Source organism: Hibiscus syriacus, unplaced genomic scaffold (assembly GCF_006381635.1).
Source record: "Hibiscus syriacus cultivar Baekdansim isolate YM2019G1 unplaced genomic scaffold, ASM638163v2 tig00112471_pilon, whole genome shotgun sequence".
Classification (NCBI taxonomy): Eukaryota; Viridiplantae; Streptophyta; class Magnoliopsida; order Malvales; family Malvaceae; genus Hibiscus; species Hibiscus syriacus.
In genome coordinates this window covers 740164-884342 of record NW_024063340.1, presented here as the reverse complement: position 1 = coordinate 884342, position 144179 = coordinate 740164, and the positions used below count along the sequence as shown (strand labels likewise).

At 35.2% G+C, this 144179-nt stretch overlaps 8 protein-coding genes and 7 pseudogenes across 12 annotated transcripts; 7 read left to right on the top strand and 8 right to left on the bottom strand.

The window, feature by feature from the left end:
- Positions 1 to 2722: 2722 nt before the first annotated feature.
- LOC120179951 (heat stress transcription factor A-6b-like) lies at positions 2723 to 22012 on the top strand. 2 transcript variants are annotated; one of them, XM_039185401.1, is made up of 3 exons: positions 2723 to 3267; positions 3757 to 4511; positions 22001 to 22012. In XM_039185401.1, exons 1-2 carry the CDS (start codon positions 2956 to 2958, stop codon positions 4504 to 4506), a joined length of 1062 nt encoding a protein of 353 aa, XP_039041332.1. In that variant the 5' UTR covers positions 2723 to 2955; the 3' UTR covers positions 4507 to 4511; positions 22001 to 22012. The 2 variants fall into 2 exon arrangements, with proteins under 2 accessions (XP_039041332.1, XP_039041331.1); XM_039185400.1 differs by lacking the exon at positions 22001 to 22012 and having other exon boundaries at positions 2724 to 3267; positions 3757 to 4619.
- LOC120179949 (protein indeterminate-domain 12-like) lies at positions 19380 to 22098 on the top strand. Of its 2 annotated transcripts, XM_039185399.1 has the most exons (4): positions 19380 to 19587; positions 19836 to 19985; positions 20079 to 20472; positions 21367 to 22098. In XM_039185399.1, the coding sequence occupies exons 2-4, from the start codon at positions 19838 to 19840 to the stop codon at positions 22088 to 22090; spliced, it is 1266 nt and encodes a 421-aa protein (XP_039041330.1). In that variant the 5' UTR covers positions 19380 to 19587; positions 19836 to 19837; the 3' UTR covers positions 22091 to 22098. The 2 variants fall into 2 exon arrangements, with proteins under 2 accessions (XP_039041330.1, XP_039041329.1); XM_039185398.1 differs by having other exon boundaries at positions 19380 to 19985.
- Positions 22099 to 26011: 3913 nt separating this feature from the next.
- Positions 26012 to 34759, bottom strand: LOC120179937. Its single transcript, XM_039185384.1, has 15 exons — positions 34642 to 34759; positions 34413 to 34490; positions 33965 to 34048; positions 33689 to 33862; positions 33468 to 33536; positions 33237 to 33363; positions 32294 to 32366; positions 31950 to 32066; positions 28728 to 28847; positions 28565 to 28583; positions 27855 to 27930; positions 27452 to 27780; positions 26952 to 27067; positions 26764 to 26857; positions 26012 to 26483 (listed from the first exon to the last, which is right to left on the bottom strand). Exons 1-15 carry the CDS (start codon positions 34729 to 34731, stop codon positions 26406 to 26408), a joined length of 1644 nt encoding a protein of 547 aa, XP_039041315.1. The 5' UTR covers positions 34732 to 34759; the 3' UTR covers positions 26012 to 26405.
- Positions 34760 to 38425: 3666 nt separating this feature from the next.
- LOC120179959 lies at positions 38426 to 41558 on the top strand (annotated as a pseudogene).
- Positions 41559 to 42532: 974 nt separating this feature from the next.
- Positions 42533 to 46172, bottom strand: LOC120179922 (calcium-transporting ATPase 12, plasma membrane-type-like). The gene is given in 3 exon segments (XM_039185372.1): positions 42533 to 44985; positions 44988 to 45575; positions 45578 to 46172. Coding segments are annotated over 3 exon segments (3177 nt in total). The 5' UTR covers positions 45996 to 46172; the 3' UTR covers positions 42533 to 42814.
- A 17595-nt stretch (positions 46173 to 63767) lies between these two features.
- LOC120179956 lies at positions 63768 to 65655 on the bottom strand (annotated as a pseudogene).
- Positions 65656 to 66509: 854 nt separating this feature from the next.
- On the bottom strand, positions 66510 to 68960 carry LOC120179973. Of its 2 annotated transcripts, none has more exons than XM_039185414.1 (3): positions 68859 to 68960; positions 67946 to 68367; positions 66510 to 67536 (listed from the first exon to the last, which is right to left on the bottom strand). In XM_039185414.1, exons 2-3 carry the CDS (start codon positions 68345 to 68347, stop codon positions 66802 to 66804), a joined length of 1137 nt encoding a protein of 378 aa, XP_039041345.1. In that variant the 5' UTR covers positions 68348 to 68367; positions 68859 to 68960; the 3' UTR covers positions 66510 to 66801. The 2 variants fall into 2 exon arrangements, with proteins under 2 accessions (XP_039041345.1, XP_039041346.1); XM_039185415.1 differs by lacking the exon at positions 68859 to 68960 and adding an exon at positions 68746 to 68792.
- Positions 68961 to 73594: 4634 nt separating this feature from the next.
- On the top strand, positions 73595 to 76706 carry LOC120179952 (protein LONGIFOLIA 1-like). Its single transcript, XM_039185402.1, has 3 exons — positions 73595 to 73997; positions 74092 to 75480; positions 75555 to 76706. The coding sequence occupies exons 1-3, from the start codon at positions 73866 to 73868 to the stop codon at positions 76329 to 76331; spliced, it is 2298 nt and encodes a 765-aa protein (XP_039041333.1). The 5' UTR covers positions 73595 to 73865; the 3' UTR covers positions 76332 to 76706.
- A 6729-nt stretch (positions 76707 to 83435) lies between these two features.
- Positions 83436 to 85451, top strand: LOC120179910 (annotated as a pseudogene).
- A 3538-nt stretch (positions 85452 to 88989) lies between these two features.
- LOC120179909 lies at positions 88990 to 92935 on the bottom strand (annotated as a pseudogene).
- A 2420-nt stretch (positions 92936 to 95355) lies between these two features.
- LOC120179907 lies at positions 95356 to 96138 on the top strand (annotated as a pseudogene).
- A 4511-nt stretch (positions 96139 to 100649) lies between these two features.
- Positions 100650 to 101788, bottom strand: LOC120179986 (auxin-induced protein 22D-like). Of its 2 annotated transcripts, XM_039185425.1 has the most exons (5): positions 101754 to 101788; positions 101498 to 101719; positions 101229 to 101434; positions 100962 to 101143; positions 100650 to 100859 (listed from the first exon to the last, which is right to left on the bottom strand). In XM_039185425.1, exons 2-4 carry the CDS (start codon positions 101692 to 101694, stop codon positions 100980 to 100982), a joined length of 567 nt encoding a protein of 188 aa, XP_039041356.1. In that variant the 5' UTR covers positions 101695 to 101719; positions 101754 to 101788; the 3' UTR covers positions 100650 to 100859; positions 100962 to 100979. The 2 variants fall into 2 exon arrangements, with proteins under 2 accessions (XP_039041356.1, XP_039041355.1); XM_039185424.1 differs by lacking the exon at positions 100650 to 100859 and having other exon boundaries at positions 100891 to 101143.
- A 4457-nt stretch (positions 101789 to 106245) lies between these two features.
- LOC120179985 lies at positions 106246 to 108079 on the top strand (annotated as a pseudogene).
- Positions 108080 to 113895: 5816 nt separating this feature from the next.
- LOC120179988 (glutathione reductase, chloroplastic-like) lies at positions 113896 to 118629 on the bottom strand. Its single transcript, XM_039185426.1, is given in 12 exon segments — positions 113896 to 113985; positions 114314 to 114405; positions 114774 to 114911; positions 115005 to 115175; positions 115248 to 115311; positions 116429 to 116577; positions 116691 to 116744; positions 117006 to 117197; positions 117320 to 117425; positions 117427 to 117596; positions 117668 to 117893; positions 118233 to 118629. Coding segments are annotated over 11 exon segments (1722 nt in total). The 5' UTR covers positions 118601 to 118629; the 3' UTR covers positions 113896 to 113985; positions 114314 to 114321.
- Positions 118630 to 137582: 18953 nt separating this feature from the next.
- On the bottom strand, positions 137583 to 141638 carry LOC120179965 (annotated as a pseudogene).
- Positions 141639 to 144179: the final 2541 nt, after the last annotated feature.

Sequence of the window (144179 nt, the reverse complement as noted above, 5' to 3'; positions counted from 1 at the left end):
TTATGTTTTTATCCTTACCGATGCATGGGTTGCACTCAATTATGTATTTATATGTTATTTTAATAATCTAATACAAATATCCTTAAAAATAATTTATTTTAATTATTTAAAAATAAATTAAATTCATATATAAAAGTAACTATAATTTAAATGCTATATTTTTAATTTATAACGTCATATCTATAATGAGCGTTTTATCTTTTTAATCTCACTTTTTAACAGTAATTTCAAACAATTAAATTTTAAAATGCACTTTTAAACACCACTTTTAAAATTAGTTTCAACATCACTTTGAAAAATCACTTTTCAAAAGCAATGTCAATCTGACTCTAAATACGTCCTCCATCTACAAGATTTTCAAATAAACTTACATCATCCAGTTACATGCTTTTTAATAAATTACAGCATGTACAAGACCTCTGACAGATCCTCGTGATTTATTAGAACATAGTCTAAATTTTAATAATCATATATGTTTAGCTCATTAGTTTTATGAATTGTTATAATGACACTACGATTGACACACACAATGAAAGATCACTATAAATATATTCAATCAAAATTTGAAAAGGGGTTAAATCCTCGAATATACACACCCAATCTTCATCTCTTTTTCCCTTATGACTACCTCTCTCACACATAAAAAAGCATCAATCAACGGCTGTCCCCTCAACGACCACGACTCTATACCCAAACCAGAATGGGTAAATTGTTAACGACCAGCACAACTCATTCACTCCAACTATAAAAAGTCAGTTATATTTTTTACCACAAATCTCAAGTCAATCCATTTAGGACATTTTCGTCGATCAGAGAGAAATAATTTTTTATACCTTTAGGGATGTCTTCCAGAAACCTCGAAGACTTCGTCAAACTAGGTTTGCTGAAACTACCAGCACTCCATTGGCCAAGATCTCTGAGCATGCCCTCATCTATCAGAACCTTAATAAGCCTACATCTTCCGGATACAAGCTTCCTAATCAACTATAATGCATAGACAATTTTTTTAATAGATCCTCGTGATTTACTAAAATGTAATCCAAGGGTTGACAATTAGATTTGTCTAGCTCTCTAGTTTATAATAATCATAACGATAATACTTCTGACGTATACACTAAAGATTATTATAAATACCCTTAACTAAAACTGAAAAATGAGTTGAATCCTAGAGTAAACACGCACAATCTTCATCTGCTTCTTTCTTATGATTACCTCACACACAAAAACATCAACAAACGAGCATTCCCTCACTAATTATAATTTTTCGTCAAAGTCGATCAGAAAGAATAAAGCTTCAACGATAGATAATATTCATTTGTTATCAACAATAAATAATTATTAAAAAAAACTCCGTTATTATTTGTTGAATAAAATTTCGTAAATATGTATTATTTTACGTAAAATATTTTATTTTATTTATATAGTGGATGCGACAAAATCTAATATTAGACTGAGTTTTAGGGGAATCTGCCTAAATAGTCACCTGGCTATAGCCTACTTTTTAGTTATGTCCCCAACTATGAAATATTAGAAAATGGTCACTCAAATTAACGGGAATGGTCAATTCATTATGCTAACTTGGTACTATATTAATTTTATCAATTACTAACATTATTTCAAATGGAAACCACTTTGATACTTTTTTAGTAATAATTCATATATTTTTTAATTTGACTAATAACTAAAGCATAAACTAAATAATTTTAGTGATTAAAGAGATCGTTGTTGTTTTTAAAGGTCACGGGTTCAAGCTCCAACGATTATAAGAGTAATTAAACGTTTACTATCAAATGATTGAGAGTATTTAAAATATATATTATTTTGTAATTAACTTTAGCTTAGTAAAAAAAAATAACTAAAGGTGGGAGCCATTGTCTAGCCAATCAAAAATAGGGTTGTAAATGAGACGAGACAGATCGCAAGCTACTCGAGATCGACTCGATCAAGGCTTAATAAATACTCAGATCGAATGGACTCGACTCGAGCTCGACTCGAGATCGAGCTACTTGATATTCGACTCGAAAAACTCGTGAGCAACTAAAAAATATAATATATTAATATTTTATATTTAAAAAATTATTAATAATATTAACATTTATGTACTGATTTTTTTTAAAATACAATAAGCTTTTCATGTATTTAAGATTTAGGTTTGAGTTTGAGGCATCAATCGAGTTAAGTTTAAGAATTTTTATTTATTTCGAGTCTTTTCGAGCTGCTCACGAGCTTCAGTTCAGGATTTCGAATTCGAGTAGAGCTTGAAATTTAAACTCACGAAATTTCGAATCGAGTCAAACTCCATTTCAAAGTTGTCAATTCAAGTCGAGCTTAACTCAGCTCGTTTACGGCTCTAATTTCAAATGGAATCCAATTTTTTTAAAAATAAAAAATATACAAAAAAGGTGGTCTAACCATGTCTCCATCAGGCCTTACCACTTGAAGTTCCAGAACTTTCCACACTAAAGAAAACGTACTTATTTTTTCATTATTTTATTCATAAAACAAATAAACAATTTTAAAAAAATCTTATTATTAAATCAAAATAAAATAATAAGGTTCCATTATAACCTCTAGAACTTTCTAAATAATTTTTTTATAAGAAACCAAATAAAATATAAATGTCCTTTTTAACCTATTTTTTATTACACACTTGTTTCCTTGGCTCTTATTATATATACGGGCGTGACTAAGCTACACAACTCTTGCTATAACGGCAAAAACGACCTTCCCAAGGAGGAAACTACCTCAACGAAAAACAGCTAAAGATTCTCTGTTTCACTTTCTATTTATGAACGTACTGTTTCACTTTAGATTCAGCTTCGAATTTTATTTTTACATGCTTGAGGAATCAGCTTGGCGTACATGAAGCTTCCCCTCTTTCAAGCTCCCGATCTTCTCCTTTCTCTTTTGGATTTTATCGAAACAAACAGTAGTCAAGAAGCTTGAAGTTAGACGATGAATCCGTATCTTCCGGTCAAGGAAGAGTATCCGAGCTCGAGTTATTTTCAGCCCGACGAGGACCCGTCGGCTATGATGATGATGCCGGCGCCGCAGCCGATGGAGGTTCTTAACGATTCGGGGCCGCCGCCATTTCTTACCAAGGCTTTCGACATTGTTGATGATCCTAGTACTAATTACATAGTTTCTTGGAGCAGAGGGGGCAACAGCTTTGTTGTGTGGAATCCTCACGCTTTCTCCACTAGTCTTCTTCCTCGATACTTCAAGCACAATAATTTCTCCAGTTTTGTTAGGCAACTCAATACTTACGTAAGTTTTCGCATTTCTTATTTATTCTGTTTATAATTTTTCAATTTTGAATGTTCTGGAATTCTGGGTTCCGTTCATTTCATTTGCAAACATTGGTTTATCTCCTAGTTCATTGGATGCAAAATGTTTCTTCTTTAAAATTATCGATGCTCGAGATTTTTCTTGAAAGTTCTGGAATCTCACATGACTTACAGATCATAAAAGTCATTTTTAAAATATTTTTATTACGTTTTTCTGTAGAATGCTCTTTGATGCCCGTTTCTGGGTTATTTTTTCTGCAAATTTTTAACAGACACTGAGCAACTTGTGTTTTTTTATTGTTTTTTTTCACCTATAATGGTTGTTTCTGGAAATGGGACCATTGCTCAATTATTTTTTATGCGGTATTTTGATAGGCTAGTCAATTTCCATCAACAATGAAATTAAACACGAATTAATTAATTAGCAAGTGTTTTGATTGATTATTGTGTGATTTTCATTTACTTGCAGGGTTTTAGAAAGACTGATCCAGACAAATGGGAATTTGCCAATGAAGGGTTTCTAAGGGGGCATAGGCATCTACTGAAGAACATTAGGAGGAGAAAGACAGCATCTCAGCCACTACTATCTAATCAAGCTTCGGGTCCTTGTGTCGAAGTCGGCCGATTCGGACTCGATGGCGATGTCGATCGATTGAAGCGCGGCAAGCAGGTTCTGATGATGGAATTAGTGAAGCTGAGGCAGCAACAACAGACGACTCGAGCTTACATTCAAGCCATGGAAGAAAGGCTGCAAGGAACCGAAAAGAAACAGCAGCAAATGATGTCGTTTCTAGCTAGAGCAATGCGGAACCCGGCTTTTATCCAGCAATTGATGCAACAAAAGGATAAAAGAAAGGAACTCGAAGAAGTTATGTCGAAGAAACGGAGGCGACTGGTTGGAGTTGATGTAGGCGAATCAAGCTGGATAAGTCCGGTTAAAACGGAGCCTTCCGAATGTGGTGATTACGGATACCGAGTGACCGAGTTGGAAGCATTGGCACTTGAAATGCAAGGGTATGGTAGGGCAAGGAGGGACCATGAAGAAACACAAGATGATTTCCAACACCATGATAAAGAACTCGACGAAGGCTTTTGGGAAGAGTTTCTGAACGAGAGATTCGAAGGTGAGTACGATATACCGGGAACCGAAGAAGGCGATGACGAAGATGTGAATGTATTGGATGACCGATTGGGATACTTGGGTTCAAGTCCAAAGTAGCATCAGTTCCTCTTATTTTTCTGCAAAATGGGTCTTCAAAAACACACAGTTAAGCCATAATGTTTCACACTGCTTTGATGGTTTCTTGGTATTTGGCAGGCGGATAGGGAAGAAAAAGAACAATATATCCATGAAAAAAATCTCCCTTGTTACTGGTGTTTCTAACCCTGTTCCCCCCCCCCCCCTTGTTATATATCCTTTTTGCAGCTTAATTTTCTGTCTTTGGTTTATGTTATTGCAGCTAGCTTTGTAGATCAGAATCTGCTGTGTTCATCGATCATGACTTATTTCGAAAGGTTCTTGTTCTGGTTTTTTTTACCCTAATGTACCATCCAATAAGCTGCAATCTTTTAATCCACTAATTAGCTGTGCTCTCTTTTTAATTTCTTTAGATTGTTCTGAAGCTGTTGAAAATCGACAAGTTGTAGCCGCAAGTTGCAAAGAATTCCAATGATCACTGGGTATTGTATTACGTACAAATTCATTAATGTAAAAAAGAAACATACTTTAATATCAATGATTTGAGCATGTTTTTCAATCCGTATATCAAACTTTTTTCAACAATAATGAACAATCATGAAAGGGTTTGCATTCGTGTCCCATGAAGATTTTTTCATGGCCATGGCAATTTGATTCTGATTGGTCGTTATCGAATCTTTTTCCAAATTGCAGAGCTTTAAAACTGGAAATGTACCATCTGCAAAATCAAACATAATGGTCTCTTGTCGATTGCTTTTAAATTATATTGCTTTCACCTGATGAATTCATGAATTCCCAGAAAAGAACAAGAGATTTTTTTGGTTTTTTCCTCCAAGATTTTGGCTGCTGTAATTTCTTCAAAAAGTTTAGAGATTTTCAAGGTGAAATTGGTAGACTATGAACATGTTCATGTCTTCAAAAGAGACATTCATGGTTGTCATCATGTTCTTATTTGTGGCTGGAAATTGCATTGTTCATCAACCACAAATCCATTGAAAATGGCTCTTGGAACATCGAAATTAAGTGAGAACAAAGAAAAAAACTCACATTCACAGTTTGTACCAATACAATTAATGTCCGTGGTATGTCAGAAAACCCAGGTCTAACTGCTGAAAAAAGAGAAAGCTGCAATGATTTTGGATCAAATTGGGGTTATTGATTCTTGTTTCTTCAACCTTTTTCAGATTAATCACTAGTTTTTCACTGTTGATCATGTTTAAACTAAAGGATCTTTTTGATATTTTGCTGCTGCATGTTGTTGATGCTGCTTTGATGGGACTGTTGCAGGACCCAGGCAAGTCTAAAGGTAAAATTGTTGCTTTTCTTTGAGACAAATTATGTTGAGGGGTTTTCTTATGATTAGATAGCATTATGCAACTTGACAAACATTTAATCATTTCATCAAATACATGAGAAAAAAGTAAAAAGACTAACGAACACCCTTTTCTCTGAGTGTTTAAATGATTCCAATCTTGTCAATGAGACTGTCCTGGTTACAAGAGCCCGTTTTGTTTGTCATGTAATCGAAACGAGACCTAGGAGATATTGCCGACCTGATATTAGCAGATGCCGATGAAGTAAAGTCCACTTTCTTTATAGTAAAAAGTTTTGGATCTTTTACACGTCTGAAGATAAATTTCTCTCGACGGTGACATCTTGTTGCCGTGGGGAGAGTACGTCGGAGCAAAGAACATTGATACTTGAGTGAGAATTAGAAACGATGAGATCAGTTGTCTTTGAATTGGTTTAACATACCAGTGTCATCTTTCGGTATCATTTCATGGGAGTGAACATGTTTGACATGGTATCTTGTTTTGGTTTAACTAGCTTCATGGAAAGCGTGTTCACATTCATGCATTGGACGTTCTTGGAGAGTTTTGAGCATCATATGTGTGACAGTTTGCAGACTGTCTGCCTTTAACTGTATACGATCTACCCGGTTAAAACCGTAAACTGTCACACAAGAATCTCTTTAAATAATCAACATAATGTTAACAATTGAAGCTAGTATTGTTGTCCGAAATATTGTATAGCTGTTTACGTTAAATGGTTGTCGAAATCGTTTAGAGGTGGATTAAAAATTTTGGATTTTAAAAGCGTGTTGACAATGGGCACGGGGTTTGCTGGGATCGGAACTTGAAGGCTGCCGGTTTTGGTAAAAATGGAGAGCCCAAATGCAGCTTCGCTGAATGATCTCAGTCGTAGAGCTATTAACTGAATTGAACACAAAGTCATTGCGACTCTTTCAGATTTGCCATATTAAGAAGCAAAGAGAAAATTCCAAGGGACGGGAGAATCATTGTTCATCATAGGTTGCAGCCGGTTGGAACTAAGGTTGGTTTATATTTGCCTAAATCCTTGGTTGATTTTGGTTGATTTTATTATGCTCTTAATGGATGTATTTGTTTTATATTTTGTTGCATATGTAATCTATATGGTTGCTGTTAGACGAGTACATACGGGTATGAGATTGATGGTAGGTATCCAGTTGAGTAGTGAGTGTGGGGTGGGGTAGATTTAATAATATACCAGTATGGGTGGTTATAGATTTAAAAATTTTAACCGTCGTGAGTGATGATACGAAAATATTAAATGAGTATGAGAATAAGGGAAAGAGTATCTACACCCAACCCACCCATTTACCATCCCTACTCGTCTGTCATTATGGGTTAAATATTATGGAGTACCTATTATAAAACATCCACTCAGAGATTATTTTACAACATAGATCATCAAAAAGGTTCAAACGATCAAATTTGAGTTTCAAAACTTATAAGCTAGTTTTGAAACCCATCCTATAAATATTGGGACTTAAAGATCAATTTCCGAAACTTGTTTAGGTGTTGTTATTTTAGTAAACTTGTCAGTGAGACTGAAGTTAGGGTCTCACAAAAGATATTGTGTCCAATCCTTTTCTTTTTGTTGGTTTCTATGTATTCACCTTGTTTTATAGCTCTTCCTTTAACACTCCTTTGATCTCTTTTTGTTTTCGTTGCACCCAAGTTGCTATTGCAATGAAAATGATGATTCAGCCACTGGTACTATAATTTGAAACAAAATGATTAGTTGATGTGTGCCAAAATTTCCTTGGCTCTTAGCGGTAACTCTTTCCTGGCAACACCATCATCTGTTAAGAGATGCCTCTCATTGCCTTGATAATCATATTTTTATTCATCTCGACGTGATGAATTTCATGTACCGTATAAAATAATATAAATCATAAAATAGAAGTATTTGTGCCATATTTTGTAAAAAAAAAATGGGCTGCCCTATTGGGAAAAAACCATGTTTTTGGCCTATAACCTCTTGTATGTTGTGGTTTTAATAGATAATTTATATTTTATGGATGGAGCTATGGAGGAGCGGCACAGTGGATTGATGGGCTAAAAACGAGGCGGAATTTGAGGTTCTACTTCTGTTTTCTTAACTCATCACTATATAGGAATGAGAGAGCCTCAACTCAACAAAAATTAAAGGTAGAAAGACATTAGAGGCCCTTGTATTTTAGAAAAAAAATCAATGTGACTTGTATTTTTTTTTCTTTCAATGTGGTTCTTCAACTCAAAACAAACCCAATATGACCTTTTGATCATTGTTTTCCATCGTTAACCGTTACGAACTTTACGATTTGACGTGGATATTCACAATACCGATGTGACAATCCACGGTGATAACATAACAGTCCACAGTGACTGATGACATGACAGATGACATGGCAGATGGGTTAAATTGATTTTTTTTGTTCAAGGGCCAAATTGATTTTTTTTAAAGTTCAAGGACTTATTTAATTTTTTTAAAAAATAAAAAAATATTTTAAATTATAAATATAAATTATTCAAATATTCAAAAAAATAAAAAAATAAAAAAAATAAAATTACTAAAAAATGAATATACATATTACAACAATAAAAAATTATAGCAAATTTTAATATATATATATATATATATATATATATATATAATAGGTTATAAAATAATTACTTATAATTATTAAAAAAATTAGAATGATATATTATACATAACATATACATGTAACATATAAACATATCATCAACACTTATATAAAATATTCTTACTAGATTAATCGAGAATTACAAAATTTAAATTAGTCGGGACTTATAATTTTTGCCTTTTGGATTAGTCGAAACTTATTATGTTTTCTAATTATCTTTTTGTAAGTGTTGACTAATTTAAAAGATAATTATAAAATAAGTTTCGGCATGAAATATAATTAGAAAATATAATAACTTTCGATTAATCCAACATTTGTAAATCTCAACTGATTTAAATTTTGTAAGTCTTGATTAATCAAGTGTTAATGATATGCTTATATATTACATGTATATATTATGTATAATATATATTTTAAAAATATTTTTAATAATTTATAGATTATCATTTTATAACCTATGATATATATTACATTTTTTTTATTTTTTATAATAGCTTTAGTATATTTAGTATGTATATTCAATTTTTTAGTAATTTATTCTTTTCGTATCTTTTATATTTATTTTTTTGAGCATTTGAATAATTTTATATTTAAAATTTATAATAAATTTTATTTTTTAAAAATTAAATAAACCATTGAACTTTTAGAAAATCAATTTGAACCTCGAACAAAATCAAAAATAATTTTAGCTCATCTACCAGGTCATTTATCATGTGATGAACCATTGTGAACCGCTATATCAGAATCGTAACAGTCAACAACGAAAAAAATTAGTCAAAGAGCCACATTAAATTTTTTTTATTAGATGGAGGGTCTCGTTGAGAGAGAGAAAAATACGAGTTGTACATTAGTTTTTTTTTAAATACTGGGGCCTCTATTACATTTTTACCAAAATTATATTTTAAAAATTTTATATTAACGATAAACAATTCATGATCCTAATATTGTTGTTGTTTTATTAAATTTGGTCATTCCAGTGAGATGATCACAAGGATTATAGTATAAAGTGATGTAGAACCAGTTCCATTGTTTTTATCTATTTATTACCTAATGTACACACAAGTTGAAAGAGAGAGAAAGGAGGCGAGTGACGAGGATAACTTATGGAAGAGCTCAACTTGTGTTTTATTTTCTTGCAGGGTAAATAATTTTGATGTCTGGTTTATCAAATTAATATAATTTTGGTATGAATTAAATAATTTTAGTGATCAAAATAAATATTATTTTATATATGAATTCGAATACCAACAATCGTAACATGATATTTGATCGTTTATGTCAAATTATCGAGAGTATTTAAAATATACTATTAATTAAATTATAATTTAAAAAATTAACCAATTTATAACCAAAATAATATATTTTACCAAAGAGAAAATGAGTCCAAGTGTTCAAGTCAGCGCTCGTGACTCGTGAGTGGCAAAAAGAAAAAGAACAACTGTAAAATGGATGTGAATAGAAAAAAGGAATTATATAAACAGACAAACGAATAGAAAGCCTATCCCTATCCCTTGCGCTTTCTCGTGAGTTTCAATGAACCATAATATGGGCCCAGTTCTCTTCTGAAGTTGATTTTCATTAAATTCAGGCCTATCCTCTCCTACTGCTGCTGGTAACTGAACAATTGTACAATGAAACACCTCTCCTCTGCCCTAAACCCTAATAATAATAAAAACATACTCTTACTCTGTCGGAGCCCCAAGAAACAAAGACATTTGACTGCAGCCTGCGGGATAAATAAATTGACCGTCGTCTACCGAATGGAAACTGGTCAATCCCCGAGTATACCATAAAGTTACAAAGATTGTACCCTGTAAATCAACCTCTAAAGTGAAATGTTTGGATTAATCAATAAACAGGAAACGATTCCTACGTAATCGATCTTCCCTAATATCTAACAAATCATCTTCTATCTTTTTTGATGAATTTACCAAGGACTATAGTTAGCCATTACACTCGATGTCGTCCTTAAAAGTATACCAATGTTCTTGACATGTTCATTGGCAGTTTGGCAATTTGCACTCCCTTTTTTTGGCAACCACCACTTCGAAGTCGAAATTTAGGGATGGTCATAGATGAAGTCTGATCGGATTTTTAGCTCATCTGATACAGATTCAAGTATAACATTCTTTCATTCATCATTCCTTTCCATTCGAGTTGAAATAAGTTTTATCAGATCTGAAACTGTTATGGTTATGGCGACTGATTTAGGGATTGTGTGTGAAAGAGGGCGAATTAGTGAATTCGGAACATGATTTCGTTCGAGCAAGGGATAAGGGCTCCATTGTTTCATAAATGAAGAAGCTAACGACACCGTATTCCCTGCTGGAATTGAGGTTGATGGATCAGTTTAACGGGTGGCCCAATGTCAGTACATGTATCGGTCCAAATTGATTAGTAATTAGATAGGATTGTCATTATATAAGGCAGTGTACATATACAATCATGTAACATGAAAAAATTACTAAGAAATAAAACTTCCGAAATCCTTTACCCCATCTCTCTGAAATCTTTTCTCTTCTTCAAGACATCACAGAAACTCGATTCAAAAGCTAAAAAAAAAAACACATACTCAGTATTCAATCTCATATATATAAAACTTTTTACTAGGTGAAATAGAGATCTAATTAAAAATATATATACAAAGGGAGAAATACTATAGTAATTATTCTTAAATATATAAAGGTCAATTATTCTATTATTTATAAGTCAAGACGAGAATTTTTTGTCATAATCTCGAACCTGATCTGACATTATCTTTAAAAAAAACTAGGCCCAAATTTAAATTTAAAAAAAAAAAACATTAGGATTTGAGCAAGTCAAATACCTACTATATGCGCCATCAATGAAACGTTGCTATTATCTCTAATTATTGGTATAATATTTTTTTGGATTAAGCTAAAGTGATTATAAAGTAGTATCTGTTCTAAATATTCTTAACCATTTTACAGTAAACGCTCAATCACCCGACACCTCTAGAAATAGCAACCATTCCTTTAACCATAGGAAAAATATCTAATTTCTTAATATATATATATATATATATATAAGGTGTTTTATATATATACATAATGATATACCCTAGTTAGCATACATATATTTATTTGTAAATGCAAATTTTAAAATGATTAATTAAGTCAAAAAATTTAATCTAATATTTGAATTGTAATAAAAAGTATTAAAAATTAATAAAATTGCGTATTACATAATACATGTAGATACATATCAATACAATCATTTGTAAGCAAAACAAAGCATGAACTGCTTGATATCCATCTTGGATGGAAACCATGGGAGATAACCGGTACTAGTGTGATACCAAGAGCCATTGTAGAACCAACCAACCTTCAAAATAATATATATATATATATATATAATTAATAAGCATTTGATGCAACCAACGATTCGTCGGTTTAGTAGATGAGACAGTGAATATTTTAAGCAAGATTAAGAGTTTCAATATTAATATTTTTGTGTAATCGAATAATGAATTGGATACCGATAATTATAATTGAAAAAATATTTGATGCAGTGATAAAATATATGACATTTTCAATAAGAGAAAATAGATTTGAACTTTATAACTCTTGACAAGATATGACGACGCAGGAGAGAAATAAAAGCCAAAAAAAAAATGAATGAAAAAAACATAGAGCCAAAACTGCATGCGAGAATCTGGTAATAGAAGAACCCGTGAATTAGGTGATGAACCCCATTGGCATAAGTATGGTTTCACAATCTCTTGTGGTTTCCCAATCCCTTGTTTCTGCATGCAAAACAGGGGAAAACAATAGTGCAGCATATTCACATCATTGCATTGGCAATTCAAATCCCACGGCCATCATAACTCTGCATCACAGCTCCGTCAAATATAGAGCTTAGAATGGTTTTTTTATTTTTGTTATTTTGTTGATGTTTTTGAATTTCTCTTTTAAGCTTAAATTGTGAATGGAAAGATTTACATGTTTTTACTTTGGTTCATTGAAACCTCTCGTACGTATGTATATTTGGATGAAATTGAAAGATTTCAGTTAGGGAAATCTTCAAGTGAAGTTGATGTAATAGATAGATCGACTCATCAAATTCCTATTCAAATAGGGTTGATCACTCAAGGAGAGGTAGTTTCTTAGCCATGAATAATTGGACAAGTTTTTTTTCTTGTATTCTCCTTTAACTCGAGGAAGTTATAACACTCTAAACTCAATCAATATACGATGAGTTTAAGTTATTACGTTGGGACGTAGTAATAATCGTCAAATTAAAAATGTTTATTTCAAATATAAGCTCATATCTTAACATAAAATATAAAAGATAGTTATAAATAATATAAACCGAAACTTCGTAACAATTTAATGTAAATCAAAACTGAAATATATCCATAGACTTTACACACGCATAGATAAGGATCCTCTAAATGTATATGTTCACTGAAGAAATTAGTATTGTACTCTTGTATGGAAACGATGGATATGTTGTCACCACGATACTCCTCGATCAAGCTCAAGCTATTAACCTGTAAACAAAATTATCTGAAAACCAAACTTACAAAACTTAGTGATACACGTCTAGTCAGCTATACTACTTGTAATTTATAAACACAAGCATATTAGGCAATATAAATCGCGAGAGGTAAGTCTAGGAAATCATCAATAAGAAATTAAGCTAGTCATCTTAGCTATTATCGATATGATGGAGTTCACATTTATATACTAATTTTACCTACCCTCAGTTATCAATCAATAAACGCAATGATTACAATATCACATAAACTATACATATGGACAACAGTATTGTAACCCAATGTCAACTAGCAATCGGGTGATAATCAGGTGGTTAAGATATGAAATGTTGATATCATATAGTATCGATAATGATCTCGTCATGTTGAACGTAAGTCAAAAAAGGGGGAGAGTTTTTTCAACAAATTGGGCAGCAACATGAGCGGCTAGATGATATTGTTGAAAAAAAATATTAGGCACCGAATGATGCATCATTTGTTGAAAATGGTAATGGATAAATCATACATTTAGCCATTGTATTTTAAGGTAATTACAAGATTAGTCCCTAAGCTTCAATTATAAATACCCTAGTCTATTTAGCTTCAAGATATTGTTGACGGAGGTGTTCTAATACACGGTGGTTCACACGAATTGTCAGAAACGATCCAAACGAACCCAGATTCGAGCGGAAGCGATGGATGCAGACGAAGGGAATGTGAAAATTGAGAAGTTCGATAGTGCGGACTTTAGCTTTTGGAAGATACAAATTGAAGATTTTTTATACCAGAAAAATCTATATCAACCTCTCTCAGGAAAGCAACCAGAGGGCATGAAGAATGAAGGCTGGCTCTTCTCGACAGACAAGCCATCGGAGTTATCCGACTGACGTTATCCCGCAATGTTGTTTTTAACATAGCAAAGGAAAATACCACAGCGGGTCTTATGGCGGCTCTCTCCAGTATGTATGAGAAGCTATCGGCCTCAAACAAAGTTCACTTGATGAGGCGATTATTCAATTTGCGGATGGCGGAAGGGGCATCAGTGGCTCAACACCTAAATGAACTCAACACATAAATGAACTCAACACAATCACAACCCAGTTGAGTTCCGTGGAAATTGAATTCGATGATTAAGTTCGAGCTTTAATTCTCTTATCATCTCTGCCAGACAGTTGGAATGCTACTGTTATAGCAGTCAGCAGCTCGTCGGGAAACATCAAATTAAAATTTGACGATGTTCGAGATCTGGTATTGAGCGCAGAAATTCGACGGAGAGAATCGGGTGAAGCATCAACCTCATCAGCCTTGCACACCGAGTCTAGAGGGAGAACTTCATAAAGAAATTCAAATCGTGGCAGATCGAACTCCAGAAGGGGCAAATCAAGAACGGGAAAGAAATATTTTACCTGTTATAATTGTGGCAAGAATGGTCACTTTAAAAGAGATTGTTGAGCACTGAAGAAAGTTACTGACGCACAGGAATCTGCCAACATGACATAGGAGACTGGTGATGTCATGATTTTAAGCGTCAACAGTCCAATTGAATCATGGATATTGGTTTCAGGAGCATCTTTCCACTCCACCCCATGCCAAGAAATCATGGAGAACTATGTCAGGGGTGATTTTGGGAAGGTTCATCTAGCTGATGATGAAACCTTGAAGATCGTCAGAAAATGAGATATCCGATTAAAGCTGTCAAACCAGACCAACTGGACGCTGAAAGGAGTGAGACATATTCCTGGCCTCAAAAGAAATCTGATTTCTGTTGGACAGCTTGATGGAGAAGGATATAGTACAACCTTTTCAGGTTGTGAATGGAAGATTACCAAAGGAGCACTCGTTATTGCTCGTGGTAAGAAGACTGATACTCTCTATGTAACCTCAAACTTAGAGAATATCATTGCTGCAGTAGATGCTGATGGAAGATCAAGCCTATGACACCAAAGGCTTGGCCATATGATGCAACCTTGAAGATCGTCAGAAAAGGAGACATCCGATTAAAGCTGCCAAATCGTACCAACTGGACGCTGAAAGGAGTGAGACATATTATTGACCTCAAAAGAAATCTTATTTCTGTTGGACAACTTGATGGAGAATGATATAGTACAACCTTTTCAGACTGTGAATAGAAGATTACCAAATGAGCACTCGTCATTGCTCGTGGTAAGAAGACTGGTACTCTCTATGTAACCTCAAACTTAGAGAATATCATTACTGCAGTAGATGCTGATGGAAGATCAAACCTATGGCACCAAAGGCTTGGCCATATGAGCGAGAAAGGGATGAAGACACTCTTGTCAAAAGGGAAGCTTCCAGATCTAAAGAATGTAGATGTCAGACTATGCGAGGATTGCATCTTTGGAAAACAAAAGAAAGTCAGTTTTGCAAAGATTGGAAAGACACCCAAGGCAAAAAAATTAGAGTTGGTTCATACTTATGTATGGGGACCATCTTCAGTTCCATCTCTTGTAGGCTCACTATATTATGTCACCTTCATCGGTGATTTTACAAGGAAGGCCATGGTGGAAAATGAAAATGGTTTGAAAGTCAAGTGGTTGAGGTCTGATAATGGAGGAGAGTACAGAAATAGAAGATTCAGAGATTTCTGCGCAAACAATGGGATCAAGATGGAGACAACAGTTCCCATGACATCGCGGCAGAATAGCATAGCAGAGCGCATGAACAGAACTCTGAATGAACGTACCAGAAGTATGAGGATACATCCTGGCTTGCCCAAAATGCTATAGGCTGAAGCTATCAACACTGCAGCTTACCTGATCAACCATGGGCCCTCAATTCCCTTGGATGGTGGAATACCAGAGGAATTTTGGAGCAAGGAAGAAATAAACCTTTCACACTTAAGAGTCTTTGGTTGTATTTCTTATGTACACATAAACTCTGCTGAAGGAAGTGAACTTGATGTCAAGTCCAACAAATGTGTATTTGTTGGTTATGGTGGTGATGAGTTCGGTTACCGGTTTTGGGACTACAAAAATCGGAAGATCACCAGAAGCAAAGATGTTATTTTCAATAAGAATGTGATGTACAAAGACATGTCAACCATATAATCAATTAGCTCCAATACCGAAGCTGAAACAAAGGAATTTGCTGAGTTTGAGGAGATTTCTAGAAATGATGTTCAGATCAGTCCTGAAGCATTTCAAAAAGAACCAGGCACACCAGAACTAAGACGTTCCTCTAGAATTCCTAAACCAACCCAGCTTTATTCGCCTTCTTTGCACTACTTGTTGCTGACTGATGAAGCAATGCAGGTGGAGGATTCAGTCAAGTGGGAGTCTTCCATGAAAAATGAGATGGACTCGCTTATGTCAAATCAGACATGAGAATTAGCTGAATTACCACAAGGCAAGAAAGCGCTCCACAACAAGTGGATTTACAGGATCAAAGAAGAGCACGATAGGAGCAAACGCTACAAAGCAAGATTAGTTGTCAAAGGTTTTCAGCATAAAGAATGTATTGACTACAATGAAATTTTCTCTCCAATCGTAAAACTGTCTACAATCAGACTGGTGTTGAAAATTGTACATGTAGAGAATTTACATCTTGAGCAGTTAGATGTAAAGACAGCTTTCATTTATGGTGATTTGGAGGAAGAAATCTATATGAGGCAGCCATAAGGCTTCATAGAGGCAGGAAACAAAAACCTGGTATGCAGGTTGAAGAAGAGCTTGTATGGTTTAAAACAAGCTCCTAGATAGTGGTACAAGAAGTTTGATAGCTTCATGAGTAGTAGTGGTTTTACTAGATGCCAAACAGATCATTGTTGCTACATCAAGAGGTTCGACAATAGCTTCATTATTTTATTTTTGTACGTTGATGACATACTCGTTGCAGGCTCAGACATGCAAGAGATTATAAACTTGAAGCAAAAATTGTCGAAACAATTTACTATGAAGGATCTGGACGCTGCAAAGAAGATTCTTGGGATGAGGATTAAGAGAGACACAAAGCCGGGAACTTTGATGTTATCACAGGCTGAGTACATCAACAAAGTACTCTCCAGGTTCAACATGCAAGATGCTAAACCAGTAAGTACACCTTTAGGTGTTCATTTTAGACTCTCCAAAGAACAGTCACCAAAGACGGAGGAAGAAAGTGCACACATAGTGAAGGTGTCGTATGCCTCAACAATTGGAAGTCTGATGTATGCCATGGTTTGTACCAGACCAGATATTGCTCATGCAGTGGGAGCTGTTAGCAGGTACATGAATAATCCGGGAAAGGTACACTGGGAAGCAGTCAAATGGATCCTCAGATATCTACGGGGTACTACAAACAAAGCACTTTGTTTCAAAGGTGGAGATACGATACTGACAGGTTATGTAGATGCTGACTTGGTCGGAAATGTTAACATCAGAATGAGCACTACAGGGTATGTCTATACTCTAGGAGGTACTGCAGTGAGTTGGTGACGCCAGACAGAATAGTGATTATCCTGCAAGCGCTCCAACAGATGATTCACAAGAGAAAATTCGCCCAAAAAAATCCAGAGAAAAAAAGTCTCTAGGGTTTAATAAAATATTATCAAATCAAACAATGCCAAAATCAGTCCACAAGCCGGACTGTTATAGCCAAAAATCGTCTTTATTCGAATTTTTCCAAAAATAGAAAAATCCCGAAAATCACTCTAAATTGAAATTCGAAATAAAATAAGCAATCTCCAAAAAATCCGGCCTAAATTGGATTTAAATTGACTTCCTAATTGACAATCGAAATATTACCATAAATAATAAAAAATATCTAATTCTAGTGATTCGGAGGGGAAAACGGCAGAATTTGAGGTTGAAAAAAGGCCACATGGAGCATAGCTCATGTGGAGAGCGTGCGCGTCGAAAAGAGCTTTCTGGATTGGGGTCTTATGTGCGATTCTGACACCTGTAGCCAAAGTTATGGCCAAAAGACTGAAACATACTCAAAACGACCCCAATGAGGAACATGTCACAATCAATTCCCGCCTTTGCGCTGATCTGCCAATTCATGGTATCTCAGCGCCATCAAGGTGCAATCTGACAGCTCAGCATCATCTGTCTCGGATCCCCCTGCATCAGTTGGGTTTCTCAACTATAGAAGATAGTTGCTCTCTCCACAACTGAAGCAGAATATGTCGTTGTTACGGAAGCCAACAAGGAGATGGTCTGGCTCCAAAGTTTCTTGGAAGAGTTAGGCAAAAAACAATTCGTCTATTCATTCTAGGACGAAGCACATACAATTGAGATATCATTTTTATTCAGTCTCTTCTGGAAGATGGGATTTTGAAACTTGAAAATATTAGTGGAACTCAAAATCCGACAAACATGTTGACAAAGACGGTGACCACTGACAAACTAAAGTTGTGTTCAGCTTCAGTTGACATGCTAGAATAACATGACCAGAAATACTACTGCATTGATCAAGGTGTGAAGAAAGATTAAAATCAGTCTTCAAGTGGGAGATTGTTGAAAGTAAGTCGAAAAAGGGGGAGAGTTTTTTCAACAAATTGGGCAGCAACATGAGCGGCTAGATTATATTGTTGAAAAAAAATATTAGGCACCGAATGATGCATCATTTGTTGAAAATGGTAATGGATAAATCATACATTTAGCCACTGTATTTTTAGGGTAATTACAAGATTAGTCCTTAAGCTTCAACTATAAATACCCTAGTCTATTTAGCTTCAAAATCATCCCAAATCATTTCTTTCTTCCAATACTAGAAAGCTTTCTTGTGAGTAGTGAGTGTTTTGTAAACACCTGTAAATTTTCTCTCTAGTAAAAGATCTGCAGCAGTCCGGAGACGTAGGCACAATTGGCTGAACTCCGTTATCAATTTTGGGTATTATTTTTCCGCTTTTATTTCGCATTCTCACTAATCTGGTTATAGGGAAATTACTCGTACTCGGTTTATTTCCCAACACGTCACACATGCCATATGTACTTGTCCAGTAACAATGGAACATAATTAAGAGGGAAATTCAATTTCACTAAGTTTCAGTAAACAATTCTTACAGTAAATCCCAATAAGAGGTCACCTAATTTTACATAGCATCATACTAAGCTATGCTTTAAACAATTGGTCCTGAACCCTAAAATGGAACGAAATTAAATTTTAATGATAATATGCATAAGGGCGAAGTTATACTCCGTCTTGGAGGTTATTACCCTTTTTTATTGTTAAAAAATATATAAATAAATATTTATTTAAATATTTTAATTTTACAATCTTATTTATTTTTTGTTGTTTACGCTTTTACCATGCTTTGTAAGCTACTAAATCGTACTATTTAATTAATATAACATTATAATTCCTTCTAGGGTTTGGGTGTTATATAACAGGGACAAAGGAAAAGACAGGAAGTGCCAACGTCAGAGGGTATAAATTATTGGAGTATAAGAATATTTAAACAAAAAATGAAAGCAAAATTCGCTGAATCAACTGGGGCTGAGCCGAGATATTTCCTAGCCAATGCTTCCTCTAAGAGCTGCCCCCTACTATCTTCCTTTTCTAGATTTCTTAACACTTTTTTTTATCTCACCTGAATTTTATTTGTAATGATCTACTATTATCTAAACCACCCTGCTACTGAAACTTTCCACTCTTATTCTTCCCCTCTCAAAATCTCTCTGTAAATCTTTATATCTGCAGAAAGGAAAAGGTTAGATTCTCAGTTCTTGAGGGTTTTTTTACCCTTATATATATCGGATTGTGTTGCAGAGTTTTTCTGACGAACAATCCATGGCTAGATGGTGGCTTGGAGAGAATAACCCATCATCATCTCTTCACGAGATTTTGTTTATAATTATACCCTTTCAACACAACAGCTAATACTGTGAAAAAAAAAGGGAGAAATCAAATTAATCTTTCTGGGTTTTTTTTCTTGTTCGTTCGTTCTTTCTTTCCCAGACATGTTTCCAACAGTTATGTCCAATTCCAGTTCTTGGTCGGAGGAAGTTAGTGTTTCTTCTATTACAAGGGTTCAAGACAACCTAGGCAGCTTAAATCCCATTGTTCCAACCAAAGTTAAGAAGAAAAGAAATTTCCCAGGGAACCCAGGTAAAACTTTGTTCGGTTCGAAAACATGTTTTTTGACAGTTAAAAAAAAGCACAATCTGTGTTTAACTGTTTGATGTTGTTGCTGCTGAGTAGACCCTGACGCTGAAGTGATTGCTTTGTCTCCCAAGTCTTTGCTGACGACCAACAGATTCGTGTGCGAGATCTGTAATAAAGGTTTCCAAAGAGATCAAAACCTTCAGCTCCATAGAAGGGGACATAACCTTCCATGGAAACTGAAGCAAAGGAGCAGAGAGATGAAGAAGAAAGCCTATGTTTGCCCCGAGCCTACGTGTGTGCATCACCATCCGTCGAGGGCTTTAGGCGATCTTACCGGCATCAAGAAACACTTTTGCCGGAAACATGGAGAGAAGAGATGGAAGTGTGAGAAATGCTCAAAGTTCTACGCTGTTCAATCTGATTGGAAAGCTCATTCTAAGACTTGTGGAACCAGAGAATATAGATGTGATTGTAGAACCCTTTTCTCAAGGTATGTATTTCATATTTCATAGATACGATTTATTGATCGATTAATTCGTGTTGTTTACGAAATTCAGGTTTTAAACTTTAGACTAAATCTCTTTGGTATTTCGTGGGGAAATCCATTTTTGTTTTGCTTTGTTGCTCCTGTTACACGATAATGGTAAGTCATGCAAGGGAATATATGTGGGAACTTAAATGCATGAAGTCACAGGTTTTTGTGTTGTCGAAGTTGGACACCATTAATACAAATCATCTGTATCTGTCTTTTGGAGACCTAATTCTAAAAGAAATACCTTTTAAATCTGAACCAGATGACAATCTTCATATTATCTGAAAAAAACATGTTTTTTTTCTCTGTTTTTTCTTTTCTTTTTTGTATCTTGTTATCGAGTGGACTGCGGTCTCAAAAACAATGATGATATCCAAAAGAAATGAAGCAGAAGAAATTACTATAATTATTGCTTTTTGGAGTTCACGGTACAATTGATCAGAAATCTTTTACAAAATTTTATTTCATTTTAGCTTGCCATCATTAACTCGCAGAGATCATCATAAGGTAGAGACTGAAGAAATCTGCAAAAATATCTGGGGGGATGATTTTGTTATTTTCCTTTTTTTTCACTATCCATCATGATCAATTAGATCATGTTTGATTGCATATCTTTTGTTACATGCATGAAGCTCTAGTTTAAATATTAATATATATATATAACACTATCCATCACTATTTTACCAAATTCATGAAAATTTAAGTCATTTGTTTGGATGCATTACGTACACATTGATTAACATTTGACCAACAAACATAAAGTTTATTACATTTATGATTTATTCAATGCGCATGCATGATCCTAGGGTTTTGAGTTTTCATGGGTGTTTTCTTCTTTGTGAAAATCTCTAGGAAGGACAGTTTCATAACGCACAGAACATTTTGTGATGCATTGGCTGAAGAAAGTGCAAGGTTTTCAGCTAATCACCCTGCCTCCTCCTCCGTATCTGGTGTCGCCTTCGCCGTGAATCCTCCGATTTTCCCTTTCCAAACTCATATCTCTTTCCAGCCATGGCTGGAACCTACTCAGACCTCTAACCCTAACCCTAATGATAATAATAATCCACTTCATGTCAAGCCTTGGCCTCATAACTTTGTTCCATTCTCCCAAGAACCGGCTCAGCCGCCGCCTCCGAAGCTCGGCATCGTATCATCCTTCCAGAACCTCCATGTCAGCAATAACATTTACTCCAATGTTGCCATGCCGGCCACCGCGCTCCTTCAAAAGGCCGCCACCGTTGGCGCAACTGCTACGCAGATAAACGACGACGAAGGAGGTGGCAACAACAACATGGCTAGCTATGTCTCATCGGATTTTTTCGGTTTCGGCGCCGGAAGCTTGGGCTCATGGCAGAAGAGCAGCGACCATTTCACGAGGGATTTTCTAGGTTTGACCGGAGACAATCACCATCATGCTGGTGCCAATGGGGAAGTTAACTTTAGCATGAACGTGAGAGAGGTTCTAACTTACGCCGGGGGACTGGAGTTGCAGCAGTTTGAGAGAAACCACTCCATGTTGAAACCCCAGGGTTTTGGATTCGCTGAGCCTGCCTCGGAAACATGGGGTGACTGCTAATGGTCAAAAAGGGTTAAATTATGGTTTGATCTCTCTACTATACTTGAATTTGGAATTTAGTCCTTGTATTTTAATTTGAAATAGTTTGCTATTTTTACTTTAATATTATCATTAATTATCTTTAAAAAATAGAATTATTCTGATTAAAATGTTGACATGAATTCTTTACTTACAAACACTCCATACAAATTACGTAGAATAAAAAAATAAAATGTAATGATTAAGTCTCTACTTTAAGCATAGTAGAGGGATCAAAACCAAATTTAGACCACAAAGTAAGTAGTAGATAATATGGCAATATTGTTCTTCTCTATGTTCAGCGAAAAAGAAAGGAGGCAAAGGGGGCATGATAAACTCCATGGAAATATTCAGTCCCTTTAAAAATTTTAAACTATCATATATTTTAAATTTTATTAATGTATTTTTTATTAAAATTTATTTTCGTCTATTAAAATTTTATAGGTATAAATTAACTCCCCTAAAATTTTATAAGTTTAAATTCACCCATACACAAAATCCTAATTCTATCTCTACACGTACTTGTATATAATTTTTCGTAGGAAGTTTAAATTTTAAAAGGTCATATTAGTAATTTAGTAGGTGTAAAATTAAAATTTATAAAAAAAATATGGAATTAAATTATAATAAAATATATAATATAAAAACTTAAAGTATATATAAGCAAAATTTAAAACACCGGTCAGTCTATTCTTAAATATTTTCAAAAGAAAAGAAAAATCAATTTAAGTTTGATTTCCCAAAAAAAAAAGCTAAGAACTTTTCTTCCATACATTTTGTTTAAATTAATTGTCTCCTTGGAGTGGTATTTTTTATTGGTAGCCAAGTTGTTCATCACGAGAAATTTCCTTTTGATTTTGCAGATTTTCTCAGGAAAGTATATTTACTAGCTAGGCTTAGGTGTGTTACTGGGGGACGGTGTTGGAGTTATCATATTTCTAGAAAGAAAGAAAAAGAAAATCCCATGCAAATCATACACGTTTGTACTTCCCAGATTCTCTTTTGATGTTCTTGTCCTTTCTTTTTCGTTACAGCTAACATATACCAGCAGGGTTATATTTTTAAAATGTTAAAAAGAGATTAAACAAATTATCAATTATAAATATAAAAAATATTTAAAATATATATTAATTTAAAGTTTTTAAGTGGGATAACTATTTTTGTCCACTGGATCCATCCGAGTGACAATTTCCCTTGCATATATTTATAATTTTTCTTTACCACTTCTGGCTTTCGTAATTGAGTTGCATGGTATTGAATGGCTATGAGAGGTCCTCTCCTTAGGAGAATATATATTATTTTACATTTTTATACAAATTTACGCATTATATTATTTGTATACATTTTTATCATTATATATTGACTATTTAATAAATAATATATTTTAACAATTTGTACCAAAGAGAGGGGAAGAAGAATTTGTGCTCCTAACAAGTATTGAACCTACCTTTAAGAGAGTGGAAATATCGAGTCAAATATTTTAACCACTTACTCTAAAGATGGTTAAATTTATTAAATAATTTCTTATAAATATGTTTTCAATATGAAATGTATTCTCTTATTTACATTGTATATGTAACATAATCTAATATATATATATGGACGAGTTTATATATTATAAATAGAGTTTATTATTTAACTTTCTTTAGAATTGCACGAATCAAATGATCTCAGTGATTAATAGATTATTATTATCTCTTGAGATCGTAGGTTTAATTGAAAGTCTTTGAATAAATACTATATTGTATTTCTCCTAAATTTATATTTAAAAAAAATTAAAATTCTGTTATTTTGCGTAGTAAAAAAATATTTGTTTGGTATCTTACCAATTAATGATTCAGTTTAAGATATTTTAACAAAATAACTTCACCCTACCCTAAATTATGATTTTTACCCCAACTCATCCAATATAAAATTCTTAACTTTGCCCTCGTAGCCTAAACGTTTTCTAAAAGGATTATTATAAAAATAAGTGTCAGATTACCTCGAAAAACGTTTTGCATATATAATTTTTCGTTTAAATTAAGTGTTTATCGTTTTTATTGGAGCACTTTTAGATGCATGAATCGTAATGATCATTAAATTTAATCTTTTAAGTGATATGTGTCAAGTCCTGATAATTTTAAGAATTTATTTTAAAAAATTTAAAAATAAAAATATTTTTATTAAAAAAAATCCCCGCATGGTCAACCCTCACCTTTTCTTTCCCCATTCTCCAGTTCTCTCTTCCCTCTTTTCTCTTTCCATGATCGTCGGTCGGCTATGGTCGCCACCTCCACCGTCGTTAGGATCGGCGCTGACTCTCGATCAAACCCCTGTTGACATTTCGTCGTAAGCTGTCACCATTTTCTATGGGGAAACGTTCGAAGGTTTCGTCGAATTTTAAGACACCATCGTTGTTTTTCGTCGATTCCAGTCGATCCCGACATTCATATGCCACGCCGTCACCACTATTCGAACCACCATCCAATTCCGTTCAAAACTCATCCTCGCCGACGCTCTATCGATGCTCCTCCGACGTTCAACCATGGTAATAGTTGAAATGAGATATTTTAGTTTTTTTGAGTTTTTTTTATAATTTCATTAAAAGTTTTTTTAAAAATAAATTAAGTTTTTTCAATTTTTTCATTTTTCATTAAAATCAATATTTTTATTATTAAAAAATAAAAAAAATATAACAGTAAACATCTAAAAATATAATAAAAAAATTTATGCATCAAATTTTAATGAAAATTTTTTTAAACATTAAATAATTTAGGTAAAATTTATATATTTATTTATATATTCAGCCTTTCTAAAAAGGTAGATAGGTAGGTACGGCTGCAAAAGAAATGTCAACGATTACAAAAAAAAATGTTGGATACATTCAACCTGCAAAGTTTGAATGATCAGTTCAGCCTCGTCTTTTCTTGTTATTATTTTTGGATTTAGTTTTAGTTAGTCATTTTTTGTGATCCTTCCTCGATTCATTTGTACGTCATCCCATTTTGATTAATTTGATTACTAATCGAATAGAATTAACTATAATCAAATTAATCAAACTTTTTTAACCATTAATTAAATCAAAATTTATTTAAAAATTATTAACCGAACTGATTTTTTTTTTGGTTAATTCAATCAATTTTTGAATTAACCGAATTTTTTAAAAAATTTCTAATTTATATAACAATTGAATATTTTTTAATTCAAAAAAACATGTTACAATTAATTTAAATAATATATAAATTTTTTAATTAATTAATATTGATTTAAGTTTAAAATTTATTAGATCTTAAATTATTAATTAGGTTTTTAATAGTTTAGGCCGAACCTATATGTTATACATAATATATTTAAAATTAAAATTTTATTTCAGTTAATTCCGTTAATTAACCGATTTCAAACTGAATTAACCGTTAACCAAATTCTAAAAAAATTATTAACCATTCTCCGACAGAACTAATTCGGTGGCCGACCAAATTAACTGACTAATTCGATACGGTCGGTTAATTCGGTTAAAACAAAAAAATAAACACCCCTAAACATGTCGTGTACACCCCAAATCCTAAATAAAATTTAAAAGATTTTTTTTTTGATAGCATGGGTTCAAACACTTTTGAAAAATACTTCTGAATTTTTTAAAAAAAATACTTTAATCAGGAGAAAAGGTAAAACTCTGGTGGATCCTGGTTCAATAAATATTATATGGCATATTTCATCAGGGAATCTCACTTTTCCCGCTTTCAGCCATGTCCTGGTTAGGGTCTTTTTCTATGCTTTTCTTTTCCTTTTACCTTGTGCAGCAATTCCCCTCTTTTCCCACCCACCCTCCTTTCAGTAACACTACAAATGAGCAACCTGAAATACACATATAAAGCATCTTTCTACCGTGTCGCTTAAGGCAATAACTGCAAAAGCCCATTCTCATTAATACTTGCTATTTTCACCCATAAATAAATTTTAGAATTTAGCAAAATATAGTCAAAAGAAAGGGATACACGACCATCATGGTATCTGCAATGATCACCACTCACAGTCTTTCCTAATAAACTCATAAAAAGTCCCCAGCATCAATGAATGTCCATTCTAAACAAATTAAATAATGCAGGTCAGGGGAAATCTAGTTGTATATGAGATTCTTAACCTAAAAATGTTGTTGCGCACAAACACACACACACACGTTCTTAAGGCACTTTTTGAGTTTTGTAATGATTTATATTCTACTAAGTTGTTGATGACTATCATGTAAAGGTACTGATTGTGATAGTTTCCGGAATGAAGATGCATCGATTTACTATCCCGGGATCATGGGAACAATTTAGAAGTCTCGTCCAGAACTCGGTTTTGGTACATCAAAGTTCCCTCCTACATATTTATCCAACACATTTTTGAATGCCTGCAATGTAAAATGTATTAAAGCTAAGAATGCAAATTTAGAATTTAGACTATATCGAAGTATGATGCATCATAATTCAGCAAAATTTCCTGTCTGATGTGTGTCTTGTGTGACCATAACCATTGTAAAACTAGAGCAATGAATAGGAAATTTGACCATAAAAATTTTTCTAACAGAAAATCTGCTAGCAGATGACATCTAAAATCTGTGCCATAAACTGATAATTGATAAATACTTCATTTGTTTTGAAGAAAAAAGTTCAAAATGGTCAAAGCATCACCTGACGTGCAAATGACTCTTTCCCGTTTAGAATAGCATCCATCGCTGCAAATTGGTTATCAAATACTCCATAGAAGACCTGGTAAAATTTGTTCCTGAAACCATGAATAAGTACAATAGTTACGCCAGAAACAGTTGCATAGACAAGACCAACATAAGAGATTAACTCTAAGAATAGTTAAAATGTACCGATCATCTTCAGTGTTGTGTTGGTCTATCTCGTCAAATTTCCGTGTAAGGACTTCTGCCCCCACTGGTGAAAGTAAGTGCAGTATTAGAGCTTCCAGAGTTCTGGGGAAATTGTGCTGGAAAGCAATAGAAACAAATGGATAACTATTCCTTCATAAGAAACAAGAATAACATAGAAAATCAGAAAGGTATAATGAAAGAAACGAAAGTAATTTAAACTTTGATAGGTAACCCCTTCATTATGCCATTGGTTTAAGTTCCTTCATGCAGAACCCAATTTTCCCATATTTCGTTTTCAAGTAGTGTTAGAAGAGGACAAAACCCTCACTTGGAGAAGCACCAATCTAGCATGCACCATTAAGATTTAACATAAATTCTTCAATTTTGAAATAAAAATAATAATATTCTTCCAAACTCAACACAATTCAAAAGAGCGTTGACGAAAATTCTAGGCGCATGGTGATAGCATATTAATTCCTTATAAGAGACAGAAAACTCACCGCCATGACAAGAAAAATATCCTTAAAGATGCCTAGCTCAAGGGTCCAAAGAACTTTAGCTACTGGATCTTCTTCTAAATGAAATATTTCGGTTGTTAAGGTTTTATTTTGCTCATTTGTCATATAACACATCAAACCATTTGTCGAATTAGACAAAACTAGTTGATTTTGATCAGAAGCATTAACACGGTCATGAACTAAAGCAACAAGTTCATGAAGAGCCTGGAGAGCACAGGGGCCCAATTCATGCAAAACAACGTGTTGCTCCTGTTCTTTCTTTTTCAAATCATTGTTCTGTCCAGCCTGATCCAAGCTATGGTCAACGTTGCCTGGTGAAAAAAGTTATCAAGTTTAATAATGGGTGCAAACAATCAGTTTCTCAGCATGCTTGTCAGAACCTAACCCTTGTTACATGGAAGGTTTGGTTTATTCCCCTCCTGTCTCCACATAGCCGAAGAATCCTTCAAAAGTACTTGATCCTGTCCTAGTTTCAAAATAAAACAAATAACACATCAGTTGATGGACAAGGAACACAAAAAAGAAAGAAACATCTGAACAAACAGTGATTTTTAGTACACCTCAATACCAAGGCAAGAATACAGTATATAACCGGTAAACATAAGAACAATGTTGACTATTGCATTATCCAGTGCTGCCTAAAGCATCATTTATCATGGTTCTAGTCCATGGTAGCCAAGGATCAATTAACAATGAGTTACCAAATGTTCACTGAAGCTTTTAACTTTTAAAACTTTACGAGATGATTTGATCTATTTGATTAAGAATTTATGTTTTTTTAAGCTTCAAATTAGCAGATGAAGATTTACCTGCCACAAAAAATTTCAAGATTTCAATACAGCTATAAGATTTTAAACCTAAATTCAAAGAAAACAGTTTCTTTTGTTGCAACGAACCATTAAAGCAAAGAAAAAGATCTAAAACCAGAATTCTGGACACAGATGTAATCTCCATAAACTCAAAACCCACAAATTGGATAGAAATAACAAGCCAGAAAAAATGGATTATTAAACAAATGGTTTATCATAGAATGTCAAAATGACCAGACAAGTGTGTCATGCCAAAACATAACAAATAGTATAGCACTGAACATACCATTTCTCTGTCCGTCAATCTTCACATAACAGGTTCATTCCATGAGCAACAGAAATTTAAGTTAGATTACAATACTAATAGCAATTAACAGATTTGCTTTCATGGGGCAAAAGGATAAATTATAAAAGCTAAAATATTAGAAAAGATGATGATTTATTGCTACCTTCTAAGTATTATACGCAGATAATATGCATCCATGTGGTCCGCCAAGCTGGACATTATGCTGGAGCGCCACCAATAATTAACAGCAATAGTCAATTCATCACTATCTACTTGGTGGAACCTGTCCGTGGGAAAAAAAAAGCACACAACCTAAGGAAGTACAAAAGCACTGTAGCCCCTATACAACATATTGCCATCAGGGGAGAGAGAAGAGGAAAAAAAAAGAACTTCTAATTCCCGCTTCATTTGTATTATAAACCAAACTACCAAAGAGGCAATGTGGAACAAAGCTATCAAGGTTACAAGTCAATCTTTACTCAGTAAAATCATAAAAGACACAAAGACACACATTATTAGTTCATCCTTTGTAAACCCTGAAATTCTCCTACACAACTCGACTTTAACCTTGTCTCATCATGATATGCCTCAAAATACATGATTCTTTTGTTTACTGTGGCTTTTATGATTATCTGCTACAATTGTCAACAGAAAAAGTCAACTCAAACAGAATATACAAATATTGACTTGCACCACCAAGCATCTTTGCTTAAACATTTGGTTTTCCTGTCCAAATTAGTAATGGGGTTGTGACCCTAATTCAACATTTCTCTCATGAATAAGGATATTTATTGTGATCAGTGAGATAAATGGGGATGGGTTAGAAGTATTGATAGTCTAAAAAATGAGTTTACATGTTGTCTTTCAATCACAACACATTAAAGTAGGATTAGACAGCTTTGAAACTCTAGGTCACAATGAAGTTTTCAATCTCAGGAGCTGATGTTTTAAGAGATCCACCAACCCGAGTATTGTTGAATGTACAGTCACCCATATTTATTCTTGTCAGGATCACTCTTGCCTTCCGTATTCATTTTAAAAAATCAAAATCAAAATAACTATTGAAAATAGAACTTCAAACTACAATTGCAAGTCTGACAGCTGGGTATTGGCTACCCTCAAAATCAAATCTAAGTGTGCCAAACTGAGAGAAAGAGAATTTAATCCTAGAGAAGTGTAAATTATTTGGAGTGAACTTAAAGGAAGAGGAAATTAAGGATTGGGCAGCTATGATTGGATGTTCAGTGGGCTCTTTTCCCTCAGAATATTTGGGACTCCCTCTAGGTCCACATAGGAACTCCAACATTCTATGGGATCCAGTGGTTCAAAGCTTTAATAAGAGGTTAGCGGGCTGGAAAGGCTCCTCTCTGTCACTGGCAGGCAGGCTAGTTCTAATTAAATCAGTTCTATGCTCACTCCCTATATACTTTTTGTCAATGTTCAAGGTTCCAGCTTCAGTTTACAAGACTCTAAATTCTATCATGTCAAATTTTTTATGGGGTGGTGGTGATGGGAGAAAGAAGATACATTGGGTAAGCTGGTCCGATGTTTGTAAACCAAAAATTGAAGGAGGCTTGGGGGTTCCTAATTTAAAGGTGGTGAATAGGGCACTTTTGGAAAAGTGGGCTTGGAGGTTTGCTATTGAGAGGGAGGCGGTTTGGAGGGAAATGCTCTGCATCAAATATAAATTGGATCCTTCCTTGATACAGTTTGACAGTAAAGTCTCTCCTAAACTTTCTTGGATGTGGAGAGATATGGTGAGAAATCATTATAATGCTGATTCGTTGGGCTATAGTATCAGAGGTAAATATAGCTTTAAAATTGGCAATGGGAGGAACATTCGGTTTTGGCAAGACAATTGGACAATGGATCATCCTTTGATGGTATTGTTCCCTAGAATATTTTCTATGCAGTAAATAAAGAAGGAAGATTATCTCAGTTTGGGAGTTCAGTTCAGGGGGTTGGATTTGGAACGTTCAGTTGAGGAGAGAGTTGAATGACTGGGAATTTGAGCAATGGGCAAATTTGATGGTTGTTATCTCTGATTTTTCTATTTCTGCTGATGCCACTGATGGACTGTTTTGGAAGGGGAATGGGGAAGGGTTTTCACTGTGAAATCATGTGTCAATCTATCTTATTCGGGTTCTCCCGATTCAGAGGAAGCTAAATTTTGGAAGTCTAATGTTTGGAGGGGTCTGTTGCCTCCAAGAGTTGAGACTTTTCTTTGGCAAGTTATCTTAAAGAAGTTGGCGGTCAAGACAGCTCTGGTTAAGAGAGGTGTTCAGGGCATAAATGATACTTTGTGTTCTTTCTGTAATCTTGAAGAAGAGTCTTCATCGCATTTATTTTTTTCCTGTTCGGTTGTTTGGCCAATTTGGATGAAATTCTTGGGCTATTGGAATTTTCAGTCGGTTTTTCATGCAGATGCTAAAAGATTCCTATTGGCTTGGAATGACTTGAAGACCAACTCTCTTATCTGCCCATTTATTCCTGGAGCTGTTCTATGGACAATTTGGAAGACCAGGAATTTTATAGTGTTTGAAGGAGGGAAGCTTGATCGAGCAGAGATTTTCTTTCTAGCTAGGTGCAGGCTTGCTTCATGGTTTCTAGCTAAGGAAACTCATGTTACTATTTCCAAGGATGATATTATTGCTGACCCGTCCATAGTGGATTCCTACTCGTCCCATTCTAATCGGGTTTCAACCGTGTTTCCTTGGTCCCCTCCTCCAAAAGGGTTTGTTAAACTTAATGTGGATGCGGCTACCTCGAGTGATTGGAAGAGGAGTGGCTTAGGTGGTATTTTGAAAGACATGTCTGGTTCGATTCTTGGCTCCTTCAAAGAGCCTGTTGGTCCGGGGCCCCCAACTTTAATGGAATTGAAGGCTATCCTAAAGGGTTTAGATTTTTTTGAATCTATTCGTCATAGGGTTAAAGATAGATTGATTATTGAGAGTGATAGTCAGGTGGCAGTTGGCTGGATTAAGGATGTGGTCTCTTGTCCTGTTGTTTATGTTCAAATAGTTAAAGACATTATTCAAAAGCTTAGTGTTTTTGAAGGTTTTATTAGTTGGGTTAGTAGGACAGCCAATATAGAGGCGGATGTCCTAGCTAAGGCGGGTATTGGTTGAATTATGCTCTGTTAAGGGCTGTTTCTTTCTGGTTTTGTATCTCTTGAGGGAGGTTGGTTTGTATTACTTTGTTATATTTGAGTTTAATGAATCCTAGGGCACTCCTTTCCTCCTTGTGTGGATTAAGGAACTATTTTTAAGTTCCGTTAATCACCAAGGGGGTTTTGTTGAGGCCTTTTATTCCTATCAAAAAAAAAAAGACCTTAAGGGAAGCCTGCAGAAACATTTTTTTTCATAAAATAAGAGCTTAACCTTACCAGCCTTCAGGAATGAAAAGTGCATCTCCTGCATGAAGAATAACCTTCTGAGAGTACTCCATGGAACATTGTGCTCTTGGATGAATTGAAAAATCAGGGTTTTCGAGAGAAACAGAACTGCCAAGAGGTCCAATCCCACCCACCCCCCAAAAAATATATATATAAATAAGACGCACCAGAGCAAAGAAAATGTAAAAATATCAAATGCTTGAACATGCTAAGAATGTAAATTTGAAAGTCAATCATGTTACCATCCAAGCGTTCCTTTTCAATAATCAGAGTTTTTCAAATGAATAAAATAAAGCAAAATTAGATTCTTGATGTAGACACACAAAATAGCATACCTATGGTTTGAAGCCTCCCCATATATAGGCATGGGATATAGCATAGGACTTGCAGAAGGGGGCCACAAAACAACTGCAAGGCCATATAGTCCATCAGCAAACCAAAAATTGACTCTGATATTACTCAGATAATAGAGGCATGGATGAATATTCTTATCAACAAACAATGGAAAGGAAATAGAGAAGGACGATCTCAACTTGTGAAGGAAAAAAGGACCATTCATTTAGGGGTATTGGGTCTAGTATTTCTTAAAAAATAAACAAACCATAAGTACGACAATGAAACTCAAACACAAGCACATGGGCAAGATTCCTTATTTGGTCATCTAACATGACTGAGAAGTAAAATTCTGAGATCAGTTTATGGATTGCAAGGCCTCTTCATGATTAGAAATAAGAAGGCTCTGATAAAAATAGCACTTGAATGCAAATACCAGCAATGGTGAATCATACAGAGATATGAAGAAGGATAACTAACATAAGGGGAATAAGAAGATCAAGGGCATCATGATAAAATAATATTAAAACAAAGAAAATAGTTGCCAAGAATAAAGTCACTCCCCCTGGTTACGGAATAATTAAATAATGCTCTTTCCAGTTCCAACCAAAAATAAATATATGGAAATCAATAAATTCATCTTGCCAATGACTTCCATGACACATGAAAAATTCAAGAAAAAAAGTACCAGTATGCATGAGGAAAAAGATTTGTATGCTTTTTATATAATTCAAAAATAAAATAGAAAATTACAGCAGTCCTATATCCAGAGTTGATATTTGCTGGGCAATACAAGTTTATGAGGGTTACAACACATGTCATACTTTGGTGAAAACTATGATTCTACAGATGACAAATAAGAACATCCATCTTTGGAAAGCTAGCCTAGAGAATCAAAATAACAAAGAAATCTACATATTTAATTGGTGACAACAGAAGATTCACCTTGTTTTCTTCCAGTGACTATACATAGAAGATTGTGGTGAGGGTCATAATGAGCGCTTGATCTCGCTTGGGCAATGTTCATCCACAAATTAATAGAAGATAGATTTTTTCCCTCCAATATTGCAGGCTGTCCAAATCAAGCAATTGCAATCAGAGTTTTCATGCATTACTAGTTCTTCTTTAGAGAGCTAACTACTAAGAAGAAGTAATGGCGGAAGGAAATATGCTAACCAATTGGATGTCCTCCAGTAGAGTTTCCAATTGAACTCTCTCTTCATTCTCAGCCTTTATAATTGGGATCTGAATCAGAAATGCCAAAATTCAACATTGCATTAATGTTTGAACAGAAAATTGAAAATGAAAGATAAGCAGGAAAAGTTAAAATCTATCTGGCCTCTTGAGACAAAGAATGTCAGGCGATATCTGCAATCACAGAACTCTTGAGTAGCAACCTGTGCTAGGTAGATTTGTTGTGGAGTGGCATCTACAGATGGTGAAGATCCCAACTCTGTGTCAGATTCTCCAAGTTGATGTCCTTCTAAATTCGAACTAAAGCTACAAGAATTATCAACATTTTGCCTATGACGTTTACAAAAGCAAATAAAAGTAGAAAATGGTAATGGAACCTGTAAACAAATGCAAAAAACAAACGGATCATGGTTCTCGCATTCATCCAAGAGTGTAAATGCATCTCCTCAACGTACAAAGAACATGAGTTAGTGAATTACCCTCTCATGTCTTCTAAGATCACCATAAAAAACTGGCGCAGTTTGAGATAACATAGCCTCCACCATGAATGACCCTACCCGTTCCTAAATTAAATTCCATAACCAAGAAAGATAGTAAAATAAATACTTAAATTGAATATAATAAATTGTGCAACTCCACTAATAAAAATTTATTACTAAGAACCAATAACCCAACATGTTTATCATGGTAATTGAAGCGCTCTTGCTTATTAATTAAATAATTGAATAGACTGATCACAGATGCAAATAAAAAAAAGGGTAGAATTACAGCTACTTTCTAGATTTGAAACTTACTGCACAATTATGCCCTTCAATATTTTATCCAAAACTATTATTCACTTCAAAAACACCATACATTTTCCTAGAAACCTAACAGCTTACAATATTTTGATTAAAAAGTGAGCGTAAGAATCTAGCAATTATAAACCTCTAAATAGTTGAGGCCTCCATTATAAGGATTCCATTTGGAAACAGCTTTCCAGTCCTTAACGCATCCAACGAACACCTTCGAAAAACGAAAATTGAATCAATGAACTAAGATTAAAGCAAACACCACCTCATAAATTAGCAAAAGGAAAAACAAAAAAAAGTTCGGTCCAATTTTTCTAGAGCAACAAACAGAAAAGCAAAAAAGGGATGAGATAACAGAAAAATACGGCGGGAATGTTTCGAGATTCAGTCTGAGAGGCAAACTGTGTAGCTGATGGAAGTTGATCGAATCTTTGGAGTCGTACAGAGTCTTCCATTATTATTAAAATCTTTTCACCTCGAATAAGTTCGTAGTTTCGGCCTTCGGATTTTACTTGTGCGACCTATGTGCCGCTGGAAGGCAGAGGACCGTGTGAGACGCAAGGCTTTGGATCTAAATGGGCCTAATCTACATTCTCTCGAGTCTCGAGCTTCATTCCTCCGCCTTATAAAAATCTCGGTTTGTTTTGGCCCAATACCCTAGGCGGGTAAAATATTTAGGGTATTGGGCCTACCCTAACTTTATTTAGTAAAATATGGTATTGGATACAATCTAAAAGGAATCCATAGGATATTATTTTTGAATGGTCCACTCGTAGTGGGAACAAATGGACAATTATTTTAATGGCGTTATAATGACTCGTGATGAGTCTATTAAAAAAATTAAAAATAAAATTTATAAAATCAAATAAAAAATATTTGATTGAATGTAACTCATCACGTCGAGGTGACGAGTTCCTTTGAATTCAAAATAAACTAGTCGTTACCTAACAGTTGCTTAACGGGCAAACGGGCAACAATGGTCACTTGAAACTCGTCACCTCGAGGTGAAGTGACGAGTTCGGTCGGGGATAATTAAAAAAAATTAAAGAAAAATCAATTTATTCAAATTTTACAAAATACAAAGTAAATTAATTGTAGAAAATAATTTTTTACATGAAAATTACAAATAAAATTTATATATGTCTTCTAAGTTCTTGACGATGTCGCGGAGTAGTTGAATGATAATGTCGTAGGGGTCATCGAGTAAGCGGGGGTCGTAGGCCTTGATCGTCGCCGTCGTCTTGCCGAGGATGTGTACCCAACACACTCTGTGATCCACCTTTGAAATACGATGATGAATTTATGACATTTGATGTCATCATCGTCATATCTGCTTCGACTTGGCTTCTACTTTGTTGACCATATATGATATGGTGTTAGTCACCCATAAGCACATGCTCTGTCGAAGATGTTTGAGTGTACTGCTGTGTATCCCATGAACCTCAAAATAATCCTTTCAAGTCTCAACTGAAGTGTGAAATGGAGGAAATAAACTGAAACTAGCCTGAGATGCTAATAATACTCTTCAGCCGCAGATGTTGAAGTGGAAGACGACAATGACGGTGCTTTCTTCTTGGACTTTGACTTGGTGCATGCGGCCTGATGATGTTGCCATTCTACCCTCTCTTCCGGTGTCGTGAGATATTGTTTGTCATTTTGTTCGTAAACTCAGAGATAGTGAGAATGGTCGAAATCTAAGTCCAGCGGTGTGATGTCCTGACGATGGGGGAGCAATAGTTCATACTGATTCCATAGGTCAATGTAGTAAGTGTGTCGTGATGACCGATTTTCATTATGTTTCCTGTGCGTATCGATTGTATGGAGCGCGTCCATATCAACCTCCATATCAGTTACGTGACACTCAATAATCGCTTAGTGCAATAACGATGTCATGACACATCATAAGTGGGACCCCTCAATAAATCGCCTATGTAAGACATGCTGGATCTCCTCGTCGACATACGAAAGCCAAGAAAACTCTAAATATTAAATATCAAAAAGTATATATAGAGTTAAAAAGATTCAAAAATAATAATAATTGTGTATGTCATACCGCAAAACCGATGATGTCGATCATCATCTGTATGTCTTGTGCAATGGCACCCGTCAACTTCGTCTTTGATATCTTATGACGCCATCTAAAATATTTAAAAATAAAAAATTATAAATAAATAAATAAATAAATTTATGAAATAAAAAAAGGTTAAATAAATAAAGTTAAACAATTAACTTATAGCTAGCGGAAACTCGACCGAGGCATTTGTAATTGGCTTAAAAAATGGGAAGCGATACCAAGCCCAGGACTGTAGCAGTATCAGACAGCATGCTACATAGGTTTTTCGACCCGACGTTACAATTGCAGCCTTGCAAAGCTCCCGGTACAAAAAGACTAGAATCGTCGAGCCCCAACTGGTATTACGGCACACAACGAAGTCTTCCTAAATTTTCAAATAATGAGTGTGCACTAGATTACCGGATTTATCCTGTAATAATATCCCTCATATCACTTGGAAAATAAATGCTCGGAACGCAAAAACAACCTCTGCCTCGGTAGACTCACACGTGACTTGGAATTCAGACTCTAACCACGTTATAATTACCTAATAGCCCCTCACAACTTCGGATGGTGACCATTTTCCCATAACTTGGAAGTCCAACGTCGAGGGATCATCCACGTTCTACCTCACCACGAGGGCTTCATTTATCGGAACATGGAGTTGGTAAGCGATGTCTTCCAAAGTAATCGTCGCCTCACCACTCAGGAAATGGAACACATGCATCTCGGGGGGCCAACGTTGATCAGATCCTTGATCAACACCGGGTACACCTTGAAGCCACGTAAAACTATAGCCGAAAATATACCGGATTGATGCAGATATGTCATCATCAGCTGATGTGACTCTCTGATTGTCATCCCCGACTATGAATATTCCATTTGTCGTCTAACCTACGTTGGATCGACAAAACATGGACGTTATCCAGATACAACATATATTATTGGGTTGTCATTTTTCGAGATTTTCGCACAATATATGTTTTTTTTTTTCAATTTCAAATTTTGGTAAAAAATAAAACCCAAAACCCTTATTTATAGCCTTACGACTAGCTTTTTAAAATGCATGGTCGAGCTCGTCACCTCTACGTGACGAGTTATATCGAATAATTTTTTATTTGATTTTATAAATTTTATTTTTTTAATTTTAAAAAAATATATTTTTAATGAACTTGTCACCTTGGCGTGACGAGTCATTATAACATTATTAAAATAATGGTTCACATGGGACCCATTATGTGTTGACCATTAAAAAAATAATATTCCATGAAACTTGTCACCTCGAGATGACGAGTTCTTTTTGGACTATATCAAATTCCGTATTTTGCTAAATAAAGTTAGGGTAGACCCAATACTCTAAATATTCTACCCACCTGGGGTATTGGGCAAAAAAACCCCAAGAATCTCTATTCTAGAATGAATAAATTTATATTTGTGCTTGTTTATTTATTTTTGAAAATATTTATATTTAATTTATATTCATTTAAATTTTTAATATCATGTTCATGTTCTTTTGTTTTATTTTTAAGTTGTTCGCATTCAATTCATTTAGCATTTGCGAATAAATTCATTTATATGTATAGATAAATGATGAAATTATGTCATTAGTCTTAAGCTTCTAGACTTTACAATTTAGACTATAAAGTTTAATGTCTCATTTAGTCTTTATCTTCATCAATATAAATAAAAGAAAAAGAGAATTGAATAAAGGGGTCGATAAACAAGTTTGTTCGTGAACATAACTAAACAAAACACACCACTATTTATGTTCGTTCATTTATTAAGAAATATTAAATTTTTATTTAGATTAATAAATGAACTTGTATAAATGTTCATGAATAGTTTATTAAACGCTTTATTCATTTATATTCATTCTTATTAATAAGGATAAAATAAATCACTTAATTATAATTTTGATAATAATTAAATTATTTAAAAATTTATAATATCATCACTAATTAAAATATTATTATAATATATTTTTTCTAACGATTTAAAGTGATAATATTTATTCATAATTTTATTTAGTAAAATGGTTTCAATCCTTGATTTTATTATTAAACTTAAAATGGTTTTCGATAACAATAACAATGATCATGCGAGTGCAGTCTTATCCCACGCTGGGTGTTGTCTTCTCATGCACTTCATCTCTAATGCCAACTCCTTTAGCTTATTTCCACACTTACAATTGCTCTTCAATTTCGGCCCATCCCCATATGTTAATCCAAACACAAATGAACCATCCTCTCAATATTCCAACTTTTCCTCGTAATTCCATCCAAACCAATACCTTGAAGGATATTTGTCTTCGAGGAAACCTCAAGGAAGCATTTCAGTCACTCACAGTCTCATTCAATGATCACCCAGACGAGACTTATGGAGCAGTTCTTGATCTTTGTGCTCACAGGAAAGCTCTTCCTCAAGGGCTACAGATTCACGCCCACATGATAAAGTCTTGCTCCGTGCCCGAATCCGTGTTTTTAGGGACTAAGCTCGTGCTTATGTATGGGAAATGCGGGTCAGTTGAGAATGCTGAGAAAGTGTTTGATAAAATGGGTCAACGAAGTTCTTTTACTTGGAATGCTATGATTGGGGCTTATGTTTCAAATGGGAAGCCTTTTGAAGTTCTTGAAACATATAAAGAGATGCGGGTTTTGGGTGTTTCTTTTGATGCATATAGCTTTCCTTTTCTACTTAAAGCTAGTGGTTGGCTTAAAAATCTCTATTTAGGAGCTGAAATTCATGGCCTGGCTGTCAAGTTTGGGTATGAATCTGTTGTTTGTGTTGTCAATTCTTTATTTGCTATGTATTCGAAATGTAACGATATTTGTGGAGCAAGGAGATTATTCGGGAGAATGGTTCAAAAAGATGATGTAGTAGTTTCATGGAATTCTATAATTTCAGCATACTCTTCAAGTGGAAAATCTAGGGAAGCATTGGAACTTTTCAGGGAAATGCAAAAGGCTGGTCTTGACTCAAATACTTATACCGTCGTTGCTTCTCTTCAAGCTTGTGAGGATTATTCCTTTAGGAAATTAGGTAAGGAGATACATGCTGCTGTGTTGAAATCATCTCAGCTTCTCGATGTTCATGTTGCTGGTGCTTTGATTGCCATGTACGTCAGGTGTTGTAATATGAGTGAAGCTGTAAGAACTTTTAACGAATTGGTCGAAAAAGATAAAGTAGCCTGGAATTCTCTGCTTACAGGGTTTATCCATAATGGCATGTACAGTGAAGCTTTGCATTTCTTCCATGATTTTCGGAATGCTGTTGAAAAACCTGACCAGGTTACAGTGATAAGCATCCTACTAGCTTGTGGGCGATTGAGATTCTTATTGAATGGTATGGAATTGCATGCTTATGCAATGAAAAAGGGGTTTGATTTAGATTTGCAGGTTGGAAATACACTTATAGATATGTATGCAAAGTGTAGTTGTGTGAACTACATGGGCTATGCTTTTAATAGGATTCCCGACAAAGATTTAATTTCTTGGACTACCGTTATTGCTGGCTATGCTCAAAACAATTATGCTTTATAGGCTTTCGAATTGTTTCAAGAAGTGCAATTAGTTGGTATTGATGTTGATCCCATGATGATAGGTAGTGCATTGCTGGCTTGTAGTGAACTGGCATGTGTGTCCCAAGTGAAAGAAATTCATGGTTGCATGATAAGAAGAGGTTTGTCTGATATTGTGCTACAAAACATGATCATTGATGTATATGGAAAATGTGGAAACATAGATTGTGCTGGGCGAACATTTGAGTTGGTCAAGTTTAAGGATGTTGTGTCTTGGACAAGCATGATTCTTATGTCCACAATGGGCTTGCTAATGAAGCTCTTGAAGTGTTCCTGATTCTATAGCATTCAAGAGCGCACTCTCTGCTGTTTCCAGTTTGTCTGCCTTGAAGTATGGGAAAGAAATCCACGGCTTTATTATCAGGCAATACGTCATTCTCGAAGGATCCATTGCCAGCTCTCTTGTGGATATGTATTCTCGTTGCGGAATGGTAGAGAGTGCATACAAGATATTTAAATCTCTCCAAAGCAAAGATTTAGTCCTGTGGACAAGTATGATAAACGCATATGGAACGCATGGCTATGGAAAAGTAGCCATTAATTTATTCAATAAAATGAAGGAAAACCTCACTCCAGATCATATAGCTTTTTTATCAGTTCTATATGCTTGCAGTCATTCAGGACTGATTGACGAAGGTAGACAATTTTTCCAGATCATGAAATATGAATATCAATTGGAACCACGGCCAGAGCACTATGCTTGTTTGGTTGATCTCCTTGGTCGGGCTAATTGCTTAGAAGAGGCATATGAATTTGTGAAAAGAATGCAGATGGCACCTACTGCTGAAATTTGGTGTGCACTCCTTCGGGCTTGTCAAGTACACTCAAATCAAGAACTAAGAGAAATTGCATCCCGGAAACTTTTGGCGTTAAATCCTGAGAATCCCGGACATTATGTGCTCATTTATAATGTCTTTGCGGAAGAAGGAAGATGTAAAGATGCTGAAAAAATTAGAACTAGAATGAAGGAGAGAGGCCTGAAGAAAAGTCCTGGATGTAGTTGGATTGAGGTAGAGAACCGGATTCATACTTTCTTGGCAAGGGACAAGGCTCATCCTGAGAGTCAACAGATAACCAAAAAATTGGATCAAATCAAGCAAAAATTAGAGAAGGAAGGAGGTTATGTGCCTCAAACAAAGTTTGTTTTGCACAATGTGGAAGAAAAGGAGAGTTGAGATGCTGTATGAGCACAGTGAGCGATTGGCCATTGCATATGGTTTGCTCAAGAGTGCTGAGGGAACCCCCATCCGGATTACAAAGAATCTTCGCGTCTGTGGTGATTGCCATACTTTCTGTAAGCTAGTTTCAAAATTCTTCAGTCGTGAACTTGTTGTGAGGGATGCAAATAGATTTCACCATTTTGAGGATGGGATTTTTTCCTGTGGGGATTTTTGGTGAATGTTACATCCAATTCTTTGTATCAGATCCAATTCTTTGAATCAGACTTTTCATCGTCCTACCTGCTGCAGGTATTGGAAGCCACCCGCAGTTGATCAAGAAATGTTCCTTTATGTTATCCCTTCTGGTTCAATTCTGCTAAGAGTGAATAAAATATCATCATTCCCCAGTGGCAGTGACCAAACTGGAAGCTTGAGGTGCCAAGCTGCTATTAAGATTGCCAATCAATGATTCAATTGTGAAAAAAAAACTAAAGCAGGGGTTGAATCTGTAACCATATCGATTCCAGTTTTTGTTCATGCATTGGCTGATTCATTATTGTTTTTATGATTTTAATGACTGGAAAATGAACTAATATTGGTAGTAAATATCCTGTCCTGTTTGCTACTTGTTTTCAAAAAGAATCGCCATGGCAGAGGTGGTCTTAGAAGTTATGAATCTCATAATATTTGATTTTCGAGATCATTTTGAAAATAAAATCGTAAAGTCTAATGAGTTTAGGAGATGATAAATGTAGGTTACTGTGGACCATGATTTGAATCGAAATTCGAGAAGTTGAGAATCTTTGACAAAATGAGCTACCTATTATAATTTATAGCAGGTTCCCAGTTTCATGTCTTGAAGTGGGAAGATCACACCTCTAGAACAAGTGTGGAGAAGAAGGTGTCCAGCTGAGGAAGCTTCGCCAGCAGCCACTTCAACATTATGCCAAATATATTAATGTATATAACTATATATATGTATGTATCAGTTTTACTTATCTCTAGCGAGTCTAGTCGGCTGAAAGAATACTTTGTGCTCTTGGGTCTCGGTTCTTACACCTTTCCTTTCTGTTTTGTCTCCGTTTAGATACCAATGACAAAGGGGGTGCTCAAGCTAATGCTCTCAATACATCTTCATTTAACAAATGGTTACTACTACAGGTAATTTCTCTCTCAACCCTACATTTTTTTCTCAAATATATTTTTTTTATAAGAGTTTTCTCAAATATTTTGAAGTACAAGCAGAGAAACATCTGTTGGAACAGAGTTCTCGGTTATGTCTGTTAAAGCAACAAAAGCTATGTTAATTAGAGGATCATTTTAGGTAATTTGTCGGTAGAGGATTGCGGTTTTGGCCAGGGAACTTCATTACCAGATTTCAAATGCGTGATGGTTGAATAATAAAAGACATTCTAGGTAGATACATGAAAGGGTAGTTTATTTTTATGAGAATTAAGTACAAATAGTAGCACAAATGATACTGTTTCAAAACTTCTATGAAGGAATAAGCCATACCAAATCCTTACAAAAGAATAAGCTAACAACCGGCATGTAGCTAGAAAAATCCTGGGTGAAGTTAGAGCAAACCCCAAAAAGTTAGATCGAATATATATATATGTATGTAAATAAGGAGTTAGTGGCTCTCAAAACATAAGAAATCTAGAATCATGATCTCATTACGTTGTTTGTCATCTGTTCGGCATGTCAGTGGAGTGATTACGAACTTCGATCTTTATTCTTTCGGAACCTTACCTTATTGCACTTGCAGTTCCATGCCTGTAGGATGAATGTTTCTTGCGGCAGATGGCTTGCTTAACATTTGTGAGATAACTGAAGAAGGGTTTGTCTGAAACGGGTATGAGCTTCACAAACCATGCAATTGGCCATGAGAAAGCTGCAAGTAGGACACAAACTCCCCACTGCCATAGTTCCAATCTCTCTGTATCAGCGAATTTCTTTAAAAATTCCACCATAACCACCTGAAGAATTATGGTTATCCCCACAATTCCCATGAACAACTTGTTCTGAAGAATGCCTTGGAAAACGTTTTGCTTCTCCATTTTCCTTGCGTTGAACTCATTGAAAACTTGACAGAGAACGAAAGTGTTGAAAATCAGTGTGTCATTTACCCTCGCATGCACGTTGAATATAGACTCACCTCTAAATTGTAAGATCAATAGAATAACTATCTGGTACAGTGCTTGGGCTAAAAGATTCCTCCACATAATATTGGTAATGAGAGGCTCAGTTCGACCGACAGGTGGCTTCGTCATTAGCTCCTTTGTTGGCCTATCTGTTGCAAGGGCTAGAGCACCAAGTGTGTCCATGATGAGGTTTACCCACAGCAATTGAACTGCTGTCAGGGGAACCTCCCCGGCAGAAACTGCTGCAATGAAGTTAATTACAAGAGCTGCAACATTTACTGTAAGTTGGAATTGAATAAACTTCTGTATGTTGTTATAAACGCATCTTCCCCATCTTAGAACCGTGGCAACTGAGCTAAAATTATCATCCAATATGACAATGTCCGAGCTCTCCTTGGCTACCTCAGTGCCTTGAATGCCCATCGAAAGTCCAATGTCGGCTTCTTTTAGCGCGAGAGCATCATTAGTACCATCCCCTGTGACTGCAACCACTTCACCTTTCTGTTTCAAGCACTGTACCATCAGAAGCTTGTCAAATGGAGAAGACCTTGCCATCACCTTGATCTTATCTAGCTTCTCCATTCTCTCTTCAGGTGTATAGTTTCTGAATTGAATACCTTCTATGGCTTCTCCACTTTCTTCATTGTAATCTGGTCCTAGGATTCCACATTCTGTAGCTATAGCTTTTGCTGTGAAAATATTGTCTCCGGTAATCATTTTGATGTCCACCCCTGCAGATTGGCAAGCTTCCACGGCTTTCTTCACCCCTGGGCGACATGGATCCTTCAAACCAACTATCCCCAGCAAGGTTAAACCATCTTCTGTGATTCTTTGATGTGTCTTTCCGCTATCATCATCATCATGTTCCATCTCTTCTCGTGAGACTTGCTTGTGGGCAAAAGCAATGCATCGTAGGCTACTGGCTGCCATGCCTTGGATTATTGTTTCAATTCTGCTTCTTTGGTATTCGTCCATGGACCTTATGACCCCATTGGTCTCATAATATTGTGAGCACATGGACACAATAATCTCTGCAGCTCCTTTCCAGTGTACATTAGTAGTTTCGTCAGCTTTTCTCCTTATTGAAACCCCGCTTCGCTTTTTCTCTGAGTTGAAGGTTTCGACATGAAGAATGCTGTATTTTTGCTTCAATTTTTCCATATCCAGCCCCAAACCTAAGACAGCCCAAGAGAGAATTGCCTTCTCTGTTGGACTGCCAGAAAACTCTGGTATGGAGCCGGGGATGGGTTTGCAGACACTACCAGTAGTGTTCAAACCGACACCTTGGTATAATAATTCAAGAACAGTCGGGTCAATGATGTTGGAACGATCTTCCTCGATGGACTCTTGGCCGAGCCAAAACTGGGTTACTTTCATCTGATTTAGTGTCAAGGTTCCCGTTTTGTCCGTACAAATAACTGTAGCTGAGCCCATCGTTTCGCAAGCTGAAAGTTTCCTAACCATTGCCTGATCAGCCATCATTCTTTTCATGGAGTAAGCAAGTGTAAGAGTGACAGCCAATGGTAAACCTTCCGGGATTGCAACGACCACAATAGTTACGGCAGCCGAAACTATACGAACAACACCGTTCAAGATATCGTCTACTTTGGTCTTTCTACCAATGTATTCCGTTCTCCCTTCGTCATCTTTCGTATTCCCGGTGAAATAACGGATTAATAGGACTACAAGGACTAGAAAGGCAACCGCAAGACCTACCTTTCCGATAGAAGAGGTTAGTTTGTCGAGTCGTTCTTGTAGCGGTGTTCTTTCGTTTTATCACTGGTAATCGAGCTCATCATTTCACCCCATGTTGTTTCCATTCCCACGGATGCTACAAGCATCTGACCATATCCATCTGCCACTTTTGAGCCAGAGAAAAGGAAAGGGTTCCTGGTGGCATCTACTTCCACATGGTCACTCTCTCCTGTCATGCTCGATTCATCCACTTGCAGCGAATATCCGTCCAAGAACATCCCATCTGCTGGAATTTGATCTCCGATTTTCAGGAAGACAACATCTCCGACAACGAGATCGAATATCGATATTTGTTGACGGCGGCCACCTCTGACAACTTCAACTTTGATGTTGTTACTTATTTTCGATAGTTTGTCGAATTGAGTCTCCTGTCTGAAGTTACTCAGTGCAGAGACAACGATCACAAGAAAGACGGCAACGAAAATGCTTCCGCCTTCGTACCAACCCTCTGTCGCGCCATGCTCTTTGATACCAAACCCAAGAGAAAGAGCAGCACATACCAGAAGGATAAGGATTGTGGTGTCCTTAAAAGCATCCACGACGAAGTACCATAACCCCTTCGGAGGCGGCTTGTGGTAAGTATTGGCACCGAACGTCTCCTGTCTTTTTTAACCTCTCGGTCGTCATCTTGGATTCCCTTTTCAGGATTCGTGCCAAGAGCAGCAGCCACACCCTCGACTCCTCCAAGCTGGCGAAGAGAACCCAAGTCTTTTTCTTTCACGGTCTCCACGAGTCTCTTCCGATCAATTTTCGGAGCAAAGGAAGAAGACGAATATTTTTCACCCCAATGCTGAGAGCTCGATGGTTCAATATCAAGCGCGACGTACGGATGCAGATCGGATAGGATCGAGGGTTGTTGGCCGCCTCTTTTCGATATGATCTCCTTGGCAAGAGAAAGCATCACCCGTACCGAATATATCGATGCATAGGCAATGCGCCAACGCTTCTGAGCTGTGGTGAAGCTGGAGGCTGTGACCGAGAGAAGTAACGTCCCGCAATCATACAGTTTGTTATCGTCACCACTGGACATGGTCGATCGTTGCAGGGTTTTCTCACCAGCTAGGAAAATGTTTGGAGTTGTGTTTGAAAAGAGAGAATGAAACTTCTTTTCAACTACAAACGGGCGACGCCTTATTTATAATTGGCATCGGAAGGTTTTGGTCAACAAACCGCCTCTGCACTTGCAGCATGTTACTGACCAGGTTCGGCCATAAAAGTCATTCTACAACCATAATGCTTAGAAGTACCGTATAGATCCTTGTACCATAGTGTGGAATGCACTCTAGTCCCTGTATTTTTGTTGTAGTTAAAAGGTATTAATTTTATGCAATAGACTCGATTAAATGATGTGTATTAGTTCAGAAAATGTTGTGATGTTTTTAAGTAGAGAAAATAACCTCAGTGACTGAAAATTCTTTATAATATACGATTTTGATCAACTTTTTTTTTGATTTGCCAAAATGACCAACAAAATCGCAATGCGATCTCTAAATCGCAACGCGATCTCCAGTATCGCAAATCAGTTTTCAGATTCGCAACGTGATTTTGACTATCGCAATGCGAATATGTAAATCGCAACGCGATTCTGACTATCGCAAAGCGATAATACAAAATCGCAATGCGATTTTCAAAGCGCGCGTATTTTATTTTCAAATTCCAAACACGAATATTAATATATCCCGTAATCGTAACTCTTAACTTAAAACCCTAAATTACGATTCAGTCTCATCTCTATCTCTCTCTACGGCGACATCCGTCCCTATCTCCGACGAAACCCGTCCCTATCTCCGGCGAAATCTGTCCATCTCCATCTGTCAGAGCCACCCTCACAATCATTAAAAATCAGAAATGGAAAATCAACCAAATCAACCACCGAGTGTTAGTTTTTTTAATTATTTTTATTTTAAAATTTTTGCATTATTATTAGGTTTTTCATATTAAAATTGATGATAAGTTTACTGGTAATTTCAATAACAGATTAACCATTTCACTTAGATTGCTTATTAAATTCATTCAATTGTTGCCAATACTGCTAAACTGTTTAGTCTTTAACCCTGTAAAGTTAGTATTTGTCTTTGTTTTGTCTTTTGGTTGAAGTAATGCAATTCATTCAAGTTTCAATTTTAGACGATGACTATTTGAAACCGAGGATCGCAACGCGAAATGAAAATCGCAACGACAAAATCGCAGCGCGATTTTAGTTTCGCGTTGCGATTTTCTCGTTACGATAGTCATTTTCGTGTTGCGATTTTAAGTTTCAGAAACTACTCTTCTTCTGCAAATTGAAACGTGAATGAATTGCATTACTTCAACCAAAAAACAAAGACAAATACGAAATTCACAGTGTTACAAATTTAAGTTTGAAGAATAAACTACTACTACTCTTTATGTTTATTATTGTTTTTGGTATATCTTCACAGTGAAGTTTTTGGTATATCTAACTTGGTATGTTTATTGTTTTTGTAAAACTTTTTTCGGCTCAATTGACCTTAAGGAATAAAATAAGCCTAGTCACTACAATTGCGTCGAAGCTTTCACTTGTACAAAGAAAATTGTTTGAGGATACTTGCTTTGGGCCATGGCTGAAAGTACAACACCCGGGTGGAGATGCTATGTTGACCTATTTGTAACTTCAAACCATGACTAGTGATCTACCCGAGAGTATAAAACGTGGTAATGAAGAGATATGGTTTCATTTTTCACCGGCGTATACGTGTTTTGGGCGGGAGGAGTTTTGCTTAATCACTGGTCTACGCTTCGGACACGATGATGTAGGTCGATACACTAGTCATATTACCCGCCCATCATGGTTATCCCGGGTTTTTCCTGAGCTGTCAATGGAGAAGCCGAATTTACACGTCGATGTTGTCCGAGTATACCTTTTAGTACTTTTGCATGCCGGCTTTTTAGGCAGAGAGGCCAGACAACCTATTCCTAAGGACCTAATATTATTGGTAGATAACCTAAATGCATGAAACTTGTTTCCGTGGGGTTCGTATCTATGGAAAGCTACATGGAATAAGTTGTCGTCTGCCTTTGATGACCGCAAAAGTTTGTGTGGCGATGGTTCCAAATACACTTTGTCAGACTTTATTTGGGTCTTTAAGGTAAGAATTTCTATATAATGTTTCCAAAATTATAATTAATTATTTAACAATTACTAATGTTTGTGTATTATATTGTTTGTAGATTTGGATATTTGAGGTTTTTCCCGACATGCAGACATATACATTAAAAACTTCAAATGATATTCATAGAGTTATTTCTTAGAAGAGGAAACATCGGCTGTTGATTTGGGAAGAGTTATTACGGTATACGACAATAAATGATGTAAGTTAACACAAATACTACCATATATAAACAAGTTATTACTAGTACACGTTTAACTTTATTTGAGCTTTTATATTGTTAGGATGTCAACACTCCATTACAGAGGCTGACACCCACGGAGGTTGAGCTTGCCATTGATTGGTGGCAAGCTAGCAAGCATTTTTTTGATGGCACAGATGATTAGCAACCTCCACTTCGAGAGCCATCACCTCACCCAGAGCCATCACCTGATCGACCACACTATACACCTTTACAACGAGAGCCATCACATATTTCGTCACATCATCGAGCCTCTTCTCCACCATCACCTCATGATACGCGACCGGAAAAGATGTCACGACATTTATCTCCCTGTTCTCCACCTCCACGGGATGAGTTAGGGGAGTTACGTGATGAGGTCAATGTATTGCGTGAGGAGGTCGATACTTTACGTGATGACAATGGTGCATGGCGTGATGAGGTATCTACTTTACGTGGTGAGGTAGCGGCTCTACGTGAGATGATAGCATCGTTGCAGAATGAGGTCCATACTCTATGCAACGAGGTTAGTTTAAGATTTTTCATATTTAACTTTATTTACTCGTAATTTCACTTAGGTTAACCATTTCACTTAGATTGCTTAGTAAATTCATTCGGTTGCTGCCAATACTGCTAAACAGTTCTAAAATAACCCTGTGAAGTTAGTATTTGTCTTTGTTTTGTCTTTTGGTTGAAGTAATGCAATCCATTCAAGTTTTAATTTGCAGAAGAAGAATAGTCGCAACACGAAACTTAAAATCGCAACGCGAAAATGACTATCGCAACGCGGAAATGACTATCGCAACGCGAATTTGACTATCGCAATGCGAAATAAAAATCGCAACGTGAAAATCGCAATGCGAAAATGAAAATCGCAATGCGAAAATGAAAATCGCAACGCGAATTTAGTTTCGTGTTGCGATTTTTATTTCGCATTGCAATTATCTTGTTGCGATAGTCAAATTCGCGTTGCGATAGTCAAATTCGCGTTGCAATAGTCAAATTCGCGTTACGATTTTAAGTTTTGTGTTGCGATTTGAAGTTTCAGAAACTATTCTTTTTCTGCAAATTGAAACTTGAATGGATTGCATTAGTTCAACCAAAAGACAAAGACAAATATTAACTTCACAGTGTTGCAAATTTAAGTTTCAAGAATAAACTACTACTCTTTATATTGTCCTTGAACATGCACTAAACCTATATGTTGTCATTTTAAATGTTTATATAAGTGTTTACTTCTGGAATGTTATCTGATGCATTTTGTGAACTATGATAGAATAATGACTTGGGTGAATACCGTGAAAGTTTGAAACATATTTGTCTTTGTTTTTACTGTTTAATATCATGTATGTTTATTTACTGATTTATGTATTAATAAATTATTTTTAGCGGCCCGATAAGATGGATGCTTTACGTCAGATTTTTCTTGCACGTCGGGGTTCACGTATCAGACGGCGTGCACGTGCCGTTACGTCTCCGTTCACACCAATAGTGCGAAGACTCCGTAAGAAGAAGCCCGACTCACCTGTCATCGTTCAAGAGGCCTCTCCTATCGTTTAAGAGGCCCCTATCATCCCTCAAGAGTCCCCTCCCATCGTTGAAGAGACCCTTGTCATCGTTGAAGAGATCCATCCCATCGTTCAACATTCCGATTCACACGGAGTAATATGTTGAATTATTGAGAAACCCTCTTACGTGCCGGACATGATGGATGACTATTGGCTTTCGTATGAGTTACGAGCCAGTATCATTCCGACAGATGAAGTGGAGAGGAGAAAACTACCGGAAACAATTATGGATAATACCCTTTGGGCTAAGACCGCAATTGATTTTTATCTACATGAGCAGGGCCAGGGGTGTTACGCTGACATATACAAACTCAACGATGATATACATTTGTTGATTGATCGGTCTTGGTGGGGTGTGTTATTAGGGGTTGAAGACAAATGCTATTTCGATGGGGGGGTAAGTCTTATATTTTTATTATATTTCATTTTGATTTTTTTTTAAATTTATGTAATTCACTAATATATGTCTTTTTTTGTAAAACAACATATTGATGCATAGGTTTCACGACTTCTAATGATAAGGAAAATGAGGAAAAATAAAAAAAATACGCGATATACAATTATGCCGGCGTCTTTTCACATAGTTCACTTGAAGAATCAACGACATGAATCATATGTGTTAGCTAATGGACAAGTTAAACTTTATCCTGCATGGTAGAAGGTCGATAAGGTTAGTCTTTATTTTTTAAATATTTTAAAGGTGTTCATAAATAAGTGCGCAATTGAATTATTACTTATGATTGCAGGTGTTTATCCATGTTTTGGAACGTACTCATTGGCTTCTCGTCGAGCTTCAGCTCCCATCCCTGAAGACAATAGTATATGACAGCATGATAAATTATATATTATTGTCTGATTTGAGAGATATTATTAAGGGATGGAGCTCTCATTTGGCTAAATTCTTTGATGCGATTAATTATTGGACTTATTCTGGAAACAAGAAGCCAAAGAAGTTCAATGTTACAGTTATCAGAGAGGAGACCGCGCCACAACAAACGCAGGAAGCCAGAGGGGATTGTGGTCCTCTCGTATGCATGTGCTTGGAGCGTTTGACGACAGGAAATACACAGTTTCTACCTCCCACCGATAGAGATAGAGGCGCAGTAGACTTGTGGTTTCGGTATTTTATGGCTAGAGCGATATATGCGAGACGCTGCCTACCTGCATCTGCGTTATGAAAGTGTCCATAAACAATTTGTAAGTCAAATGCAAGTGTTGTTAAGTACCTAGAATTCAATAATAATTTGTTGTTTGTTGGTTTTAGATGTGTAGAAAGTGTTGTTTGAGCAAATGTTTGGTTTCTGCAGGTTAATCCTGAAGTGAGCTGCGTGAAATTGATGTATGGGTGCATAAACAGCTGTCTGGGGTACACTTTTTTTGATTGTTTAATTGATTCTTAAAAGTATGATTTGTTTAATTGATGAGGAAAATAAGAATTATTAGCATTTTTTGCTTGTTTAATTGATTTGTAAAAGTTGATTTTTAATTGATGTGTAAATAATTCTTATTTGTGCTTATTTAATTGATTGAAATGTAAAAGTTGATTTGTTGATTTCAATCTGCATCATATTGAAGGCAAAAGACCTGTTGAAGGTACACTTTCGCAACGCTAAACTCAAAATCGTAATGCGAAATCCAAAATCGCAACGCGAAAGTCAATTCGCGTTGCGATAGTCTAATACGATTTGCGATTTTCTTGTTGCGATAGTCAAATTCGCGTTGCGATAGTCAAATTCGAGTTGCGATAGTCAAATTTGCGATATTCAAATGAATGTGTAATAAGTGATAACAACTGAACATATCATAGCAATGTTCAAACTCAAGTTACTAATACATGCCTAACTGAAAATGTTAAAAGTTTACATATAAAATACACATAATAGTCAAATTTGCGTTGCAATATTCAAATGAATGTGTAATAAGTGATAACAACTGAACAGATCATAGCCATGTTCAAACTCAAGTTACTAATACATGTCTAACTGAAAATGTTAAAAGTTTACACATAAAATAAACATAATACAACGTTTGCATTTAAAAATCACCTAAGTTAATAGCACCAAAAGGTAAAGCCGGTTGTGATTGGGATTTTGATTTTAATTGCGATTTTGATTGCCTTTTTCTTGACACCATATGAGCTTTGGATTTTGATGAGGATCCATATTTTGGTAGAGGAAAAGATGATTGTGATGGCACTGGTGATCCACATGTCAACCTTGTATGACCACTTTCCTTGCATCGACTACATGTCGATCTCTTTTTCTCTTCACCCTTAGACGGTATACGATCGTGACTTTTTGGTCTGCCAGGTAGCCTTCTGTCCATGGCTGGTGGCAAAACTATTTGTAAGTCATCTGGTATGTCCCACTTAGAAGGATGTGGAATAGGATAAATAATCTCGGCATAAGTCTATCGATATACTTATGTAATGTAGCAATCCATAACGTATGCGCTTGAATCATCTTGGTTTAGATGAAAAGTAACTTTTATAACATGGCCACACGGATAACCAGATGTTTTCCATTTCATACAACTACACGTCTTTGCATTTAGATCGACAAGCCCATTTAAGTTATTATCCAGTACTTCAAACAAAGTGTTTGAACATGGTTTAACTCTCCATGACGTTGACTTCACAGCACGTTTCGTTATCTTTTTTTCAGTCCATGGTGTAACACGATGTTCCAATATTCCTGCAAATTTAAATAAATAATACTTAGTAAAATATATGATAAGTTACGAATTTAAAGAAATAATACCTGCATGGTTTCTTTTCTTGTAGTACCACTGTTGAATAGAGGCTCGAAAAAACTCCATTAACATAGTAATGGGTAATTTCCGGGAATAATGACTTAGAGCGTTGATTGATTATGCACTATTAGACGTCATGAAACCATATATTGCTCCAAGTTGATGTACTCTTGACCATCTTTCAAACCCGACATCTTCTAGTGTTTGAGCACACTGAGGCAAAACGTCTTAAACAATTTATATGCTTATTAAAATCCCCTTCCCGATAAGCTTTTACAGCCTTCCAGTATGTTCATTTATGATTTTTTATACCAACAGACCTTGATTTTAGATTTCTATACAAATGAACACCACAAAGTCCATGAAAAACATCTGGGAAACACATTCTAACAGCGTTGTCAATTGAGTTTGCCCTATCGGATATGATTGTCAGATTGCTAATAGGACCTATGTAATCCCTAAGATGCACCATAAACCATGTCCATGAATCAGAGGTTTTAGATTTGCCAACCCCGTAAGCTATTGGCAGTATCCCATTGTTAGCATCCATGGCTACTGCTAATAAGTTTACTCCAATGTATCGACCTTTTAAATGTGCTCCGTCAACTATAATAACTGGGCGCATGCAAGTAATAAACGAACGAATCTACAAAATCATATACACAAGAAATATAATCATTTAAATGTGAAATACATGTAACTAACAAAAATGAGTCAACAAAATTATATTGATTTACTAACCGCAGCACCAATGGCGATAAAAAGCAACTCAAAGCGTCCATCTCTATCTATTTTGATATAAGTTACCGGCCCATGATTTTTCAGCTTTAAATTGTGACAATAAGCCGGCAGTTGGACAAACGATGCTTCTGGCGACCCCCTCAACAATTCCAATGCATAACATTTGGCTCTCTAAGCTTGAGAATATGATATACTAATCTTGAACCGAGCATTCATGTCAGTCATAATTTCATGTCCCCAATATACCCTGCCATTCAAAAACATTAACTCAGCCAGAAAACCACCCAACACCTTTTTGTTTGTCTGTCTATGGTGAGGAAAAACTTGGGTTCTTGAACATGTATGTTTATCAATAAAAGTCCTAACTTGAAACATTTCGCAATCTTTTATCCTCTTTGCAATCATACGCCACATACAGTTTTTGTCAATCATACACCTTGTTTCGAAACGATCTTTGCTTGATTTGTTAACTTTTAGTTGATAGCCATCTTCCACACATTTCGTATACAAAGCTATCTTCAAGTCTTCCATTGTATCAAAACAATCATCTTTCTTGATACGAATAATTTTTGTGTAACAATCAACTGTTATCTTTATCAACTCTTCTTCCGGTATCTAAAGTAATTCATGCATATTCCAGTTATACTCCCGTGGCATTTTCTTCGGGGACTTTTCTTCGGGGATTTCTTATTCTTCTTTTTCTTCTTCAGGGTTATATGAATTACAGAATGGATGTTCAACATGTTCATTCACAGTCGTAACTTCCTCCTCATTATCATCAACAACATCTTCCTCGGCAGCGGCTGTTTCATCATCAAAATTCGGGTATTGACCAAGATCAAATTTCGAATACTGACTAGTACTCACAATTTTTTCTGTTGGCTCATCACCAAAATTTGGTGCTGAAAGTTGATTGAGATTTGGATTAGGGAAAGGTTATGGGTTTTGAGATTGTGTTTGGTATTGGAAATGTGGTGAAACAAAATTTGCTTGGTGATGAAATTGTGGTGGAACCATTAAATTTTGAGCACCATAAACTGGGGTTGAAAAACTTAATTGATTACTACCCGCTACTGACCCAACTTCACTATTTCTAGGTTCGACAACATACAATGTAACATTATCTTGCGAAACACTAATGTAAGCAATGACTCGTTCAACATCTTCATAACAAATAAACTTTACCTTTTCTCTGATAAGATAGCCTAAATCCACTTAAGGGCTCTAAATTCAATTTATTTGCAACACGTAATATTAGAGTTTCATAAGTTAACTTTTTTAATGACAGTTTTAGTTGAAGATTCATGGGTAAAGACATATATTGTAAAACACCATGAACATTCTCCCATGACCCTCCAAAACATAAATTTATCCAAACATGATCAACATTAGATGATTTCATTATTGTAAATTAATTTACTAAACAAACGAGCTGCGAAACTAAAACCTGTTGCCGGATGGGGAAGGATGTCGTTGGATATAGGAACGGATGTCGCCGGAGAGAGTGATAGATGGAGTTGGAATGAGTTACGATTTAGGGATTTAGGTTATGAGTTACTGTTGCTGCGTAGTTATATACCCAAAACATTTGTGTTGCGAAACTAAAACCTGTTGCGAATTTGAAATGCAGCGTTGCGACAGTCAGAATCGCGTTGCGATAGTCAGAATCGAGAATCGAGTTGAGATTATGTATTATCGCGTTGCGATTTACATATTCGCATTGCGATTTTCTAAAATCGTAACGCGAATTTGGAAAATCGCAATGCGATAGTCAAAATCGCGTTGCGAATCTGGAAACTGATTTGCGATACTGGAGATCGCGTTGCGATTTAGAGATCGTATTACGATTTTGTTGGTCATTTTGGCAAATCGAAAAAAAGTTGGTCAAAATCGTATATTATAAGGAATTTTCGGTCACTGGGGTTATTTTCTCTTTTAAGTATTGTGGCATGTTGACTTTATTTTGTGTAACTTAAATCAAACCATTGCATTTAATCATATGATTAAATAAATAATTTCTTTCCAAATACTGCAGAAAATATCATTTTACTCTTTTTTTGTATAGTAACAATTTTACTCATTTTCAATACTCGATCAAAACATACTCAGCACATAAGGCCTATATTGTAATTTTACCAAGAAAATGCTATTAAATTTCCATTTTTATATATATCATTAGGCAGCAGTGACGGACGGTAATGGGATAAGAGCAGAAATAAACTGACGAGGATGTTAGGGTGTGGTTCATCTTTAAAAATTTTAAATCTTTATATAATTTAAGTTTTTATATTATTTTACTGATAATTTAATTCCGCATCCATAAAATTTTATAACTTTATACCTCTAAAATTTTATAATTATGTGCTCTTAAATTTTTAATATGATTTGTTATCATATTTTTTGTCCGTATTTAGATTAACAGGAACACAACTCAAAATAAAAATCAAAGAAGTGGCAATATTGAACATGAAGACCAACATATAAAGACAGACGCATTATTCAATGTTAGGGCGTGAATTTAAACTTAAGAGATAAACTAAATTTTAAGTGAACAAATTAAAATTTTAGAGGGTGATATAGATTTTCAATAGAAAATATAAAAAAAATATATATATATAATAATTTTAAATTTTTAAAAAGGCGACGCCAGTTCGGACATAAATTAGTGCGAAATCTACCGTACGAATTTCACACTTTGTTTTATTCTTGAACCAGGGAAATGATTAAGCAATATTGGCTATTGCTACTTGTGCTTGGTTGGATGATCTTTCATTCATGTGGCCAACCCAACACCAACAGCAAAACCAGAAAGTGGTACGCACTTTCGTATGTCCTCTGATAATAATAGTACCAACCTAAACTCCATCCCACTTAATGCTGACTCTTTTAATTACGTGCGGGAAAAGGCAGAAAATTATATACACGCGTTACATTTTCAGAGGGTACTGGGTTCATAATATGCTTTTAGAAAAAAAATTCAAGCAATTGCTTGTGTACCATATGGATTTCAGTCATTTTCTGGAGCCGACATTGTTGAAAAACCTACGAAACGTCCCCGAATTTTGGGATATTTTAGCAAGAAGGCCTTGATTTTTATGCTATATCTCTCTCTCTCTCTCAATATATTTACCTGTAAAATACATAGGAAATATTTAAATGGTTTAAAAATTATAAAATAGTAAAACGAATTGAATGATTAAAAAATCATTTGAGTAAAGTTTGACGACCTTCTATGTACTTTACCCACAATAACACAGTAAGAGATGACGCATGGCCGGTTTGGCTTTTAGCCCTGGGTTCTGATAATACAGGACAAATAAACTACTTGAAATTTGTTTGTGTAGAGAAAATAGATTTATATGGTTTGTTTATTGATTTGATTCAGTGCATTTATGAAAATAGCTTGGACTACTAAAATGGACAGGTTTTATGCCACGTAAGACAACTTGAGCCTCAGAAAAATTTGGCCAAATGTTTCTAGATATCATTTAAATTAAAAAAAATGATATTTTTTAAAAAAAATTACTTATATTATATTAACCAATTTATTCGAAGGTAAAAACTTTAAGCCATAAATAAATTGATAGAAGAGCAGAGAAAGCAACGATTATTTAAATGGACACCAGTGGCCACGGCATCTACACGGACTCCGCTGATATGTTGAGAGCCGAAGGTGAGCAGAAATTACGAGTTAAAGTGAGTTGCAATTTGTAAGGAATCATATTCTGAGACATGTGATCCACCCACCATAATCTTTCACGATCTTCTTGTCACGATTGGTATGGGGAACAACTCTTAAACAGTCATTTTCGTACCTATCTTTTGCCCAACTAAACTTTGCATCCCAACTCCCTCTAACCAATAATTGGTCTAACTATGGTTTTAGTCCCTCTTAAGATTGTAAGTACGGTTTTAGTCTAACGATTCGACTCGAACACGTAAGATTATTAAATAAAAAAATCGTCACTTCAACGGTTAAGGGATTAAAATCAGAATTAGACCCAATTTCTTAACGAGGTGGAATTTCTTATACTATTGGCGTGTGTTTCTAACAAGTAGCGACTGGACTTGGTATGGTTAAGTTTTTAATCAGGCTTAATACTAAAATAAATTTCTAAATTATATCGTTTTTTTCTAAATAGGTTCTTAAACTATTTTTTGACTCATCTAGAATGTTACAAATGTTGCCCATTTAGGTGTCTGGGCCTTCAACGACGTTAATTTTTCCCGTTAAGTGACACATATAATATTTCGGTGATTTTGAAAATTATTTTTTAAATAAAATAATGATTATTATATTTATAAAAAACTAATTTCTCTTAAATTATAAAATAACCCCCAAATCCCTAAAATATTCAAATCCTAATATTAACCCACCACCACCGCCTTTTCCGGCTACAACAACCGTCGTCGACGTAACACCTACCATCGTCCTAGTCATACGCTGTCGAAGTTACCGTCAATTGGTCGTCAGAATCGTGTGGGATCACGATTTCAACCTAAGGCTTGCATAGTATAAAACATCAATTCATTGTTAATCGACCGTCGATCGATCATTATTTCATAAGGGTTTTGGTTGGCGGGGGAGAGGAGGTCAGGTAGAGTTTCGTTGATGGAAAAAGGCAGCGGCTGGTGTAGGTTTAGGGGTTGAAATGAATGTTTTCAAAGTTTTGGGTTTATTTCAAATTTTGTATTTTCTTTTTTTTAATATATAACTTTAATTTTAAATAAAAAAATTTAAATTTACCATAACATGACACATGTCACTTAACGGGAAAATTAACACCGTTGATGGCTCAGACATCTAAATGGGTAACATTTGTAACGTTACACACCCGAATTAATAAAAAATAGTTCAGACACCTATTAAAAAAGGGTATAATTTAGACACTTATTTTAATATTAAGAATTTTAACAACAAATCCCTTAGGGTGCGTTTGGTTCACAGAATGTAAGATTACCAGAGAGAATAAAAGATTATCAAGGAATAGGATTACTAGGAATGTTGTATTTTGTGTTTGGTTGGTTTAGCAGGAATGTAAGATTACCGTGATTGGTTAAATGAGTAAAAGATTATTGGAATGTATATTTGACCAAATTGTTCTTATTATATATTTATTTTTTTAACAAGTTGAAAAATATTTATATATTTTCTTTAAAAACTTTAAATTCATAAAATTTATATAATTTTTTTACAAAATTGAAAATATAAAAAAATTTAATGAAAGGGTAAAATTTTATTTTAACCCCTGAACTTCATATAAAATTTTAATTATAGATTTTTTTTGTAAATCTAAAATAGTTTAAAGATAAAATTTTAATTTAACCTTCGTAGAATTTTTATTATTCAATAACAGAAGAAGAATATTTTTTAGGGGAAAATTTAAGGGCATTTTAATCCAAAACGCCGATAATCTAACAATACCTAAGGGAAAGGGTAATGACATTCCCAGTAATATACCCAAAAAAATCTACTATTGGTAATAAAACATTACAAAGAATGAGATTCCAATCAATCAAACGATAAGATAAAATATGAATTTCATTCTTACAGGAATCTCACATTCTCCTAATCAAATAGCCCTTACGGAATGAGGCAGGTAAGTCCAAAATGCGTTGGGCGTTGTGGACTTTGCCTTTAACGTCGTGGAAAGGGTAATGGTTTGACCCCCACACAACCACCCTGCTGAAATAGTTGAAACTGAGACTCAAACGAGGTTTCCTCGTTAGTTCTGGTGCGCCGAATTTGTTGAGCGATGAGCAAAGACAATGACGTCTGATGGCGATGATAACATATTTATTAAATAATGAATGGACAATTTCCTTGCAGTTTCCACTTACGTAGTGCTTTCAAGCCACTGCCGACTATCAATTGTCGTGTGGTGTGCGTATCTGCCGTGCGTGGTGACGGGCTTATTTTCTACTTTTCTTTTCCAAGGGGTAAAACCAATTTTTTAAGATTGTATTTTCGTAATTTTTAGCTGGGGTAAATTATATGTTTAGTATCTAAACTATTAATTTTAGTATTTAATTTTTTTTACAAAAATCAAAATGATACATAAAATTTAGTTTTTATTTTATTTTAGTATCCCGTTCAAAATTTAAAGTTAAGTTTTAGAAAATTTTGAAATTTTAGGTACTAAAACATACTAAAATTAATAGTTTAGGTACTAAACGCGTTAAGTTTTTAACTGTAGTGTATTAAAATGAAACAAAAACTAAACGTTAAGTATGATTTTAATTTTTTTTAACATTTAGGTATTAAAATAGACCAAAACCGATAATTTAAATACTAAATGCATAATTTACCCTTTTTAATTGCACAGGGATTTAAGGTATTATCTCTTCGTAATTTTATTAGTTTATAAACAACATCTATAAATTTTATAGTTGTAATTACTTAAATTCAATCATTAAAAAACAATATTTTATTTTATTACTGAATTCATTTAATATATTCAAATTTACGAAATTTGAATTCTAATTACTTTGTAAATAAAACAAAAATAAGTTGAGAGAACATTTTTTATAATATATTTCTAGAATGTCTAGTCCGAATCGAATCAACTTTCGTCGCTTTAGATTTGTTTGGTTCTTTAATTTTTTAATTTTTGAAAACCTATTTGGGTTAATTGTATGCTTAATAGGAAAATAAGTGCACAAAATGGTGCCTAAGTTTTTCTCGGTCAATTTAGGTGTTTAAAGCTATAAACGTTATCACTTTAGGTGTTTCGACCATAACGACCGTTAAAATATTTTTTTTAAGTGAACATGTCATATTTATATAATTTTAAAATTTTTATTTAAAATAAATAATTATAATTATACTTTTTAAAAAAAGTTCAAAATTTTTGAAAATGTTTTAAAAAAAAACTCAAAACTTTAAAAACCTTAATTTTGATCCCTAAAACTATGTTGGTCGCCGGCCTTTACCATCATCTAACCTCCACCAGACGACCAATTTCCCGATGGAAAGCCACCAGAACAAGAGCCAATGAACCACAAATGGCTGGCGAATCACACAACCCGACGAAGAACAAAGTTACAAATTGTGAAACACACGATTCCAACGGTAGATTGACGACATGGATGACAACGTCTGACTATGAAGTGGCAAGGATGACGTCGACATTGGTGGCCTTGGTCAGTAAGGGAGGTAAGATAGGGGTTAAGGTTAGAGATTTGGGATGTTTCGAGGATTTAGCTTTTTTTGTAATTTAAAGTTTTTAACTAACATTTTCAAAATTATTTGAATGCGGCATGTGTCACTTAACAAACTTTTTTAATAACTATTACAGTCGAGTCACTTAAAATGACAACGTTTATAACGTTACACACCTGAAATGTCGGGGGGGGAATTACACACCACTTTGAGAAAAAGGATATAGTTTACACAAATTTTTTTATATTAAGCTTTACTTGTATAACAAACTTAGGTGCCTACAAAAATATATATATTTTTTTAAATCTAACAAATGCATTTGCCCCATTTGAGTTTTATCGACATAAAAATAGTAATAAACAAATGATCGAGAATGGTTGCGTGATCATCTCTTGTGAGCTTCTTGCAATGTATTCAATTGAAAGTCGCCCTTTTTGGCTAGCCACCATGTACCGTTCATACTTATGGAGTACTAAATAGGAAATATCAAAATTTTAGAAAATACTTTTTTATATGACAAGTGGATCTAAATCTAATTTTAGAGGATTTTTTTGTGTGCCGTTCATGTTTATTGGAGTCCTCAAAGTGAGACCTTAAAAAAGAGGAATTCTTAAATGTGAAATTCGGGTACATAGGAGATGGTTAATACGAAAGAGTAAATTTTATATTGGTTAAATATTGAATTTTTAAATGTTTAAAATATTTTTTTTGAAATTTATATTTACGAAGTAATTAAAAACTAGATAATACATGCGATTTTTTTTCGAGCAATATGGTCTCCCCTCCTTTTACAACTCTTTCCATGCTTCTATTATTCTCTCTCTAGGAAAAAAAAGAGTGATCTTATTGAGTTCCATCTTCGTGATTAAGTGTATGGTTTTGAAAAATTTTAAAGTATTATAATAAAACGATGGTTGTTAACTTTTAGGTCCTGATTCTAGCATGTTGAATGTCAAGGGTGTTTGAGTATTTATTGTAAATGGATTGTGAATAGTTCGAATAAATATTACATTGTAATCAACCTTAAACTAAAAAAAAAGTATTATATTAATTTTGAAAGCGACATCTATTTTAAAATTTATTATATATCATTTTATTTATTATATTTCAATTTATTATTATTATATATCTTTTAATTTATTATAAAAAATAAAGAAAAATATTATATTAAGATATTTTTTTAATTTGTGGGCTATGGACGGACGCCAGTGGTAGATCCAGAAATTAAAAAATAAGGGTTCAAAAGTTTTAATACTCTTTTTTTAATAAAATGGGTATGCAAAATTTCTTATTTTCTTCTCATTGCCTGTATTGAACTATTTTTAATAATAAGTATGCATTTAGCCCCTAGGGAGCCAAGTGCATCCGTCTCTAATGGGCGCCCCTCTTGCCTTGGCTCAAGGCGGCCCAGACTCTAGGAGAGGAAGGAGATTACGGTCTATAACTCATAATCTAAGAAAATATAAGAGAATAAAGATGAACGCTTTGTCAAATCGATTAAATATATATAGTTTAGAATATAAGTAGAGCAGCAGAGGATGTATTCCCCCGAACTTTATATGATTGGATGATGAAATGATGATGTTTGACCATATATAATGAAATGGAAAAAAAGATAAGAAGCGAGCTTAACTTGAGAAGCATAATCCATAACGCAAAACAACATCATGGTCATCCACGACAAGGGCAAAAGCTAAAAGGTAGAGAGGCCGGCGTTGCATTATTTCGACTTTTCTTGGCGGCAATGGATAGTGAATAAATCTTTGGTTAATGCTAATTCCGTTGATTGATGGTAAGGTTAAGATTATTTTTGTTGTTATAATCATTCATATTTGATTTATTAGTTGATTAATTTAAATTGATTATTTAAAAAAAGTACAAAAAAAATCAGAAAAAATACAAAAAAATAGTATGCTTATTTATTTAATTTCAATGTATTTAATATATCTTGTAATTTAATCTACTTGAATTTAAATAAAAATTACAAAAAATCAGAAAAATCAGAAAAAATACAAAAAAAAATTAGTATGTTTATTTATCTAATTTCAATGCATTTTTATCTATCTTGCAATTTAATCTACTTGAATTTAAAAAAAAATCAGAAAAATTACAAAAAAAAATGTAACGCAATCCACAATGAAGATGCACATTGGCGATGGGCTGGAGAAAAGTACTACCTCCAAAGTGGAGATATTCTCCAAACTGAAGCAGAGTTGGAGATGCCCTAAGGCGTTTTGTTAAGTTTTTTAAAAGTTATAAAATAATTCCCGACCATTCACATGTTTCAAAGTTATGTACTCTTTAGTCTTTGTACATTTCAAAATTATTTATTTTTCATTTTTAAAAAATTAATTATTTAATTTAAAATTATAATTTAATTATTAATACCGTTAATTTTTATTATTTTTTTATAAGAATAATTGTAAACTCATATCATTGATAGCAAGAAAATAAATTCAACATATGATCACTTAACTATTCGAAAGGTTTGATTGGTCACTCAACCATTAGAATACTCATTTTAAACAACAAAATTAAGGAGTTTTAAATTTTAATTACTTAGTCGTCAGTAAGTAAAGAAATGTGGTATAATGTTGCTTCAAAGTATATAAACTGCATAATATAAAAAGAAATTCTTAATGTTTGATTAAATAATTATTTTAATTAATATTTTTTATTTGAAATTTTAATCCTTAAAAGTTTATTTTAGAGCAAAAAATCATAACATTTGATTAAATATTTGATTTTCATTTTAGGACAATAAAACCCTATTTAAACTATTGATTATTTGTTGATAAATTATTTTTATCAATAGAGTGGCTTTTATATTAAAATAAAATGTCAAGGCAAAGAACAGAGTCAAATTTTTTTTTTGGTTTTAAAAAGTTTTAGGTTAGAGTTCAGAGAGGAAGATAGTTGAGATTTAATATTTGAGAATTTATAAATTGTCCACCAAGAGTAACGATGGTAAGATTCGAACTTAACTTTACAAGTTCAAATTCCTGAATCCTAACTATCTTTGCAACACTTGTTAGCAGAGTCAAAGACTATTTTATTAAATGTTAGGGGCATTTGTTGTCATTAATCGGGTACATGAAACCAAACTTGAAAATGAAACCCAGATTAAAGGAGGTGAATTTCCTGAAGAGGTTGGTTTTATTTAAGAAGTGCAGAAACGCCCTTAATAGTCTAACATAAGCATATATAAATCAAAGGAAATGTATCCAACTTGGAAGGGCAGCAGAGTTACATTCTCTCTTTAGATTGGTTGACCCTCCGGTACAATTTGATCTTTGAGCCACATGTAGATCGGAACGAGTACATAATATGCTGCTGCCATGGTACCCAACATAAAGCGGAAGAGGAATGTAATCAGATTTACCGGCTTCGCTACGTCCTCTGCCTTCGGTCCGAGCTGCAAAAGAAACGAATGATTAAAATCAAAATCCAAAAGATGACAGCTTTCACATTAGTTCCATGAAAATTCATATTCATCAGTCAGTGCAAGATGCAGAGAGGATATGTATGCCATGACTCGATGTTGACAGTATAGTAAATATATATCGGAGACTTAACGGCTCGGAGATAATACCAAGATGGTTCTCTATGATTCAATGTCAGTGGACACAAATCTGTAAAGTTGATTAATTGTGGACCAAATAAATCATTTCCATCCGTGTTAGAGCTCTTCTTTATGTTCCATTAATCAAGTATCATCTAAAAATGTATGCACCTAATAGACTAAATGTGACGAGATAATCCCATAGACCGACGAAATCGGTTCAATACTTTGATAGTTCGAAGACTAACACTCCATGGCCAAAAATATCAGCTAAATGAAGCAATGAGCACTTCAAAAAGATGATTACCTGCAAAGGAGAGTCCCCTGATGCAGGTTTTACACCGGTTACAGAGCACCCCATAATCAAACCGTGTCGGCGAACTCCACGATACCATTTAGGGCCAATCCTTTTAAGTTGGACATCCTTAAATCCGGCCCTTTCGAACCACTCTATGTATTCTTCCTCCTTGGGGAAAAGCATCCAAACGTCGGCAAAGAAGCGAGACAGCCAGAATGTCGGGTACACCGGACCGATCAAGCAAGCTTTCGCTCCTTGTTTCAACACCCTGTATGCTTCCTTGATGCCCCTTTGTGGGTCTGGCCAGTACTCTATGCTGAAAATTACACAATACCATATTCCCCACATTTCAAAAACAAATCATCCATGCAAACCATCTAGAAAAATCTTCATGAACGTAGGCAAGATTTTATGTTTAAATCATATGACAATTTGAAATTTTGAGGACCTCGATTCATCCCTAGCTACAAGATGCCCTAATTGACAGTATAAAGCTACCAAAATTTTCCATTTTGACAATCAAAATAGTCCCAAAAGGGTTGAAAATTATACCTTCCAGCAGACACATATCTATCGGCATAATCAGTAGGAAAAGGGAGATCTTCAGCATCACCTTCGATTATCTTGCACTCCTTGAGAGGCTCCTTTTCTTTAGCTTTAGCAAGCTGGTGTGGAGATTGATCGAGAATTGTCACATTCTTAGCATCGACATGCTTAACAATACCCAAAGTAGTGAAACCGGTTCCACCGCCGACATCGACAACCACCATGTCCCTGTCGTTGAGATCAGCCGCTCGAGGGCGTCGTCCCTCATGTCTTCAGTCCAGTGACCCGGGTTTATCACATGGTCGTAGACGATCGAGAGGAATCTATAGAACCAAAAGGCTTCCTTTTCGTGTTGTATGAATCTCGGTTGTGAAGCTGGCCTTGAAGCTGATAAGCTGCACCTCGGGGATATCGTTGTCCCTGGCCTGGACATCGTTAAACCCACATTGGAAAACTGTTTTCCATGGAAACCTGACGCCAAAAAACCAATTTTTTTCGGGGTTACCCCTCCTCTAATGAGAGTGAAGCTTTGAGCTCCATTGAGCATGGAAGAAGCCATGGATTAAGAAAAGAAAAACTACCCACAGACTGAAAAGCTGCAATCTTTACTGGAAAGTTGGAAGGATTAGAGAAAATACCAAGATGAAGACAAGAACCCACCAGCCAAATCTAGTGGTTGGTTCTGCTCCGGCTGGTGGTTAAGTCTATATTAATCAGGTGAAGACTGAAGAGATGAGTGAGCCAAACGTACTACTGGCCCACTAAAACAATGCACAGCCCGTCGCAGCCCTTGAGAAAATTTAGTGAACAAGAAGTCAAGAACCACGGGATTTATTTCGTTTTTTATTTATTACTTTTTTGCTTGAATTGTCTTTATGTTTAGGAATTTATGAGAGCAGGAAAATAATAGCAAGCAAGTGATCGTGGACTATCAATATCCTCTCTCTCTCTCTCTCTCCCTCTCTCCATTGCCCGCCTACCACTGGCCTCAAGAGTAAGAATCACAACCAGGCACTACATTTTTCTGGGCTTGTATTTATAACTCTTTTTGGGTTACTTCACATTTCATAATTTTGGGCTATTTTTTCACCCATGTAATAAAAATTAAGGGTAAAGTAAGCTAATTGTCATTAAGCTCTATGGTTTGTATCAATTTTATCACCAAATTTTAGAACATAACACATATTTATATTAGCACTAACACTAGTCGACTAGACGGCGACAGGTAGACACATATAAATCTAATCTTCAATCACTTAATAAGTGCATACTGACAATATTATATTTAAACACTTAAAAAAAAGCTCATACATAAAAAATGTGAGAATTATGAAAACAATGATAAGCATTTATTACATTTGCATTGTCAAAGACAAATGTTTATATGAATAATATCATATATCTACTACAGATCATATATATATAAATTGAATTAATCGAATTGACTTATTAAATTCAACTGAATATAAAACATTTTCCCTAGTTAAGATTATATGCCAATGAATTATTTTAAAAAAACTAAGAATTCTTATGTGATTTCTACATATGATCCTTTTATCACAAACCAAAGTGAAAATCCTTCACTCAAATCACCTTTCATAATGAGACACGAAATCCTGTTATTGGCTCTAAGATTCACCATGTAAAGCTCCAATTCCTCCATATACTTTACATGTTATATACACCTGAAAAGTTATATAACTAACTACCAAGGTTATGGTGCCACCTGCAGGAGAAGAGACTCGGTAGCCGTAGCCGAATAGCTAACGGATCTCGAAGACCGTCATTGGTTAAGTTAAGGGGCCTGATTAAACCAATTACATCCATGGACAAGACAAAAGAGACATGAACAAGATCGGATCATAGAACATGAGCGGACAAAAGGTGTCTCAGCTGGAGTAGGTGTTCCTCGTCCGAAATGTTGAGGGAGAGGCGAAGATTCGTCAGCATTTCTTCCTGCTCCCAAGTTAAAGGACCTGAAACATATAATGCCTCCACTGTTGACTTGTAAGCATGAAGCTCTAGTTCATGGATATTGACGACTTTGTTGACACAGGATGAGGGTAAGTTTCTTTTGACACACAAAGAAGGGAATGACGACTCGGCATCGGAATGATCGAGTATGTTTTCCGATGATTTAGGAGAAATCCAGCCACCGAAATCAGCAACACCATTAAAACTACAGCTAGCAACTGAGCATTGGTCACTGTTTTCGGTAGACCACACAGGCCTAGAAGAATGATATACACAGTTGGGATTTGTACCTTCCATCTGGTTATTAGTTTTTGTTGATAGCTTAATGAATTTTTCATTGATCCCTGCATGTCGGTAAGAGAATTCATCTACCCGATTAAACAAAGGATGTGTTCTCTTACGAGGTGATTTCCTTGTCTTGATTTTTCCACCAAAGTGCTTCTCGATGTTGAATTCGTCAGATTGATGACCGTAGACTTTATGCATGGCTCTCATGGACAGACACATGGTGACCTTATCAGCACCACCCTTATGTTGTAATGGTGCCTTGAAACACAAGCAATCAGCAAGGTATGGAATTTTCGGTGTAAAATTGTTGTTCAAATCTTTACTTCCAGCAACCTGCAAACACATAATCTGATTCAGATATACTAAGTATACTGTAATCGTGGAATATAAGAACTAACCGTCGACTTCTAAGACATCATCGCTCATAATTGTATTCGGAATACCATTATCAAAAAGAAAAAAATCTAATCACCAGCAGTCTCATAAAATGGTCGCAGAAAAAAAATGCCTTCCACTTGCCAAGCATCAGTAGAGTACAAGCAATGATGAAATTCATATCATAAATAACTATGCTGAAGGCAACAAGAAGATATTTTCTTGAATTCATTCAAACGATTTATCACAAGTTACACCATGCTTCATTGAAAGAGATCTCCGATAAACTCGAACAAAATCGACCCATTATATAAACATTTAGAAAAGAGAATTTAATGCAAAAGCATGATGAAAGTAGGCCACTGACCTTCCCAACCACCCTCCATTTGTTGCCATGCCAAGCCTGCCTAACCCTTAAGCTTGATGCATGAAATTCCTTAAGATGGATGGAATCAAACAACTTAATGACAAATGAATCATTGTTATTTAACACCTTTGCAACCTTTCCTATCCTCCAACACCGGGCATCGAACACCTCAGCGACATCGCCGACCACCCAATTCTTCCCGTTTACATACGGAGGCAGAGGTCTAACATCCTTCCCTTGCACGCTCTCAACCACCCGGTTTCTTTCACGATCCTTAAACAGTTTGTACCGAACGATATAGCTGTCACCATGTGCTGAAAGTATATTAGCAGTATACCAGGAGCCACATGGATCATCTTCTCTTCTTAAAACCTCCACCAAGTTCCCTTTTCTGAACTTCATTTCTTTTGAAACTATATTATCTAAAATGAAAAAGGAAACAACATTAATACTATTTAACTGCTCCCAATAACATGAAAATCCGTGTAAGATTTCCACCAATCAAATAGCAGATCCTAACTCAATTCAGCTGTAAGGCCAGGAAGCTTCAATTTTAAAAGATGAAATCTATATAATCTTAGAGAACTCCATGAAACTAGCTTATATATACACATAAAACAGAGATTGATGCTACAAGCAGGGACTTTCATGTGCACCAAATTCAGATGAACTTATGAAAAAACAGTTAAAAAACTACTTAAAACGCCAATCAAATTATGGTTTAGCAATCCTCAAAAGCACCCAGAAAGTAAAATGAGTTTCTTTTTTTAAAACGAATAATTTAAAGAACAAACACTTACCCAGAATTAAACATCTTAAAGCAAAATCAGAGTGACCGAAGTAGAAATTATTATTCAAAGGGAATTCAAATTCAATTAAATTGAATTTTTTTAATTAATTGAATGGGGCTGACCTGAGAGTAAAAGTGAAGAAATTGGAAGCGAACAGGACGCTGTTTAGTTGCGGTCATGACCACATCTTCACGCAAATATGGTTTATTTGCGCTCTCTTTTGATTATTTAAGTAAAGGGGAAAGACTACTGATTACTAATTAAGAATTCAAGATTAACTTTATTTTTAAAAAATTATAAGTACAACAGTGATTATAATTATAATAAAATGTACATAATATCATAAAATATAATCGAACTTGGTATGTAAGTAAATTATTATATTCTTTTCAAAATGAAATATGTGATAATATAGGTTTAAATTTTTTTAATACATAATTACTATATTCACCATTCATAAATAATGTATCTCTCATTTACACAATGACACAGTATACAATGAGGGATGTTATATGACACTTAAAAAGCTCATTATAAATCTAAAATAAAAATATTTTAAAAAAATTAAAATTATTATATTTTTATAAAAAAATATGAAAGTTGTTAAACATAAATTAATACACATTATTCATTTTTATACATTTAAATAAAAATTTTCATATAATCTTTAAAATTCCCAAAATAAATTTCTCTAGATTTAACATTACACAATAATTTTTTTTAGCTCTGTCGCTAGACTTATGAATAATATTAGTTTAAATATAAAAAGTAGTATATATGTTATAATTTTTAATACTTTCATATTATTATTATATTTAAGTGTTATTTAAGAAGTACGAACCAAATAATCTTAGTAATGAAAAAATTATTGTTATTTTTTAAAGTCCCGAATTTAAACAATATAAGTGTTAGAAGCATAGATATTTCATCTCAAATAATTGAAAGTTATCTTCAAACTTATATTATTTTATATTTGTCCGAAAAGGTTGTTTAAGGAAGGGGTTTCATTGCTTTTTTGCTTCGGACGAAATATTTGCCACGTGAGACCGGATTTCATTACAACCTTAGAATCTATGTGCCTGTGTGACCATTAAGCATAATTTTTTGACGATTTCAACCAAGCGATAAGTGGAGAAAATAGTTTATTAAAACACCATTATCTGGATTTGAATATATCATTTTATTATTCATATTAAAAATATATATTTTTTTAAATAGAATCATAAAATGTTTTCAAAACCAAATCACTATTTAACATAAAGTTTCAATTTTTTATATTTGGAAATAAATTTATTAAAAGTCCCAAAATAAACATTTTGGATCATCTTCCATATGTGTGACCTGAGCTGTAACTGTATGAAAAAATAACAAAGGGCCTTATCCTATCTTATCCTATCTTTAATTATTTTTAATTTCAAGATATAATAAATATTTTTGTTTGAAAGAAAAAATAAAAGGATAAGAAAAGATCTGCTATTGGATTTCGCGAAACCACCTTTGATTCAAAGATGTCATTTTCTGGGCTATTGTTTGGGCTGTCTTTGGTCAAACAGCCCTATCGTAGAAAGCATGGATCCGACAACAAAACATATGTGATGGTTGATTTTATATATCCGTAATCGAATAAATTAATTGAATAAATAATCAAGATAGAAATAATTAAATACTATTTTATGTGGGGAACACGTCATGACGTGCATGAAATTGCTTCCATTGCATCACCTTCATGAAACTGCAGAGGATGATAAAATGGGAAAGTAAAGTTCCATTTACTGCTACGGCATTGACATCTGAACCTCTTTTTTCTATTTATTTCATAGGAAGACTAAACAGAAGTAATTAAATATGCGATCAGGGTTTAGGATTTGAGGTTTGGGTTTTGGGTTTTGTGATTTGGGGATCCAGCTAATTTTGTACACACATACGTTGTCGTTTTATGTTGTTTGCTGGGTTCAATGAAAGGCCACTTCAACGGCTCCACCTGCAGTCATGTGAACGCATGTAACTCTGCTATCGATGAACTTTTTAAATGTGTTGGGGGACAGCTTCCCAAAGCAGAAAACCCCAATATATACCTTAAATATTTTGGTACTTCCCTAACCTAAGCTATGTGACCGTTATAAGCATATCTTTTAGCCCCACCTTCCGCTTGATCCTTGTTTTCAGAACAACCCTCAATTAACTAATCGTTCTCCGATGCTTACGTTAAGTCATGAAATGCAGAAGAAATATGACCCACAAACCCTAACCCTAACTTATCATTAATAATTAATAATGAAGTTTTAATGGGTTTTTCTCAACCGCAGTAAGATCAGATTGGGTGAGACACTGTAATTACGAGACAGCTAAAACATTTAAAGGGTAAGTTTCTGCAGATTAGGAATGTATGTGAGTTAAATAAAAAATAAAGTTATACAAACTAAGATGATGAAGTGTTCGGCCCTGCTTTATCTCTTTTTCCATGCACAATAATTTGTACGGGACTCAGATCTAAGACAAGACAAATGAGAGAGACCCTAGGTCCATGATATAAGTATTGTACTTTTCGACATGTATACATGTTCAGGTAACTATGCTACCTTGAAATTCGAATGATTTATACTAATGATATATTTTATTAGTGACTTCTATCTTGAAATCGTTTATTTTATAAAAAATATATATTATTAATGTATGTATATATTTTAAAAAATATTTTTAAATTCGTCGTTAATGTAAATGGTGCCAATGTAGCAAGCTGATTCGTTAACGCCCTTCATTGTCGAAGTTGGCAGTTGGCCCTCCACTCGGGGTTTACTTTCTCAAATTGTAGTAACTGTATTTACCTCACATCTCCACCACGTGGTCGATACCCTCGGCCTCAGCTCAGGTGCTAATTGCCAAGCCCACTAGTGCGCCGAAGCGGCCACCTATAATGGAAGTTTTGGACCTGCTCCGCCACTACCCGTTGTGGCTAGTCGGCTGGCGGTCGCTAGTGGCTGATTATTTTATTTCGGGTTTTCTTCTCAAGGTCATGCTCTTGTTTTGTTCATATATATTTGTTTTCCCACGACTCACGGACTGCACTTTGTAATTACTAGTACGTATTTATTAGACTCATTGTCATAGATAAAGCCATTTCGTACTTGAACTTATAAATATATTCAATCTTCATCTCATATAACTTTATTAATTTACGTCCTCATGATTCAGGTTAATGCCTTCACTCTCTTATCCATCCCCCTCATCTGGACGGCATTTAAATGACTCATGTGCCCCTTCAGGTTGCGTTTGGTTCACGGAATGTAAGATTATCAGTGAGAATAAAAGATTACTAGTGGGAGTAAAAGATTACCAGATAATAGGATTACTAAGAATGTTGTATTTTGTGTTTGGTTGGTTTAGCAGGAATGCAAGATTATCGTGTTTGGTTAAAGGAATAAAAGATTATTGGAATGTATATTTGACCAAATTGTTATTATTATATATTTGTTTTTTAACAAGTTGTAAATATTTATATATTTTCTTTAACAAATTTAAATTCATAAAATTTATATAATTTTTTACAAAATTGAAAATATAAAAAGGTTTAATGAAAGGGTAAAATTTTATTTTAACCCCTGAACTTCATATAAAATTTTAATTATAATTTTTTTTTGCAAATCTAAAATAGTTTAAGGATAAATTTATAATTTAATATTCGTAGAATTTTTATTATTCAATGACAAAATAATGATATTTTTGAATGAAAAAAAAATTAAGGGCATTTTAGTCCAAAACGTCGGTAATCCAACAATACTTATGGAAATGGAGGTAATGACATTTCCGGTAATATACCCTAAAAAATCTACTATTAGTAATATAAGATTACCGGGAATGACATTACCGGCCAACCAAACGAGGGAATGTGAATTTCATTCCCATGAAAATCTCACATTCTCACAACTAAACACATCCTCAATGTTTGAGGCCGAAAAAGAAAAGGAGTCAATAGAGAAATAATGATTGTACTCAGAACTATTCATTTTTGGACCAAATAATCTCATTGTGTAAAGGGGGAAAAGCTTTAAGCATGGACTTTAAATAATTCGACTTAATATATAGTTTTATTAAGTATTAAAATTTAAAATTCGGAGATAAAAATTAATTTGTTTAATATTTATATTTATAGAATCTAAATTATTATTGGAAAAATTTATTTGAAGGCACATATTATTCATCCTTTTTTTAGGTCCGTCACTTATTAAGTTAAATTATGTTATTAATCTCTATATTAGGTATAAGATAGAATTTTAATTTACGTATTTTAACTTGAATTAAACAAAAAAAAGTCAAAAATATTTTCAAAAAATATTAAAATTAAAATAACCAAATAAGAATAGTATGATTAAACCACAACATATATAGCACTGGTGCTAATAAAAATGATTTCACCTAGCGATCAATTGAAGTGACATGTAAAAAAAGGTTCGTCGTCGTTCAAAGGCACGAAAATTAAGGGGGCAGTTGATTGACACGTCAGGAGAAAGCATTTCCCACAGAGACTTACCAGCAAGCAGCAGCAATGGGAGGGTCCTATGCCTCTGCCACTTATAACTCAACAAACTTTGAACTTGCTACTTGTAATTACTACCTTAAAATTGTGCGGTGGGGTTGGTGTAATACTTTAAGTTAATTAAATATTTAGTTGAATTTAAATTTAACTTTAGATCAAGTTTAAATTATTTAATTTTATAATTATTTTTAGTTATTATAGATTCAAATATTCTTTTAATATAACAAAATATAAATTAAATAAGTCTAAATTTTACTCGATTTAACCGGATTATATTTTAAGTTTAATATTAGTATTATAATGGCGATTTTACCAAAAGGAAAGGTGAAGTTGCGTCCCAGTAACGAGAGCTGCCTCGTGTCCCCACAGCACTGCTCTTTATTTTACTTAAGTTGGCCCACCCTTTTAAAGGCCATAAAAGCGGGAGAATGGATATGCATGTAGATGCTGCACCGCTGCTGTTACAGCCAGAGGGGAATGGAAGAACATGAAGGCAAAATGTGATGATGTAAGTTCAGAGAAAAGATTGAGTTGAGTGAAAGGGGGTGGATTATTATTGAGCTTCAAACGAAGATTAAGTTTTTTCTTCTTAAAGATGAAGGGTATGGTGCAAGAGAAAAAACTTGAGAAGAAAAGAGGGAAACAAAAGGGATGCATGGGTGGTTTCTTTCAGATCTTTGATACTGGAAAACGCCTTCACACTATCAAGCGCCTCCCTTCAACGGCGGTCGGTTTCTTTCTTCTTCTTCGTCTTATTTTGCGTTTTAATGTGCATGGGAACATCAACTGAAATGTATTTCTGCGTTTTTTTCCTTTTTCAGTCTAGAGAAGAGACATTGGAGCACGAGAAGCACGTCGAGTCACCGGCAACGCCACAAGGCCGATCAGAACCACCACAGGATATTTCGAAGCAATCTCCGGAACCTTTCATTACGACAGGAAGCCAGAAAAAGTCACCTCGCCGCAGTCCAATTTTCGAATTCAACGAAAAGAACTCGACGTCTCCGTGGAAATTCTCCAAAGAAGCTCCAAGGCTCTCTCTCGATAGCAGAGCCGTGGTTGATGCAACCGGAAGCCTTAAGCCCCGAGAGATGCGTACGAATGCCGCCATTTCATCTCCGAACCAATGCGAAAGCAACAGAGAGGAAGACGGAGTAGATGGAATCGACAAACAACGACGTTCCCCCAGTGTACTGGCGAGGCTAATGGGACTTGAGGCGCCATTACCTGATTCGGATCCCGAACCGAATAAACAAGCGGAGCTCCGAAGATCGGCGTCGGAAGCAAGAGGCAGAGACCTATTTCAGTCTCGTTTCATAGATGGAGTCAATTTCCATTCAAAACAGAGCAAGCAATCGAATCTCCTGAACGGAGATATTTCCAGCAACGTGGTAACTAAAAATGGAGCTAAACAAGAGAAAGTAACGAGCAGCGGATCAGCAGGCTCAAGAAAAGCGAGAGCTGAACCGGTTAAAACTCCGGCTCGAGGAATGATTCAACGGAAAATTTTTTACGATTCAGTTGATTTCTTTCCTGAGACAAAACAGAGAGTTTCCATCTATGGTGAGATTGGGAAACGACTTAAACTCCGAGGAATTGACGAACCATCCAAAGATTTCGAGACCGTTAAGCAATTCCTCGAAGTTTTGCAACTGAAAGGCCTTCTACATTCTACGAAACCTGAAAACCAAAGTAGTGATGGGAACTTTGCGTATGAACATGAACAATCTCCGATTGTTGTTATTAAACCGGCCGCAATAAGGAGAACCGACAACGATTCGCCTCCTTCGAGTTACAGATCAAGACCTGGAGCTAGCTGGAACTCGAATCTCGGGTCGTCGCTGACAATGAGTCCGAGACGTGATCGACCAGAGAACGTAAGGAACTTACGGAACCAGAGCAGTGTAAGAGGTTCAATTTCGCCGACGAAGAGTGAGAATGGCGTCAAGAGACCAAGCGGAAAGCTTTTGAGCATTGAAGCGCAGAGAGGGAACGACAACGTGGAACAGAGAAGTGTATCACCGGTTCAGTTCGGTAGAGTAAATGAGAGGAGAACCAGATTAGATCAGACGACGAATAGATCACCGGGAAACAGGAAATCAACGGCTGATATTTATCCTAAAGAAGATAAGGTATTTATTCCACCGGAGGATGAAACATCAACAGCATCAATATGTAGCATTTGTTCATCTTCTCAAACTGATACTGAGGTAAATTTGTTTAATTACCAAGCTACACTAATTAATCAATTAATTATTTTCCTAATTAGCATGCTGGATTACAGAGATCGAAGGTGGAGCCCTACAAGGAAGGGAGAAGCCTCTTAGAAAGGTGTGATAAGTTGCTCCACAGCATAGCGGAGATGACCGCGGCTACAGCTGAGTCGCAACCGAGTCCGATTTCGGTGCTCGACTCATCTTTTTACAAAGATGAGTCGTCTCCCTCCCTTTTCATGCAACGTAGAATCGATTTCAAAGGTTTTGTTGAATCAGAAGATGAAGTTTGGAGCCCCGCCAGTGCCATGTCCTCCGTCGAATCAAAATCATCAGACATATCAGACGACTGTGATTTCATCTACATTTCGGATATCCTCAGAGCATCCAACCACTTGCCTGATGATGCTGATATCTTCTTGTTGCTTGAAAAGCAACAATATCTCAAAGGGAAAGACACCTCCAAAGTCTATAGACTCCAAAGAAAGCTTATATTCGACACCATCAAAGAAATTCTCAACCGAAAGGGACAACTACCGCCATGGAAGCTCAATTCATGGACTGGACATGGCACATCGTTGCAACAAATTTGGTCCGAGTTCCAAAAGATTCGAGATAGGGACTCATCGGATGACTTGTTCGAGATCATTTGTGGTGTGTTAAGAAAGGACCTTGCAGGGGATGCCGTTAACGGTTGGGAAGATTGCCCCATTGAGATGTCTGAAGCAGTCCTTTACATCGAACGGCTAATATTTAAAGATCTGATTGTCGAAACCATACGAGGTCTCCTCGATTTCGCTGGAAGAAGCACTAAAATCCCAGCAATTTGTAGAAAGCTAGTGTTCTGAATATGGCTATCAATTCCATTCCAGATTCCCAGTATCGGTCGGTGCAAAGCTTCTGTTTCGCTTCGATCGTTCAATTGTGTTCCAGTCTATTTCGATCAATAATGATACGTGCCAACAGGCAACAACTTTGGTCTGAAACTTGACCATTGCTGGTAATGATAAATCCAGGCTTTCAAGTTGTAGTTTTGTGGTTGTTGGTGATAACTTATCATATTAGGCTAGGGTCACTGTGTTGTCAAGGTGAGTCCATTGACCCAGATTTCATTCCAAAGGCCATCTAGAATTGAAGTGTGAGATGAACAAATAACAGCATATCGGCATTGTTCCAAATCTTCCGAGCTAACGCATGTACATCCAAATCAACAGAAGACGATATGTATGAATCCAAGAGCAATTCAAAGTAGAAACCACAATTTAGCACTCTAAAACTACATAAATGCAAACCAATCATCACTGTTTTATTGGTACGAATGTCTACTGCCTGCAACAGCAAAATGTCTTAATTTTGGATTACATTTAGTGCAAATTCACCACATTGTATACCCGTTGATTGCCTGAGTTCATCAACTCCGATGGGTGTACATTACCGAGCTTCATTTAGTGCAAAATGTCTTATGGTTTTAAAGAATTAATTGGTGGACTTCCACACTAATATTTTGATATTGTATATTTGGTATCTTTTATTTGTCACTTATTACACTGCGTTACATTTGTACATGTTATCTATGGATTGTTTTGAAAATGATTTAAAGAAATAATAATAATTATTGATTGAAAATCTTTAATGAGACTTGAATATGATACCTAAATTTATTTAAATTCTTGGACGAGGTTTAGAGAGTACATAAAGTAACACTCAGATCGTCTGAAAAGAATCTAACGTGTTACCCTAAAAAAAACCGATGCTCTTCCCCTTTCGAAAGCAAAGCAAAGAGAAGGGGAAAAAAATACAGATAGCTAAGAATCAATGACCAAAAATTCAAAAGAAAAGGAGATTGGGGGACCAAAGAGGAAAGAGACTGACATCTTTCATTAGCTTTATTTTCCTTTTTTGGCACTCATGAAATGGTTTCAATCAAACGAGAATAAAATCAAGAAAAGAAAAAGGTAAGCCCTCCAAAACTTTTGATCTCGTTGTGGTGGATAAAGGCAACAACGGTGTCGACCTCCCATTGTCTCGCCACTGATAAACATGGTCGATTGTAGAGTAAAATATCACATTTTAACGTGTATCAATTCATGATCCGCTATATATTTACAAAAAAATAAAATTAAAAATTATTACTCACAACTCTTTATATTTCACGAGATTATTATGTTATCGTTTGATAATGTTTTGGAAACTTTTTGAAGAAATACAAATTTTTTTATCGAGTGTGTGTTTATACATTTAATTCAAAGGAATATGAAACCCATATAAAGTAAGTACGAAATATTAAATAAAATATGACGAAAGTCCCTAGTTAGCTCCTAGGGTAAGACTAAGACCAATACGAAATATTAAATAAAAACTGACGAAAGTCCCTAGTTAGCTCCTAGGGTAAGACTAAGACCATAGTTGGTCTTTTGAAATAAAGTCTAACTACTTACCAAAACAATGATAAATGAACACATAAATGTTTGCTTTTGTGGGTTACCCATTCCTTTGTTCTACTTCACAGGGCACTCACTAGACTTTGATTTAGATTTCATTTTGGGACCATTTGACCATAGTTCAGTCAAAACGTTATGGGAGGCATATCAATAAGATTTAATTTTCCTATTTTTTTTTCTCCAGTTCTAAGATTTCGTTTGACTAATCTAAACTGACCTGAGTTGTACACTTGGTTTTAATTAGTGAGTCTCTCAGCAACAATTTTTTGTATACACGGGGATTTGAACCTAAGACTTTACTTAAGTAATATTAAGCTACTTAACAATTGAACTAATCCCGTTAATTCGTAAAAATTATAAATTAATAACAATATTAAACTATTGTCACTAAAGCAATTACATGTTTTTTTTTTACTTTTAAAAAATTATTCACGCTATCTTTATCGCATGAAAGTTAACAACAAAAATTCGCCTAGACACTTTAGCTACAATAGTCGACAACATTCTCAATTTGGACCCATTAACAATATTACCGATTAAAGAAAATAAATTATGATAAATTATAGAGATTAAATTATAATTTTTAATATGGTGAAGGGGTAATTTCATAATATTTCGATTAGAAATTTATATAATTGGGGAGACATCACTCCTCGGTGAGGCCCACAACGAGAGTGATGTGTATTGTGTGGGTCCATCGATCAAACACATGACCATCCTTTATTCTCCTTCGAGCCCACGCAATAAAATATCAATGGCCCATCAGATAATCAATTGCTCCAACTAATATTATTTTATTATAGGGGAAATAAAATAAAAGGTGTCAAGTTGTCCTTGAAAAGGAAATCATTCCTACTTCAAACTTACCTTTTTCGTGGAACTATATTTAAAAATAAAAAATTTAATTTAAATTAAATTAAGATTTTATATGATATAGTGTCATATATAATTATCAAAGTTTATCATATCTGTCGAATATGATTTTTTTAACATTTTAAATATGATTGTAAGATAATATTTATTTTCAATTTTAAATATAAATAAATTTATGTACGTTAATATATAAAGTTATGCAAATTTTAAAGAGAATATAATTTATTTTATTATTAGAGAGACTATAATTTATTTTATTGTTAGAGATAATATAATTTATTTTATTATTAGAGTCACTATTTGGATTCGAAAAATATATATTATTAAATATATATTATTCGACTGCAGTAAGGTGATTCATCGATCTTTATCAAATGATTGAGACTATTTAAAATATATATTATTTTATAATCATCTTATCTTAATAAAAAAATAATACTATATTTTTTAGTTACGAACATTTTCTGTGTGAATCATGTCTAGTTTCGTCCTAAATCCTATTTTATTTGCAAATATCCACTATATTTTATCAGTGACTACCTTTTTGTTTTAAGTTTTTTAAAAAATATATCAGAGATACCAAATCAGTGAGCTTTTTATCAAAAGAAAATCATAACTGTTGGATTAAATAATTAGTATTTTATTTGTTTACCATTAAAATAAAATCAAATTGATTGATGAGTATTTTATATTTAATATTCGTATAATTTTAATTGTTTAATATTTATATTTTTTTATCAGATGCTTAATTCTAGACTTTTTTGTAATGCCCTAATTTTCATAGGCAATTAATTTCACGAAATTCTAATAAAATGTTATCACCTAATTCACCGTGAATTAAAACTAATAATTGAATACGATTAATTATTATCCATGATCTTAATTAGTCAATACTAGTGATCGTTACTAAAAGAATAAATAGCATTAAGAATAAATATAGAGGTATAATTAAAGATTAAATTGAATAAAAATATAATTGGGCCAACATAGGGAAAGGCTAAGATAACATATTTTATAAATCAAATTCCTAATTTTAAATAAGAACACTTCAAAGTAATTATTTGAAGGTTATTCATTTTCCAATTTGATTCATTTTTCCTATCAAAATTTCTCTCAATTTCTTAATACCCAAACAACTAAAATTATGTCTGATTATAATTTTAATAAGTGATATCTCATTGTTAAGTATCAAATCTTATAATTAATACACCAACAAATACAATCTCAATCCAATAAATAGCCATCTATTAGTAATCCAACACGTGTCTATCTTAACCCTAAATCTGTTAAACTGGTTCTGCGGTGAGCCCCGAAATTTATAGTGTTTTCCCTATTTAGCCCCCCACAGTATTCCCGATTTACTTTAGCATCTCCGCCTTTTATCCCAAAAACACCAAAAAAAACCAACCGTCATTGAAGGGTGAACCGACCCCGCCTTTTCCAGTAAATTCCAGTTTTACCCTCTACTCCCACCTTTCCTACTCTAAAACACCATCTTACCCACACTTTTATTACTTTTTTAAAGTCTCGATTAATTTAGGTTAATTGCGGTTTGATTATTTAAAAAAAAAATATTTTCTTAAATATTTGTCAACAATAAATTTAAAATTTTAGTTATAATAATTTGATTAAAAAATTAATATGAAAAAAAATTAATTAAATAATATTATTTAAAATTTCACAAACACCACTTCTGAAATCACTCACATTCAAAACGAGCATTATCCATTTTAACTTAAAAAGGGACGAAATGACAAAATTGCCGTTCTGTGTGTTGTCAGAATTTGTACGGTGTGTCGTAAGACCATGGCAAAGATAGTTTACCGAACTTCCCCTAGGAAACCATCATGAATAAGTTTTGAAACCTCATTATCGCGAGGTAGGATTAAATTCCCGATTTGGTCTCTTAGTTATACGTATTTCTCTATTTTGTATATAATCATTTCTTCACTTTATTATACTATTGCCTCTAATTCTAATGCTTCGTCTTAACTAATTTGTACCGACACGGGTCACATACCTGATTTGGTGTATGAGTCTCCCAACATAGATTTTCTGCATACACAATGACTCAAACCTGAGACATTGTTTAAGCGATATCAAACTGCTTACCATTTTAATCAACCCGTTGGTATTTAAATTACTATTTTAATCTTATTTTATCGTAGAAATATTGACATCCAATAGAAGCATATCATATACTCTATTACATTTTTATTGACAACATACTAAATGATAGTGTGAAACATACTAGCCATTAATTTTGTTTCATTCTTCTTGAGTTTATCACTTCACTTTCAAAAATAATATTTTAGTAATTTATATTATTATAATAAAATGATCAATTTAAAATGATCAACAACAACTTGGTATCAAATTATACCTTCTAATTTTAGTTTATTTTGATTTTGTCCCCTTCATTCTCTATGATTAATTATAATTTATCTCCTTATTTTTATAATTAATTATATTTTATCCCTTTGAATTGGTATATTGACTTCGTCCCTAAAACCACCTAGTCATCGATGTCATTGTTGACTGCAGCCATAGTAGTAATTGATAGCAATTGTATAAAGGTTGTTTTTCCCCCTCTATGCAAACTATTGTCTTTTTACGCTCTTACATATGAAAAATGTAAAATTTCATTGTGTGTGTGTGTGGGGGGGGGGGGTGAGACATAGAAAGAAGACATTATTCATTTACACACACAGCGATCTAAACTAAAATGATTGCAAGCAAGCAAGGACTTCCAAAGCTTTCCAATATTTCAACACCTTACAACAAAAATTTCAACAAATAGGAATATGTATTATTAAAAAATTAATGTTATTATTTCTATTGTAGAATGAGGCAATCACTCACCTTGGTATCTTATTGCTAAAAATATGATAATATTGTTCTTCATTGATCAACAACTTTAAATTTTGAAAAGTATTATGATCATCCAATAAGAAAGGTTTATTTTTTGTTCAAATGAACGATATGAATATCTGTTGATTTTAACAACTGATTGTAAAATTGATCATCCTGACCTTTCAATTCATAAATGTGGATCTTAGGCCATTAATGTCTTCCCGAAACTCACAAAGAAATTCCACATTTTTTAATTGGTTATAAGTTTATAAAACCCACATAAGTTTTTTTTTGTGATTAATAGGTAATGTAAGTGATTTAAATTTTTATCTTTATTTTTAAATTTTTCTGACTGTCAGAGGTCTTCCACGGAAGCTGCTCTCAACCTGGCGTTGGGGACAGCCTACTACCCTACCTCCCCCTAATCCCATTACATATGGGAATAGGGTTTTGTTGTTGTTGTTGTTGTAATTCTTTTCAAAATCATACCTAGAGTTTAGTTTTTGTTTCATTTCAGTACCTCTGTTCAAAATTTAATGTTACATTTTGAAGAAAATTGAAAGTTTAGGTACTAAAATAAACCAAAATTGACAATTTATGTACTAAACATGTCAAGTTTTTAACGGTAGGGTACTAAAATGAAACAATAACTAAACACTAGGTATGGTTTTGGAAAAATTAAAAGTTTAGGTATTACAACGAACTAAAACTAATAATTTAGGTATTAAAGGTGTAATTTATCCTTTTTTTTACTTAATCTAGGGTGCTCACAAGTGATTGTATATATTCTAAAGACTCGATCATTTGACAATTAATACTCAAATACCCTACAATCTTCAGTGCTCAAACATGAGACCTCTAAGAATAACAACTATTATTTTAACTACTAAAGTAACTTGGTTCGTGTCATTTTTTGATAATATAAATACTAAAGTGGGACAAAAATTGAAGGTACCCAAATGAAAGAATAGATGTAGTTCAAGGAGTGAATCATAAATTAAGCCCAAGTATATCAAAAGACCCATGGGACTCTAGTCCATGAACCGGCACCTCATAGTCACGCTCCTTTACGTGGCATCGTGTAAAACCAACAGAAAAGAAACGGGTTTACGGGTCAACACACCCAAAAATTCAACAAAATAATTCTTTCGTCATGTCAAATTTCAAAGTTAGTAATCAAAATCGACGTCAGCAATACTCATCCTCTGGCCTTTATAAATGGCCAGGGCCACTTTACTAGAATGTTTATCGAGTGAGTCGATTGTGAGTTGGACACTGCTTGACTCATATTCGTTTAAAAAATTTTGTTACTCGACTCGACTTGTTGTCTGTTAAGTTTAACTCGTTGTTCGTTAAACTCATTAAAAATTTTATCTAATTTTTTTAGCTTACTAAAAATTTTACCTTATTTTTTTAACTAAAAAATAATTTATTAATACTATACAAGGATATCAGGCTTGATTTTTTTGTATTAAAATAATATTTTATCATTTATTAAAAAATAATCGATCAATTAACTTATTATTTTTTATTATTTATTAATAAATTAATAATTATTATTTAGATTTATTTTTTGAATGAAATAATTTTGAAGTAATTATTAAAAATATATTTTTAAAAAACTAACGAGTTACTCGCGAACTTATCGAGTCGAGTTAAACTTTACTCGGTTCAACTCGTTAAAGTTTCGAGTTGAATTTAAGTTCAAGTCGAGCGTTTACCGAATTTTGACCGAATCGAGTTCGAACTTTAAGCACCCCTAGCTTCCCCTATTAACACTCTCAGCTCATTTACATTTTTAAAGCTCATTTCGTTGTTTTCTTTATTTCGTCTTCGATTTCCTTCTCTTCGCCGGTCAATTATCGCCTGTAAACTAAGTTCCGGTAATGTGGAGGCGCTAGCCACTCATGATCTTCGCGTGAATTCCCATCGCATTAACATTATGTCCTCGTCCCGTTGCTTGATTCGAGAACTTTAACCGTATCTGAAAAAAGGGAAAAAAGAAAAGCGACTCTGATTAGCTGAGTTTTAAAGTTATTCCATGCATTGTCTGCAAATTAGATGCAAATAATAGTATATTATAATCAACGTTAAGAGTCTCGTGTCTTGATTAAACCGCATTAATTTTTAATTTTTGACTAAAATGTGAATTTCTGTGTTAATTGTGTTCGCTGATCTCATCGAAAAACGAAGAATCAACGAGAGTTTGAAGAGCAGCCGTGGTAACGGTGGAAGCGGCTTTTTTTGAATGCTGAGAAACATGCCTTTTCCGATGAAGATCCAACCGATCGACTTCAAAACACTAGAAGAGGCAGCGGCGTCGCGGTCGGAGGCAGTAAAGCAGCCAGCGGTGAAATCACGGTTCAAGCGTCTGTTTGAGCGGCCGTTCCCTAGCGTTCTAAGAAATTCCTCGATGGAGAAGATCGATGCCGTCGCAGTCATCGCCCATGAGCTTCCTTTCAGCAAAGAATGCGCTGCTGAGTTCGAGCCGAGCTCCGTTTGCTTGGCGAAAATGGTTCAGAATTTCATTGAAGAAAGTAACGAGAAACAACAATCTTGTGCGGTTAGGTGTAACGGCCGTAACTGCTTCAGCAGTCGTAGCTGCAGCCACAGCTCCGATGACGAAATGGACGGTTTCTTTGGTGACTCCAGGTCCAATCTTAATTCTTCCGCTGAAGCATCTGAAATCTTAAAGGTATAACAGTAATTCCGCCTTAGTTCTCTTCAATTTTCTTTTTATCCTAAACTTTTAGTATTTTTTAATGTGTTTTTGTTCTTTTATGGAACAGAGTTTGGTTTATCCTATGACTGTGAATGAAAAAAAATTATTGGCGGATACAGCGAAGATTGTGGAAAATAACAGGAACTGTAAGAGCAAAGATGAATTTTGCAGGAAAATTGTTATTGATGGATTATTGACCCTTGGATACGATGCTTCTATCTGCAAATCTTTCTGGGAAAAATCGACCTCTTTTCCCGCCGGTATTTTCTTTCTCCCTCTGTCTTCAAACTAGTTTATGCCATCCGAATCCTACGCAATGGCTTGAATTTTATTTCTTGTTTTTAATATTTTTGTTTTGTTTTGATAAGCAGGGGAGTATGATACATAGATGTGATGATTGAAGGGAACGTTGTTGATCGACATCGATTTCAGATCGAATTCGAACTCGCCAGAACAACGAAGACTTACAAATCAATACTCCAAATGCTTCCCTACATCTTTGTCGGCAAAGCCAATCGTCTCCAGAAGATAATTGCTATTGTTTCCGAATCAGTAAAGCAATGCCTGAAGAAGAAAGGAATGCATATTCCTCCATGGCGAAAAGCTGAGTATATCAAGGCCAAATGGCTCTCTCATTACAGTAGAATCACACCTCCACCATCACCTACATCTGTAACTGGAACGCCCAAAGAATTCGGACTGATTCCAAAGCTAAAGACAGGCCAATCATTGTTTGAAGTGAATCCCGAGGATAAAAACTCAGTTGAAGATGCTGAGTTGGGGGAACCCATATTTGCTTTGTCTGAGAGCTTTGAAGAAGATGAAGGGAAGGTTAAAAACATGAAGAAAGAAGAATGGAAGATTGGGGTGAAGAATTAAGATGGTGACTGGTTTCGCTTCAGCCATTGAAGATGAAATGAAACAATAAATTTTTGACTTTCTTTTTCTCTTTTGGGTTATTGGAAAATCAAATACATAGTGGAACATGACTTAACTGTTTGAAGAATCCCCTCCACTTTTTATGCAAGGGTTGATCTGATTTTTACTAAAAAGAATAAATTTTTTATAATTTGTTTTAATCCTTATGTTTCTTATTCTCATATAAAGTTGTATTCTTGTTGGGATTTTGTTAAGTTTGATCTTCTGCACAGGGATCTTTGAATTCATGGAATCAAAGCAAAGAGAAAAAACAAAGGTGATTCCTCATCTCGTGTTTTTTTATTCTTTCTTCCTTTTTTTTATTTTATATATTCCACAAATTATCAGTTTCTGATATTCATTTACTGTTCTAATCTTAAGGGACTAAAATTTTATTTACCAGGCTCGTGCAGAATTTGTGAGGTTAGTCCAGACTCTTGAGCTATTTTTAATTGATTCTTCAACTGATTCTGTGCTCTATAACATCCTTTAGTGGAGTATTTTATTGATGGCATATATAAAAATATATTATATGTTTAAACGAATTAGCAATCAATCGATAAATAATTATGTTTTGATATTGCTTTTTTACCTCGAAACTTATTTTCTGGCATTGGACTAATTACTTTTGCTTCACAAGATTGGTCAATTATGGCTTTCTTGGTCGGTGTTAAGATAACGCGTTGAAATTGGAGAATTAGTGTAATCTGCAAGATGGTTAATCAAAGGGGATTTGATTTTGATAATAAACAACCTTTTTAAAGTATACATGATAAGATTTTCTAATTGCAAATTAATTTGTACTAATTTCTTCTTGTAAAAGATTAATATTTGGCTGTGAAAGACGTTATTCTGATTCCTTTGTATATAGTAGTTGGCATTTCTAATTGTTTTGTGCTTGATGTATCGCCAGATGCCCATATGAATGTGGCATGGTGTCGGTTTCTTACTTCTTTGCTTCTTCTTAATTGCCCAAAATGAAGGAAATGAAAGATATGGATGTGAAAACTGAACAACATATAATCTCCATTGAAACATGGATGGATTTTGTCGTGTTAGCTTTGAGGGTCAAACAACCTTATTGGCTTTGGTGGAGGGCATTTGAGGATTGGGATTTTAGGGGTTTAGACCAGGACCCGTGGTCCAGTTCCTATCCCTGCTAGGGGATGGTCCAGTGGGACTGAACCAGTCAAATGATAGAGTTTGTGCTAACATGTTACGTAGGAAAAATTCAAGGTCGAATCGTAGACTTTTACTCTTAAGAATGTGTTTTCCCCTTCTATATTTCACCTAATACTTGATAACAATTTTCATTATTTTAGTTTGGTGTATAATCTTTTTTTTTCTTTCTAATTTTAATTATAAAATTAATCAATATATTTGTATGATTATAATTTAAGATCGGATTATATCAATAATTAATGTGCAAACGAATAAATCGATAATTAATTAGATTAGAATAACTAAGAATAAATTCACAAATAATAAAAAATAAAATAAAATAAAAATGAGTAAAAAAATTGAGACTCCAAACTTTATTAACCATTCAATCTTTTGCTTTTATAGTATTATTAATTAGTTTTTTATGTAATGTATCGCAAGGTTACGCTATGACCTTAATAGGGGGAGCACAGATGCCCCTTGTAAAATGATGGGAATAACACTGAACAAGTGACCAGGATGCCTTGGGGCTTCGATCTTATATGAACATCCCTTATCGTGTTTGTTTCTCGAATGACTTATTGAAATTGTGTTTTTATTATCATCGACGTATACTTCAAATGACGTTTTTATAATATCATTAATTAATTTAAAATACTATCAATATTAATTACTTCAATTGAAATGATGATATGCATTTTTTCTAAAAACTATCGTTCTACTCATTGACATATATTTCTTTATATTCTTTTAGTTTGTATTGAAAATGATCATTTTTAGGGGAAAAGATATGTTAACATTTTAAAATATTCATACAGTAATTATTTTTGATACAGTCTGAGGTTTAGGAAGTAAATCCTAAATTTGAACATCCCAGAAGAAACAGGGAGGAATCGAGGGGTCACCCTAGAAATTTTAAATTCTCTATATTTTAGATTTTTCTTGTAATTTCCATTGATGATCCTAAATTTAAGGACCTAATTTCACAGTGGGATAGTGGGAGTGCTTTCATAAACTTTCTATTTTTTCCAAAATTAATGTTAAGTTTTTAACGGAGTACTAAAATGAAAGATAGATTATATATTATGTGTGATTTTAAAAAATTAAAAGTTTAAATATTAAAATAAATTAAAATTAATAGTTTAAGTACTGAATTTGTAGTTTACCCTTTTTAATATTATGTTTTCGCTAAGGAGTGCCGAATGTCGTCGTTTCTGTGCCTCTTACTTTATTCTGATCATTATAACATCTTGTGATTTCATAACACGAAAGCCGTGCGACTGTTTATTTATATAAAAAAAACCCTTGAATCGACTATATAATAATTTCTCCAAATTGTATAAAAATAAAATTAGGTGGGGTCACATCCAGTGTATAATTATAATAAAATAATATAAGGTGTCGTTAATCGTTATGCCACATTATTCGAGTTATTTATTTATTTACATTTATATTTGCGAAAGCAACCTCACACCAACCCTAACTCTGTTTGTTTATACGCATCGGCAGTTGATTTTACTTTTCTAACCTTTAAAATGAAAAAATAAATAAGAAATAAAAAATTTGGTCATTACGAACTTTGTAAAAAGAATAGAAAAAGACAAATCTGATTCCTTCTTGCCTGTTAAATCGAGTTTATTAAAGTAAGATGTCGAATTTAAATGTTAAAGATGTAAAAATAATATTAAAATAAAATGAAATTTGAATCGATTTTTTATTTTAATCAGACTTTTTAAAATGACAAAATACATCATTTCTTACTGAATTTTACTCTCTCTCATATTTTAGTCAATTTACTTTCAATTTTTCCAATTTACTAATCGGACTTGAATTACTATTGTTTTGATCACTCTAAATTAGTTTATTATTATTTAAGTATGATGTGATATTTATTATTATTATTTAATATAAAAATAATTTTATTATTATTTTGAAGGTCGACGATGATCCACGGTGGGAGATGATTATTTTAGTTTTTTTATTTAATAATAAAAAATATTTTTTATTTATTTTAAATTATTTTTATATTAAATAATAAGAAGAAAAATGCCACATAATAATAATAATAATAATAATAATAATAATCCATATTGATCAAAACAGAAACAAATCGAAAGTTCAGTAATTGAATTAAAAAAATTAAGAGTACAATGAGTAAAATAAGAAAGATAAAATAAAATTTAACGAAAAATAGCGTAGTTTGCGTTCATCCTTTTTCTAATTCTGACAGAACTTTATTGCTTGATGTTGCATGATATTATTGTTATTATTATGATTATTATTATTATTATGCAAACTCATGACTAGTATTTTAGTTCGAATTTTACCCTAGGCGTGACTTCTTATGTTAAAATTTTCAAGGGGACGACCGTTCTTTATCGACCCTGTCAATGTTATAATAATAAGGTTCGTATTATTTTCATAGATAATAATTTACCAAATAAGGGTTCACTGGATGGACTTGGCAGTCAATGTTATAATGCCTAGAAGTTACATGCAAAAGAGCAGTGAGAGTGCATGCCTATGAATATATTTTTAACTAATACTTGTACTACCAACTAAGCTTCTCGAACCCCATCTCGGAAAACACGACGGGAAGGGCACCGACATTCAACTTTGCTTCTTGTTCTTGGTAGCTGCATGTTGTCTAGGTTCCCAGCCAGACATGAATCCGCTTGGACTGACACCTCGGCCAATCGGATCTTGAACGAGCTCCGAGCCTGGTGTATGCTGCAATGTGGACGTTTCATTGACGTTTTTCACTCCTTTGGTATGTAGATTCACGGTAGGAGGAACCAGGGTGTTGCCCACGAAACAGCTTTCCACTCTCCGATGGTGCATGGGAGTGGCCATGCTCGGAACTGGTTGGTGAAAAAACTGATTATTGTTCGGCTGCAATTGGACAGGAGTAACAGGATATGCTTCCAAAGGACTGCTAACAAAAGGCAAGCCGACGTTAGCTATATTGTGTCTAAATGGAGCAGGGTTAATCCCCGTCACCTTCTTAACTGTTTCTTCAGCCATTTTTACCTGAAAATTCAAATACAACAATCAACCTGATAGACACGGAATTAAAGTTGCATTTATCAGGATCAACAATGAAGCTATAATCACTTGCAGCAATTTCAGGCATAAAGATGCAAGACTGTTTCACAACAGTCCAAATACTGACATTAATATCTGATGTCCAGCAACGTAACTCTGGTGAATTAGCAAACGCGAGATCATGTCAGTATCCATTATATAATTAATAGGGAGACATACAAATCATAAGTAATTTCAAGTATATAGTTGGACACGCCAAAACAAATTAATCTCCCTTCCCTGAGAGAATTGCAGCAACTATAATGTGCAACTTCGTTTATGATTAAACCCTTTAATCCTATATGAAGGAAAATGAATTTGCCTATTGCTTTTCAGAGTTTAACTAACTAATCTTCACAAACTTCATGGTGTCACAATAACATGTTCTTATGTTGAAAAAACTTTCAACAGGATCCATAAGTCAACTAACTGAAGAGTAAATGGACCACAATAAGAAAATGCAAATTAGGGAATGGTGACTGACTTGAAGGTGATGGTTTACCTTTGCTCTTAATGTCTCGATATCAGCCTTCAAAATTCTATTGTCAACAGCAGCTTCATCATATTTATGATTCGTGTCACTTAGAGTCTTGAGTAATGTTGAATGATCAACACTTAGTTGACCAACCTAGAAAAAATCACTTGCAGGATCAAAAAGACAATAAAACAAGATACACCAGACCATTAGGGGGTAGGAGGAATGGCGTGTCAAAACCTGTGCTTCAAGTTCACTCGTATGTGTTTGCTTTCTTCTTCTAGAGCGTCTGGCTGATTCTCGGTTTGACAGCATTCTGACCCATCACCAACGTACCAATTAGTCCAGGGCAATTTTTTGATCGCATCAACGAATTGAGATTGAGTTTAGCAAGAATTTATTAATTCACAAATCTGGAAGTGAAATAGGCAATTACTGCTTAGAATGCTTGTGTTTGGATTAATTCTTGAAACGGATAGTATAATTTTGTTCAATTAAGTAGTATAGAATCATTAGTTCGAGTCTATTTACAAATAAGTATTTGAGTCCTTTGAAGATAACACAAATTAGCTCACAACTATTACTTAAGAAATACTGACCCTTCTAATTAAAGCAAATAAAAGATAAGAAGAAAGGAAATCAAACATGTTAAGGAAAAGAGAATAAAGAACAGAAAGATAGCATTGCAAATCCTCAAACCAATGAATATACAAGAAAAAAAAGCAGAAAACTTGATTACCTCCTTGCACGCTTTGCATCAGCTGGATCCATGTTGTCAGTGGTTTCAGTTCTCTAAGTTCGTCATCATCTGAATCTCTCCCGATGATACATTTGTTATTGCCTCCTTTGTACCCCTCTTTTTTTCTGTGTAGTTGACACAGACAACATTCCACAAGGTGTAGCATCTGGTTCACCCTGTCCTTGAGCCTTTGAGGACCCTTCAATGGAAGAATTTTTATCAGCAAGACATTATCATATGTAAACTAGTTATGGAAAAAGGAGAACCAAATTAATACACGAAGAGCTCCAAAGTTCTTTGGCATATCTCGTAGCACTTGGGTAATAAAAAATGTGGAGAAAAATAAGGAATAAGAAGGAGAATTAGAGAAAAATGAAATATAAACGGGCTAATGTTCCATTTCTTGTTTGAATGGTTATGTAAAGTTATCAAATCCAGTAAAGCAAATTAAATCCATATTTATATATCCCTCCATCAGTTTTCTCATTTTCCTTTCCTTCACTCTTTCAGCTCAAGCATGAACCGAAGATCAAGTCATATTGCACTTCATGAAAAGTAAAAACCTGGCTATTAGTAATTTACTGTTACTAAAACAGTCATGCATGATATGACAGAAAGGTTCCGGTGAAAACTAAATGAACCGCAACGCTTTCCTACAGTTCAGCAAGAAGCCAATGAATCATTGATGTAGGTAACTTAAAGTGTCCAAACTACAGAAGTATTCATATAATTGATTCTGATTTCTTCCATAATCCGACCCCCAACAAATCAAAAACTGGATGAACTACATTGATTCAATATCATATAGACTTGCCATAGCATATAAGCTATGTTGCTCGACTTTCCATTTCTCATGAATTTCCTTGTTCAACTCTTGCATATGGGGATATGATTATATGACTTCCAAGGATCTTTCAAATTTATGGAAAACCTTAGAAAAATTCATTCATAACCCTGTCCGACACTAACACCCATGTCCGAGTAACATAGTATATAAGGGTCCGTCTGCCAGTTTAGAAATTAAATTAAACTCGATTAAAGTTTGCGCCTCCTATTACAATGAATCATACTTGTGAGCAAGAAAATGCTTATCGCTTTGTATATGACTAGTGATATTTCCAACTAAACTCCAATTTGCCAAAATACAAGCATCCTAACACGGAAATGAGCAATTTTCAACACAAACCATAGCTCTATTTGAACCGACTCCTGCTCAGGAATATAATTACCCCTTTGAACTAACTCGACATTGGCTTCATAATTTTGAACAAAAAAATGGTGTCCATAAAATCTGAAACAGAAGGGTAACTAATAATTTAATTACAGGGTTGAGTAACTAAGTCGTATGCTTGTATCACAGGAATTGCATTCAAATATCAGTCGCTCCAACAAGAATAAGAAACGTAAACGTTTCTTCATCCTTAGTCTAAATTAGCTATTGCATTAGATAAAATAGTAAAATCTAAAAGACTAAATTCATAAGGATAAAGGGGGAAAAGTCAAATCAAAGGCATGCAAAGCAAAAGCTTACCTTGAACTTGGGATTTCGATTGAAGCGACTGATCTTCAGGTTGAGCAGCCGAAGCTTCTGCCTTCACAGCTGACGTCTGAATAATTTTTTTTTCAAAAAAAGACATGCATACTGATATTGCTTATATTATACAATAAAGAATACAATTCGAAAATCGAGATTGGAGAAAGAGTGATACACGAGAGAGAGCAAATACAACATAGGCTTGCTCGAGCTTGCTCTTCAGGGTCGCCTGGACCTCATCGGAATCAATCGGGACCTTCGGTTTCAGAGAGGACGGCGGAGAGCTATGATTCTGATTACCAGGCCTTTTGATCTCCACCACGTCATCATCACCGTCGCCGTCATATTTCGAAGCGGACAGTTGAGGTTCCGCTAAAGAGGGACCAATCACACTCTCACTCGAACGCGACACCGGGATCGCCCCGCCGGTACCGGAAAACTCTTCGAGAAAAATATCCAAAGCCCACTCCGATTGGCTTCGGTTCATCCCCAACGGCGCATCCCAAAAGGAGTCCGAGAAATCGTCAACTGAGAACACAGTATGCATCGTTTTCAGTGAAATCTTTTTCGTTCTCTTCTCCAAAATGCAATTCGACTTCCTTTCTTTTTCTTCCCGTTTTTAATAGTCATTTAAATTAGGATTAATTGCATCAGATATCCAAACTATAATTTAGATTTAAAATTAGCTCTTAACTTTTAATATATTTTAACTGAATCCTCAAGCATTCATGTTGTATGTATCAAATCCTTACGTTAGCTAAGACATTAAATATCAATTCAAATAAACCCTAAAATATTTTCTAAACATGTGAGTTAAATTTTAATTCACATATTCAAAAATAAAAAACTATTTCTATACTAAGTAAAATCTAAATAACTTATGCGACAAGAAAACGTGTTCATATTCTAACCCACGTGCTTTAAATATATTGTATATAACATTTGAGCTGATATTTAATAATCAACCTAATATATGGATTATAAAAATCTCTACTAACGATTTAGTTTAAGTGGTAAGCAATTTGATATTGATTAAGCAAGGTCTCAAATTCGAGTCATTGTGTATACAAAAAATTTCCATTAGGAGACACCCAACAAAGCCTGGTGTACGACACGGGTCGGGTCGGTTCATAAGCAGATTGATATAGTTTGAAACAATTTCTCGGATTCGAGTTCTTGTATATGCAGAAAATCCTCGTTGGGAGACTTACCCACCAAAATCACGTGTGCGACGCGTGTCGGTTTAGATTAATCAAGGTGAACGATCAATTTTAATATTGGTTATTAGCCATTTATATTTATTATTATTTTACATCAGATTTTTTATTTTATTTTATTATTTTATTTTTCATAAATTTGTCTTAATGACATGTTTTCATTGTCTTCCTTTTTGATAAGTATTCTATTTTCTTTATCAGTCGTTTGATCGTTCTTTTCGTTATATTTTTAAGATTAAATTTGACATCAACATGGCTGAACAAGATGACGTTTATTTATTATTTTTACTTATCCTCCCTGCTTTAGAGTCTTGGATTATATTTAGATACGCATTTTGTGTTCGAAGTTAGTTTTCTCATGATGCTCAATTATGATATGAGATTATCGATAGTCTTTTAATAGTTTGATCACATGTGGTTCGCTTGCTGATGTAGCTAGATATGTTCATTTCTGTATTTTGTTTGAGTTTTTTTGAAATATTTTCTAACATTTTTTATTGTATGATCCTTGTATGATCTCAAGTGACTACTTTTTTGTATTAATGGTTATAGAGATATGTTCTAATTATATGCTCATTGTAATCTTAGATATTCCTCTTTTTTAAAAAAATTAATAACTTCTATTTGCATAAAAAGTCTAATAGATGATTTGAGTTGATAACATAATGACAATTTTAGAATGTTTGAAATTCAAGATTAATTTATCAATTGAATATTAGTTCAGTTGATAGTATTGTCTTTATAATATCTATAAGACCGCATGCGTGAATATACTTAATTTTTTTTATAGGTTGAGATTATAGATTGTTTAGGTATTGTAATCCGTATAACAAAGATCATTAATAATCAGTTTTGTCTAGTGGGATAAGATATTAAATTCTTTAACTAATATCAGAGGTTTGAATTATGACGTTATGAATGGAGCAAATTGGATTGAAAGTATCGCCCCACAATGAGTGTTTGCAGTATCCGATCTCGATCATAATAAATCGGATACCGATGATTAAATAAAATAAATTTTAAAACCAATTCAAAATATGGAGAATAGTTCATGGACGTGTAGCTAAATTAATCCTCTATGCGGGAACGGACAAAATGCATATCCACTAACATCCCGACACGAGTAAAGACAGGGTCGATGGGGAGTTTCAACTTGCTTTTGGGCAATAAAAGCATATAATGTAATGGATTCTCGAGCTGTCGCACGAAAGACAATCTGTCCAACTGCCTATTTCCCAATGCCTTAAGCAAAGCATATTTTGAGTCATCCTGCGCACAAATCTCCCATCTGGGCTTTTGGTTGGATTCTTACAAGCTCGTCTTCTATTTTACCTTTGACGAGTTGATTGATGTGTAAATTGCATAAAGAAAGATCTCGCATATCCTTCAGTTGGTTTTACTTGAAAGATTTTATAATAATTTTTAATGTTATATGATTGTTATTCATGAATTTTTAAATTCAGTAGATATAGTTAATTGATAATAAATTTAATTTTGATATATTAAATAATACTTATTATATATCATATCAAAGAGTTGCGATCTTTCAACTGTCGAAAAATATATAATTTTAAAGTCTTTATATTTAAGAATGTTCACTCAATTCTTTATCTTTAAAAATAAAGCTTTTTGAAAGTTTTTATTCTCGAAATATTCTTCGAAGAATCTGAAATGCATAAATCAATCTTACATAAAATGAAAAAAAAGTTTAGAAGAGGTACAACAATTTTAATTTATTTATTTTTAATCAAATCAAACGACGAACGTACGAGCAGCCGATCCTCGAGACAAAGGTAGATTTCTATGTATTATCTTATTTGATCCAAAATCTAAAACAGCAGTGTAGATTTTTAAGCCAATTTTCGAATGTACCAGCCTCTGATTCATATTTTGGGTTATTCTGATTTTGTTGTTCAAAAGTTTCATCAATGGCGAACAGAACTCAAATCCCCACAAAAACAACTCAGCTCTTATTGCTATGATCGCCGACGAGGTGAGTATTTCTTTTGAGGCGGCCCGAATCGCTAAGCAGATCTCCGTTCTTACAAATCATGTTTCTGTTTCATTACAACTAGATGATTCAGGAAAGACTACCTTTATTGAATTACATCTCCGATGAGAAGCGATTTACCGTTTAATTTTCATCTGCATTATTGGTAACACCTTATGGAGCATTAGATTGGTAGTGCGGTGATTGTTGTCAACATTTGATTTAACCTTTCTGATTTGTAATTCGTTTGTTTCAGGACACGGTGGTTGGATTTCTGCTTGCCGGAGTGGGTAATGTTGACTTGAGGAGAAAGACAAATTACCTCATTGTGGATTCAAGTATGCTCTTCAACTTTCTTTCTTCTATTACTACAGTAGTATCATCATCCAAGTAAATATCATCATCTTTATCTTTCACTTGTAGAATTCCTTTTGCTTTCACCTTTTAGAGACCTCTGTAAAACAAATTGAAGAAGCATTTAAAGAGTTCACAACAAGGACGGATATTGCTGTCGTGCTGATCAGTCAACATGTAAGTTACTTGCTGAATATGTTTTCATACAACAGCATGTGTTTCCTGCCATTTAGAGAGTTCACAGTAAAGCCGTTTGTCTTGAAGCCTTCAGGTCAAAGATACATATTTTTGTAGTGATTATCTGTTCCAACTTTTCATGGAATGATCATTAACAGCCACTAATGGAAAACTAACACAGACAATGAATATAGAATTGTATATTAATCTCCTGATTTTTACAGGAGCACTACCATCTTATTTATACAAGAAAGGCTTTGCACAATAGCCTCAACAGAAATCTGTTACAAACGGCTACAACCTACAACAAGCTAACTAACCCTGCTGAGCTGGCGCATCAACTCTTCATAACCTATCCAATATGCTCCCTGCTTCTTCCACCTTCAAAACTTCTTTTAATGATTCTTTTAATGATACAACCCCTAGTTTCTGTCTAAACATGTGAAAATAGTCTTTTGACAACGCTTTAGTAAAGCCATAAGCTACTTGATGTGAAGAAGGAACATAGTTAATCTTTAACTTGTTTGCTGCCGCCTTTTCTCGAACAAAGTGCTCATCCAACTCCACGTGTTTTGTTTTTGAATGGTAAACCGGATTAGCGCTCATAGCTAGACATGCATAAAGTCGGATAAAAAATCGATCCGGATTGGATAAAAATCGATCCGGATTGGATAAAAATCGATCCGGTTTTTTCACATAGCCAAAAAACCGGATTTTAAAAAATCGGTTCGGATCCTAACCAGTTTGGAGGGCCAGATGGTGTAACCGGGTTCGATTTGAAAAAAACCGGTTTGTAGCCATGATGAACAAAAAATACAAAAATAAGATTTGAGAGATATTTAGGTGTTGTGTAATAAGATTTGAGAAAGTTGTAATCAACCAAATACATCACCAACTTATTTATATATGTTTAGGGTGGTAAAATGATGATTTTTTTTAGAAAACAAGATCACAAAAACCCCCAAACGGCTATATTAACGACTAGTTTTTAAAATCACAGACCAATTTTTTTCATATAAAAATCGGTTTTTTTCAAATCGGTTTTTAATCTGGTAAAAAAACCGATCGTCTAATTTTTTCCCAAATCGGTTATACAATCCGATTTTTAAATATTCAATCCGGTTTAAAAAAAACCAGTTTTTCCCAAATCCTGTTTCAGATATTTTTTACGCAAAATCGGATATTCAAATTTTTTGTGCACCTCTACTCATAGCTATAACACTAGAATTGTCACTCCAGATGATCGGTGTACCCTGAAGCTCGACTACCATGTTGTCCAATAGAACGCTTCCGATCGTCTAATTTTTCCCAAATCGGTTATACAATCCGATTTTTATATTCAATCCGGTTTAAAAAAAAACCAGTTTTTCCCAATCCTGTTCAGATATTTTTTACGCAAAATCGGATATTCAAATTTTTTGTGCACCTCTACTCATAGCTAAACACTAGAATTGTCACTCCAGATGATCGGTGTACCTGAAGCTCGACTACCATGTTGTCCAATAGAACGCTTACCATGTTGTCCAATAGAACACTTACCCATGTAAAATCAGAGGCTACATCAGCCAAGCTTCTATACTCAGCTTCTGTTGTGGATCTAAAAACCGTTTTCTGCTTCTTGGAATTCCACATGACCAAGCTGCCAGCAAGATAAACCAATACCCGAGATTTAACGCCGGTCTATATTAATCCGCAAAGGCAACCAGCTGAAAGGGTGTATCATTTCCAGATATAACCAGCCCATAATCAAAGTTTCTTTGAAGTATCTAAGAACTCGTTTGAGTGCTCAACTTACAAAAGACATTATTATCAAACGGTTAAGATTTTTTTTAGTGGATATCCTATAATTTTCGTCTCTTAGTTTTAATCTTCATTTAGAATTGTTCGTGGAACAATATGTTAGAATTATTCTCTAAACATATATGCCTACATTAATATTGCATCTAACTTTCAATATGGACATAGAATCATAAAGATTATTAACAATTATTAGAATTTTGTGAAAAATAAAACGTATATTTAGGGAAAATTTTGAATTACGTCAGTTGAATTTTTTTCTTGTTGGATTTGTGTTGCTTTTGCTGTTATTTTTTTAATAAAAATATAATTTAGGCATAGTTTAATATTTTTCAAACAAATCAATCCTTTGGATCATAAAATCGAATAATCCAGAACCTTCCCGAGAGTTGAGGCCCAAGCCCCAAGGCGAAGCAAAATATAAAAGCAAAAACCCAATTGGTAAATATTTTTTTGGAGGATTGCCCGCGATTGAATATATTTTCTAATTGTTATATAATAGGAATAAATCCTTCCCCCTTTTTTCCCTTCAACAAAACGAAAAGCTCAACTCAAAAAAAAAAAAAAAAAACGAAAAGTTCGGAATTAGGGTTTCGATAACCCCACCCCCACCGTAGCCCCTCCATATCAGACACCTTTTTGATTAATGTTGCCTGTCACTGATCTTATGAGCCCATAACTGTTGCTCTGCTCCATCTTGTTGTATAACCTTGCAATAGTTTTATGATTAACCTTTTATATGCGAAGGCTTTGAAATTACTTAACGAATTTATTATTTGAGGGTTTGTCTACATGGACTCATTTCCAAGCGAACTTTATTGTCTGTTAAATAGCCTGCACATATTGTTACAGGGGTCGCATTGATGTGTGCGTCTTTAGGGTAGATTTGTCTGTCTTGGGTTGTAAACCATGGTAAAGTCTAACTTATAAGGCATGCAACTCTGTTTAGTAGTGACGAGTGTTCCTTTGTACAGACTGATAGAGCAGTCATGCTCGATGAAATCGTAGATTATATGAAGTTCCTGAGACTCCAAGTTAAGGTATCATTCACACTTTTTAAATGTTTGATTTTCATACTTTACTGCATATCATAGCACTGCTCATGCCCATTGAATCGGTCTGCTATAATTTATTGATGGATGTGCCATATAATTTCGGAAGTTTTCCTGCAAATATGTCAGGGCATGTTCCATTTGAAAGAATTCTCTCCTCATGGGTCGTACTAAATTTGATGTTTAACAGGTTTTGAGCCATGAGTAGGTTGGGCGGAGCTGGTGCAGTGGCACGCTTGTAACGACATCCTGATATCATCTGTAGAGTGATAAACAAGTAATCATGCACGTATTGAACAATTCATATCTATTTTCTATCCTAAGATAATCGAGCTTCCTATATTAATCATCAGTACGAAAGCAGTGAGGGTGGGAGAAGCCAACCAGCATGGTAGAAGTGGTCAAACGACGGCACAGAGCAACAAGTAGCCAAGCTCATGGAAGAAAACGTTGCAGCTGCCATGCAATTTCCCCAATCAAATCTCTTTGCATTATGCCCATCTCACTCGCCACCACCATCTACCACACGCAACTACAAGATACCTCCTCTGTTGTCAATCCGGATACAAATCCTCCGTCCTAGACAGTCCTCCATCAAACCCTTTATTTGTCCTATTCTAACAGCCCCCGATGACGACAAATAACTAGTTTGGCTGCCTTTTTAAAATGCAATCAAAGTCGGATGCCATAGCCATAGCTTTTTTCTTTGCCTTTATTTTTCAGCTTGTGTTAAAATATTTCAAAACAGGGTTTGATGTCAATGCTTAAAAGAAACGAGAAGCAGGCAATTGATGGGTTGACAAGTTCGAGTAAAGGGGAAGGATTGTCAAAGTTTCAATTGACACGCTCTTCTTTTTTGTAGCAAAAAAGGTGGGGGAAGAAGATAGTGGAGAATGATGGAAGAGCACATTTTTTGGGGTTAGTGGATTGAGGGACCTGCAAAAAATGACAGCTGATATTATATTGTAACAATGTATTTTTCATAGGAAATGGAATGCCGAAGTATTAGAAAAGCTGATATTATATTGTTATATATATATATATGTGTGTGCGCGAAGTGCTTGTTGCCATGGATGTTGAAGTCGTTCGGACGACGGGAAAAAAGATGGTGGGCGGCCGTGGGAGGGTGGCTGGTTTCACCGTCGCTTTCAAATCCTTAAAGTACTATTGTAATATTTACGTAATAAATAATTATAATATTATGTTGAATCAGCTTAAATTTTTTATCCTAAATCTAAAATTGACTCGATCTGATCGTACCGTTAAAAGATTCAACTCAATCTGAATATAAAATTTCAAATTAAAAGTTGATTTAATCGGCTTATTAATTTCGGATGAAATAAACAACCCTAGCTGTGAAATATATAATCGGAGGTCCTGAGCAGGAGTTCACTCAGCTCCTTGCGTGCCGGTCCTATGAATATTTATACCTAAACTTGAGGGGTCTATTATATGATAAGATTTGTTTATCTTGATCTAATAAGATTGTAAAATTATTATTTTATTGACACAATAATATAAATTGTATCTAATAATAGACATGAGTTGGATTAGACTGAGTTTAATTTATCGAACTCGATCCGCATACTATATCTTTTCAATAATCATTCAAATTGACTCAAGTTTAAGGAGGTTACACTTGAGTCGAAATCCGTTTTGATTTTTAGGATAAAAATTTACATCCGATATATAAATTTATTTTTTTTTAGGTAAAATCGGATTCTAATTAAAAAAATATAGATATATGTACCCTACACTAGCTTTAATTCTATACTAGAGTCGAATGCTTCGTTTATTCTTGGCGTCGCCCCAGCCATCCTGGACCGAAACTCGAGGTTTCGTCCGTCAAGTATATCATCGCACCTACGGTCCAATTAATCGTTATAATCGTTGATGACTTCAATAATACTTCTGAAATTGAAGGTACGTGTAAAAACTTAGGTATGAAGTTATCCTTCATTCAATCTTCTTGGTACACATATGCTTGTCCTGGAAAAATGGTAAAGCAATAATATATCAATTTGTACACTTGGATTCGATCTTTTAAGTATTCTCATATTCTTTAAAATCAGAAAATAAAGAGACAACCACGGGTAATTATTTCGATCTTTAAGTATTCTTATATTCTGATCTCTTCATGAGTCTCGGTCTCTTGCAAGAGCAAATGAACATTTCCCAGGGAACATCTCCAACAAGCATCCAATCACCATCTTTGTCTTCATAAGTAGGAGCATAATCAGATCCATTGTAGCCTTCCCTCTCCGAGTGTACACCTTTTAGAATATTGCAGACCAAAGAAGAGATCATAAACTATTGATTTAACCCATTTTTCCCTCAAAACAAATGATTGATGCTTACCAATGGTGAGCTTGAACTTTTTTTCCAAAGCCTCGAGGAGTTGAGAATAACTTTTGTAAACCTTGAGATTGATCTTCCTGAGATAAGGAGCTCCGTCGACGTTCACTTTGACATACATCCCCGTCGCTTCACCTCCGCTTCTTTTTGCGTTTTGTAAACGGTTTTTCCGGTATGACCGAATCGGTGGCCACCCAACTACTCGTTCCCTGCATTTATTCATGACCATCAGCTAAACTCTCTATATAAGGAACATATATGTGTGTACTTACTTGGCAGGAGGGGGACTGTCCTGTTCATCATTTTCAGATATTGTAATGCTAGAACTATTCATTGAACTCGGGTACTGCTCGGGTGAACTTCTCTCGTTGTTTCTGATACTCGGCTTATCGTTCGAACCGGGCAAGCCGAGTCTGAGCTCGGTTGCCATGAGATTGAGATCATTCTTGTAATCCACTCTCGTTTCCATTGCTACCAATGTATGTATATAATTACTTGAAAGATGAATGATTCCTCCACCTGAAGAACAATATTGCTTCAAATCTTGTGCATTCAATGGGAATTCTGTTTTGCAGGCTAACTAGTTTTATAGTTATTTGGTTCGTGGGACAATATCTGGGCTGTAGGGACTTGTTTGCTCCACATGTATCCCATGAACGCTGGTTTCCCACGCGCTTCCTCGACAACACCAAGAGTCCATGATTTAAGATGCATGTCGAGCGAAGCGCGTGGGTTTGGACCCGAGACAGCTAAAAAATATATGGTGATGGCTGCCTGTTTACATGTAGGGCAGCGTTGAGTTTGGGTGCACCGAGTGGAGGGGACAAGCACAAACTGATGTGTTGAAGAATTGGATCACCAGCTCCCCCATGTGAAAAGGGCTCCTACGTGAATGTCATTTTTGGTGAAGACGATAGCCAGTGGGGTCGACTTGCTTTTTATATTAATGACTTGTAATTTTAACATGACATTGGAGTGTCATGTGGGATTTGCCATCGCTGCTAGCTCCTTTTTGTTGTAGAATATCTTGTAAAAGCTCAGACTGAATTATCGGAAAGGAGGAGATCCCCCAATTCTGATATTCTTGTCGATAACTTTGAAATATAAAAACATAAACTATTAAATTTATTATATTTACTCTCTAAATCAAACTTCGGAAGTCACTTTTCCGTCTATTGAACAGCTTGATCTTAGAATCTTTGAAATCTTTGGAATTTTATACTTTTCGACGAGTTATAATTTTTTGATGCGATCATTGAGTGACTTACGTAGTCTATCATTTGAGTCTATTATCTGATAGCTATATCTATTTAATATGTCAATTTACGAATAACCATCATTATTCTAGATCGAACATTAACACCAATAATAAACATATAAATCATCGTACAAGATTAAAGGGAAGGACTCTCTCCACACTCTCTCAAACTATTTATCATGTTCAGCTTATCTACTCTCTACCAACTTTTATAGAACCATTGATGGTACTTTTTCGCCCAAATTTAAAAGGTAAGCCGCATACCGTCACACTATTTTTATACGTTAATAAATTTAAAAATAAATAAAAATAATCTCAATCTATTTGAATATATAAAATCCTGTTGTAATCCTAAGCAATCTTGAGAAGCAGAAACCAATTCTTTATAATTGTTCTGACACCGGGGTTGGCAGCAAAACTGTTTATGTGTACCCCAATAGATGACACAAGACCAAGCAAGCCAGCCCTAACTTTGAGTATTTCCCAAACAGCTTTATTGGCTAATGGGGCAGCCTTGTTTGCCATGCACCAAAACACCAACAAGTTTCTTTAGCCTACCATTACATATCCACCAAGCTTCACTAAATTCAATTTGACTTGAATTAATTTAGCATAATAAAAAACTTGATTGGATTAAAAATAGAAAGTCTATTTTCTTTTCTTTAGTTAATAATATAAAATTGTTCAAAATTATTCTTTTAAATAAATTTCATTTGTAATCAAATAACTATTTGTATAAATAGATATTAAGAATTAGACTTTAAAGAATTAAATTATTCACCATATTTTTTTATTAAGTTAAGGTGATTATAAGTACTATATGTTCTAAATATACTTTCAACCATTTAACAATGAACGTTCAATCACCCTGCTGCAGTCACTGGTGATCGAACCCTTGACCTCTAGAAACAACAACGATTTCTTTAACTATTAAAATGAATTGGTTCGTGCTTATACACCATAATTCTTACTTATCGTTATCTAGTTTAATATCATAGTACGACACATTGTGCCATATATCTTAGAATTGGTTTGTAATGAGAAAGGGACCACAGCCTTTTTCCGGTTTCAATTCCAACCAGAAGGGAAACAGAGCGTTGATTATTATAGCAGTACTGAGTTTTCATACCATCAATTTAGACCCTACAATGTAACAGTTATGCCAGAACTAACTTGTGCTCTGAATTGTTGCAGACGATGAAATTGGCCGAGTGGGGTATGATCTTTCATTTCTTAATCCACTCAAATGGAAATTGAATTTGCAGGATAAGCATTAGGAACCAACTTTTTTTTTTATAATCACTTGTATCTAATCTATTAATAAACTAATTTGGATCAGGTACTACAGAGGCAATGATGACCCTTCCAACCCAGTTTACTCCATTCGTAATCATTAGGATTCAAACTCCTGACCTTGTTTAAATGATCTAATGTCTCATTAAACTAGACCAACCTGTTAGTACATTAGATACCAGCTTTATGCCAACATTAATGGCATATCACCCAACCACAAGTGAGGAGTTTTGATTTCTAAGATTCATAATAAGGCCATCTGCTGCTGTTCCTGCAATTATTGGGTTTGGCCTTTTCTTTCCACCCCAACTTCTACTCGCAAGAGGCTTCCGAAGGGGAAACTCTACACACAAATCCGCCCATTCTTCGTCATAAGTTCATATCTATGGTTAGTCCACCACGTTTATCCTACATGTTGGGATGTTCGACATGAAACCAAACAATCAAAAATTGTTCTTGTAAGATTTGTTAGGGAATCATTAACACTTTTTCCAAAAGAATGTTTGATAGAATAAGGAAATATACAAAAAAAAAAAATCATATATAAATAACATTTAGTCAAATTCATAATAAATGAATGTACCTAGAAACTAATGACCTTCATAAACGTGGGACTACGACATGTTATACATTTGTCTTGAATATATTTATCTCCCTAATTCCAATTAAGAAGGAATAAACTCAGCAAAGAATTACCTCAAAGTTACACCATGAAAAATAACTTACGTTATTTACTTTGTAACAAGATTGAGGCTATATGTTTACATTACTTACACCATGAAAAATAATTTAATAGATATATATATATCAAGGGTAATTATTTGTTTCGAAGGCTATAATTATTTGGTATGTTTTCAGTAAAATTTTTAACGTTTTTAATTTTATAATTGAGATTAAAAATGATTATGTGTATTTAACTAAAATATATTTTAAAAAAATTATGATTAAAAAAAACTCCAATCACTAGATAATACATACTTCTAGTTTGGGATATGGAGAATAAAGTGGTAAGTCACGCTTAATGTGCATCCACATCAGGTCACGTATAATCAGACTTGCTGAAGATAATTAAAAATGTTGTTTAAAGCTCGTACGGTTGTTGGCGGTGGAGATCTAGATTCTGATACGACACCAGGGTTCGTGAGTTGTGAGGTTGCTAGCTGCCTTTATAATTGGCTCAATCATGCCATAAATATATGACATGATCTTCCTTGGGATTTTAATATTTCTTTTATGATAAAATAATAATAATAATAATATGATGATGATTGATCTTTTTTTTTAAGAATGTTACTCTAAATTAATAGATTTACTGGATACATTCAAATTTAAAACTTTGTGAAGAATCGATACTATCTAAACAACCGTCCTTATTAAAAACAATTAAAATGTTTATGAAAATACTTTCTTAATAAAAGTAATATCTTTGAAATAAGGTTATCCAGCAAGGCATTCTACTAGATCTAAAGAAAATAGATATGTTCCGAAAGAAATTTATTAAAAAAATTCTCAAATATATAGAAAAAGAATTATAGAAATGTAAAATAGAGATTATTAGTGATCGAATCACCTATCAATATTAATTATATCAGCATAAAAGAGATGGAATCAGGGGTTGGTTCAAGTGGTAAATAACTTGATATCGTTTAAGCAAGGTCTCATGTTCGAGACCTTGTATATGCAAAAAATTCTTGTTGGGAGACTCACCCACCAAAGTCAGGTGTGCGACCCGAATTGATCCAGATTAGTCAGAACGAAACTTTGAAACTAGAGTGCAACAAAAAGAAGAAGAAGAGATGAGATGGAGACGATTAAAGACGGCTCCCAAATCGTCCACGATAGCAATTAATTATACTCCAATTGTTGTCTGAATTTAAAAGAAGAAGAAAGTAAAAATATAGCGTCAAACTAAAATATGTATACCTGTACCATTAATAACTATAATAATAATAATAAACTCTTCTTATTTATATTACTTATATCTGCTTAATTTGACAACTACTGTAGTATTATACAATAATACTTAGATCACAGTGGATAGTAAATCTGGAAATATTTTATATGGGTGAGAACAAATAAATCCCAGGACAACCAACAAAATTAATAATTAATAAATGAAAGTTTAAAATTTTTACAATATTAGTAAATAAAATTTTGATTTCAGTATCCACCCACCTTAAAGTATACAGGCCGCCACTAGTCAGTCGCAGACTCCCATAAAAATATACCAAATCAATTGTACATAATACTGCACCAAATTCTTGTTAAAAATGATTTAACTGAGATAATTTCAACAAACTTTTGGGAGATGCAGAACTCATTGACCAAAATCTCGGCATTAGGAACCCTCATGAACCACGTATGTATGTGTATATATTTGGGCCACCGAGTTGGTGTTGGGATTTGGGAAGGCTTGTTCTATATATTTGCACCACCTGGATCCAGTTTCACATAGTCTTGCTTGTTCCAATGGCCATTTCTCTATCCGAAACCTTCCTATCCATCAACCGCCACCTCCATGATCATCACTTTCCAGCACAAAAATCTTACATTGGACGTTCTAAAAGCATGGAGTTTGCGAGCAGATCTCCTACGATTCCCAGAGTTATTTCCAAAACGACCGAGTCCTTTTCCTCCGTAATCAATGAACTCCAACTGGAACGAAGAGCAAAACTAGAAGAAGATGAATACATAGAAGCCGGTAAACAGCATCATCAAGAAACACGCTTAACTGATGTATGGAGAGAGATCCATGGCGAAGACGATTGGGTCGGGATGTTGGATCCCATGGACCCTATACTACGGTCCGAGCTGATCCGATACGGCGAGATGGCGCAAGCCACTTACGACGCTTTCGATTTCGACCCGTTTTCCAAGTACTGCGGGAGCTGCCGCTTCACCCGACGTGAGTTCTTTGACTCTCTCGGCATGGCGCAACATGGCTACCATATCTCTAGGTACCTCTTCGCTACGTCCAACATTAACCTCCCGAATTTCTTTAAGAAATCACGGTGGCCCAAAGTGTGGAGCAAGAACGCGAATTGGATCGGATACGTTGCTGTTTCCGACGATGAAACATCAAGACATTTAGGTCGTCGGGACATCACAATTACTTGGAGGGGGACCGTGACACGCCTAGAGTGGATTGCAGATTTGATGGATTTTTTGAAACCAATTTCTTCCAACAAAATCCCATGTCCTGATTCTACGGTAAAAGTTGAATCCGGTTTCCTCGATCTCTATACCGACAAGGATACAGATTGCCGGTACTGCAAGTTCTCTGCTAGGGAGCAGATTTTGACTGAGGTGAAAAGGTTACTCGAACTGTACAAAGATGAAGAGATCAGCATTACCATAACCGGTCACAGTTTAGGCAGTGCCCTTGCAATTCTCAGCGCCTATGACATCGTTGAAACGGGTCTTAATGTGTTGAACGACTGCAGAGCCGTGCCTGTTTCTGTCTTCTCATTCTCAGGACCTAGGGTCGGTAACGTGAGGTTCAGGGAACGGCTCGAGACACTTGGAGTTAAGGTGCTGAGGGTTGTAAACGTGCATGACATAGTCCCTAAATCCCCAGGGCTGTTTTTCAATGAAAATACATTGCCGATGGTGATGAAGCTGGCTGAGCGCTTGCCATGGTGTTACTGTCATGTCGAGTTGAACTGGCTTTAGATCACACACACTCGCCGTTTTTTGAAGCAGAGCGGTGATCTGAGTTGCGCACATAACTTGGAAGCTCACTTGCACTTACTCGACGGGTTAGTTTGTTAAGCTTAAACCATTGGTCTTCCGAAACCTGGTTGATCAACGTCATTTCGAATTCGAACTAAATTTTGGGTTTGTCATAATTTTTTTTACTAACCACCATTGATCATGCAAACATGATATTCATTATCAATGGTGGGTATGATTAGAATAACCGGTGGTGGAACTGGAAAGTTATAAAATAGGAAGCAACTTGATGATGATGTAAGTGATGATTTATAAGATCGTAGTTGAAAACCATTATGTTAAAATAATGACAACTTGATTTGGCAGGTACCATGGAAAAGGCCGGAGATTTGTGCTGGCAAGTGGGAGGGACCCTGCTTTGGTGAACAAGGCCAGTGATTTTTTGAAAGATCATTACTTGGTTCCACCATATTGGAGGCAAGATGAGAACAAGGGCATGGTGAGGAGCAAAGACGGCCGTTGGATGCAACCTGAACGGCGCATATTCGATGAACACTATCACCCTGAAGATATTCACTGCCATCTCAAGCAATTAGGTCTGGCATCTGGGAATTAGAATTAAAACTCAAAGCTAATCAATGGCTTCACGGCAACCTGTATAAAAGATGTAGAAGTTTCATAGGATTATGGACAAATAGTACACATTTTGTACCGTGAATCTCTGTTTCCTTGAACCATTAATTGAATTATTCACCCATCAAGCTAGCAAGCAAGGTAATGGAGGTTGAGCAATCGATATCAAACTATCCAGAAAAGCTTACAATTATATATCAGACCCCCATTGTTTCCTTGAACCATTAATTGAAATATTCACCAATCAAGCTAGCATGCAAGGTAATGGAGGTTGAACAATCGATATCGAACTATCCAGAAAAGCTTACAATTAAATATCAGACCCCATTGATCATCTTGCTCTAAGTCTTACCGTAACCCCCCAGACCGATGCGGGTAATCCGATCCGATTCGGGAAGTCACATTAGGGCGACCGGAGCGACCCACTGTAAAAATAGCAGAAAATTTAAAACTTTTATTGAAATGCATAACTTATAAAACCAGTTGTCACTATTTAAAAATAAAACATATTTCCAGACTAGTATATAAATCAAAATACAATTACATGCCCCCTAATCACATGTATCATACTCTGCAACAACACCGGAAGAACTCCCTTACTGAAGTCGATAGATGCACTAATACAATTCCTTTAACCTGAAAATGTGAGTAATAGAGTGAGCTTTGGAAAGCTCAGTAATACAGAACTACCAGATGATGTTGATGAACGTGTAGATACAGATAAATATATATTTCCTTATTGTTTCCGAACATTTATAGATTTTTATGCTGAGCAGAGATCCTACTGATATTTCAGGTGGTAACGGACAATGAGCTTTCGTTTCAGAGAAATATTTCGGATGACTGAGTTCAGGAGATCATAATAGGTTATCTAGTGTGTTCCCAAAAACTATGTAACTTTTCAGATCATTTTAAAACATATATATATATATACCTCCATCCCAACACATCATAATGTGTAGGTTCCCCAGAACCATACACCCAACCCAACACATCATATAAGGCCCTGAGCACAAAGCCGAGGAACCTACGGAAATTCTTCCTTCAACAATACTCCCCATTTAAAACATTTTTCCGTCATTAAGCGGAGTTATCAGAAATCAAAACAGAATTCAGAACAGATATCAGAACAGAATCCAGATCAGAAATCGAAACAGAATTCAGGTCATGTATCAGAATAGAATTCAAGTCGGAAGTCAGATAAAATAATTATATAATTAGGGAACACACCAGAGTTTACAAATATTATTCAAAGGTATTGGATAATCTTAGCAAGTAGAGAAATACGAATCTTCAGTATACCGATAGAATGTCGGAATTTAGAATCACTATTGTAAAAAGTTCAATAACTGACGGAATCATCAGTTATTCAGAATGTGAATTATCAGGATCATATCTTATTCAGACAGTTTTCAGAAGTTGTACGTAATCAGAAGGGTATTCAGGATCTTTTACATCCATATCGATTGAGCGGATAATCGAACAACTTAACAACGAAGATTCAGAACCTTAACAATCTATGTCGACTGGTCAATTCATTTTCCTTCCAGTGTATTTACTCTTTAATACTACAAATTCTTGTTCATATATCATTTTTGAAATTAACGTTGAATAAATCTTCCAATGTCTTTATTTCATGTTCACGCTTTCACCATATCATGAAATACTGACGTACTTGATTTTGTAATTCATAATCCATAAGAACATTACATCATATTTGTTCATTAACATTTACAGATTCATCCAACTCACTTATTCAATCCTCAGTCCTTGTGGTTACTTAATTTATTTAGCATTCAAGTCCATTCCAGATACTTCGGGATTTTCTAGAGTAATTCAAGCGTTCCTGATTTTCAGACATATGTTGCACTTCCGTTCCATTCAATTTGGTCTTCATGGTTGATTTGTCAAACAAACGTCCAATTCTTAGTACTGAATGCGATCCAGAGTTGAACTAAGTTGAATACTTCCAAAATTTATCCTCGAGTCAAACTTAAGAAGACGAACACGCATTCCAGTAATATATATGCCATTCAGGTATTGACATAACTTTAGGGTTGATCTACTCACTTAAATTGTGTTCCATTACTTTTAAAGGTATGCCAATACCTATGCTTATTTGGATTCCTTAATTAATCCAAGGCATTTACTTGGTATAGGTCATGAGGGTATTTTGGTAATTTTGGTGTTCAGTTTTATTCCATTCATTTCAGAGCTCGAGGATATCCAATCATTCCTGAGCTTGGTGATATTCTTGGGTCATTTCCATTACATGAGTATTTTTGGTCATTTTACAGATTCAGTGCACTTTAATCCTTTCCTTCCGTCTGATCTTACTATTAATTTCAGTCTTATCATTTATTTCAGTCATTTCGAACAATTCTGACAACAGAACACCCCCGACAAATTATTCTTCAGGTATTTACTCATAACTTGGATATTTCCGGGTTAAATGCCTTCTCAGATTTTACAAACGGAATATCAGGAATTTTCCTGAACTAAGTCAGGATCTTAACAATCAAATATGTACTTAATCGAGTTAAGTACGAATCCTCAAAGTATTTTCTCATTCAGGGTCAACTCGGACTATTTTACCTCTCAAGAGCATTTCTGTAATTTTTTAACCAGATAATTTTGATATTAGCTCTTAACGAAAATAATTATAATTTAGAGATCCTATGATTAATTGATTTCTTGAACACTCTCTGATCTTGAAATGATTCCCTTAACAGACTTCTAATATCCTTCACAAACCCTCATAAGACTAAAAATCGGTTATCCGCATTTCCTAATCAAAACTAGCATTTCTTATGCACATAAATAATTTTTACCGGATCAATATGTCTTTTCAGAGATTACTAACCAACTTCCAGGGACAATTCTTGTCATCTTACAACATAAGGGTATTTTCGTAATTTTACCCTACTAGATTATTCTCATAATTTCTCATCCAAATACCTTTAACATTTAACCTTTGATGAAATAAATTATAAGTTGCAGATATAGGGCTGATTTCTTTATCACTAATCACAAACTTGTAATTTAATCTAACAATTCCTCAATCTCTTATATTAGTCATTCGATCTGTAATCAGTTACAGAATTTCTACCACATCATATCGAGTGTATAAATTATTCAACTCCACCAAAGTGCATGGTTTTCAGAACCGGACCGGTTAGCGAACCGGCCATGCTACCGGTTCACTAGTTCAACCGGTCGAACCGGTCGGAAGAACCAGACGACGTCATAATTATTTAAAAAATTAAATAAAAATACCAAAAATATTTAATAAAAAATAATTTTTTATATCACAAGTTATATTCAAAGCAAGTCATAACATATATAAATTAAAAACCATAAAATCAAGTGAAACAAAATGATTCAAATTAACTACAACTTAATATTTAAGGTAAAACATATTAAATAATAAATATAATTATATAACTATAATTAAAAAATAAATTTGGGGCTAAAAAAATCATAACAAAATGATATTGTTTGGTTTAATTTTTTTTTAAAAACAATCACACATGGCTAAGAAACATAGAAGAACATCCCAAAAGTCTAAAGAGAAAATATGAGAACAAAACAATCCCACATTGCTAAGAAACATAGAAGAGCATCACAACTAACTTCTATAAATAATAGAGGTAATTTGACATTCAAAATCATGGAGCCTTTTGGTGAGTATTGAGTGAATTATTCTTTCACTTCAATCAAGCTCGAATTTTAGGCTTCAATTGAGCTTCTAATTTTTTTTTATTTCAAGCCTTTTTGAGTTCAAGTTTCAATATTATATTTCGAGTTCGAGTTGAACTTGATAATTTTTAACTTGTGAGTTTGAGTGGAGTTGAGCTTACTTTTAAAGTTTTCAAGTTCGAGTCGAGCTCAGCAATACTCGAGTTCGACTTGGCTCGTTTAACAAACGACGTTTGGTTTAATTTTTTTTTAAAAAAACAAAATTTCAGGTTTTTCCGATTTTTTTTTCGGTTTTCAGCCGGTCCGGTTCGAACGGTTCAGCGGTTCAACCGGTTTAGATTAAATCGGACTAGGCAACGGTTCCCAGTTGAACCGGTTGAACCGGCCTGTCCGGTCCGGTTTTCAAAACAGAGCCAAAGTGACCAACATTATCTTGTTCATGCATTTATCAATATAAACATGTTCCATAAAGCATAAAGAGGTAGTAAAGTATTACCTCGATTTCCGTACAATATTGATCGACTATAAAAATTCCATTCGAACGCCTTTGATCTTTAATTCAACTTCCAATAATTCCTCATATACATATCAACATAAATTATATCAGAAACGGAGCTTAATTGCGATAAACGGATCGAATCGGGTGATAAATCAGTGAACAATAGCTAATCGAGTTCGAATTTGGTGAAACGGACTTCGGATTCGGATTCAGGAAGTATAAAATATGACTTTTAGGAAATTTGAAATTTTCGGTCAAAATCAAAGTCAATGAGTTTGACCGGCAATTTTGGGGTCTTTGGGTTCAAATTTCGAAAAACGGACAGCGGAATCTGATTTGGAACGTCGAAAATTGTCAAGATAAATATACTCGGTCAAAGTCAAAGGTCTTTTAATGCCCTGTCAAAGCTAATCAAAGTTTTGGTCAACAGTGGTAATGCCCTGTCAAAGCTAATCAAAGTTTTGGTCAACAGTGGTCAACGCATGTCAACGATCAACGGGTCGGGTCGGGTCAATGGGTTGGGTCGGGTCAACGGGTCGGGTCGGGTTGTAACCGGTCAAACCGGTCAACTATGCACCAAAACCGATCAAACCGGTCATTTAGACCATCCCCACGCGCAGTGGGGGCTCGTGGGACCCACTCCAGTGTCCTATAAATCACGTAAAAATTTCTAAGAATTATTTTGAGCGATTTCGAGATACTTACAAAGCTCGGTTTGAATTTTTGAAAGGCAGAGAGCTCGATTTCAACGAATCGAAAATTTTGATCGCTTCACCTCCTCACGCGCCACCGTCGACGGAGACCAAGGATGACACCGGCAGACTCGGAACGGAACAAGGAACACGATGGTGCGGGAGGTGTCGTAAAAGGATGATCGGATCGTCGTGAATCGATGAAAAACCAACTAAAACCGAGTTATTACCGACGATACTTCCGACTAAAATTAACGACGAACGGCGACGATTCACGACGAAAGGTTTGAGGGGTTTTGTTCATTGGTTGACAACAAACACGATGGTGGTTTCGGCTCGTCGATCGAAGGTCGGACAGCGAGTAGATCGGAGTTGAAAGTTGAGTTGTTGGGGAAGGGAAAACTGGAAAAATGTCTGGAAATTAATCGGGGAAGAGTTTATAATTCTCTCCTATAGAAAATTGGCTAAATTAATAGTTTAGCCACTAAATTTCCTGCACTTCTTAAAATGGTCTGTTAACTTTATAATTTTATAATTTAATCCCCAATTTCTTCCAAAAATACCAATTAAATTCACCAATTTATAATTTATTAAATTTAGCCCCTAAATTGGGGTGTTACACTTACCAAATGTGGGTCCAACAAGCAGACAGCATTTGTGAATGCCAATGCCATCTTCCATATATATCTCTTTCTTGGATACTATTATTCAAGAACAAATTAAGGGAAAAGGAAATGACTAATGCTATCATTTCGAGAAGGGGAAATATAGTGTGGTGTATTGTTTAGAGCAAAATGGAGAGATTTTTTCAATGGGAGCTTAAGTAATGTCTATCATAAAAAAATTCTCAAGCAAAAATCATTGTGTTTAAAGAACCTACGGTAGCTTGCTTTTATGAGCGGCAATCCAAAGGATTGCTTCGGTAAATACGACCATCCGTTCATTCATCCCGAATCAAAATCCGTGTTCCATCAACTATAAACAAGATGGACTGTCACCAGTAGCGCCCCAACATGTCGAAGTGCTTGAGATGATTAGACAACATGATGGGTTTGCAAGGGGCGAAAACAAGGAAAGAATTAAGCAAGTAATGCAATGGTAATGGTAATTTCACTGGAGAGACTAAATTTCACAAAACAATCCAAAAGTTTGCTTCTAAGATCCCAAGTAAACAAGTATATCAAATGAAATCTCCTCCTCCAACCCCCCCCCCCCCCCAAAAAAAAAGAATAAATTTTATCCATAAAAAAACTCTGCAATTATCTAGGGTTGTGCTGATGTCCTTGTTACTTTCCATGTTAAGAGCTGAAAGGAAATTTACCAGTCGTAAGAAAGCATGCTGAATTCTTTTCACCTTAAATGGAACCCACAAGGTATGGCCAACCAACCACTCTTGCTAACCTCCCCTGTGTTTGCCTCAACACCCGTTTTTTCCTATGTGACATGATAAAAACAGCAACGGCACTCAGTTAGGGCAATTATGATTAAATTGGATAACATTACTGATTGCATACATAAAATGACTTATAGTAAGTAATAAAAAACGCTTTAAAACACAGATTGCAAAAAGTTAAAACTCAAATCAAATAAACCATTTGACCATATTAAGTTTTTCCTAGACAAATAGTAACAGAATCCAGCAGCTGGAAATCAGTTGGTCAATAGCTGCAAGGAGATCAGGTAAGAGGTAACCGTTGCTGAAAAACAATTTCTCTTTGAATGGTAAAGACGTTGAATGTTGGACTTCAGTGATTTTCAGTTATAATATCAGAGGTAATTAAACATATTAGAGTACAACAAACCTCAGACTCAGAGCTCCGTCGTATTTTCCTAGTAGGAGTCCTCATTGTGACAAACTCCTCAGCTGATGTTGGATGAATACCCACTGTAGCATCGAAGTCTGCTTTTGTCAAGCCTGTTTTCACAGCAACAGCAAATCCCTGGAAATCAACTGCCAACATTAGGGGAGAAAAAAAACACAAAACCCAGCCGAACATAAAATAGAAAGCACTAATTCAGGTAAAGCCTTTAACCTGCACAATTTCAGCAGAATCTTCTCCACACATGTGCAGACCAAGAACTTTGTTTGTCTTTGCACAGACTATAAGTTTCATGAAAACCCGATCAGGAAGCCCTGAGAGAGTGGCCTTCAATGGCCTGAAGTTTGCTGTGTAGACATCAATATCAGTGCATTCTTTTATAGCCTGTAAAACCCTCAAATTGTGAGTAAAATAAACCACTTTCATCTGTTTCTAGTAAGCAAAATAGTTCCTCACCTGTTCTTCGGTAAGACCAACTTGTCCAATTGGTGGCTGGGAAAAGACAGCAGAGGGTACAGCCCTACGAAAAATGCATGCGAATATAAAGTCAAAAGACAATTAAAAGTGAAATAAAATTCACTTCTGTCCCAAAAGCACCCAAAATTTTGAATATGATACGATATTCTAAGTGGGTCCAGGGTAATAATCCGGGAATGTGAATCAATAACAAGTGACACTTGACAACAAGCAAAACTGGAATCTGACTTCCATCAACTATATCTCTACTAGGATTATTTCCAAGGCATTATTAGATGAGTGCGCCACATGGCATGTTAGAAAAACCATGTCATATAGTATACTGTTTATTATTTTCCTTTCGCATGTTCTTGTGACTTCTTTAGAAGATTTATCCTACCAAACATTTGATCCTTTAAAGCACCTGAATGTGCCTTCAATCATCATCAAATTGCAGACCGCCAAATAACTTACCATAAAAACCTAAGCCACCCCCATACATAAAATCCAATAAATTTAAACAAAAGTAGGAAAGAGAAAAAACTTCGGAGCAGAAACACGGGATTACCATCATCATTGTGCAGTAGTGAAAGGCTTTGGAAAGGTTATTCATTTATTTTAATGTTACTTTTTTAATAGGGGGAAAAAGAAGTCCGACACATTCATGACCACAAGAGATTACCATAAAAACCTAAGCCCCCATACATAAAATCCAATAAATTTAAACAAAAGTAGGAAAGAGAAAAAACTTCGGAGCAGAAACACGGGATTACCATCATCATTGTGCAGTAGTGAAAGGCTTTGGAAAGGTTATTCATTTATTTTAATGTTACTTTTTTAATAGGGGGAAAAAGAAGTCCGACACATTCATGACCAACAAGAGAGATAAGGAAGACAAAGAGCTGGGATTGAGGTTTGTTTAAAGAGAAGAAAACAGAAATAAATAATAAAATTATACATATGTATCTATACCTTTGAAATCGTAACATGCCACATATAAGATATCTAAGATTACAGTCAGAGGTAGCACGACAAGAGAAATGGTTTTTCCAATAGGAAGTGGAGCAACTGCCTCAACTGGTATTTAGCAGAGCAGAGGTAAAAAAAGAACCACTACTCTTTCTAATTTTACTTGATCCTTCAAAAATTTTCAATCAATCAACTCCCAGTGTTTAGATTACCTATAGTCAGGCTTAGTAGGCTCATTCTGAAACAGAGTTTTTGCTAATGCTCCTCCCTCCATCAAAGCAACAGGTGTCAAATTTATTCTGTCGGTGACATCCCCTACAGCCCAAATGGAAGGTACTGTAGTGCGTGAGTATTCATCAACCTAAAACAACAATGTGGAAAGAAAATTTATGAATGAAATGAAATAATACCAGTAAAGACATAATGCCTGTAAAAAATAAAGCAAATTGAGCTTGAAGATAAGAAAAGTAGTACCTCTATCGCACCATTCTTGTTAGTTTTTACCCCCACTGACTCCAACCCTATGTTCTGCAACATATTAGAACGCAATGTTAAACCCAATACAAAATTTATCAAATCTATCATGATTTTAAGAAGGCAGTTTAATTACATTTGCATTTTTAAGATGAGGGTTAAATATGCGGCATGTTAACTTTTCTCCTTTATCTTTTTCTTTATATGTCCTGTGTCTCTGGTGGGAGGTTTATGTGTACAGTTACAAATATGTTCGATGCAGTACCCTTTTCTGGTAATTGGCTACCAGGCCATTCACTAAGGGAACTGAGTCACAAAAGTTATTTCAAACCTTGGTATTGGCCTTCGACCAGTTGCAAACATTATATGTGAGAAGCCTTCAACTGTTCCTTTTCTGGTCATCAGAGACAATGAACCATCAGCTGCCTTAACAATCGCCTGAGGTAACTCCTCCGTGTGAAACTCAATTCCTCTTAGAGACATTTGTTCTCCAACAAAATCCCTGATCTATAATAAGGACCAATTTCTTACTAAGAACAACAAGATTTCTAAAACAGGTTACCATGCAAATTGCCATAAACATAATAAAATTAACTAGTAAAGCAGCTATCAATTTGTATGATCTTCACCTCTTCATCAAAACCCCGTAAAACTTTCTTCTGACGAATAAAAACATGGACCTCACTTTTCAATCCATTGAAAATGCCAGCAAATTCCAAAGCTATATATCCCCACCAACTATAGCATCTTCCCCGGTTTTGAGGGCAAATCAAGGGCAGCATCAGAATCTATGGCGTACTCACTTCCAGGAATCTCGGGAATAAATGGACGCCCACCGACCGAAACCAGTATATGTCTTGCAGTGTAAAGTTTTCCATCTACATCAACAGTGTGTGGATCCACAATCTGCAGGATATTTCATCAAAACGTATTCACAATGAAGAACCACTAAAAATTACAAATACAGGTCATCCTACCTTTCCACGGCCTTCAATTAATGTAACACCGGCATTGTTGAGAATGTTCTTGTAAATACCAGTAAGACGCTGCAACTCTGCATTTTTATTGGCCACTAAGGTGCTCCACTCAGGTTTTGGTTTAGTGTCATATTTCCAACCAAAACCATTACTCTCATCAAACTCGTGAGAATACTTCGATGCATAAACCATCAGTTTCTTTGGTACACATCCTCTTAGCACGCATCTACAATCATACTTGGGAATTTTATATTACAACTTCAAATAAACATAGACCAGAAAAAGAGTGACGGTTCTAAAGGTTAAACTAAGTTTATGTAGACTTTCATGAATTGCCTTTAGCCTTTAGTTTGCAAAACAGCAAAAGACTTCTGTCATCATAACTTTAGCTGCCTAAGTTAAGATTGTAAAGTTCAAGTAGCCCCGATAATTCAATGTGCAATAGACTCTAAAAATTCTTTCCTCGTGCAAATATATACATATATATATTGGTTTACACACACAATAAATAATTTACATATATATAAAGTAACGTTAAAAGGTCTGTTTATATCTGGAGACTTACGTTCCGCCAACGCCGCCGGTGGTCTCGGAGGAAATAGTCGAAAATGGAAGTTCACAGACAGCAACGGAAGCACCAAAATTGGAAGCGAAACGGGAAGCACGAACGCCCCCGCTGCCGGCACCGATAGTGAAGAGGTCAAAATCGTAATGTCGCTGTTGCTCAGCGCCATTGTCATCCTCTGCACGGGTTGAAAAGAGGCCACGGCGCTGCAACCGCATGTGGTGGCGGGGGCGGAAGCGAGAGGTAGAGGGAGAAAGCTGGCGTGAAAATGAATAAATGGTATTGGGTAAAGGCACGGAAAGGTTTCGGTAAAGGGTTCGAAGTGTTGGGGCAGAGAGTTTGGGAGCCGTAAAACAAGTAGTGACCATCTTTGGAAGATATCCCTTTTGTTAAATTTAATTTCTCTACTTTTGAATTAATATAGCTGTCGCGACCGTCTTTCGGGTGGGTCCGGAATTGGGCTTCGACTTAAATAAAATATTAGGAGTCGCCACCGATCATTTAAACAAAATATTTAGGTTGATCGGATACCATATTACCTGATCTGCATTTTACCAGAAATATGTAGGGCTCGGGAGTCGGTTACAGTCAAGGAAGGATTAGCACCCTTGAACTGTCCTTTCGGTACCATTTAATTTATCGGTTGTCTTAATTACAAAAATTAAAATTTAAAAATTCGATTCAAATTACTTACCTTTGATTGATTAAAATTATCCTAAAAAGATCATAAATAAAGTAAAAAACTAAAACAAACAAACACAAAGAGTTAGTATTAAAATCGAAATAAAAAAGAGTAAATAAAAAAGAATAAAGGAAAATTCGAATAAAAAAAAATTAAATTGGAAAGGATTAAAATTCATGGATCAAATTAATTCTAGGAATAAGCTGCAAAAAAAAAATTAAATAAAAATAGAAATTTAAAATATTAAAATAGCGAAAAAAAAAATTAAAAGACCAAACAATAATTAAGCCAAATGTAAAAATAATGACTAAAATAAGTATTCGAAAGCATAATGACCATAATATTAAAATATGGTTAGACTAGGGGGACTTAGGAGTGATTTGACCCTATATAATGATTTAAATGTAACACATGGAAAAGAAAGGGATCTAAATAGTATTAAACTAAAATTAGTGACTAGAACAAAAAAAGCTATGAAATAAGGAGGAGTTAACTTGTGGTTTTCCCAAAATTAAAATAAAAGCAACTCCTTCCCCTAAATTCTATTTTTCCGGGATCTCCAGAACCCCCATCTCTTCCTTATTTCTTATTTTTGTTTTCATATCTGAAATTGTTTAGTTGCCTTGATTTTATTGAGAAAAATAGGGAGAAAATCCCTTACAATTTAGTTCGAATCTTCCCACCTGACGACACTCCTTCGACAAAGGTAAGTTTTCGACTCTCTTTTTATTTTTTATATATTATTTTATGCTATTAGTTGAGTCGATTAGGTTTAAAATAAATAAATAAAAACATTCGATTACTTTTTAATTTCAGATATGTGTGAATATATTAGTATTTATAACACCTAAAATGACATACTATTTCGAAAATAATAATAAAAAACTATTGAAAATAAATAAATAAAAACTATTAAAAATTCAAAACAGAAATCAATAAAAAATAATAATAAAAATAAAGAAACTGTAATAAAAAATAGAAAACAACCTTCAATCTAGTAGTTTATTGCTTCTAAAAAAACGTCTGGAATCCCTCCTCCCCCCTTGATGTACAACTTCATCCGGCTATTTATAGCCATTTACAGATTTAACATAATAAACTAATCATACACTTGTTGATTTAATACAATATCATATGCAATTTTTTTATTGTGAGTGGAGGAGACAAGGACTAGTGGAGGCAGACAAGGACTAGTGGAGGCTTGGTGGCCAGGCTGGGTGAGGTATGGGCTGCTGGGATGAGGACAAAATATGGGGTCTACAGCTGCCCCTCTTTGCACATTCTTGTGTTAACAAGAATAGGGCAAAGACGAAAAATACAACCAGTTTTTGTCCGATACTTTTTTTTGTTTTGAGACTTGATACATTTGTTGGGGAGTAACTGTAATTGGGCTTTAGCCTGAGCCTAGAATTGGGCCTTGGTCTTCTTCTTGGTTTGAAGATTTCGGCTTGAAAATTCTTCCAGAAGGTAGTTCCTTGTTGCTACCATGCGTTTGATATGCCTATGAGCTGAATGAAATCGAACTCGAAGGTCTTTGATGACATATAGCTCATATCGCCTTGAGTTATGCTGTAACTGGGCTGAGGAATGAATCCCTTTTGTTGTCGATGACTCATTTGTTGTGAAATCAAGTCAATCAGTTGAGCACGATATCATTTGTCGTGAAGTTGAAATCGGGGTTGCATTACTGCTGGTGGACACGATATTCTTCGCTGTGAAGTTGAAATCGTGGATGACCCCTTCGTTGTGAAGTTGAGCATCTAATTGGATATCATTCGTCGTGACGTTAAAATCCAATCAAAGATGAATGTTGCTGGTGGACACGATATCCTTCGTCGTGAAGTTAAAATCGTGGATGTTTCGAGTCCAATATCCTTCGTCATGAAGTTGAAATTGGCTCTGAATGAAATTGGGAAGCCCCTTCGCTGTGGAGTTGAGCTTTGAATTGGATATCCTTCGCTGTAAAGTTGAAATCCAATGTTGTTTGTGAGCACGATATCCTTCTTCGTGAAGTTGAAATCGTGGATGTTTTGAGTCCAATATCCTTCGTCGTGAAGTTGAAATTGGCTCTGAATGAAACTGGGAAGCCCCTTCGCTGTGGAGTTGAGCTTTGAATTGGATATCCTTCGCTGTAAAGTTGAAATCCAATGTTGTTTGTGAGCACGATATCCTTCGTCGTGAAGTTGAAATCGTGGATGTTTCGAGTTCAATATCCTTCGTCGTGAAGTTGAAATTGGCTCTGAATGAAACTGGGAAGCCCCTTCGCTGTGGAGTTGAGCTTTGAATTGGATATCCTTCGCTGTAAAGTTGAAATCCAATGTTGTTTGTGAGCACGATATCCTTCGTCGTGAAGTTGAAATCGTGGATGTTTCGAGTCCAATATCCTTCGTTGTGAAGTTGAAATTGACTCTAGCTAGAACCTGCAAAGTTATGCATATATGCGATGCTATGGATGCAATGCTATTAGGTATGCCTAAAATGCATATGCAACATATGCTATTTTGGGTTCTGGAGAGAAATCTCGATCTCCGATTGCCTGTCTTGTTGTGTCTTGATTCTGGAATCTTGAAGTTCTAATTCCGATCTTGAATTCTTCAAATATTTAAATCTGATATTTTTATCCTTGATTTGGAAAATGGTTATCGACCATCTCAATTATGTGCATGAGCCTTGATCGACTTTCCGAGTACCTGTACTTTTCAAGAGTCTTTGTACAGTAATATACAATTATCTTTTGCAAAAGTAAATAAATCATTAGGTTTAAATTCAACCCAAGATGCTCAAAAGGAATTGATTTAGAGAAAAGATTGTCTTTATTCATAAGGGAAAAAGAACAAATGACAAACATTTTGGAAAATGAATATGATGAAGTGTGAATGAATGTCTTAGATCTTGATAATGGGTACTGTTAAACTGATAAGTCGTTAAGTGACCTTGAACGCAACCTTTGCCGAGGGATCTTTGAAGATGCGACAATGTTCAGGAAAGTGCAACCTTTCTCCGACTCGTTAATCTTGTAGAGGATTCATATGCCGGGATGTCTGGATTTCTTGAATTAATATCCAAATCGCCTTTCGGGTTTTCAACTTGGACCCCTCCTTGGTTGCAAGACGCCCTTTACAGGTTTCATCTTGAACCCACCTTATTTTTTTTTGTTTTTTCTTCTCTTTTTTCTATTTAGTGTGCCCTTTCGGGTTTTCACCCTAAACATTTTCTCTTTTTTGTTCTTTTTTTTTCTTTTTCTTTTTCGACTTAGGATGCCATCTCGAGTTTTATCCTAAGCGAAGTATTTTTGACTGCATCCGAATTGATAGGATGTGGCAGTTCTGGTCCGTCCATTTCAGCAAGGACAAGGGCTCCTCCGGAAAAGGCCTTTTTTACGACATAAGGTCCTTCCCAATTTGGCATCCATTTCCTCTGTAATCTTTATGGATTGGCCAAATTCTCTTTAGCACTAGGTCTCCTTCACGAAATATTCTCGGGCGCACCTTCTTGTCATGTGCCGAATCATTCGTTTCTGATAGATTGACCGTGATGAATGGCTTTCAGTCTCTTTTCATCTATCAGGTTCAGCTGATCGTATCGAGATTGTACCCATTCTGCATCATCCAGTTTGACCTCTGTCAAGACCCGTAATGACGAAATTTCTACTTCAATGGGTAGTACTGCTTCCATTCCATAAGCTAGTGAAAATGGAGTTGCCCCAGTCGAGGTTCGTACCGAGGTTCGGTAAGCGAACAAAGCAAAAGGCAATTTCTCATGCCAGTCTTTGTAGGTCTCAGTCATTTTCTCCACTATCTTTTAATGTTTTTGTTTGCTGCTTCTACTGCTCCGTTCATCTTTGGTCTGTAGGTAGTAGAATTGTGATGCTTTATGTTGAATTGCTCACAAACAGCTTTCATCATTTTGTTGTTCAAGTTTGTAGCATTATCAGAAATGATTCTTTCAGGTAAACCATACCGACATATGATTTCTTTCTTCAAAAACTTGCAAATAGTGGACTGAGTAACACTAGCGTAGGAAGCAGCCTCTACCCACTTGGTGAAATAATCAATTGCCACGAGAATGAAACGGTGGCCATTCGAAGCCTTCGGATGGATTTGCCCGATAACATCCATGCCCCACATAGAAAAAGGCCATGGTGATGTCATCACATGAAGTGGATGAGGTGGAACATTTATTTTATCTCCGTAAATCTGACACTTATGACATCTTTAGCGTAGTTGATGCAATCACTTCCAGTGTTGACCAAAAATATCCGCATCTCATTATTTGTCTTGACATCATGTGCCCATTTGCATGTGTTCCACAAACTCCGTTATGTACTTCTTCCACTATCATTTTTGCCTCTTCTGCATCTACACACCTTAATAGGACTTGGTCATGGCTTTTCTTATACAAGACATCCCCGTCAAGGACATATCCAGCTGCCATCCTTCTAATGGTTCTTTTGTCAGTCTCGGTGGCTTCCTCTGGATAACTCCGATTCTTGATGTATTGCAGAATGTCATGGTACCAAGGCTTAATGTCTTTCACCTCTTCGACTTGGTAACAATGAGCCGGGTACATATACGATTGCATGTCAATTGGCATCATTTCAGACTCCCCACCAGCCTTGAATACGGCTGCCAAGGTAGCTAAGGCATCAGCCATTTGATTTTCTTCTCTCGGCACATAGTGGAATGTGACTTCATCAAACTCTTCGAGTAGATCCATTATTAGCTTCCGATACTCTACCAGCTTTACATCCTTGGTTTCCCATTCTCTACGGAGCTGATAGATTACTAAGGCTGAATCTCCATATACCCGTAAGGTCTTGATATTTTGCCCCATTGCAGCTCGAATTCCCAAAACACAAGCCTCATATTCTGCCATGTTGTTGGTGCAATCGAAATTCAATTTGCTAGTGAATGGGTAATGATTCCCTTATGGGGAAATCAGTATTGCCCCGATGCCATGTCCTAATGCATTTGATGCACCATCAAAATGCATTCTCCAGGAACTGTAGGTAGAAGTACTTGCCTCTTCTAAGGTGATAGCCATCAAGTCTTCGTCTGGGAAGTCAAAGCTTAGCGGCTCATAGTTCTCATCGGTTCTGCTTGCCAAAAAATCTGATATGGCACTTCCCTTTATTGCTTTTTGGCTTACGTACTCGATATCAAATTCAGACAATAGCATCTGCCATCGGGCTAACCTTCCAGATAGAGCAGGTACACCCATCATGTATTTTAGAGGATCTAACTTAGATATCAGCCATGTAGTGTGATACAACATGTATTGTCTGAGTCTCTTTGTAGCCCAGACTAGAGCACAACAAACCTTCTCGATAGGAGGATATCTGACCTCGCAATCGGTGAACTTCTTGCTTAAATAATATATGGCTTTTTCCTTCTTTCCAGACTCATTATGTTGACCCAGGACACACCCCATTGAGTTCTCGAATACAGATAGATATAAGAACATGTGTTTGCCTGGGATAGGGGACATCAGGATTGGAGCGTGAGATAAATACTCCTTTACTTTTTCAAATGCAATCTGGCAATTTTCATCCCATGCTCCGGGGTTATTTTTTCGAAGAAGTCTGAAGATTGGGTCACATTTTTCGGTTAACTGAGATATGAACCGTGCTATGTAGTTCAATCTGCCCAGAAAACCTCGGACCTCTTTCTGTGTTCGTGGTGGAGGTAGATTTTGGATAACCTTAACTTTATCAGGATCAACCTCAATCCCTTTCCTGCTGACTACGAATCCTAACAACTTCCCAGATGTTACCCCGAAGGTACACTTGCTCGGGTTCAGTCGCAGCTGGAACTTCCTCAATCTTTGGAAGAGTTTTCTTAAATTCTCGACATGTTCATTCTCGGTCTGTGCCTTGACAATCATGTCATCGACGTAAACCTCGATTTCTCTGTGCATCATATCGTGGAACAGGGTCACCATAGCTCTCTGATATGTTGCATTAGCATTCTTCAATCCAAAGGGCATCACCTTATAACAGAAAGTTCCCCACATTGTGACGAATGTGGTCTTCTCCATATCTTCAAGATGCATCTTGATCTGATTATATCCTGAGAATCCATCCATGAATGAAAAGAAAGCGTTCCCGGCTGTATTGTCCACCAATGTGTCAATGTGTGGCAGAGGGAAGTTGTCTTTGGGACTTGCCTTGTTAAGGTCCCGGTAATCGACACACATGCGTACTTTCCCGTCTTTCTTTGGCACAGGCACGATGTTGGCCACCCATTCCGGATATTTGGCCACTTGGAGGAAACCAGCATCAAATTGCTTCTTGACTTCTTCCTTGATCTTAAGGAGCATTTCTGGTCGCATTCTCCTCAGCTTTTGCTGCACGGGTTTGCATCCTAGTTTGATAGGCAGTTTGTGGACTACCATATCTGTGTCTAGTCCCGGCATGTCTTGATATGACCAAGCGAACACATCTGTACTCTTGAAGTAAGACTATCAAGTTTTGTCTTGCTTCATCTGAAAGAATTGTACCGATTTTAACCTCCTTTCTATCCTCGTCAGTGCCCAGATTGAAGATTTCGATCTTTTCCTCATGTGGCAATATTTGGTTCTCTTCTCTTTCTACCATTCTCAATAATTCGGTAGGTAAATTGCACTTTTCCTCATTGTCGCATTCATCGAATTCCCCAAGACAAATGGCCGATTCAAAATCCACCTCCGGATCAGGATCATCAGTGCCTACATTATCGTTATCTGGGGACCTGAAGGAAAGAAAATGTGTACGTGTGAGAGGAAAATATCCCACACGAAACAATCAAAAATTAAATTTGAAAGAGAATATAATGGAGTATTGAAAAAAATGGTTTCAGAAGAAATGAAATAAGAAAAATGTTTGACATGAAGAAAATTCGCATCTTTTATTGAATTTAAAACAATGTTTATTCACCCTTACAAAAGATAACCTATTGCCCCGGGTATAGGCAAATAGGGATAGTTCGAATATTACTCTGAAAGACTCTTGTAAACCACAGGTAGTTCTTCCACCGACCAGTTGCTAGGCACAAACCCAGGTGGCAGAGGGTAGATTTCAGATTTATTGGCGTTGTCCGCATCTTCTGTAGTCACGACATTGATATTCAAATCTTTCAAAGCCACTTCTAAATCGGATGAGGTGGTCTCAAACATATAACCACCTGACTTGAATGTGTGATACAGAGGTGGGAATACCATTGGTTCCCGTTGAAACTCGCTTCCAGTCAACCTGGCTAATCTTCTTTCCCGTTTCTTCTGGATTTCCTTCCTCTTTTCATGATAATTGGGCTGAAAACCAAGCCCAAACTGCTCTAATTTTGAAATAAGAATGACTGGATTAATCTTTCCTTGTAAATGCTTCCCAAACCCTCTTCCAGTCTTAGCGCCTCGTCCCAAGGTTTGCTTGACCTCCATTTTGGTGCACTTGGATAGTCGGGGTTTAGGAATCATTTTTCCTTCTGCTACGAATGTGGCATTCACGAATTCTAAGGAGCGAAATGAGCATTCTACACCTTCATCGTTTACTTCAATATACGGGGCATCCGTGGTCACACTTGCCACGATATCTTCCTCAGCATTAATGATTACTAAGGCCCGTCGATAACAAACTTAACTTTTTGATGCAGAGTGGATGGTACTGCACCTGCTTGATGAATCCATGGCCTTCCCAAAAGACAGTTATAGGAAGATATGATATCCATCACTAGAAACTCAACATTGTAGGTGGCCGGTCCGATCGTTAGCGGCACCTCAATCTTGCCAATTACCTCTCTTTTGGTCCCATCAAATGCTCGGACCACGTTCTGACAGGCTCTCATATGAGAGGTATCCATTGGCAGCCTCTTCAATGTAATCAAAGGCATCACATTTAGGGCCGATCCGTTATCGATCAATACACTTGGTAGGGCATGCCCTTTGCAATACGTAGTGATGTGTAATGCCTTTGTTCGGCCTCTTCCTCCGGATGGAATCTCATCATCTGAAAATGAGATGAGATTATCAGCTTGAATATTGTTCACCAGTCGATCCATCTTGCTGACTGGTATGTTTTGTGGCACGAACGTTTGATTTAGGACTGTCAACAGTGCCTCCCGATGTGCCTCTGAGTTTAACAAAAGTGCCAACATTGAAGTGCGCGTTGGCAAGTTGTGAAGCTGTTCTACAACACTGTACTCGCTATGTTTCAAGAATTTGAGAAATTCTTTAACTTCTTCCTCCTTTATAGGTTCATTGATAGCCAATACATCTTCTTTGAAAGGCTCAAGTGGTCTCTGCCCCACTTTGCTATCACATTCTTTGGAAGTACTCACCTGGCATTCGTACTTCCATGGCACTTGTCGACTGTCCTTGTACTGAAAAGGCCGAGGTGCTGTGATCACCACCTTTGCTTGAGTTGTTGTCGTCGTCTTTGCTTTAGGGGTAATTACCAATGGACTTCCCCTACCAAATCTTCTTTCTGATGATTCTCCGGTAGCGCAAACGTCTGCTTCCGGGGAATCCTGAACTTCTTCGTAAAACTCCAGCTCTTTTCTGTCCATCATGAGTTGGACTAATGTCTTGAACTCTGGGCAATCTTGCACTTTATGCCCTTATTCATTGTGGTAACAACAATGGTTACCGTATTCATTTCCTGCTGTATCTGGATATAGTGCAAGAAGCCCTGCTTTTACCATTTGGCTCCATACCCAAACCAAAGGAGCTTTAACTTCTGAAACACTCAATTTGACTCTCTTGCCCTTCTCGATGGTGACTGCGTTAATTCCAGTCTCTTGATGATTTGGCAAGGGATTCTGGGCGACGTTTGGTGTTCCGGAGTTGAAAGTGATCCAATTCTTATTTCGCATTCGTTGTACAAGCCTCTTGAATGTGAGACAATTTTCGATTGAATGCCCCTGTACACCACCATGATATTCGCAGTTAACATTCTCGTCGAACCATCTCGGGTAAGGGGGCTTTATTGGATCCATAGGATAAGGCGACACAACGTGAGTATCAAAGAGCTGTTGGTATAACTCTTTGTATGTCATGGGAATGGGATCGAATTGCTCTCTTTCCCTTTCCTTTCTTGGTTCTCTCTGGTTCTGTTTAGAAGTACCAGATGGTACAGCTGCAGTGGTATTTGAACTTGAGATCGTAACACCCTTGTTTGGGTTGTAGGTGTTGACATTATTGATCTCTCGTTCTTTGTTCTTCACGAGAGACTTCTTACTGGAGTCACCTCCCTCAATTTTTCCTTGTTTTATGGCTAATTCGATCATTTCACCGGCCATAACTAGATCTGAGAAACTTCCTGATGTGATTGCCACTAGGTGCCCGAAGTAAGGTGCCTTCTGGGTCTGTACAAACAACTTTCTAGTTTCCTTTTCATCCAAGGATGAATGAACTTGCACAGCCAAATCCCTCCAACGCTGTGCGTATTGTCGGAAACTCTCGTTATGCTTTTTCTCCAAGCTTTGGAGCATAACCCGGTCTGGTCTCATATCGTTGATATGCTTGTACTGCTCCAAGAAAGACTTGGCTAAGTCTTTCCATGTCTTGATATGAGTTCGGTTGAGCTGGTTGTACCACCGGATAGCTGAACCGGACAGGCTCTCCTGGAAGCAATGGATCAGGAGTTGGTCATTTCCCACATATCCTGTCATTTTCCGACAGAACATAGTGATGTGTGCTGAGGGGCAGTTGTTCCCATTATACTTCTCAAACTCAGGGACCTTGAATTTTGGTGGAAGTACCAAATCTGGAACTAGACTCAACTCCATTGCATCTACCCCATAATAGTCCTGGTCCCCTTTGACCATTTTCATCTGGTCTTCTAACATCCTGATTTTCTCTTCCATCTTTTAGCTTTATCCTCCTCATCAAAATCCGGGACATGGTAATTATCCGGATGATTGTCAGGGATGGTTGCAAAAGTTTGTATCTTAACAGTAGATGCAGCTTTCCCTTTGGTAGAGGATGAGTCACCGGGTAATGCAACTTTCCCTTTAGTAGCGGATGAGTCCTCGGGTAATACTCCGGGTGAGATAACCACCTGTGAGGTTGGCGGTATAGTTAACCCCTCAAATGAACCTGCCCTTGGCGCACTGGCCTGCTGTAAGCCTGATAACTTGGCCACGATTTGATCAACCAAGGACTCCTGGTTTTTCTTGATGGATTCTAGGGTACTTTGATTGTTCTGGGCCATCTTATCTTCCAGTTCTTTTTGCAATCTTGACATGTTCTCCTCGAGTTTTTCCATTCTGGACTCCATCTGTCTCTTTTTTGTTCGAGTATTGTGCGGATGATGTGTGTCTTGAGCTCTTGGTATTTGTTCTTTCTGAGACATGTTCTGTTAGTTAATACGAATGTAAAAACATGGAAAATATAAAAAATAAACATGAAATATAAAATGCAAAGTATGCAATGCATGATGTATGCAATTTAGAGGCATTGATCCAGAAAAGTGTCTGTTATTATAAATAATCCTTATTTAAACAAAAGCGTTTTATCTTATAAGAGACATAAAAACAATCAAAGGTATATCCGGACTAAATCCTCCAGACCCGAACATCTTCTAAAAGATTGACAAGTCTTCTTCCTTCATCTGTTACTGGTTGAATGTTCTGTCGAACCACTCCGGCTTCCCTTGCCAAGCCATGTAGATGACAGGCTGCCTTCTGTACTTGATCCAGGAAATCTCGGATGACTACGTCTCTAGCCTTCACCCTTTGCTGAGCTTGCTCCCAACGGAAACGCCACTGTAAACCTCCGTCGAAAGGCACTATCTGAAGTTCGCTTGCTTGCTTCTTGAGTTCATCAAGAATGGCTTCTAACTCAGCTATTGTTTTGCCATCTTTCTCATGTTGTTTCTCCAGATCAGCCACCTGGATTCTCAAGCATTGGTTATGATGTTGACTACCTGCTAAGCGCCTCTGAGTAGTCTTCAGCTGCTCATCATACCCCTCAAACTTCCTTTTAGGATATGAGCTTCATCTTTCCAGTATTCAGAAGTTCTTTTCAAATTGGAGTTATCCTTGACTTTATCTTGATACCCCTTTCTCAAGTCTTCAAGCTCGAAATGGATTTTCTTCTGTTCTTTCCCCAGTTTGTCTGCTCGATCTTTCTGAGTATCGGCGTCTAACTTCCATTGGTATCGTTCAACTTCAAGTTCCCTTACCTTCTGCTTCAGCTCATTATTCACAGCTTCAAACTCGGTCTTGGCTATCTCCAGTTCGGAAGGGACATACCTGAGATGTTCCTCCATGGTCCGGGTGTCTTCACAGTCTGGCACCGGGATGTTGTCATTTTTTCTCAATCTTCTCCATTCTACATAATCCGGAGTAAGCATGTCTCTTGCAGCTACAATATCCATTCGGAACAATTTTTTCCATGAGTCAGCTACTTCTTTGATCATCTTTTTATAGTTATCACCGTGGTACACAAACTCTGATATAGATAATCCGTATGTGGCCGGGATGAACTGACGTGCCCATATTGTCTAAGTGCTAACGACGGAGCATACCCAACTGCGCCCCAAAGTCCAAGTAAGGTCATAGTATCAGAATCCCCACACCGGTAAAGAATGTCACTGAGGAATAACCAGGGGCTCTCCAGGTAATATCTCGGTCCTGAAGATGAGTGAATACCTTCATCCACTTTTCCTTGGTAGCACCTTCATGCCATTTTATAGTGATGAACTCTCCCAAAGGTGAATAGGTGGTGCTAAATCGGCGGTAGGCGACCCCGTTAGTCTTCCAAAAATGGCTGTGAATCCAAACTTGAAGAAGCTGAACACACCCAATGAACCTTCCTCCACCAATTCTTCTGCAATGATTAAGAGACCGAAAGGTCTCGGCCAAAATGGTCGGTGCTGGGTGACTCGCCTTGGAAGTTGTTTAAATAGTTCTACAACGGTTGCGTCAATGCACCCAAGGATCTTTGGAAATATAATCAAACCATACAGACCCAGTGCAAAAAGGTCTATAGTCTTCCATTCATCAGGGTGGTTCTTCATTAGTTGCTTTATGTGGATCCACTCGATTCCTTCCCCATTACCTTTGTGTCGGAGTCGATCAGTTACCCATTTTCATCAACCCCTGCAATCTTAGCCAGTCCGTTCTTGAAAGGTTGACTCTTGATGTGTTTGATATATACCCTCTCTAGTCTGATACTTTCACAGTGCAGTAGGGTAGTATACTCTTCGATGGTGGGCACCATATCCTCCCGGTTAAAGGTGAAACAACTATATCCTGGGTTCCAGAATTGAATCAATGCTCGGAGCAGGGGCTCATCAGTCTTGACATGTAGTAAGAGGGCAATATCACCATATCGTTGGCTAAACTTCTGCTTTCTGTCATTCTTCCAACTGTCCCAAATGTTCCGCAGCTCTTGGACATTATTCTGTTTCAGGCTGAAAGATGCGTAGCTAACCAGCTCTGACACATAGTTACTCTGAAGACTATCTCCCTTCTCTTTCTGCGTCTTCTCGGACCATAGTCGTGCCTCGGCGTTTTTAATCTCTTGTATTACAACACCTTTGTCCATTAATTCAGATTATTTCGTGTGTAACAAACTATTTTTAGGGATCAATAGCCTCTTGTTATGATGCAAATGCTAGAAAACAAACACAAAGGCAAAAAAGTTAGTAAAAAAATAAACAAATAAAAAAATAACGAAAAAAAAAAACAAAAAACATGGTTAGGGTAAAAAATATCATAGGTTTTGGAATTGGTTTGGGGTAGGCTCTAATCTCCATGGTCTCTCGGTTTAAGTTCTAAAATGGTACCCGAGTTCTCCTTGCTGGTGCCCCTTGGGCTTACCAGACCCTTAGTCCTAAACCCATCACAGGTTTGTATGGACCAAGTTAAACTCGAGAGGACACATTCCCTTATGCCCGCACGGTGAATAAATTCACACGAAGACATAAGGTATATGAATCCCGAAGGTTACTTGCTAGGCCCGCACGGAGAATAAATTCTCACGAAGGCGTCGCTTTCACCCCCACTTAAATAGGGTTCGGAGCTCGGGTATAGAGCATGAGATGACAATTTTGAAAAATCTGAAAACATTAAAAAACGTTAGTACAACTATTTATTTGAAAAATATTCAAAGATAAATAATTGGAATCGAATAAATAAATTTAAATTTAAATTTACCATTTTCGCATAAAAAGACAACCGAAAATTAATTATGGCCTGACTCACTTATTGTCCCCAGCGGAGTCGCCAAGCTGTCGCGACCGTCTTTCGGGTGGGTCCGGAATTGGGCTTCGACTTAAATAAAATATTAGGAGTCGCCACCGATCATTTAAACAAAATATTTAGGTTGATCGGATACCATATTACCTGATCTGCATTTTACCAGAAATATGTAGGGCTCGGGAGTCGGTTACAGTCAAGGAAGGATTAGCACCCTTGAACTGTCCTTTCGGTACCATTTAATTTATCGGTTGTCTTAATTGCAAAAATTAAAATTTAAAAATTCGATTCAAATTACTTACCTTTGATTGATTAAAATTATCCTAAAAAGATCATAAATAAAGTAAAAAACTAAAACAAACAAACACAAAGAGTTAGTATTAAAATCGAAATAAAAAAGAGTAAATAAAAAAGAATAAAGGAAAATTCGAATAAAAAAAATTAAATTGGAAAGGATTAAAATTCATGGATCAAATTAATTCTAGGAATAAGCTGCAAAAAAAAAATTAAATAAAAATAGAAATTTAAAATATTAAAATAGCGAAAAAAAAAATTAAAAGACCAAACAATAATTAAGCCAAATGTAAAATAATGACTAAAATAAAGTATTCGAAAGCATAATGACCATAATATTAAAATATGGTTAGACTAGGGGGACTTAGGAGTGATTTGACCCTATATATAATGATTTAAATGTAACACATGGAAAAGAAAGGGATCTAAATAGTATTAAACTAAAATTAGTGACTAGAACAAAAAAAGCTATGAAATAAGGAGGAGTTAACTTGTGGTTTTCCCAAAATTAAAATAAAAGCAACTCCTTCCCCTAAATTCTATTTTTCCCGTGGATCTCCAGAACCCTCATCTCTTCCTTATTTCTTTATTTTTGTTTTCATATCTGAAATTCGTTTAGTTGCCTTGATTTTATTGAGAAAAATAGGGAGAAAATCCCTTACAATTTAGTTCGAATCTTCCCACCTGACGACACTCCTTCGACAAAGGTAAGTTTTCGACTCTCTTTTTATTTTTTATATATTATTTTATGCTATTAGTTGAGTCGATTAGGTTTAAAATAAATAAATAAAAACATTCGATTACTTTTTAATTTCATATATGTGTGAATATATTAGTATTTATAACACCTAAAATGACATACTATTTCGAAAATAATAATAAAAAACTATTGAAAATAAATAAATAAAAACTATTAAAAATTCAAAACAGAAAATCAATAAAAAATAATAATAAAAATAAAGAAACTGTAATAAAAAATAGAAAACAACCTTCAATCTAGTAGTTTATTACTTCTAAAAAAACGTCTGGAATCCCTCCTCCCCCCTTGATGTACAACTTCATCCGGCTATTTATAGCCATTTACAGATTTAACATAATAAACTAATCATACACTTGTTGATTTAAATACAATATCATATGCAATTTTTTTATTGTGAGTGGAGGGAGACAAGGACTAGTGGAGGCAGACAAGGACTAGTGGAGGCTTGGTGGCCAGGCTGGGTGAGGTATGGGCTGCTGGGATGAGGACAAAATATGGGGTCTACAATAGCTTGTTCTTTTTGCTCTGGGCTGGAGACGGACGGCGGATGTCGTGGCGGAGGTGGTCGAAGAATGGGGCCCGCCGATCAAATTATCTATGTTTTCAGACGCTTTGCGGCGGAGGCGGGTGTCGTCCTTGGTGGCCGTTAAACTTTTTTCTTGGCCTAGTGCTTCGAAATTCTGCTTTCTATCTACGCGGGTTTTGGCCTTTGATCAAAACAACTGAAGTAATGGTAGACTGGATTCTGTTTTATAGGAAAGAAAACGCTATGTTTATACAAAACTAATTGTAAATGGATTCATTGAATTATACGGCGATAAATCACCTTTTAAATGTTATTTCCTGTTAATCATCGTTCAGACTATATTTTTTTGAACTAACATCATTTGCAGTAAGGCGCGCCCCAAAGTCGCGCTTTCAAAATCACGTTTTACGTTGATTTAACGTCACGTGAGATAAGACGCACCCCCTAAAACGCGATTTACACTAATATAAATACACGCTAGCTAAAGCGCGACCCCTGAGACGCACCTTGCCACGTAAGGTAAAGCACGGCCCCCGAGGCACACCTATACTTTTTGCATTTTTAAATCGATGACTTGTCCATTATCAAAAGAAATTATTTCATCATCATCATTTAGCCATTATTTACGTATATAATAATATTATTATCTGACATGGTCAACACGGCTATGGAAACCTAAAATTAGATTAAAAATGACTCCATCAACTCCAACGACTTCAACAAACACGAGTTTTAAGATGCACTGAGCTAACAACCATAGGAGATGCACAAGTCAACCTGAAAAACAAATTAAATAAACTTATTATTATTTTGATAGATTGAATGAAAATACATAATGATTTCAACCAACATATGTTTTTTTTCAAGGTAAACTATATATTTAATTATTTATCTATTCTTCCAACTTAATTAATTATATATATAATGTTATATTTTAATTCAATTCTACATATTTAATTATATTATTTTTAAATTATATATATTATTATATTTTAATTTAATTTTAATTACTTGCCGTTATAAAACCATTAAGATGATGATTTTTTTTCAATGTCACAATTAATCTTTTAACAATATATGATTAAAACGGTACAAAAAATAACATTATATATGATCTAAAAAGAATAATTATGTAACCAAAATAAAACTACAAGAATAGATAAACTACTAAATAAATAATTTATTTTTTAGCCAGATTTTATAATAAGCTCTACAAGTTGTAAAAACTCAGGAACTTTATTTACCTCTCTTTGCGCTTTTCCAAAAATCTCTGCAAAGATTTTCTGCGAGCAATTGGAAGATCTGACGGGCTGAGATGTCTTGTCACCATCTGACATAGATGTAACCAATGTTTTGATATTGAGATTGGCGGGTTCATAAATGATACTGATGAAATAATTTTTTTTTGATATGGACAAGTTACTGATTTAAAAATGCAAAAAGCAAAGGCGCGCCCCGGGGGCTGCGCTTTACCTTACATGGCGTAAGGCGCGCCCCAGGGGCCGCGCTTTAGCCAGCGTGTATTTATGTCAGTGTAAGGCACGCTTTAGGGGAGCGTCTTACCTCACGTGGCGTCAAATCAGCGTAAAGCGCGGCTCGGGGGGCGCCTTACTGCAAAGGGTGTTAGATCGGGAAATATAATCTGAACGGTGCCTGACAGGTAAATAAACATTTAAAGGGTGATTTATCGAGAAAATCACCGAATTATACTCCATAAATTTATTAATTTGATATTTCGCTTTTAAATTTTAAATATTTATGAGATAAATTAGTATCAATTAATCAATGATATTATAACAATTATGTTTTGATCTAACTTAACGATTTTAAATATACTCATTTCATTTGATCTTCTCGTATATCTATGTTCGTGTTAATTAAATTAAGCATCGATAAAAAAACATAGAAAATATTAACGATGTAATACTTGGATTACGATAGTCATAAACGATTCACCTATTTTAATTGAACGAAGAGTTATAGTCAATGATTTTATGATATGGAAATGATCTTTAAGTGATAAATTATGCCCTCTATCTCAAAAGAGGGGGAAAGAAAAAATAATAGAATTACTTTCACTCTTAGTTAAGAGGTTTTGTAATAGCTCTTGGTTTTGATGTCAGACGTCATAATAACTATTCATGAGTTGACAATATAGATATATATTATTGTCTAACTATAAATTTGGTTTTAGTAGACCACGTGGGTTTGTAAGAGATCATCTCAAAGAGTTTATGGTTGGACTGAAGATATAAAACGCTGAAGGTGTTGTTTTGCAAAAAAGTTCTTCCGAAAATTTTGATAAATTGAGTTGTTACTTGCGTAGGAGTATTTTTTGAAAGTATAACATCAGGATGTTTAGATAAGTGTGAGTTATTATTGCTCGATGAGGAGTATCTCATGAGGTAGAATATATGTCCCCCTCAATCGAGGGATTGTCATAAATGATTAACCCAAGACTCATACGTAGTGATGTTAATGTTTCGGTTTTGGAAATCATCTAGTTTCTAGAGGTTCATAAGTGTGTTCTTTCACGATTGTATTTGTTGATGGTAATATTTGGATTGTGATGGTTGTAAGCAGTTTATATTTTTCTTATTTGAGTGGAGAGTTGTAACCGATAAATTTACAATATGAAATTGTGATGATTGAGAGATTCTATAATAGTTGTTAGCGTTACGATCAATATAATTATTCGTAGACTGATAGAGGGAATAAATATATACGAATAAATATATTTGTAACAGTAAATTAACTATGCTAAATTATGTGAAAAGGTTATTATCCGAAAATGTGATAACCAAAGAGAAGTATCAATAAAATAGAAAATACACACTGCACATGCAGAGGAAGGTAGTCTTGTACTACCTGCATTCGTTTGAACATAACATTTGCAGAAAACACCACCACCCAAAAGAAAGTAAAGAGTTTGGGGTTAGAGGGACAATCCAGATTCCTCATCTTCTTCAAGGGTGGCAGTGTAAACAAAGTGCCCAAGGCCCCAAATCAAACCAAACACACCCAACAGGATCCACCTCAGAAGGTTGTTACTCAAACAAAATGGAAGTTCAGTTCCTTCCCTCAACATTTTATCGTCCACCAGACCCATGGCCGGGCTTGACACGGTAGCCGCACACACCACTGCCAGCAACGAACTGCTCATACCAGTAGGACACTTACATTCGAGTTCGAGTAACATAATTCATAATGAAAAAGCATACGACACTTTACCGATGGTAACAGGAGATGCAAGCCTTGGTGATGGCTTGTGTAAAAGAATTGCAGGGGTGAGCGATGAGGTCGTAGTGGTGGCTGAGATGGTTGCCATATTCATCTGCTACTACAGCAAGGAGAGTTTTTTTAATTCAATGGCAGTCTTTGATCCAGAGGGTGTACCTGTTTATTTCATATGATTTTGTATGGAATTTTACAAGTTACTAATAATGTTGGTCCATAATCAGACCAGATTGATAGGTAATTACTTTGATATCCCATATCCACGTGTCATGTTATCTGTATATAATAAACAATGACCGATGACTAGGCTAAGCTTAAGAGTCAAATTTCTGGATTCACAACTAACAATTGATTTTGGAGTGATCCACTGACAAATGATAACATATTTTTTTTTAGACAATTTGAGTTTGAATATATCTTTTTCGTGCAATTTGTATGAATATTTTTAAAATTAGAATTAAGAAAAAGATCTTCAAATCAGATGGTATTTTAAATAATAAGAACCAAATATATAATTATATAAATATTGTTAACTGCAACCTGAACATGATTTGATTGATAAAATTGAAAAATCGATGATCATGTTGAAATCTCCCCATAATTAAGTTATCATAGTTGTAGTTTACCCATGAATAAATAACAACAAAAAAAAATCTCACAGAGCCATATTTTTTTTGTCCAAAAAAGAAATCAAACCTAGTGGAATGTACAGTGTATACCTGCAAATGGAGCCTCCCTGCATGGTGATTGCCACAAATTCATCTAGCCCTTCACGGATTATGGACGGGAACACAATGGGAAGAAAATGAGTTGTAATTTACTTGAAAGATTGTTAAAGAATGAGATCCATGGGAGCAGTTTTTGGGAGAGGCAACGAATCAAACAATTCCACTTGTGTTCAGTGATCTTCAATTACGCATGTATATTGCACTGTTGTAAGTAAGGATTGTCATACTGCAAATGTTTGCTCCAATAGCCTTTATATTCAACAATTCCTATTTCCAACCAGGGTTTCCTGATTCCATCATAGTGTATAACAGCAGCTTTCTCGATATCGACTCGTCTGAGACCCTGGTTATAGCCTATCCCAAGTGCATGCCATCTCTTATCTAAAGCCACAGTTTGGTTGTAGAAGGTAATCCAACCTAAGGGCAATCTCAGTGCCTCCTATAATGGCCTATTAAGTCCCTGAAACACGACACCGGGCGAACAAGCTTGACAAACCAGTATAGTTGGAAAATATTAGAAGCAGATGCGACATGCGACATACTTCACATAGAAACCAGTACGTAATTATATGTTTAAAGCAGGGCATTTACAACTCCTACAAGATTATTTATGGAGTCGAATACGTTCTGGTTAACCTGTAAGACTATGTGTACCAGTCATAGGTAAAACAAAGGCGTAACTATTGCTATAGTCGAAGAAAAGGAAGTATATGCACGTACCAGTTGCAAGTAATCATAGTAGAGCATGGTTAAGTTTTTTATTCTCCATTCTTTGAGATCAAACAAATTCATGCAAAATGCCCAACTGCAAATACTGGAGTTAAACCTCTTTGCAAAACTGGGTCTGAAATGTTCATAAACAAATGCATGGAACGAAATGAAACTTCACTTTCCCAACAGGTCTCTACCGCTGCATGTACTTTTCTATTCATGTCAACAGTCCGAAGTGCAGTTAAATCCCTTTGGACTACCACATCATGATCGAAGAGCACAATCTTATCCAGTGATGGAAAGATATCTGCCAGATAGAACCGCAGATGACTAAGGGCAGAAGTCTATCTAGGATCATCAGACTTGTTTTCCTTCAATGTTGAATAATATTCTGTTGACAACCAATCGAAAATTTCTATGCTTTGAACATGAACCGTAGCTCCGCCGGGAGGATTTAATAAAAACCACATCGAAATTGCTGGGAAGTTGAGAGAATCAGTCACTATGTGAAAAACGATTTTCTCTGGCTCCTGCGTAACCGATATTATTTGTCAGGTATATCACATCAGTAACAGAAATCTTTTCCAAATCCTGAATTATCTGTAGCTAGCTCATCAAAGATAAGGAGAACAATGACAGAAGAGTATCATCTCTCTAAATGGAGCCTGTTCTAATGGCTCCAGCAGTGTGATGCCACAAAGCATCATGGCATGTTATAAGTTTAACAGAAACAATTTGGTATGCGACTGTTTATAATGACAAATTGACAATCACTTTCTATAAAAAGACCCATGTTTAAGTTTAGCATCACAAAATAAGCAGAGATTGAAAGTTACTGAAAATGATTAAAATAATATCGTACAAATGACAAAGATGGTTTACCTTTGCAGAGGCGGTTGTAGAGTTTACAACAACTGCACAAGCCAAAATTTTGTCAGAGAATACTGCATAGTGGTAAAGGCCTAGATCATGCAACTTGTGCTGGTTAGGAAACTGTCTTTCCTCAGGTTGAAGTAAAAAATATTCGGCTCTCAACCGCATTGAGAGGCAGTGAAGGCCTTTAGGGGTGGTCCTTTCTGCAAGCTGAACGAGATATGACCCTTGGTTCTTCTCTGCCTGAACCTGCTCCTCAGTATCATTAACCATAGCATGAAGTGTTTTGGCCACTCTGAAGCAGTCAGCAAATCCATAGATCTCATTCTGCGCGATGAACTGAAAATTCAAGTGTTCTTCATATATAAAGTTTTGTGGAAGCAATTCACCCCTGAATGAATTCAAGTTTCTTACCCGATATAAAATGCATTGGTAAAATCATTGCAAAGCAAAAACAGTCTTACTTCCTTGGCAAATCTGAATCATTGCAGGCGTTAAGAACTGCTCGTTCCACCTGTTTGATTTTCCTTCTCAACTCTCTCTCCAATTCAGGGTAACTACCTGGTCGTGCAATACTTAAATATGATTTTGCTCTAATGAACTGCTCATTCATCTGCTTCAGTTTCTTATTGTTACACTCCGTGATTGGGTCCTCGAGCGTTGATGGTGTCTGCCTGCTTCTCGATTGAATTGCTCCTGCAGCCAATGAATTAGTGCTAACTATATTAAACTAACACGACTCGCTCTAGCATTGTCCATTCTGGTAAACAACCACACCACTCGGCAGCCTCACCCCAATATATAAACATACATACATGAATATATAAACCTTCAGGTTGACGTCAATAATACCAAATGTCAGAAACTTTGTGGTAAAAATCAGACCTGTCGCTTTATTCTCATACCGTTTTCCGGCATTGATCAGATGTTTCAGAGATGAGCCATTGCCTCAGAGTGTGGAAACTCACGAGAATAGTGAGTATTTTTATATATCTCAAATGATGAATTACAGAGTCTATTTAAAGACTTAAGGTTATAAGAGTTTCACTACAACTAGGAGTTATTAAAATACAAACCTTATCTCCTGTATTAAAAGATAAGATTCTATCTTTATCACCAATTACAAATAAACTCTAATATTTACAATTGTAACAACTTACACAGAGTTCAGACAAACAGAAGCACTAAGTCAAGAACTAAATTTTAAAATTTATTTGGAAGCAAACTAAAATATCATGACAATGTACTTGTCACACGAATGGATAGAAGGATAATTATCATCTGCTGAAATTTTCAATACCAGCTCAGTTTCTTTTACCTCATATAGATTTCAAAACAGACAAGAGAACAACAATTTCAACATCTGTTTTCCCTCACAAAGTAGTAGTAGACACCACAGCAACCATCTACAGTCTAGATTCCATTCAATCATATAGCATCCTGTCATACTTCAGACCACACCTGTTTACTGAACCTTCTCGGCACTTTCTTCTGCTGAATTTGAAGCCTATCTTTTCCTTCATCGTTAAATTCTGAATCTAGAAAGTGGAGAAACCCAGAGTCACTATTGAATCGATAACCATAAGTAAGTGATAAAAGACACTGGTACATGCACCCAAGGAATACAAACCATCTGTTTTCGACAATTTGGAGGCATGTTGAGCATCCCTATACTGATTTGAATCACGATTCTCATCAGAGCTGTGACTAACTACGGAACTACTATGATCCTTCTCGTTCAAGAAAATAATTTTTCGCCCTTTTAACTCCTCTGAAGCTTTCTAAGTAACAAAGAAACAAATATCAACTGTCAAACACACTGAGATACAAACGTCCAAAACAAAAGAAAAAAAAAACAGTGAACTTGTAAATCTTAAAGCTACCTGTTCAATTGCATTCAGTCTTAAATCATCCGTCTTATACTTCTGCGTCAAACAAAGCAAAACCCCATTAGAAATCTAGCAAAACGAGAAGAAGAAGAATCATAGCAGATTCAATGTAGAAAAACCCTTACAACACTGGCGAAATCCTCATTAAATTCGTCATGTCCTGCCGTTATAGAATCACAATCACAAATGCAAACAAAAGACAGATCAGGATGCCTCTAGAACTTGTAATCAACAAAATAAAGGAAATCAAATCATAAAAGGCTAAATTTTCGTTTTGAAAAAGGAGAAAAGAACCAATTCGATATCTTAGCTTTAATACACTCAGTGCCTAGTAATTCTCGTTGGCTTCTTGTCTGATCAACAAACTCCATTAACAATAAAAACATTTGCCTTTTCAGCAAAAAAAATTGATAGATTACCTATGGAATTGAGGGGTTTAAGTTTATGAGAAAGCAAAACCATTGGAGCAAATAAAGAGAAATATAGCAAAAAGAGAACCAAAATCCTCTGCCGCCAACGCTTCTTCTTCATCAATCGATAAAAATGAGGAAAAAAACAATGTAAAAAGATTCTTCGCTTGGTTTTTCACTTTCTCTCTCAATTGCTCTCCAGAAATCACATTTCACATGCTCAAACCCGTAGTGATACGATGCTGGGGTTACAAGGATCAGGAAATGAAGAAAAATAAAGAAATAGAGTTTTAATGCTTTGCTTTTGGAGCTTCGCTTACGTTTTGATGTTTATTTGATTATGGAAAAATATAATTTACATGTGTTCCCTTCTGATCTGGGATTCTAGATTTATATACCTTACCCGCCATTAGGATTTGCATGATAATTTTGAATCACCAGAAAGGCGAGAAGGTGATGGAAATGGCGGTGGCTCTAGGGGTTTTAAAAACGCATGACGTAAGAATTTATACCTAATATTTAATTAAATAGGGTAAATTACATGTTAGTATCTAAACTATCAATTTTAGTATATTTAGTACCAAAATTTGTATCTTTTTCAAAATTATTCATAAAGTTTAGTTTTTGTTTCATTTTAATACTCATCGTTAAAAACTTTAGTTTTTGTTTTGTTTTAGTACACTTGTTCAAAATTTAGCATTAAGTTTTGAAAAAATTGAAATTTTAGGTACTAAAACGGGTCAAAACCGATAGTTTAGGTACTAAACACGATAAATTTTTAACGACGGAATACTAAATGATATGAAAACTAAACGTTAGGTATGATTTTAAAAAATTTAAAAATTTAGGTACTAAAACAGACCGAAACTAAAAGTTTAGATATTGAATTCCAATTAAATATTCACTTTAACTTCTATTCTTTATTTTTTAAATCATTTTATTCAACATTTTAATCTAAGATAGGGACGGACATAAGATTTTATGTTAGGGGGCGAACTTGAACTTATAAAATTTTAGGAGTGAAAATAGATTTTCAATAAAAAATATATAGAAAAAACTAAAATTTATGGTAATTTTAGATTTTTAAGGGGCGACACCTCCCGCCTAAGTTTGGGATTGATCTAAGACAAAATGTCTTTTTGATTAAATAAAAATCATTAATTGATTAGCGATTAACATTTTATCGTTGACATGATAAATTTTATATGTTTAAAATAATATCATGACATTTTTATATAATCATTTTAGACATATAAAAATGATATGTCGTCATTTTAGACACGAAATATTTATTACATCAATACTTTAAACACATTATACTTCTCACGTCACCTATAGACATTGACATTTAATCATATAACAATTGTTATCTAATTAGAGGTAAGAATTGTAGGGGTCATAAAAAAATCCTACAATCTTGTCAAAATACTAATATAAAAAAATCCTAGGCAACACGGGTAGGGTCGAGGGTCCAGGCACTATGACGTGGGTTGAGTCCAACAACTATAAATATTATCTTTTTTATTTATTTATTTTCATTATCTTTCAAAATAAAACTTCACCTCTCTTATTTTTCTCTAAATTCGACATTCGTTTGATATTTGTTCAGTTGTCATCATTGTTATTTGATCGTTATTAATGATTGTTGTTTACTCCTAAATTTCACTAACAATTGCATTTCGAAGGCCTGAGTCAAATTTTAACCTTAATTTGATCGAAAATATCTTAAAATTTAACAAATTTAATCAAGAGACTTAACATTCTTCATCATTTATCTTTATCATTTATCGTGTGATAGAATTAATTTTGAAGTATATGCTTCTCCTTGTTACTTTGTTCACTCTCACCACTCAAATTTACGAACAAAAACCATATTCATCGTTAGTTTTCTCTCTCTCTTGGATAGTAGTTTATAGAATCACCACGTAGAGTTATAATGTTTTTGTGTGGTTGTATATAAGGTGTAAATTCTATTAATAATGGGTTGAATTCGTTAAATTTTATGGAATTTGTGAAAATTTTGTCATAATGAGAGAACGATAGTTGTTGAGATACACGAATGTAAGATTGAGGTTGAAGATGAATATGATCAAATCAAGTTAAAACGAGTTGATAGATTAAAATTATGATCTTGAATTATTTTAATTTAAAATTAAGAGATTTTAGATATAATTTGAAGTTAAATTAAATTCGAGTTCAGATGAAAGAAGAGTCAAACATATTTAGTGTCTATAATTCATTTTTTCTACAAAAATTATTTGTTTCAAAAGTAACGCTAAAGAAAATTAATCATATTATATATATATAAGAGAAAATAACCTAAGTGACCAAAAATCCTAGATAATATACGATTTTGACCAATTTTTTTTGGATTTGCGAAAATGACCAACAAAATCGCAATGCGATCTCTAATTCGCATTGCGATCTCCACTATCGCAAATTCGTGTTGCATTTCGCGTTGCGATAGTTGAAAATCGCGTTTCGATTTTCCATTTCGCGTTGCGATAGTCTACAGTTGTCGTTGCGATTTTCCAAATTCGTTGCGATTTTCCAAATTCGTTGCGAAAATTCGTTGTGATAGTTAAAAAAAAAGATTTTGTTTCTTAAGAATTTTCTCTAAAAAGATAGTATCCGCGCGAATGTGTCGAAGACACGTATTACC

What these genes read in the sequence shown, in the direction of transcription:
- LOC120179937 (XM_039185384.1), bottom strand. Translation starts at nt 34,731, where the DNA reads ATGGAAGACTCTGTACGACTCCAAAGATTCGATCAACTTCCATCAGCT. An exon ending in ATCTTAGAAGACATGAGAGG is followed by an intron (nt 33,863 to 33,964) that starts GTAATTCACTAA and finishes ATTTGTTTACAG; the next exon opens with GTTCCATTACCATTTTCTAC. An exon ending in CTTTTCATTCCTGAAGGCTG is followed by an intron (nt 28,848 to 31,949) that starts GTAAGGTTAAGC and finishes TCCCACGGACAG; the next exon opens with GTTCCACCAAGTAGATAGTG.
- LOC120179949 (XM_039185399.1), top strand. Translation starts at nt 19,838, where the DNA reads ATGTTTCCAACAGTTATGTCCAATTCCAGTTCTTGGTCGGAGGAAGTT. An exon ending in AAATTTCCCAGGGAACCCAG is followed by an intron (nt 19,986 to 20,078) that starts GTAAAACTTTGT and finishes GCTGCTGAGTAG; the next exon opens with ACCCTGACGCTGAAGTGATT. An exon ending in TGTAGAACCCTTTTCTCAAG is followed by an intron (nt 20,473 to 21,366) that starts GTATGTATTTCA and finishes GAAAATCTCTAG; the next exon opens with GAAGGACAGTTTCATAACGC.
- LOC120179986 (XM_039185425.1), bottom strand. Translation starts at nt 101,694, where the DNA reads ATGGAAACGAGAGTGGATTACAAGAATGATCTCAATCTCATGGCAACC. An exon ending in GACAGTCCCCCTCCTGCCAA is followed by an intron (nt 101,435 to 101,497) that starts GTAAGTACACAC and finishes GAATAAATGCAG; the next exon opens with GGAACGAGTAGTTGGGTGGC. An exon ending in AAAGTTCAAGCTCACCATTG is followed by an intron (nt 101,144 to 101,228) that starts GTAAGCATCAAT and finishes ATATTCTAAAAG; the next exon opens with GTGTACACTCGGAGAGGGAA.
- LOC120179951 (XM_039185401.1), top strand. Translation starts at nt 2,956, where the DNA reads ATGAATCCGTATCTTCCGGTCAAGGAAGAGTATCCGAGCTCGAGTTAT. An exon ending in TTAGGCAACTCAATACTTAC is followed by an intron (nt 3,268 to 3,756) that starts GTAAGTTTTCGC and finishes ATTTACTTGCAG; the next exon opens with GGTTTTAGAAAGACTGATCC.
- LOC120179973 (XM_039185414.1), bottom strand. Translation starts at nt 68,347, where the DNA reads ATGAAGTTCAGAAAAGGGAACTTGGTGGAGGTTTTAAGAAGAGAAGAT. An exon ending in AATGGAGGGTGGTTGGGAAG is followed by an intron (nt 67,537 to 67,945) that starts GTCAGTGGCCTA and finishes ATGTGTTTGCAG; the next exon opens with GTTGCTGGAAGTAAAGATTT.
- LOC120179952 (XM_039185402.1), top strand. Translation starts at nt 73,866, where the DNA reads ATGAAGGGTATGGTGCAAGAGAAAAAACTTGAGAAGAAAAGAGGGAAA. An exon ending in AGCGCCTCCCTTCAACGGCG is followed by an intron (nt 73,998 to 74,091) that starts GTCGGTTTCTTT and finishes TTCCTTTTTCAG; the next exon opens with TCTAGAGAAGAGACATTGGA. An exon ending in CTTCTCAAACTGATACTGAG is followed by an intron (nt 75,481 to 75,554) that starts GTAAATTTGTTT and finishes GCTGGATTACAG; the next exon opens with AGATCGAAGGTGGAGCCCTA.